At 32.4% G+C, this 121,542-nt stretch overlaps 2 protein-coding genes and 1 long non-coding RNA gene across 13 annotated transcripts in view; 1 reads left to right on the plus strand and 2 right to left on the minus strand.

Annotated features, from left to right (window-relative positions):
- The window catches only part of LOC148610380 (uncharacterized), a 7,472-nt gene extending 3,045 nt beyond the window's left edge, over positions 1-4,427 (plus strand). Inside the window, exons 2-3 of the long non-coding RNA XR_015914699.1 lie at positions 2,390-2,458; positions 4,393-4,427. This is a non-coding gene — a long non-coding RNA (uncharacterized LOC148610380). The remainder of the gene's footprint in view (positions 1-2,389; positions 2,459-4,392) is intronic.
- Positions 4,428-14,210: 9,783 nt separating this feature from the next.
- On the minus strand, positions 14,211-20,250 carry LOC148610381 (pancreatic triacylglycerol lipase-like). Its single transcript, XM_088543188.1, has 5 exons — positions 19,939-20,250; positions 18,623-18,851; positions 17,561-17,662; positions 16,996-17,076; positions 14,211-14,458 (listed from the first exon to the last, which is right to left on the minus strand). The coding sequence occupies exons 1-5, from the start codon at positions 20,248-20,250 to the stop codon at positions 14,211-14,213; spliced, it is 972 nt and encodes a 323-aa protein (XP_088399314.1).
- A 4,823-nt stretch (positions 20,251-25,073) lies between these two features.
- Positions 25,074-109,878, minus strand: LOC148610382 (liprin-beta-1-like). Of its 11 annotated transcripts, XM_088542971.1 has the most exons (23): positions 109,669-109,878; positions 106,989-107,212; positions 85,005-85,196; positions 69,726-69,857; positions 67,449-67,557; positions 66,428-66,496; positions 62,459-62,520; positions 58,721-58,805; positions 57,654-57,742; positions 55,008-55,053; positions 54,207-54,298; positions 51,793-52,012; positions 48,548-48,662; positions 45,681-45,803; positions 44,167-44,311; positions 43,666-43,777; positions 43,070-43,158; positions 41,740-41,865; positions 40,993-41,124; positions 39,539-39,727; positions 38,136-38,252; positions 31,552-31,611; positions 25,074-30,436 (listed from the first exon to the last, which is right to left on the minus strand). In XM_088542971.1, the coding sequence occupies exons 1-23, from the start codon at positions 109,742-109,744 to the stop codon at positions 30,383-30,385; spliced, it is 2,658 nt and encodes an 885-aa protein (XP_088399097.1). In that variant the 5' UTR covers positions 109,745-109,878; the 3' UTR covers positions 25,074-30,382. The 11 variants fall into 11 exon arrangements, with proteins under 11 accessions (XP_088399097.1, XP_088399099.1, XP_088399101.1 ...); XM_088542973.1 differs by lacking the exons at positions 106,989-107,212; positions 109,669-109,878 and adding an exon at positions 100,772-100,879; XM_088542975.1 differs by lacking the exons at positions 106,989-107,212; positions 109,669-109,878 and adding an exon at positions 92,585-92,601.
- Positions 109,879-121,542: the final 11,664 nt, after the last annotated feature.

Here is a 121,542-nt window from a genome sequence, read left to right on the forward strand (position 1 = left end):
CTTGTCTAAACCGAACGCCTTTAAGACTTTCAGGTGGTTTCGGTTGAGAATAATATTCGGTTTGTAAAGGTTCAAAGTACATTTGAATTGATACGAAGGGACTTAAAAAGTGTCTGGATAAGGAGGTAAACCTAGCTAAGGGACATAAATCTTGAAATCAGTAATATGTTTGTTTGTATCATATTCAACTTCACCAAAGCCTGTCAAGCTTTCATTCGAAACAGAATGAAATCAGTTTAAGTTACTTTGATGCTTACGTGAGATATACTGAATAAAAACGTTCAAATGATTTGTAAGAGTGGTGTCCTTTACATTAGGTCGAACTCATTAAAGAAGCATACCCAGAAATTTTATTTTTTGAATTAGTTGAAAGTCGTGTTCAGTTCAAGAAGCTATGTGAGAATATTTACATGTAATTGAACTGTATTAAAAACATTTTAACTTAATTTCCGTTAATATGAGAGTGTTTCATTAAATTGGATTGTTCAGGATTAGGTTTGGACAGGTTTCACAATTTACTGCACAATGTAAGTCGGGAAGCATATTGAATCAAGCCAGCATGGACACTCATTCATGCAATCAGGAGAAAAAAAAAAAACATCCAATTAAAGATTAATCGATCAAACAAAAAACAAACGTGAAACATCATGTTGCATCGCAAGGTGAAAGTCGAGTATTAATACAGAAACATTTCTTAACGGAACTCCTTTAGAATTGAAAGATTTGTTAGGCTAAGACAGGGGTTTGGTTTAATGAGGTTCAAATGTTATTGGAACTGATTTGAAAAGACATTAAAGATGTCCGGTTTTTACAGGTTAACGGTTTATCTATGGTTCTGGTTAGACCGTTTTTTTTTATAATTAATATTTGTAAAATAAACGTAAATAACATAATTATAAATCGGAAATCAAAACGTATATGAACTTGTTAAATTAGAATTCACCGAACGAAACGAAACTAACCACTAAATTCTTCAGAACATGCAATATAGTTTGTAATAGAAAAGTGTTGTTCAGGAGGTAGGCCTAGGGAAAGGGACACAACTCTAACAAATCATTGAAACGTTTGTATTCAGCATTTTACATCAATCTCATGTAAGCGTCAAAGTAACTTGGACTACTTTCATTCTGTTTCAAATGAAAGCTTTATAGGCTTTGAAATTGAATATGATACAAGCATATCACAGATGTCAGGAAATATGTCCATTTACCCTAGATCTACCTCTTTAAATTCAGCTCTACCTTAAAACCAAGTAGAACATTTTAACTTAATTTCCGTTAATATGAGAGTGTTTCATTAAATCGGATTGTTCAGGATTAGGTTTGGACAGGTTTCACAATTTACCGCACAATGCAAGTCTGGAAGCATATTGAATCAAGACAGTATGGACACTCATTCATGTCATCAGGAGAAAAAAAACATCCAATTAAAAATTAATCGATCAAACAAAAAACAAACGTGATACATCATGTTGCATCGCAAGGTAAAAGTTTGTAATAGAAAAGTGTTGTTCAGGAGGTAGACCTAGGGAAAGGGACACAACTCTAACAAATCATTGAAACGTTTGTATTCAGCATTTTACATCAATCTCATGTAAGCGTCAAAGTAACTTGGACTACTTTCATTCTGTTTCAAATGAAAGCTTTATAGGCTTTGAAATTGAATATGATACAAGCATATCACAGATGTCAGGAAATATGTCCATTTACCCTAGATCTACCTCTTTAAATTCAGCTCTACCTTAAAACCAAGTAGAACATTTTAACTTAATTTCCGTTAATATGAGAGTGTTTCATTAAATCGGATTGTTCAGGATTAGGTTTGGACAGGTTTCACAATTTACCGCACAATGCAAGTCTGGAAGCTTTATAGGCTTTGAAATTGAATATGATACAAGCATATCACAGATGTCAGGAAATATGTCCATTTACCCTAGATCTACCTCTTTAAATTCAGCTCTACCTTAAAACCAAGTAGAACCTAATGAATAATTATATATATATATGTCTTAATCTTAAATATATTTTTTATTGGAAATCATTCAGTAGATCTCATAGAAACTGTGTTTAATAAGAGAAAATAAGAGTGCGAACGAAAGTTGCCTTCTTGAGATATTTAAACTTAAAATTTGGTAATTTCACGATATATTGCAGGTCCAAGGATATGAACATAGGAAGATTTTTTTACCTAACAAATGTATTCAAATGTAGTTTCACTGATTATTTTCGAAATTTAATGAATCACCCTTGGCCAATTATTTAGACAGAATATAACTTAAAAGAATTGATTGGGTACATCAATCAAAGTGAAGTTGGTTAACCTAGGTTAATTTTTTTAAGAAATGTGTGATTCACTGAACTCTGAGGATCAACATTTAATTCTATTACAGAACGAAAAGCTGTTTTTACTTTTCATTGGAAACAGAACAGTAATAGGTCCTCATCTCAACTCAGTCTCAGTAAGTAAAAGAATAAATGTAATTTATGAAAAAGAAGATATTGATATTAGGATCAGTAAGTCTCGTTCTTTCCTTACCGGAATTTCTGGTGTAGAACGTACTGAAATTCGAAAACCGGTCTGCATTTTATTGTTTACTTTCGGGATCTAGAAACGCTCTATTATAATGCAATATCTATTATTTTACGCTTTTTCTTGTCACTTTTATCATGTGGAAATAGATATTTGTCATTTTTATCGGTATTTTTACACGAAAATACGTTTTACATTTACATACTGAACCCAACGCTCAGAAAATGACAAATCTCTATGCATTTGAATGGTAGACTAGGACCCATTCTCGTGAAACCATGGAGTCACTTGACGAGACTTACAAACCCTTTTATCACTAGTACACGAACAAAGTGCCACACATGAGGATCATATGATTTACAATATATAAAGATCATACGAGCATGATATGTAATCATTTTGATCAGTAAAGATAATTATGATTATTGCATGATTATCATGTGCTTTCCACAATAATGTATTTATTATATGTTTCCAAACCAATATAGGTGAATCAAAACTTTATAATAATTAAATGACTGTCATATGTAAATTATCATTTGATAACCATATGACTGCCATTCAATTTTCATATAAAATCGAGCACCATAAGATTATCATATACGGCACATTTGGCTACATTGTATGTACATATTGGAAATACATTAATTTTATTCAAGAATTTTTAGCATTAGAAAAATACATTTCAGTTCTTTAGTAAATGTATACAATAAAATGATTCTTCACATAATGATATGCACTTTTTTCTACACAGGAGTACAGCTTCGAATATGTAGTATAGTTCGGCTTCGTTCGTTAACATTTTATGAACTTCTTTCAAATGGTCTGAGAAATATTATTTTCAAATTCAAGTTGTACGCATGTATTTTATTTAGTAAAATCCTTTTTAATGAATCTTATTTATTTATTCAAATTTTCATACATATTGTTGCAGAAAAAAACAGCCAAATGCACTTTGAGTCTCTTTTTTTTTCTACAAATGGCTTAATATCTTGTATTTAACGATTCATCCGCGTGTTACCTGTAAAATAAGTCAACATAATTTCTTATGTTAGAGCTCTTTGATCAATTTGATGCATAATGAATAGTATTCCTCTTTACTTTGGAATTGAACGATTCATTTTTAATGTTTCATCGGCATGTTAAAGCGTTGACCGTAACATATTTTCAATGAAAAACTTTTCACGCAGATGAAACATAAACAAGAACTATCTTTAAAAAAGACAACCGACACAGTAAAATTTTGTTCTCTTTACTTATAAGTTTGACATTTCATTCAAGAAAATAACATATGACACGCAATTTCAATTTTCGATACAGTTTTTTTTTTTCGGACGCCACTTAGTAATCAGTATTTGGCCAATCGGGAAACAGAATTGCGATCAGGTGACTTGCGTTTCCATAGAAATACGTCCTTAAGGTCCAAGGGTAAAAAGCGATACTATACTGACTGCGTCGGAAAAAGGAAATTTTCAATTCTAATACTTACACTCCATATGTTTTTTTTTTTTTTTTAATTTTATTTGTATTTTAGTTTAGATATACATAGAAAAAATGCAACACACAATAATCAGTCAAAGAAGGCCGATTAAGTATCGACCACATTTCACAAAAAATCGTAAGAGTAAAATAAGTCGTAAGTTATGACGTCATAGTAAATAAAAGTGTTGTGAAGTCATAACTTACGACTAATTTTACACTTACGATTTTTTGTGAAAAGGATCACTGGTCTATAGAAGTAGCTCGTAAATGTGTAATCGACTCATGTCTAAAGACAACTATCCAATTAGATAAACATACTTAAACGATATGGATAGTAAATGTAAGTCTATTCATGATATTCCTTTTTCATTTATTTTGCAGTGATGTCATCGCTTGACAGCTGGGACATGACAAACGTAAGAGTTTAAAGTATATATGTAATTAAGTTATCTTTTGTCAGAGACAATTAATCCATATTTTGTTTAATTAAAATCGAAATCGATGACAATACAACATTTTAATTTGTCAAATATTATAAAGATCTGGTTTATTTATGTCCTTTTGATAACGCCGGAAGTTGCAAGCCCACATCGGTCCCGAACTAATAACTGAATATCGGCCCCTCGACATTGGAAAAGAAATTAACTTTCTGATTATAAATTATTTGTTGTTACACATTTTTCATTGAAATAACATAGTTTTTTGTAATAAAGGCATAAATTGTTTTACTGTATGTTATCTACCCATTGGGCAATATCTGATCTTTCGTCAGCTTTACTGACATCATTTCCGCACAACTGTTCGAAACGTTACTCTGTTTATCGGCGACATCACAGTCGTTGTCAGTTGAAAATGCGGATCACGCACTTTATCCGCTAGTCTTTTATGATTTGCTTTTTCTTAAAACGTTATTTGGTAAATAATTCATTACTGATATAAAGATATGTGATAAAAAGATAATAATGGCCTTTTCATTCATATTGCCCTTGTTATCAACCCGAGATCTTGATGTCGGCCCCGACGAACTTATGATCTCGGGCTGATAAAAGGACAATAGCAAAAAGCAATATTAAAAACGTCATGTATTAATCTATAAATCAATGAAGAAATGACTTGAAATGGTAACACACCGTTTTTTTTTTGTTTTTTTTTGTAAAGATTGTGATGAAAAGATGCATTAATGTAACGTATCGTCCCTTTCATCAACCCTCGACTTATACCAGCCATCAAGCAGAGCTCGTTCTCTGGCTTGATATGGCAGTCTTATGTTGATACACCGGCCAATATGGAAAATGCAGACTTTTTGTATCGCACTAGAACTCTAACAAATAGGCTTCTAGAACAGGGTTGTGTTGCTACAAGATTGAAGTCATCACTACAGAAGTTTTATGGTCGTCATCATGAACTCGTGGATCGTTATGGTGTATCCATCAGCACCATGAAAACTGATTTATTCAGTGGGTCATAGTTTTCCTTTCCTCGTTTGTCTACCCCGGACTTGACTTTTTATGAGCAACTCGGCGGGTGTTTCTAGAAAAGCAGAGGACGCTTACCCTACCGGTGCACCTGGTCCATGCTGCCAGTTTTTAGTGGAGTCCGAGTTGCTCATTTACTTTTGTTACTTTGTATGTATGATTTTAGTTACTTTATGTTCTTTGTTGTGTATGTCTGTTTTCTATGTCTGGTCTTTGTCCCTGGATTACATTCTTTTGATTACCGCTATAACCTTGGTTCCCTTGATTACTCTTTAATTGATAATTATTCATCCAAATGCATATTTAAAATTCCACTTTCTCATGTGTTATCTAACAATAACAAAATGACTTTGAAATAATATTATGAACAAGTATAGGGCGTTTGTAATTTACCAAAAATTTTTAATACGTTTAATGTCTCGTAATGAGCTTGACTTATCTCCTTCCTTACACAGCGTCATGCCCATTCCAAATTACAATACAATGAACCCTGTCTGAACCAAACATCTATGGAAGTGAATAAATTGTTCGTTTTGATAAGGTGTTCGGGTTATACAAATTCATAATGTATTGGCTTTGATATGTATGGACTTCAGAAGATTTCTGGTTTAGACAGGTTATCAGTTTATTTAGGGTTGTTCTGTTTAGACAAGTTTCAATGTATTATTATATTCTAAAATCCTGAATAATCCGAAGACCCGTCTATACAAGATTAATAGAAAGTTCCCTTATATTATTTTAAATGTATTATTCCATGGTAAATAGAAAACCTGTCTAAATCAAATCAATCGTTATGTTCAAACGGAGTTCGGTTACGATAGATTACTATGTTTACAGCTTCGCTTTTCTTCATTTTTTCTATTGATATTTCAATCGGTACATCCTCGGCCAATCCCGGCCATGCTCGGAATCACGGTTGGCCAAGAAGTAGCGATTGTTCATATTTCTGTAAAAAGGCAAGCTCCAAACCACGTCTGCCGTTCGAAATTCAATGTAGACGCTGCCACCATCCCTCTTAGAAAATGCAAGAACCTTGCAATGTCGTGTAAATGATTTTACGCAACGTTTTCCGTTGCCAAACGACAAATAATTTGAATAACGCCCGAGAATTTCGAAAAGCCTGTCTTCAGCGGTTAGTACGAGAGAAAACGAACGCCTGCCGCTGCCTTGAACATGGTGAAAGGGTAAAATTATTTGTCAATGAATACTTAAACTAATGATTTATTGAAATTTGTTGGATAATGAAATCACTCAATTCTTATATTGCAGACCAAAAATGAAGTAGACGAAAATGATACGGGATTATCGCTCTCATTCTTCGTCACCATGTGCATACTTCTGTTTGCATTATCAATAAATGCTATAACAGCATGTTCTGCATTTGTAACACTGAAAAGGAAACTCCACAACACCCTAATCATTTGTTTATGGGTTAATAATGTCGTTGTCTCTTTAACGGCTATTATCCACAAAATCTGCAAACTTTTCCTTCACAAAGATCAAACGAGATCTTTATGTTTGATGGCGGGTGTTAGTTTTAGCTACAGTCTCAGTACATCGTACGCCATTATATTCCTTGTTGGTTGGTTGAGGTTTAAGACGATAAAATCTTTTAACATTGGCATTGATTTTAAATTTGAAAGATACAAATATGTCATCGTTGGCGGTACACATATATTGTCTCTTTTGACCTCTATCTTCGCCAATATTTTTCTACCGACGAAAGCCAGAAAGATCAATATTTGTTCACCATATCATATGTACGAAGAGAACTACCAGATTTATATCGGAATGTTGTGGGGACCATTGACCATTCTTTTGATCTTCGTCATAGTGATATATGTTTTAAATGCTATATACATATGGAAAATCTTCTTCAAAGAGCATTTAAAAATTTGGCCTGTTGACCGTGCACCACGCCCAGGGAGCAAACCTAACGAATATGAATCGCCAATGCGATCAGATAAAAGTGAACTTTTTTTACAAAATATGGGTCATCAAACCGAATCAGAAATGGAAGTAATTCAGGAGATACCTTGTAGGATCACACAGAATACGGCTTCAAGTTCTACTATCGAGTTCAATCAGATAAAGATTGAAATCGAAAATCAATCGCACGATGACAGGGAAGATAAAGTTCAGGATTTGACAGGCACTCAGAATAATACCAATAACACTACTCTGGACCGCTCTCGTGTAGAAAAAAAGAACACAAAACGCTGTAAGCAGGAACGTACTCATAACAGTGGAACAACTGCTTACCATGTAGACAGGAGATGGGAAATAAGGGCCTTCACCACTAATATCCTTATTGCAAGTACATCAATATTTCTTTCTTTGCCTTTCGTCAGTTCACTGTGGTATGATCTATTTGCAAATGAGGTTTTATCGTTTCAGATGCAAAAAATAATGTTCTACATTAATGCTATCAATTATATCCTAGATCCATTCATTTATGCATTTACAGTGCCAGAAATCAGGAAAAAACTAAAACACTTGGTTTGCAAGCAATCGGACAATAGTTTTACCTAAAATGGTGAAAAGTTTTCTGTTTCAGTTGGTTATTGTTTAGCATTGACCTTGTGGTACTCATGTTTAAACTCGTGTTTAAAAAAAAAACGATAATTGCCAGTCTCGGTTATTGCCTTATACAATGTCAATTTCTGTGTATTTCATTTTTCATCAGGAAAATGTTTCGGTCCTAGTGAAGAAAAGATCCGACGGTTTTGAAAATATATATAGATAGTCTCATAACAATAAAGCAGGATTAATGAATATTCATAATCAGAAATATTTTTGTCACAGTTGTTTCGGATGAGTTCTCAGTGCAAATTCAAATTTATGTATTGGCATGTAATCCAAGACCTCATTTTCACTGACGTTAAAGTTCTTATGGATGTCGTCGAGGACTATGCAAGAAAATGGATAAAACGAGAAGAAGAAGACATTGATTCTCTGTCAGAGTGGTTAAAGGCCGTGAGGTCTTTAATTTTGAAACAAATGAAAGTTTTAATTAGGTCCATGAGTGCCAAGGCTACATCTGTTTTCAAAGACCCCGATGTAGCAAAAACATTGTCTACTATACATGACACGTATGTTGTCGTACCAGCAGACAAAGCACAAAACAACATTTTTTTTCTGCAAAACGTTTAACATCCAATATGTATTATTAGAGGTAGACGTAGAAAATAATAGCAGTGACAAGACCTATACTGCTACCACACTCTCCAAAGAAGAGACTATGTACTGGATTCCTAAACTCCACAAGAATCCATACAAACAACGTTTCATAGCTGGATCTGCAAAATGTACTACCAAACCTCTTTCAAAACTTTTAACTTCTATACTCACAACTGTCAAAGAGGGTATGCAGTCCTACCACATCACTTGTTACTCCCGTAGTGGTATTAATTCAATGTAGATCCTGAAAAATACGAAATTTCTTTTGGAGACAATCAGTTCAAGACTATTATCTGAAAATAATAGCATTTAAACCTATGATTTTTTCAACACTGTATACTTCTATTCCCCATACTCAGTTAAAATCCCGACTCAAAAACATTATACATCGTTGTTGTTCCAAAAAAAGATGGTACACTTAGATACAAATATATAGTTCTTGGTAGAGATTCCTCATACTTTGTAAGAAATAATTCCAAATTATCTTCCAAATATACAGAGGAAGATGTTTACAAAATGCTGGAATTTTTAATCGACAACATATTTGTCCAGTGTAGTGGCCGTGTTTTTCAACAAACGGACGGCATTCCAATGGGAACAAATTGTGCTCCTTTACTTGCTGACCTATTCCTTCACTCTTATGAGGCCGACTTTATAGCTGATCTGATCCGAAACAAAGCATAACGTTTGGCTAGATCCTTCAATCTCAGTTTCCGCTATATAGATGACGTATTATCTTTAAACAATCCTAATTTCGGGTATTTGATACATTGCATCTACCCCAAAGAACTTGAGATAAAGGATACTACAGACACTGTGAAGTCAGCCTCATATCTTGACCTACACTTACACTAAAGGAAAACTATTGACCAAACTTTACGACAAACGTGATAACCTTTTATTCAAAATTGTCAACTTTCCTTTCATCTGTGGCAACATCCCTTCAGCACCTGCGTATGGAGTGTTCATATCACAGCTCATACGTTATACTAGAACTCTAACAAATAGGCTTCTGGAACAGGATTATGTTGTTACAAGATTGAAGTCATCACTACAGAAGTTTTATGGTCGTCATCATGAACTCGTGGATCGTTATGGTGTATCCATCAGCACCATGAAAACTGATTTATTCAGTGGGTCATAGTTTTCCTTTCTTCGCTTGTCTACCCCGGACTTGACTTTTTATGCGCAACTCGGCGGGTGTTTCTAGAGGACGCTTACCCTACCGGTACACCTGGACCATGCTGCCAGTTTTTAGTGGAGTCCGAGTTGCTCATTTACTTTTATTACTTTGTATGTATGATTTTAGTTCCTTTATGTTCTTTGTTGTGTATGTCTGTTTTCCATGTCTGATCTTTGTCCTTGGATTGCATTCGTTTGATTACCCTATATCCTTGGTTCCTTTCATTACTCTTTCACTAAAAAGGACTTAATTGTAAGTGTAAGAATCAAGAAAAATGGGAAAATCAGAAAGATCCATGTCAAAACCCCATCGATCTGACTATGTTATATCACTCAAAGATACCTTCTCTATTTGAAAGGACCATTATTTGATCTCTGCATCACTGGCTTTGAGCAGAAATTTTTCAATAGAATCTTAGAAATATGAGGTCTTTGACAAAGATATCTGCCCTTGAAATGTTAGTTTTCGGTGCATTTCAATAAAATTGTAACTGAATGGAGCAGCATGATGTGGAAAATCTTGTTTGTTTTCCTTGATTATGATGATGCAAATAGTCAAATTACACTATGACATATTATCAGCTGTTGAAACAATGGACCTTTAGATCATACACAACTTTCGAAATATAAGATTAAACTATATATACAAACTAACAGGGCTTTATACATAGTTCATGTCATAAGGGAAACAAAATTTTGTACAGAAAGTAACATGTGGCTTCCCTAATAACAGACAGATTGGAATGAATAATTATACATATACTATAAAGCAACTTAATAACAAAAATAAAATGTGTAGCCTTTTTTTGGAGTATATCACATTTTACAGAATTTGAATGATTCTTACAAAGACTGCTAATTAATGCATTTCAACTGCCGAGTTTTGATGAAACACTTTCATTAACGGAAATTAAGTTATAACTCTGTTAAAAATGATTTCAATACAATTCAATTACATGTAAATATTCTCACACGTACAGCTTCTTGAACTGAACACGATTTTCAGCTAATTCAAAAAATAAAACTTCTGGGTATATTTCATTACGGAGGTAGACCTAGTGTAAGGGACACAATTGTTACAAATCATTGGAACGTTTGTATTCAACATTTTACATTAATCTCATATAAGCATCAAAGTAACTTGGACTGATTTCATTCTGTTTCAAAGGAAAGCTTGAAAAGCTTTGTTGAAATTGAATATGATACAAGCATATTGCTTATTTCAAGAGTTATTTTCCTTACCATAGGTCTACATCCTTAGGTAGTTCAGGAAAACGTTTATCATGCTTACTTCGATAAATGATACACACTCTTGTATAATTATTGGCTTCAATTTTGTTTTGATACTGATAAATGCTGTAGATCTATATCGGTGTTTCTTAGATAAAACTTCCTCTTAAAATTAAACATTTAGTTAAGCAAAATGAATATCCCTTACAAAGCTCCACAGCTAACAAGTTACCGAATACATCTATGTCAGGTGTCACCTTGACAATAGTGTTGACAGTGAAAACAAAATTAACGATGGTAAATTGTAAACAAAGATATTGTTTTTTTAACATTTGTTTTCGAAGCAAAATGTTTTTAACTGCGTCAGCAGTGTGGTGATTCAAATACTCAAAATCCAAAATAATGACCTAAAAACGTAAACACATGAACGAATGACTTCAAACACAATGAAGCGAGAGGAGTTCAATACATTACACATAAATGCTGAAGATAAGAGAAAGAAGATGTCACACCAAAAAATATAGAGCACTAGCTAAATGAACGAACACAAAAAAACCGGGCATGTCATCGGGTCCTTTACACGGATTAGCATGTCCTGCTCCGCCAGCCAATCATATTGCAATGATCTAGCCTTAATAATGCAGATCCGTGACACAATTTGTATAGACTTAAACTTATAATAAAATGCGTTTGGAAAATGCGAAGCTATAATATTGATTAAGTAATTTGTTGGTGAGACTTGAATTAACTGTTGTATTATCAATAAATTACTATATGTTCCTTTCTAAATGTATCATATGATGGGCATTTCAAAATAAATTGGGTTTCTTTTTCTACATCCAATTTACCATGCTGGCAGAAATGTGCGGCATGTAAAATGTTATTTTAATGGTCAATTTCTATTTCTAAAGAATGAGTGCTAATGATATAGTCCTACGGACATTAATTCATACGCGTAAAATTAGTGGTAAGTTATGACGTCATAACATAATATAGTGTTGTGACGTCATGCCTTACGACCTGAAATCGAGCACAGATGTTACGATAAGGTAGCTTAACTTGTTCGGGTCATTTCTGGGGATGTTACAGATTTAAATTGAAGCCGTTAATAAATTGTCAACCGAATGCACATTTTATACAAGTATGCTCTATTGCTACGGTTACAATGCACTGCGATATTACTGATATTGTATCCTTAATAAATATTTTATGAATTAAGTTAACCTTGTCAACAACATTTTGAGAGATAAAAATTGAATATCCGAGTATAAGTTTAAGGAATTATCTGACAACGATTAGGCTTATTACATATATGTGTGCTTTAGGTTCCATTGAATAAAAAACAGGGTAGGTAGGTAGGTAGGTAAAATCATGTTATTTTATTTTTTATATAAACACTTACGGGAAAATTTCTTGATTGTAATGGTTTCCAACTAAAAATGAGTTGTTGTGTATGTCTGTTTTCCATGTCTGGTCTTTGTCCCTGGATTACAGTCTTTTGATTACCGCTATGACCTTGGTTCCCTTGATTACTCTTCCATGTGTGGTCTTTGTCCCTGGATTGCATTCTTTTGATTACCACTATAACCTTGGTTCCCTTGATTACTCTTGTATTATATATGTGAAATTTGATTTGATGAGAATGCATTTTTTACAACCGAAGCAGAGTGGCAGGATTATATTGAATAGTAAAAGTCTTTCTTTACAAAAAGGGATATTATTAGAAATATCTAAGAATATTAACAATCCGTTTTGGAAAGATGTGTTTTATGCTTTATCGTTATCTAAACCAATATAAAACTTATAGAATTAGATTTTTTCTTGCTTCAATAAGTGGGAAGACTCCGATGTCAAGTGATGTATTTGACATAGTGGGGAAACAATTCCTCACCTTTACAGAAATGAAATGCAAGGTACAAACATACAACTTTGTGAAAAAAATTCTCGTAAATATCATGTATTTCTACTGATTTTAGACAATTTATTAAAGAAGATGTAGACAACAAAGTGATCTAGTTGAGGTTTCGTTTATAATTGTACCGCGAAATTCCTCAGAAAATGTATACCTACAAAAATATCCGGTTATATGAATCTGATGCAATTTTAAGTAAATAGACTTCCATCAACGTATTTGTGTTTTATCTTTGTATAAAATGTAAGGGAAACCTTTGACTATATTTACATATTGAAAAAAAAATACCAGTTATATAGAACAAAAAAAAAACTTAATAAAAAATGTATTAGATCTATACAGGGTGAAATTACAATGTGATCTTCCCAGTGAGATTTTTTTAAATGAGAACGTGAATTACTTATTGGATTTCCAGATTGGATAAAAAATATTTTGTTCTGATTAAGAAGTGTCTAATTTCAAAACAAGTTTTTACATCGAGTTGCCCCTACAAATATTTTCTTTGTTCAAGATTCATATAAAAGTTTCAAATTTGTGTTATTTTTTGTAATCAGAGCATAGAGACTATATAGAACATCTGTTTTGACTGCTTAGGTACCTCATATGATTTTCATTTTTTTTTAGAAAATATTATTCTGATTTTGTTATGAAAAAAACAATACTTTCCTTTATGGTCTTCCTAAGGCAGATACCGAATTAAATCTTTTGTTATTTATTGGAAAACATTACATATACAAATACAATTGGGAAGTAAACTGCCTAACATTGTTGGTTTAAAGCAAAGCATTCGACATCACAATCGCATTGAACATTTTATTTCCACGAAAAATAATGTTTCACATGAAAGAGGGGATATGAGCTCCTGTTGATAACTGAAAATGTGTTAATTAGACTTTAAATACAAGACAATATTTCTTTTTTATAGCTCGCTGATGTGCATATCATATTAATGAAATGCTAATGCAAAACAAAAATTCTTTGCCTTTTTCGTATTACCATATTCGGGTTCAAAGTTCATTGTCAAAAACAACTCGGGTAGTAAATTTACACAATCAAAATCACATGCCATGAATATCGATAAGTAGGTTGTTTAGTGCATGTGACGCTCGTAATGATATTAATTCGATTCCAAAAAATAACTAATGTGCAAGGTAATATGGATATTAAATGCATCATGATAAAGTATGTCACTTACATTCTAATTCAAATATACAAGGTTACTATATCTTATTGTCATTTGAACAATACGGATAATGCCAATTAGTGTTGAGGTAAAATGATCCAGGTTTCATTTTTGTAGCTTTGTAGCCCATATCCTGGCACCCAGTTCCACATGTCGTACAACGTCCAGAGTCAAACATGACTTTACTTGCACATGGGAAGGAGTGGAATAAACATGTAGGATTGATAGATTTGATGAAATAGTAGATGGCCCTCACATGGCTACATGCTATAGATGGATCTAATCCTAACAAAATATAAATTTCGGTTCTAATAATTGAAAATGATGATAATCTAGAAAGTGCTTTGACGTTTTAAGACTACTCGATAAAAGAAATAATTTCAAAATGTAATATTTTTTTCACTTGAGTGACGTCATGTTTTAGTCAGTAACAACACTGTGTGCGTGTGTGTGTGTGTGTGTGTGTGTTCGTTATTGTAGTTGTTATGTCATCGGCAAACTTGTTACCTTTTGTGTAATACACATCATCTATGTTTCATTCATCAACATAAATCCTAATTAAGTTTAGTTCTGCGAAATGAAAGCTCGAGTTCCGCATATTTCCCATTTTCTACATGATAATAAAAGAAATAGTATTTTACTCCAAGAAAAATATTTTTTCAAACCTCCTGTTTTAAAATTGACGAACAGATGACATAAATAACGAAACAACGAGATTATGCAAATGGCCATGAAAAAAGGGTATTTACAGTAATACTAATAAATCTAAACAAAATTGTCAACAAAAGATAAATTCGTTCCCTGTTCGCAGGAAACATTGGGATAATTCAATGGGGTTGAAGATAGCTGTATATACTTTCTGCATATAACATCACTCGCAGGTGATCATCATATTTAGGACATCAAGTTAACGCATTTTCAAAATATGTATTTTGGAATATCTGAAGACCTTTCATGTGGAAATCATGTCCAATCACTCATTTATCTGCAAAAAGTCGGCTTTAAATTAATTCACTGAAATCGCAGGTTTGAAAAAGCATGGTAAAATGCCTTTGCCGTATTTTTGGTGTTTTATGTAAAATGTGCATGAAATGGTGCTTTGCGAGTCTTAACCTGTTCTCTTAAATATTGGAACGTCTTAATGGCAGCGGTCTCACTAACCTAACCACTTCTAACGTCTCCATTACTTTACATGTTAAAAAAGTAATATTCAAAGTTTCACTGTGAATTCCCAGGTCATCTAAATAATGCATGCCATTGCAGAGCTTGGAAAATAAGGCTTTCAAAATCATTATATTAATGGTACTATGATTGTAGAACATGTTCACAAAATTGACTTGAATAAATAATTCTGAAAGTGCACGTTTTTACATTTTCTACTAAAGAGTAATCAAGGGAACCAAGATTCTAACGGGAATAAAAGAAAATGTAATCCATGGACAAATTCCAGATATGGACAACAGACAAGCACAACAAAGAACATAAAATAACCAAAATGATACATACAAAGTAACAAAAGTAAATGAGCAACTCGGAAGCATGGACCAGGTGCACCGGGCAAGCGTCATTTGCATTTCTAGAAACACCGACCGAGTTGCTCATAAAAAGTCAAGTCCAGGGTAGACGAAAGAGGAAAAGAAAAGTATCACACGTTGAACAAATCAGTTTTCATGGTGCAGATGGATACACCGTAACGATCCACGAGTTCATGATGACGATCATTAAACGTATGATGAATTCAATCTTGTAGCAACATAACTCTGTTCCAGAAGCCAATTTGTAAGAAGTCCTGCGTAGTTACAGCAAGCTCTGACATAACGTATACATTATGATATGAAAACTCCATACGCAGATTCTGAAGTAATGTTGCCACAGATAAAAGGAAACTTGACAATACGGAATGAAAAGTCATCGCTTTTTCTGACCATCGATCTCTAAATGTAGGTCAAGACTAATACGTGACGATAAAGAGGCAAATTCCTCACACATATAAACAATATTCATACACCTTTGTAGTAAATTACGTATATGATTTCAAAGTACACATTCTCATCGTTATTTTGACTACTTTTTATCAGCATACAAACAAATTATGCAACTACAATGCATAGATCTAGGATCAGTGTGTTTTTCGTACTACATAGGGGTTTGGCCATTTGACCCGGAAGTGGTAAGTGAGGCCAGGTCAAAAACATACTTAAAAGAAAGACAAGAGAAAAGTTGACGTCACTATACAAAGCTCTATTGGAGGCGCGAATAAAATATACATGTTTTAAGGGAGGAAATAGGTCGTTATACTCGTTGCACTCATTAGTGAAATTTTTTGGTCTCCTCACTCGTTCCGCTACACTCCACTCGTCATTTTTTTTTTCAAACTCGTGAAAGATAACCCGATTGTAAATCGGATCTTGGTCCATGCTCCCAGATTTTAGTGGAGTCTGATTTACATTGAATGTATCAATTTGGTTATTTTATATTCTTTGTTTTGAGATTCTGTTTTCCATGCCCTGTCATTGTCCCTGTATAAAATTCTTTCGATGTCCGCTAGAATCTTGATTACCTTGATTACTCCTTCACTCATTTAAGAGCCTATTATTCTTTACATTTTATCAGCCACATTATATTATTATGTATTCTACCACATGCCCGTTTTTGTGGTCTTAAGAATCGGGGGAATAAATATTGTACAAGAAAGCACAGAATATTAGGGATTTTTTTTAATTTAAAAGATACCTCGAATCAGCCAAAAGGTAAGTGAATGCATAACATGGTACAGTGTATTTAGTTTGATTGCAAGGTGACGAACTTAGAAACGTACTTACGATCAGTCGTACATCCTGGCTGATGGGCCCCTCCATTTGGGAAGAAATCTACGTGACCAACATGTTCCTTTAGTCCATAATCTAAAAAAATTGTGTTGGACACTAACACAGGTGTTCCCCAGACGTTCCCATTTGCACAAAATCAAAATCAGTTTCTACCGGTCTATGATTATTTTTTTCCGATTTAATATTTGTTCTTGTAAACTTGAAATGCATTGGAATTTACAAAATAAAGTCATTAGATATTCAATCTTTTTTCTGTCATCTGTTCCTGGGGTTTTATTTGTGTGGCGGTTGTTCGATCTTTTTCTGTATGTGTTTTGTTTTTTTTTAATTATTATTTTCCTTCTTTTTTATTTCAGTTTTGTGCATTTATGCCAACTAAAGTGACATAAAAATATAAGTTTTTCTTTAGGGAAAGAATTATATTAGAGATTGAATTAGCTTTATGAACTTTTCTGTCAATATGCTAACTCTATTATTTTGTATGATACTGATAGAATGCTAATTGAGAGATGATTCAACAGGCAACATAGGAGCGTTCATTTAACAGCTTTTTACGAACGGTTTGCATCTGTGTGTATGGCATCCACAAAGTTGGCATCGCTTGAGTCTAACCTCACAGCGTCATTTACCAACTGGAAAAATGGACCTGCAGGGTCCAAACCTAGAATTGAATGAAGAGTTATGTCAAAAGCGATAAGTCTTGTTTTGGTTTGTTTGGGTGCTTTTTTCTTATATTTAAGAATTGCAGAACCGCAACGTTATCACTTGCCAGCTTGTTTAATTAAAGAGTTTTCTTATTCCTCTTCACTCTAATGTCATCTTTAGAGTGAAATTGGTCAATCTTATGTCATTAAATTTATTTCAATCAATCATAAACTAATTTTTAGATGAAAACAACCAGAATTGCAAGTAGTATTCTATTCAAACTGGAAAACGATGTTGGAGGAATATGAACGTATCTCTGTTTGAAAAAAATCAATTTACTTGCATTTGATAAATTGTCAAGTTGAATATCGATTTACAGAAATATATTCCAAATGTAGCATGCGTTTTTCTTATGTAAGTTATCGGACTATTCAATTTTAGTGTAAAAAAACAAATAATCCAAACAATATCTTATGAAAACAAATCAGGAATTCTTGTATACAAGTAAGTTTTGAATTACGATTTTCCTGTTTTATAGTCGTCATCATGAACTCGTAGATCGCTACGGAGTATCCATCTGCGCCATGAAAACTGATTTGTTCAACGTGTCATGGTTTTTCTTTCCTCTTTCGTCTAACCCGGATATGACTTTTTATGAGCAACTCGGCGGGTGTTTCTAGAAAAGCAGAAGACGCTTACCCTACCGGTGCACCTGGTTCATGCTCCCAGTTATTAGTGGAGTCCGAGTTGCTCATTTGCTTTTGTTACTTTGTATTTATTTATGTTCTTTGTTGTGTATGTTCTGTCTGTCCATGTCTTGTCTTTGTCCGTGGATTATATTCTTTTGATTACCGCTATAACCTTGGTTCCCTTGATTACCCCTACATATTTGATTCTAATACTGCTAATGGAAAGTTACGAATTGAAACGCAATTTTAGCATATCGAAATTTACAACATATAAGATTATTTCATACCTGTTATTCGTCCAAGTCCAGAAATTCTTTCTCCGGCATATCCACAAATATGGGCACCGAGGCTGTGTCCAATTAAATGTACGTTTGAAAAATTTAAATTAGTGAAGTTATGTAAACCGTTGACTACTTCTGCTATAACAGCTCCTACCACTCGTGTGTTAGCAACCGCCTGATTGTAGTTGTCAAACGCTCCTCCTGACCAATCAACTAATATAACGTTCATGTCTCCCTGTAGTGAAGTATACAAATGTGTACACGATATACATTGAATATTACATGTCAAAATTTGCCTCACATGCTGTATCAACCCGAGACTCCTACATCACCCCAAAGGCCATCGGCCTGCGATGTGGCATACATCGAGGGTTGATACAGCATGCGATACAGATTTTGGCATGTCCAGTTCATTATATCATATATTTTACCATACTTTAAGTATGGTCTGTGAAGGGGTGGGATAGTGGGTATGCGATGTAGGACTAGGGGTGTGATATTGGGCATTGGATATAGGACTAGGGGTGTGATATAGGGTATGCAATATAGGACTAGGGTGTGATATTGGGTACGCGATATAAGACTAGAGTTGTGATATAGGACAGGCAATATTTGTTTCAAACACTTACATCATATATTTAGATTAAAATAAAATTAACCCTCGACCTCGACTATATCACCCCGCGAGCCAGTGGCCCTTTGAGTGATATAGGAGTCTCGGGTTGATACAACATGTGACACAGATTTTGAAATGTAATATTCAGTATATAAAGCATGAAAAGTTATATTTTTATCTAAAAATATTATATGAAAAAGTGATCTAGATTATTAACTTAAATAAACAATCTGCTAAAAATGCATACTATTACGAACATTGATTTTAATATATGACTTGCCATTTATACCACGTGATGGCGGGGCTTATTTAAGTAAATTGCGTATCGGGGCTTCTTTGTATGCAGATTATTCGTTGTGTTATTTGTAAATCGTTCATATAAATCAGCTATTACGATAGATATTAATGTGAATATATCGTGGGAATCATCATGATATACTATTTTTTTAAAGCACACAGAGAATCAATTTTGAAGAGAATGCATTATAATAAGATTCAGTTGGTATCAATATAAAAAAAAGATACTATGAAGTTATAGACTATATACAAAATTCATTATTTTGAGCCATAATCTCAGTATAAAAAATATCGCTTTGTACTTTGTACAAATATCGTAATTTAAACACAATAAAATTGTCATCTTCAAATACTATGAAGTGGTACAATGCATTGGTGGACTAACTCTGTAGTTGCAACGGTCACTTACAAATCTAAGAAGTTCGTCGACCAACGGAGTTACCCATACACTGCTGTTTCGACTGTGGAATCCATGCACAATTATTACCGTCTTATGATGAGGGTCGAAATCGGTTTCTTTCACTGCTTCAATTTTTGTTTGATCTAGCAACCAAGTTACGTTACTTTTAGAATGTAACGTGAAACTCGTTCGAAGAAGTTCGGGGGATTTCGGTAATTTTCCTTGAGCATTGTTAAATGGTGGGTCATTACTGAAGCAACCAATTTTGTCGAAACATACTTTGTCGCCTATCAAAACAAATAGAGAAGCGTATTTATTCATTTCGCGTTGAAAATATGATTGATTGATTGATTGATTATTGGGGTTTAACGCCCGAGCAGCAATATTTCAGATATATTCAGCGACGAACATGAAATGGATGATAAAATGAACATGAAATGAAAAAAAAGATGGGACACAAGGATAATAGGGTCGACAAATTTTGATTGCCACTAGAAAAAAGGAGGGATGGGTAGGATCGGGCAATTTAGCCTCCTGTGGCAGAGCGCAAATGTTCCTACTCCTATCGAATACCACAGCAGGGTTCTTTAACGTGCGATGAACGTTACATCTTTCCCAACACGGTGCACCACTATGATTTGCGGTCAGGTTTTCCGAAATTATGGTTTGACAACCCGTGCATGTAACACGCCAGGGGTACCCCATTCCACCACCTGGGGTACACAAGCAAGTTGGTCTGTGGGCATAGCGCCCTAGCACCCGGCTAGGGTTCTGTGCACTATTTAGTCGCCTTTCACGACAAGCTTAGCGCTGCTGCGGGCCTATTCTTTTGACCTCCGGACCTGCACGTGGCCGTGTAGAAAACAAGAAAGCTAAATTTTCATTCGATAAAATTGAGGTTTTACTTAATTCATAAGTCAGCTAAATTGTTTAAAAATGAGATTTAACTTTCTAAGTAAGTGCGCAAAATTATTATTCCATGAAATTTATTTTTTACTCCATTAGTAAGTAAGCTTAGGTGTCATTTTAAAGAATTAACTTTTTTAATGAATTATGAATTGAGCTAAAATGTGATTCTATAAAATTGTTTATTTTTACTCTACAATTATCCTTTCCTGATTGCATCAATTGTGTCCTACCTTGAGCAATGGAATAAACAGAAAAGATAATGATTGTTACTAACATCGTCATGATCATTCGTAGATAATGTTCCAATTGTCTCCACGCTTCTTCAGTGGAGTGATATTCATTAAATGATAAAACAAGGTTCTCGTGGGTTTTGGTATATTATTTCTGAAATTTTATATCATCTTCAAATACATTTATTGACGAGGTTGCATACAAACCTCGTTTGAAATTTTGTAATCGGAATAAAGGCGCAGATAATTCAAATAATATAAATTTAGAAATTATTGCGTGAATTAATTATAGCATTTTGTCATTTTTTAAAATGCTATTTTAATTTTTGCGAATTGAAAATAAATCCTACATCAGTTTTGTTAAAAAAAAATTCCACAGTTTTAACTAGTGCAATTTAAAGTCATTCGCATTTTTCTCAGTAATCAAAGCATCGCAATAGTTTCAATGTTTATTATTTACATTAAAACAGACGCAAACCCCTTATACGAACCCTGTAACGCGTTCGAAGATAAGGCTTTACTGATAGATGAAAGTAAGCTGATTTCAGAGATAAAACGTCATGACCAAGAGAACTTTGGTGTAAATTCTCAAATTTAGAGTCGGTTGGGAAAATGTCCCAATCACGGGAGGAAAAATGAACACCATTTTTATTGGAAAATATAGACAAAATGTAAAAAAAATTTACGATATTTATCTTTAAAAGGACACTGAGGCAATAATACAATTTTATTTAAATAAATTTCTCGATCGAAATAGCATATAGATCAAATATGTGAACCTCTAGGCTAAAAACCACTAATTCCACTTCCCATAGGCTTCTATGCTAATTTCACAATATTCAATGGCTTCTCTGGACTTTACCTTAACTTTAACCTGCAGATGACTATATATCAGAATGATTCTACATATGTCAGCTCACAATCCTCAGAATGGCATGTGGGGTTAGCAGACTTGCAGTGCAGTACTGGTCACCGGAAATGAAGGGTCTATAAATAGCATGGGAAATCCCAGTGTTTTCACAAGATAGGGGTATATTTAAAAATCATTATGGAGATTAGGCTTCACATCACAAGAAGCAAAATGCACCTATAAAATGTACAGAAATGTTTTTCCTTTCAGAAACTGTTTAAATTTTTTAAATAAGATGAGAACTTTTTTCACAGCACTATGAGGAACAGGGGTAATTTCTGCGTAGGACTATTTTTGCGTGCGTTCCAAATGCTCATTGGTTGAATTGGTGGTCTGTATCCTAAAGAGTCATTTTTTGTCTTAGAAAAAATAAATAACTACACAGGTATCTTCCTACACACATACTGAATGCATTTGCAAAGTTTCAGTGAAATGTGACAAGCACTTTTTTAAATATTTGATTTTTAAATATAGGGTAACCAAGTTGTGCGAGCAAAAAAGTGAAAATATTCTACCATACTGAAATGCATTAAATATTTGCAAAGAACTTTTTCTGACTTTTCAAATAAAAAATATCAATCACAACTTGTTTTTTAACAAATTAATGAAGAAATAGTTTTAAAAGTAATCATTTTCTGAGAAATTGGTCTATTTCTAAAAATTTATTTCTGACATGCCTCCCCCTTTTTCTTGATCACATGTCAAAAATCCTAAATCTTTAAATTTTCACAAAAGGTGATATATTTGGCTTTAAATTTGTAAATACAGTGTTTTCACATTAAAACATGACCAGTAAAGGGCACCTAAAGCAAAAAAAGTGCTCAATAATGGATTTTCCATGTTGCCATAGGGGAATGCTTATATGGCCTTAACCGCAGTAATGAAAGTGAGTTTTTCCTCATTTCTAACCTAATTTTTGCTCAAATCTACACAAAACTTGATTTCAAGTGCTTATTACTACCATATTTAGGTAAATATAGCCCTCAAAGTTTAATATTTGATATTTTTACTAAATTTTCTACACTTTTTACAAGATAGGACATAAAAATCAGCCAAAAAGACTAATTTTCCATAATTTGGACCTATAACTTAAAAAAAATGCATATTTTGAAGGATTTTTGTAGTGTATTCCTCTCATGGCAAAGTTAACAAGATCTTCAAGTAGTTTAAAGCTATTTCAAGAAACTTTTCATTTTGCCATGGCTTCATCTTAAGGCTAAAAACCACTAATTCCACTTCCCATAGGCTTCTATGCTAATTTCACAATATTCAATGGCTTCTCTGGACTTTACCTTAACTTTAACCTGCAGATGACTATATATCAGAATGATTCTACATATGTCAGCTCACAATCCTCAGAATGGCATGTGGGGTTAGCAGACTTGCAGTGCAGTACTGGTCACCGGAAGTGAAGGGTCTATAAATAGCATGGGAAATCCCAGTGTTTTCACAAGATAGGGGTATATTTAAAAATCATTATGGAGATTAGGCTTCACATCACAAGAAGCAAAATGCACCTATAAAATGTACAGAAATGTTTTTCCTTTCAGAAACTGTTTAAATTTTTTAAATAAGATGAGAACTTTTTTCACAGCACTATGAGGAACAGGGGTAATTTCTGCGTAGGACTATTTTTGCGTACGTTCCAAATGCTCATTGGTTGAATTGGTGGTCTGAAATAAAAAAAGGGAAACGGGGAGGGAAAATTATATTCATAGGCATACACAAATATGGCTCTACAATGGTCATACTTTTTTATTCTTGGAATATATGAGTTGCTTTAAATCATTTATGTAGATGTATTGATGAGTAAAAAAAGAAATGTATGAGTGAGTCGTATTTAGTTCACTTCAATTTTTTTATTACTTGTTAATAAACAGCCAGACACCGTAACCTGTCTCAGTTTTTCATTTAGGTGTTGCGCTTTTGAGATAAAATTTATATCGGTTGTACACGAAATTAGCAATTTGCAGGAGTTATCGTTCTTGATTTCTTTTGATTAGGTTGATTTTAGTGAGAGGTTAAAGTGTGGTTTTCTCAAAAGTACAGATCTAGACACAGAAAAGACTATTGTGACATAAAAATATAGCATATATAGACTAAACAAGCGTCGTTTGTTCCATGGGTTTTCTACCCCATGACGTGGCAGTGTCTGAATTTTATAAGGGCTGGTACTTAACAACAAAACTTATTTTTACATTTATTCAAATATAAGGGTTTAGCACTTCAAACTAGGTGGCAAAGATCAAAATTATGAAAACACCAAATGTTTTTATTCTTAAATGATAACTAACGTTTCTTGGGCATATTATTTTTTACTAATCCGTCCAACATCTTTTTGTTACATCTCATCTTATTATTTTATTGAATTTCAAAATTTCCATTCTAATAAAATACTACGCAGGGTGCAGCTTAATACGACCGCGCAGATCGAACTCTGTGCTGCTTGGTACCTTGTGGTATAATCAATACACTTATGCCAGAGAACCGAATTGTGTCGGAGTCGGACAACGACGACAGCATAATACATTTTCTGCGGTAGGTTTTAAAGGTGTCTAAAGGTTTTTTTTTCATAAAAATGTCGAAGTATTCATTGTTCAAACCATCAAGCTTATATCACGAACTGACGGATTGTTCGATCAAGCTATCTATGATTTGCAGTTGACGACACTTTAATATATGTTTAATGGTAGTAAACTAGAACAGGAAACTGTAGTTTGATTATTAGAAAGTCGAAAAGTTGAATAACATAACTGAAATATTGACATTGAAAATCAATTACGAAATCAAACTTAATTGAATTTGGTTGTAGATTGTGTGTCTCGGAATGTAATACTGAATTTGTCAATAATCAAATCTTTATATTTAGTTTGAGGTCATTACAATCACCGACTGTGGACCAATCAATTAACGTTAACGTTGATGACGTCATAGTACCAAATTATTTATATGAAGAGTACAAGCTCAAATAAAACTAATAAATTTGTGCAAATGTATTAGTGAAATGCAAATTCTAGTGTGCACGAAAGACTATCTATAAAATCAAAATTTCGTATTTGTCGGCTTATTGAAAAAGAAAAAAAAAGACAAGTCCATTTTAAATATACATGATTTATTTCAGTACAGTTCTAAAATATATCTCCACTGGCATTGCACCTTCCTATAAAATGATAAAAGTATGCTGACATAATTAAAATGACATGATAAAATGAAATGTTGAACATCTTCAAATGATTTAAAGTACCTACGACAACATGACTATTCCTTGCATTGTATTAAAATAAAATAAATTTGTTCTTCCAAAAAACTCTAAGGGTAGTATGAAGTACTTAAGTAGCACTCTGGCTAAGAATCATGCAAATTATGTAATATAAGATACACCAAAAAAAAAGGCTACATATTTTTATTTTTGTCAATAAGCTGCTTTATATGTGTATATGATGAAATGTATAACCATTTATTCAAATATGCCTGTTCTTTGGAGATAATCAACACCAATAATTCAACAGAATCTATTGTATTTTAGTGTCATTTACACAGTTATCTCCCATTATTTTCAATTCTGCAGTACATTCTAAATAATTTTTATCTCCTATGAACAGGGGTTATTTGAAAAGCCACATGTTAATTTCAGTTTACTGTAACATTTGAAACAAAATATCAAAAATAACAATATGTAGGCTTTCCAACCATGAATCACATTTTGCATGATTTTTAGCTGAAGTGCTACTTAAATTTTCAATACAATAATAATCTAAAAAAAAATAAATTTCACAGTATTTTCAAAACAATGAAAACATTTAAATTATGAAATCATTTAGGACATCAACAACCAAAAAACATGGCCTGAGTAATCCTGGGTAATAGTTTTTTTTTAATAATCAAAACATTTGAACCTGTTTTAAACCTGTTTAAACCTAACTTAAGTCAAGTAACTCTTCTAGCATATAGACTGATAGCATTTTAATTAGAAAAAAAGTACTTTCTATTTCTACAATCTATATTGTTACTTGGTCTACTAAAGGCACATTAAATATTGAGGTAAAACTTTGGTTCATCAATAGTATAATATTTCAACAGTATAACTTACAAAATGTATATTATGCAATAGTTTTGATTCTTTTAGTTCATACTCCACAATTAAATCTTATAAAGTTTTATTTCAAATCATATGGACTGCTTTCAGTCTAGTGCATAATGTCACTTATATTTAAAAAGGCTATTGACTCACATTTTAAGTCCAACTAATTCTCTTCATTTTTTAGACAGATGACTTAATCATTCTTAACTGTGGCCATTATAGATATTTAAATTTTCACAAATATTGGGGGGGGGGGGGGAGTAAAGGATTCATACTGAATTGATTTCTTTACTTTGGTTTCCTACTTTTATTTAAGATAAAAGTTTAAACCACTGGTAAATGTGTGTTTTATGGAACATTTACTGGCTTTAGACCATTAAATTTATCTAAGGTCCTTAAAAAAAACTTAAAAGCACATCATACCTATGAATTTGCATGAATTTTTTCTGCAAAACTGTTACACCTCGATATCCTGAACTAGGGTGATTAACCAATGCATGAAATGGAAAGAAAGGTGCATAAAATAATGCTAAGTGGGAAACGTTTACATAATTTTCACATTCTGGCTTCAAGAGCAAACATTGCAAGTAACATGAGTCAGATACAGTTTGCTGCATTCTTTTTAATACTGTTAAACAGTTTCAAAAAACCATTAAATGTCATTCCCTGACAGAATCGGGAAGAAGGTGAAACATGGTATGGAAAAATCCATTATTTTAATAGTGTAATTTGACTATTTGCACAATCATAATCAAGCAAAACCAATAATGCAGAAAATTAAAATAATGGACTTTTCAAATAAAGAAAGTATACTTGAGTAATATTTTATTGTCAGATCAGTGGGGTTCTGACATTCATGTTTCTGATTTTTTCCGATTTGCCTGATTCTTACAAACACTTACATTTAATGTATATCAAAAATACTTTAATTCATTGTCTTCAAACTCAAGGAAAAAAATAGCTGTAATAAGGTAAAAGCAAAATAAAAGAATAATAAATATAAAATGTAACACTGCATTAAGGTGGTAGACCTGGAGTAAGGGACACAACTCATACAAATCAATAGAACGTTTGTATTCAGCATTTTACATCAATATCAAACAAGTATCAAAGTAACTTGGATTGATTTCATTCTGTTTAAAATGAAAGCATGTAAGGCTTTGATGAAAAAGAATATGATACAAGCATATCACAGATTTTAAAAATTATGTCCCTTACTCTAGGTCTATCTCCTTAAGAGAAAAAAAACGAAGTAATAACTTTTTACAAAAGCAGTACAATACACATAAGGCTTACAATTGAGTGCTAAACTCTGCCAAGATTTTTTCCCTCACTTTTTCTGACGCAGTCAGTATAGTTCCGCTTTTTACCCATTGACCTTAAAGACATTCTTCTATGGAAATGCAAGTCACCTGATCGCAATTCTGTTTCCCGATTGGTCAAATACTGATAACTTAGTGGCATTTCGAAAAAAACTATCGAAAATTGAAATTTCGTGCCATGTGTAAAATGTAGAAAATTATAAGAGAACAAAATTAATTTAACTGCGCTCGCTATTTTTTTTATAGTACTTGTTGACTTTTGCACAGCTTTAAATTTACATTCATTTGTCTAACCTATCATTATACTGTATAATAAAAAAAAAATGTTTTGCCTTTATTTTTTCTTTTTTTTTGAGCAATCATAATAATTAACTTTCTTTCTTCATTTTTTAAAATCATGATCAATATTCAAATTTTATAATATTCTTAAAAATTACATATTCACAATAGCTTTTTGTTTGCGACACAAGATTAATTGTAAAAAATAGAAAAATACTATAAAAACTTCCCAGTTTATCACTTATATTTGACTGATAAGTAGAAAAACCTTCACAAAAAATATCCAGTTAAAATTTTTGAATGAGTAGAAAACAAAACAAATGGTAATGGATCCAGGGGTTAAGTACCAGTCCACATAAAATTCAGACACTACCAATTGTTAAGTGATTCATGGTCAAGAAAAACCCACCAAACAAATGATGCTTTTTTAGTCTACATATGCTATACTTTCACATAACAACCTTTTCTGTCTTCAGATTTGCACTTTTGAGAAAATCATACATTTATCTCCCACTAAACAGCAACCAAATGAAGCCAAATCAAGAACGATAACTCTTGCAAAGTGCAAATTTTATATACAATCTATATAATTTTTATCTCAAAATCGCAACAAACAAATGAAAAACTAAGACTGATTATGTCATCAGTTACTGATTATCAAGAAGAAATAAAACTGAATTGGGTGGGTTTTTGACTTGCATGAATCACCTTCTGTCTGATTTTTAGAAAGACTGATATTTAATTAGGGGGTTGGACCCCTTTGCCGTAGTAATTTTTGTTCATCTTGTGCAAAATTTGGGCAAAAAGAGCATAAATAAAAAGCCTGAAACCCATTGGATCCCCCTTTTCTTAAATCTCTGGATTCATCCCTAACAAAACTTATCTTTCTTGACAACAAACACTTTTTATCATGAAAAAAAAAGACATTATTCTACTGTATTGTATCGAAAAGACAAAAAGTCTTTTACAAGATGTAAGTTTTTTTTTTTTAGATATAGAACAAACTCGTAGATCTCGGTGTCAAAATATCATAAAAGAAGAGAAAATGGCTTTCTAGACCTATCACTTAAACACGTTTACACTAATGTTTGACCTTATTTTGAAAAAAATTAAATTAACACCATGTAAAAGTGTATTATTATTAGCAAACAATGAAAATCTATATTAAATCATGATTCCTCTGCAAATCAAAAAAATCTTTTAATTATCACTTTATTTTAATAAACAGTTTTTTTAACAATCAACTAAGTAAGTTCATGATTTTAAGTTTTGTTTGATAAAACTTTTTAAGTTCAGTTTCTGACATAATTTCTTTCTACAAAGGTCAAACAAGTGGAAATATTTTTCCTTCTTACAGAACAACTTCTTACAACTACAAAGGTCTTTCAATAATTATCACATCTAAGTAACTACATCTTTGTTCACAATAATTACCACCTCATACTTTGCAACTAGCCGCTAAAAACAAAGTTACATCATACCATTAAGAGCATGGTAATAACGCAGTCACTCTGTATTAACCTTGAACACAAATAACTGTTCTATATTGAAATCCTTTTTCTTCATATGACATAATTTTTATTTGTTTTTTTCCATATTCTGGTAGTTATTAATTTAGTTGAATTTAAAAGTCTACAGTGTAATGTATCACTTACAAATTCTTGGAATTTATTGAAAGATGAAGATGTTATAAAAGTAAGAAAGAGTGACAGTGAGGGTGAATATAAGGTTTTGAATAGTCTTCTTTCTATCATCTACTTGATCTTCTATGACCCTCGATGGATGGTAACACAGTAATCTAAATGTCATGACCCCTGATGGTTGGTAACCCAATGAACCAAAGGTCATGACCCTTTCTGTATGAACTTAATCATGTTAATCATAATTAATCATATTATTATATCCTTCCACCATTTTGCACAACATACATCATGACAAACTTGGATAGTTATAAAACAATTAACTTTTGACATTGATTAACTGATTGTAGTTCAATGTGCTTTAGAAGGCATTTTATGCATTTCAAGATGAGAATGACAATTCAAACAGGCCTTACTTTGTAATAGTCAATAGCACTGAGCCAGATTTTTAATGTGCTAGCACACAGAAGCAACATCAAGCAGAAAGTTATAGCCTTCAACAATGTGAACAAAGACCTGTGTGGAATAATGATATAAGAGACATAATAAACACTGACACCAAGTGGAGTGAGATTTTGTTTTTTTCATTCAAATGAACCACAATCAGTTATAAACATTACAATATATTTGTATGTTAAAGAAGAAAACTGCACAGCAGATCTACTGGTATTTAAAGATTATTAAAAAAGTGACTTTTGGAACATTTTTTCAACCTATTCAATGCATAATAACATTTAAAAAGCAATTAAAGTAAAAATAATACCGTCAGATGAAAATAAAACATTGTAAATCTCAAATTTACCAAAAAAAAAGGCTAAAATAATCATCTAAAACTTAGCTAAGAATAGCACTAAGTTGATAAAGTATACAATAAGATGGAAGAATGCTATGTTATTTACATTTATACAATTAAAAATCTATTAACAGATTCGCTGTACAAATTCACTGTACAAAATCTTTTAAATCAAAAGTCAACAACCACATGAAAAAAAAACAACCAATAGTTTGCTCCCCTGAGACACATCCTGTTTGGCATGGAGCATTTTGATTGGACAAAACATTAAAACAGTTTTGTGTCACTGTCATACATTTGATGATGGCACATTGTCTAAGAATTTTTCACTAGCTAGCATATTCTGAAAACAAAAAAATAGGATATGTGAATTAAATACTTCCTTTCAGGTATCCAAAATAATTTTATATATATAAAAAGTGATACATAATCTGTTTGTTCCGAATTATTTTCAATGAATTTTAACTAACAAACAAGCCTTTTCACTTCAAGACATGGGTAGCATTACTAAATTCTTTAAATAGCTAAAAATTCCCAAAATTCTAATTAACATTAATGATAAATAAAATAAGTACATGTAGTATGAAAGATTACCAACAAGGCTTTAATTCATTCTGATGTCATACTATGAAATATCCACAATACATGCAAAACTATACTCAATGTGGTACATCCAGAAACTCTGAAAAACAGAGGCCCCTAAATAAAAATTCATTTCTCAAGCATCAGTTGGCCATTCCTGCCCCTGTCCCACTCCCTTGGATCAACCTATACAAATGTAAAAAGTTATCAATGACTGCCCCCAGCCTTCTCCTAGTCAAATCAACAACAGTGAAAATAAAATATTGCAGGATTGAAGACATGTCTGGTAAAAATGCCTTTGGTCATTTTAAAAAATATTGTTTTTTTGGTTGCCCCCCCCCCCCAACCATCGAACAAAAAAAAAGGTAATCTCTAAACCAATGGAGTTTAAATATATTTTTTTTAATTCTGTGTGTAATAATAATAAGTGTACAATCTGTTAGATAAAGAATCACACACTATAAGAATACCAAGTAACTTGTAGCCATATGTTCCCCATTGCAAAAAGTTGCAGGACAAAAAGTCCCATAACTCCTGTAAAACTTGTTGAATCAAAATGGTGTTGCAATAAGATCAACTACAAATAGTGACTAACATATCTACAACATTTTAACAAAATCCATCCAGTGGTTTCCGAGAAATTGCATTTACAGGTGTAATCGGACTAACTGACAAATGCAGACAGATGCACAGACAATTGGACACTGGTATTTCTATGTCCCATTACGTGTACAGGCAGGGGATAAAAAATGTTAAATACCGTCTTTTAAGAATTCTACCTTCCCTTACTAAAAAAAGCCTCAGCTTCCAATATTTCCCATGAGATTACTCATCTAACACTCTCAGTGGTGTTTTTCACATCTTTGTCCAACTTACCGTAAGAGAATTGATTTCTTTAGAGAAGGCACCTATTTCTTTTGCTGCTTTTTGATCTTTCTGCAATAAAAAAAAAAGTGAAACTAGAAATTGAGCCTATTAAATATTCAAAAGTGTTACAAAGAATACACAGAATTGACAAACATATATCACAAATATAGGCAGGCAAATTCAAAAGTCAACCAATATATGTTAAAATATGTGTATTACCAAGGGTGAAAAAATGTACAAAGGAGCTGACAATCTTTACAAATACTACTAAATACCTATAAATAAATGTAGACTTACATAAAAAAAAATGTAGACTGCAAGCAAGGATGGAATTTATCAGGGTAAAAATCAAGACATCAAAAATATATTCTACAGTTGGAGGCATAAAGAGCTAATCTATCTATACATGAAAATAGATGGAATGTTTGTGGATTCTGAGATTGCAAAATAAATATTTAAAATTTTTTCCACAACAACTGAAGTTGGAAGCTGTACTAATGAAAATAACAACTATCCAAATACAATAAAAGCCAACTTACTTAAAAAAAAATCTTATACAGCAGAAAGTGATTCAATTACTAATTACAATCAAAATGAGATGCTAATTAAGTAGCACTCCGGCTAAAATGTGATTCATGCGTAAAAAGTCTACATATTTTTATTTGTGATATATTGTTTGAATTGCCACAGTAAACAGAAATTAACATTCAGTTTTTCATATAACCCGTGCTCTTAGGAGATAAAAAATGTATAGAATGCACTGTAGACTTCAAAATTAAGGGATATAACTCTGTAAATGACGCTCAAATACAATGGAATCTACTGGATTTTCAATGTTGATTATCTCCTAAGAGCAGGCAGATTTGAATGAATAATTACACATTTCATAGTATAGACCCATAAAAAAACTTATTTACAAAAATAAAAATATGTAGCCTTTTTTAGGGTGTATCACATTTTTCAGATTTTGCATGATTCTTACAAAGACAGCTACTTAAAGATTTGAAAAATAGTGTTCATTCCTCTGGTACCACATAACCAGTTTTCCTGTAATCCTATTCATATTGATGACCAGTTCATGCAATCTGAGAATTGCCCACCACATGAAAAAAGTTAAAAGAGCACACTTATTCCTTTATAATTAATATGATAGATATAATAACTATTTCACAGCATGTTGAAATAGACCAGTTCCAATTTCAAAACAAATCTAGGTCTATTTCAACTTCCTGTAATTATACGAGAAAAAGACCCCACAGTTCAAGAAAATAGTACATTGCTTGATATCATTTTTCAATGATTTTAATCAACTGAAATAATTAACTCGGCTCATTGATTATTTTATTTCTAATATTACTAACTCACGACAAAATCAAGCTATATACATTTCTAGCTGACTGTTTAAAAATGTTCTAGGATTACAGACCGTGTAACACTTAACAATTCAATATTTTAAAAAGTTTTCAAAATTTATTTATGAATTTACAATTGTAATAATTTCGCTTTTTGAGAGTTTCATTTTTTAAAATTTTTTTATTGAAAATTAAAAATCGAAAAAAAGAAAAAAATATTGTACACGCCAGATGCAGCAGACGAAGAGTCTGACATCTTCAGATCTTACAACACATGATATGGCATTGGCAAAGAGTTTTATTTTGCCTAAAGATGCAAAACGCATAACCATTGCGAACAATGACCTTACAACCCAGAGGATATCAGCTGCTTCCCAGGTGAATATTTTTTTGTGCAATTCTAAAATTATTTTCAATAGTGTAATATTTTCTTTGGGAGGGAGGGTATTAAAGCAATGCTACAGGTTGTCTGGAAAGCTATTTTCTGACTTGGTACCATCCTAGTTGGGGTATGGAGGATCAGAATTCCAACCTGTTACGTTGAAGCAGTACGAAGGAGGGGATATTAGAAAGTTTGTTTTATTAATTTTGCATCCAAATGGGATGGTACCAAGTCAGAAAATAGCTTTCCAGACAACCTCTAGTACTGCACAAAAAAATAATGACCTGGGAAACAGCTGATATCTTCTGGGCTCTGGGTTATAAGGTCATTGTCAGCAATGGTTATGTGTTTCGCATCTTTATGCAAAATAAAACTCTTTGCCAATGCCATATCATGTGTTGTAAGATCTGAAGATGTCGGACTCTCGTCATCTGCTGCATTGAATAGTGGTTTTCAGGAAGAAATTAAAAGATTTTAAACAATAGTATAACACTGAAAATTCATTATTTTACCCATCCTTATCTTTCTTTTGTAAAAGGAGGAAAAATAATAAAACTTTCAACTGTTAAATAAATCACTGTAGTATACAAATCAGGATTACAAACTGGAACTACATGTAGAATAATTTTTAGCTATATAGATATGGACTATTAAAACACACACGGATACATAATATTATGTATAAAGGTGAATCTGGCTTATAATTACAAAACTACTGCATACAAAAACGGTACCAAATACATATATTTTTTTCTATTTCCCATTCCTCTGATTTCTTTTTCAAATAAATTGTTTCATTTACACTAATCCTAAATGGGAAAGCAGAATAAAGAATAAAAAAAAATAAAAAGTAAACTCAACAGTCCTTGTTTTAATTATCTCCCTTTGCAACATTTTTTGTTTTTTGTTTTTTTTTGTAGTTGGAAAACCTGAATCAATATCTAAATTTTATGATTTGTGATCTCATCATTCCTATACACTAATTGTTTTCCCTTGTTTGATATTTCTGATATTAGGAATAAAACATTGTTACTATTAACATTGACTGATATCTTTGAGAAGATATATGGCATGACAGAAAATCATACTTGCAGTTTTATGAAAAACAGATAATCTATTTAATTTGGTACTAAATATTTAGCTGAAGATCTTGGATTTTCATTTAAGGAGGTAGACCTATGGTAAGGGACATAACTCTTGAAATCAGTGATATGTTTGTATCATATTCAATTTCACCAAAATCTTTCAAGCTTTATTTTGAAACAGAATGAAACCAGTCAAAGTTACTTTGATGCTTACATGATATTGTTGTAAAATGGCGAATACAAACATTCTAATGATCTGTAAGAGTTGTGTCCCTTACCTTAGGTCTACCTCCTTAATCCAAACAAATGTATTAATAATTTTAGCCTAAAAAATGGACCAAAATCCACTGTTGAATAAAAAGGAATAACAAAATGAAAACTTTACATTGGAACAACTTCTGTATGCAGTGTTTTATTATATAAAGTGAGGTGTATATATCGGTATATCGGTATGTATTAGATAGGTTACAGGTTGAGTACAGCAACTGGATAAAACTACATGTACACGAAAATGAAAAATGTAAATTCGATGAATTTTGTCCCCCAAAAAAAAATCATCATTCTAGTACAAATAAAATTCTTGGCAAAATGTGATTTATAGTTATTTGAAATAGAGTGATATCTATTTCAATACAAATCTAGCTTGGCTTTTGAATGATTTAATAGTTCTCTAGGTAGAAATATGTACAATGTTTTGGACACTGTCTTTCAAGTTTGAATAGCTGTCAATTATGATGATCTGTTAATAATTGGCCAGGTAATTAACAGCTAATTAATTTAAAAGAGTCCAAAAAACCACACAGGTGTTCTGTAGTAATAAAGTGAGACACATTGGTAGAATGTACTGCAGATTTCTACCTAGAGGGATATTTAAATCAATCAGTAGCCTAGCTAAATCTGTATTGAAATCGGTATCACAATATTTCAAATTGATACATGTATAATACTTTCGACATGCATTCAAAATCCTATACCTCAATAAACCTTAACCATAATTTAAAAATGTAAAGAAAAAACACCTTTAACATAAAAGGTTCTTTCCAGGAAAAAAATCTCCCTAGGGGACCAACTACAAGTCTTTTTTTCTTAATTTGCATTGGGTGACGAAATGTATTTTTGTAATGGCATTGATTGTCAATTTCTCTTTATTTATTATAGTGGTGTCAGGTATATTTTCGTCCCATGAAAGTAGAAGACCCATACTGAATAGTGATTTACATATAAATTTCTTTCAAAGGATTTTTATTTAATTATTTCCTAGGTAGTGGTAATTCTTTATTTTTGAATTCAAATTCCAATTTGAAATTTTTAATTTATGAAAGAAAAACTTAAATGATGTACTGAAATTCATTAATTGAGAATTTCATAATCTAAAAAAAATTGAGAAACCTAGATAAACAATACCCATGAAAAAAAAACAAAAACAAAAACATCTAACTTATTTATTTCAATTAGAGATATAAAAATCGTGTTTTGAAAATTTCACTATAACGCAGAAAACATTTCTCCTTATAAAAATTACAATCAATAGAATTACAGAACCAATTAAAAAAATGTAACAATTTCTAAACTTACAGTCCCTATAAACCTTAACATTCTTTATTACTATAAACCAATAATTTCCGTGGTGTACTAATTTTCGTTATTTTTCGTGGTGGACAGATAAGGGTGAAAATAAGTACCCGCGATTTATTTTTAACACTATAAAACGCTACTTGTACTTTGAAATCATGAAACATGATACACGCAAATATGTTCACTTGACAGAATCCGTGAAAATTAGCAACCGCGAAAATTAATATGTTTGCAGTGTCTATAAAATGACATGAAAATAAATAACTGCTTTTTCTAAAATCTTCAACTCTAAAGTACACTTCTATATATATATATATCAGAAAGGAGACATACCATGACTGATCAATGACATGGTGGTACACCACTCTGTTAGTGGTAACCCACAATTTTTTTATCCAAATAGATAATTGTGAAAAATTTTTGTTGTTGAAATTTTGAATGGTAGTTTATGCCTAACAACCTTCCAAAAAGAATTCTTTAGAAATCATAAGAAACAATAATGTTATTGGCCACCAAACAAAGAGTGGTGTACCAATATGATTGTAATCAGTCACGGTATGTCTCTTTCTGTATTGTATGTACTTGTCCACTATTTTCAAAGATAAAACCCCTCCCATGAAATGAATTTAAAATGAAATAAAATTAAATGATAAGAGATATGGTGTTTCCAAATATGAGTCATTTCTTACCTTTTAGATTTTTTCTATGGCAAAAAGTAAAATAATATTGTAGAAATTGGAAATGTAACAAACAAATATTAACCTTATTAGCCTCATTTAGTAAAATCATCTTTAAAAAAATCCTAATTAGAGATCATGTAAAACTAATAAAAGAACAGTGTTCCAATGTCCCCTGTGAAAAAAAGTATGGAAAACTTTTAATTCACTGAAATTTTCGAAGTCCATGGGCCATAACTTCCAAAAAATCAATCAACCATAACCAAAGTCGACCTTAATCTGTAACTTATCATAGTTAGACTACATACAAAATATAAAATCAATTGGTAAAAGCATTACAAAAAATAAATGCAGAAAACTGTAAATTCACTGAAATTTTTTAAGTCCAAGGGCCATAACTTCCGTAAAAATCATTCAACCGTAACCAAAGTCAACCTTAATCTGTAACTTTTCATAGAAAGACTACATACAAAATTTAAAATCAATTGGTAAAAGCATTGCTAAAAAGTACGGAAAACTGATAATTCACTGAAATTTTCTAAGCGTCGCAGGGGACAAAAACAAAGTCCCATAACTCCTTTAAAATTTGATGAACCAGAATGGCGCTGCAATATGATCAACTTTATATGGTGACCAACAATCCTAAAAAATTGGAATAAAATCCAATGTGTGGCTTCCAAGGAGTTGCATTCATTAATTCAAGTGTGATGAACTTGGGCACAGACCGAAACCAATATTCCTATGTCCCCTTCAACGATACAGCAGGGGACCAATAACAAACATACAGAGTACCATACACCACCCATTTTTAAGGAGGTAGACCTAGGGTAAGGGACACAACTCATAAAAATCACTGGAACGTTTGTATTCAGCATTTTACATCAATGTCATGTAAGCATCAAAGTAACTTGGATTAATTTCATTTTGTGTCAAAAAAAAGCTTGATAGCCTTTGGTGAAATTGAATATGATGCAAACATATCACTGACTTCATAAGTTATGTCCCTTACCCTAGGTCTACCTCGTTAAGCTGGATGTGAACCATATAAGGCTAAAAAAAATATGCTAGGTTCTCAAGCCCCGCCGCATCCCTAAAAACCCTCCTGCATCTGCAATTTTTATTATGTTAAAATCTGGAAATTTTATATCGAATCGACTTTAAATTAGTTAACAGAATCTTCTGCGCACTTGACAGAAGGGTAAAAAAAAATGATGCAAATGAGGCTGCTATTTAACTTTGATCATTAAAAACAAAAGTTTGTCCATGGCAGAGAGGTGGCTCTTATTTCTTGTCATATTCCAGTAAAGATTTAATGCCATAAAGTATTTTATTTAACTTCTCAACATCCTGTAAGTTTACTGAATTGTTCAATTCAATGAAATTTCTCGAAAAAAGAAAAGAAAACTTGCTACTGATACAAAAAAAAAAAAAGAAAAATAAGTACCACATTATTAGATGCCTCTAAGTAAAACTATAAAACACACCCTACTTACAAATACAGGGAGGTAACTAAAGTTCTTACCTCAGGGTCAACTTTCCCATTGACAACTCTGCGTTCATAATCAATCGGACAAAGAAAATCAACGTCTTCAGCATCAGATTTACTCCTTTTATGACCAAATATACCATGCTTTTTCACCTAGAAATAATAAAAGCATCAAACATGTCATAGAGAAACAGAGCAGGTCTTGATATCTGGGATGGCAATAAGAGATGACTTTTCATTATTCCCATGTCGTTTTTTAATGATTGACGTTGGAATATTAGTCAAAAAATGATCAAAACTGACAAAACAATACAAAATACAAAAGTTTGCCAATACGGGATTTGGCCGTCCAATACAGAATTTGGCCATCCAATACAGGATTTAGCCATCCAATATGAGATTTAGCCATTCAATACGTCATTTACCCATCCAATATGATATATTGGACTAGTCAGTCAATAAATGTATAATTGTGTAAGGTTTTTCATATTGGCTTAGTTATTGGTCCAAGAATAGCCATATTGGACTAAAACGTAGCCTTAGTCTAATATGGCTAGCCTTGAACCAATAACTAGGCCAATAAGGAAAATCTTGAGCAATAATACTATAGTGTAACTGAATAATCAGTAAGCTTTGTGAAGCTAAATTTTTGCACTTTTTATTTTTTGACAAATCAATTTTTCGTGATATCCTTCATACTTAATTCTAAATATACTGAAATTATATTTTACAACTTTAATTTTTGTAATATCTGGGGTACTTGGAAAACAAAGCAAAAATTAGACTGTCACAAAAATTTCCAGTTATAAGGTGTGCCAGCAAAGCTTCAATTCACAGAGTTTGGTAGAAATTTTCAATCTTTTTATCCATTGTCCAGATAATTAACTAGCAAAGTTTACCAAAAGGTTGCTTTTAATTAAAGGAAGATCAATAGTATAATATGAAGTTAACCATCTTACTCATTGTGACCATATTTCTCAGACTTGCCTACCCCATTCTGTTTGAAATAGTAAGGTGCATCTCAAAAAATAGTAATCCGAGATAAGAAAATTGGTCAGGTTTATTTTTTGTGGCAAAAATCTGATTTTTAGGACAGTAACTACCAATAAAATAAATTGTACTTTCAATCATGTTGTTTCTGGGCAGGAGCATCAGTTTTTTTCGCATCTGCACAGTTACAGTTAGGTTTGAACAGTCTTTTTATATGTTTTGCAAACTGATAATGACCATCTGGACAATAGTTGTGGAGTCATATAAAAAAAATCACAAAATTTTCATAAATTTGCTAAATCCTATGGAATTTGACAACAATCATAAGGGCATATTAAAGATGGTCTTTTTAAATTGTAGTCCTACACCAAATCCTTAGGTTAAGCATTTCTGTATTTCACTACATCAAGTCACAGTTGAAGCCCTAGCCTCATGCAAATTTAACTCACCTTCACTTTTGCATTTGGTAATAGAGGCACATAAGTTGGTAGGGATTCATTCTCTCTCTTTTTATGCTGAGTGTCGTTGCCAATTAATGCGATGAAATGTGTGTTGAGATGACGCCTTAACAGAGTTTTATTTGGTGGGATGGATAACAGCTGGGCAAACAACTCAGCACAAAATCTTGGTTCTAACACCTATAATAAATACATGAAAAATTAAATCATTATTAAGGTAAAAACTATGATGCAAGGGAGATCATACATACATACAGAAATCTATAATTCACAGATAATTTCCCTTTGAAAGAGTATTTTACAAATCAAGAGGTTACAGTTGTCGGTGAATATTCTTCATTTGCTGTGGTAAAGACTAACCGTATCATTCCAGGAAATGAAACATTTCTAAACAAAAAAAAAATAATCAGCACAACCCATATAAGTCATAAACTTACAATGTTCTAAAATTTTTATTGCACCTTCTCATCAATGCTTGAAATACAAACACATCTCCATATGAAAAACAAGCTTTTATTGTTTTCAGTGCAGACTTATGCAATCAAAGTGCTGATAGCACTGGAGGTTTCTGATTCTTGTGAAAATTGTACATGAACAAAATTTCAAAGATCACATGATGTTAAATAAAACTGTGATCATACATTTTACATTTGCATTTAAGATATTATTTAGAAATGTTTTTTTTCCAAATATGTATGAACAGAATGTCAATTAATACTACTGATCCAACTTCACACACATTTACATATTTTATTCCCTTTTACTTTGTTCCAATTTTTTTTTTCAAAAACCTGCCCAACAGTTAATGTACATTTAGACTGAAAAAATTATATTAACAATTTATCCTACACTGTAAATATATTCAAATAAAACCGAATATGATCTTAAGAAAATAATTCCCTTGATGAACACACAATTTTGAAAAACTTGATATTTTATCAATTTGAATTTTCCCCATTTTACATGGATTAAAATCATCACTCTTCACTTCCAGTTAAATAATGGTAAAATATCAATGATAGGATACAGAATTTGACTAGTAAGGTTGTTACATGGAACATGCTTAACACATCTTATACTTCTTGACACACTTATGCAAGAAATAAATTCACTAAATGCAAAATAAATACTAAATATCTTTCAAGACCAAAGAGGAGTCCCTCATATGTTCAGTTGATATGAAGACTAGATCTTAATTTTATTTGCATAAATAATAGAATATTTTTTGGCTGCATAATTTCAAGAAACATAATTACTGGTTATAAAAGTTGTAATGAATGATATAAAAGAATTACTATTGAACTATATTTTTTTGTGTCCAGTTCAGAGTAGCAGGGAAGTTCCGGTGATGGACCGGCGACATTAGATACTTTGATCCTGAAAGATCAAAAACCTAAAAATCTTGTTATTTAATTTTTAAGTAAAATTGAAACTCAAACCCTTACCATTAAAGCACCATGAACACCACTGCCCCTGAGATTTGGGGCATACTCTGATAGATCAATAGTCCGTAACCACTCCATCACACGATGGTTTGTCCATAAGGCCACATCTCCTGGGATATTCTGTAACTGACCCTACAATCACATATTCAAATCCATTACTAAGTATAATTTCCAGTAAGAATCAGGCAAGTGATATAATAATAGTGATACATTTGAAAAAAAAACCAAAAAAAAACAAGTCATGTCAAACAAAAGGTTGATGATATACAAGTCTGAAATTAAATTCTACTTTAAGGAGGTAAAATCAGGGTAAGGGACATAAGTCTTGACATCAGTCATATGTTTGCATCATATTCAATATTACCGAAGTCTATCTAGTTTTCATTTGAAACAGAATGAAATCAGTCCAAGTTACTTTGATGCTTACATGAGATTGATGTAAAATGCTGAATACATGTGTCCCAATGATTTGCAAGAGTTGTGTCAGATACACTGGGTCGACCTCTTTAAGGCATACCTACATAAAGCTTGTTAAAAACAATTTCACATGGCTGTAGTTGCAGAGAAAACTTGTTGTGAATAGACAAATAGACACAAATTCTATGACCCTAAAAAGTTCTGTAAAAAATGTTCAGCACATCACCACCAGTCTTAATCTTTCAAGGGCGCAACCTTTTACAAAAGCCTCATGATTGTGGCTAAAAAAGTTAGCTATATCAATTGTACTACAGATCAGTTCAAACCTACCTCATCAGGTGAAGGTCGTCTTCGTAGGCACTGTGAGTTATAAGAATTGGCACGCAGGATCTGTATCCCTCGTCTTATACTGATATGGTGAAGTTCATTGGTTACTTTTAGTGCTACTAAATCCTCCTGAAAATACAAAAAAAAAGTAATTTTTTTTAATTTATTTCCTTGAAATATATAAATATTTATTAGTAAAGATTAAAAATCCACAAAGCATAATTTGCAGTCAAAATTTGTAGAAACTACAGAGAATCTGTAAAGGGAAACAACTCTCATAATAACAATGAAAATAAGGAAGCCAGACATATTGTAGAAAACATCACAATCGGGTCCTATTTTTCAATTATAATATGACGTCCTTAACAGATTTGAGACCACAGCTGTGTGTGATAGATTTTCTATTGCCATAAAAGCAGCACGCAACTTTTTAGGCGTGGCATTGGGCATGGCATGTGTGTTTGTAAATTACTGTTCAATTTAATCATGTAAACATGCGTAACATTCTGATGTGTATCAGCTGTTTAGTGGCATGAACAAACATCAAATTCACATTTAATATTTAATAATGATGTTAAATGTTATGTTTTGGAAACTTATTTTATATTCCAAATACATCACTTACACATGTACTTGGTAGCACTCACCATGTGACCATAATGGATCACAAAAAATGGAAAAAAATGGATGGCTATTGTCCTATTAGAATCAAAATGGGAACTCCATTTTATCATTGTTTTACCTCTGGCTGACCATCTATGCCGCATTATTTTAACAATCCTTGCTATCGCTCTGGGTAAAATAATGTGGCATAAATGGTCAGCCCGTGGTAAAACAATGATAAAATGGAATTTCTGTGATTTATTTCTTAATTAACCCATTACCTCCCAATTTTCTTTTTTCTTTCTATTTTTAATTTTAACAATGCTTCTTAATTTTATAATCAAAGGTATGAATATGATTTCAAATTCTGCAAATTTAAGGAGAATATTACAAAATACTAAAACCATGTCAATCCTGAATGCAAAATCAAGTAATTTCAGGAGTGGATTCAGGCGGGGGCCTGGCAGGCATGCGCCCCACCCCCACCCAAAAAAAAAAATTGAAAGCATGGGTTGTCAGGGTAGTCTACCGTAGATTTAGGCGGTTTTAGGTTGAAACTTTAATTTCTTGCTAATTTTACCACAAAAGATATCTACATTGCCGAAAAGATATCTATACTGCACCCACTTTAGAAGAATATTCCACAAATTTAACCTAAAAAATTTTTAACTGTGCGCCCCCCTAAAATAAAATTCTGGCTCCGCCCCTGGATTTTCCATGCTATACATACTATGGTAAGAAAGTGTAGCATTCTTCCATCTATTCTGGCATCATAAAAATAATCTTTGTACTGGGGCAGTCCAATGTCATCCAGCCACCCTGTAATAATAACAAATAAATTCAAATTATAAGTGATTCATGTTTTAAACAGAGAATATTAAATACCATCGGAATATTTGTTCTAAACAATAAACATTTACATTTCCACCTAAGGGCCCAGTTTCATAAAAAAAAAAAAAAACAAATCGCAAACCAAGATTTTCTTTAAATAGTTCCTAAACTCACAGTTTCACTGAAAAAAATCACTTGCAAATTTGAAGAAAGATTTTACAAGACTTACGTGTTATCTTAATTAAAATTAACACGACTTGCATGTTACCTTAACTACCAAGAGTATTGTATTACCTGGATTGACAATACTTATGTGTTACCTAAATTAACGAGACTTACATGCTACCTAAATTAACAAGACTTGCATGTTACCTGAATTGACAAGACTTACTTGTTACCTAAATTCTCAAGACTTACATGTTACCTTAACTAATAAAAGTTATGTGTTACCTAAATTAACAAGACTTACATGTTACCTTAATTAACAAGACTTACTTGTTACCCAATTATGATCCAACAAAGTAAACTTCTCCACTGAGTTGGCTGATACATATTTAAGTGCCAGCAAGAGTTTCTTCCGATGAAGGTTATTCTTTATTCCTAAATCCTGAAAAAATACAGTTACCACTATGATGAATTTTTTATTCTTTCAAAAAGTAATTATTTGAGAGTACAACAAACTGGAGTAAATATTTCAAGGGGACGCTGACCCAGAAACTAGCCTCCAACTCAATATTTTTTATTAAGAAATAGGGAATCATTTCTAAATTTCTAAATAGGGGTGTCAGGGTATGTTTGCTGAGCATTTTGTGAGCATTTAACTGCACAAAAGAAGCATTTATTTAAACAAAAATAACACCGTCACAGAAAGTGTCTACCAAGTGTCTATGTACTAAGAAAACACAGGATGACACAGACATCATCAAGGAAAAGAAAATGTCATATAACTGTACAACCACAACGTAATTTGTGTTCATATAAGAATCAACAACTTACCTTTTCTATGTCATGTTGTGAAAATCTCAGCATTTGTTCTCCATTCTTGATGGCTTTGCGACACTCAACAAGGTACATATTTAGACCAATTTCATTCATCCAGGCTGTTATTCTTTCCCCATCCCACCTGGCAAATGGTGTGTTGCTAAAAACACACAAACAGTTAAACTGAAAACAAATCCATCTTACACATACAGTCCTTGAACCGATCAGCGCAACAATTTGACGGATCGATGACCGTAAACTGATTGATCACTGACAGATTGATGACCAATGACCGATCTGATCGCATTCTGTTATGTAAAATGACATTATATCTGTTTTAAATAAAAGAAATGTAAAATAAAAGTATAAACTGATGTTTAAATTTATTGCTTTATGTAAATATATGTAAAATTGACAAAGAAAACAACGAAAACCGTAATATACATTGTCCACTCTGTGGTCATGTGATGCGATCACAAGTTTAATGGATCAGTTTGGCGGATCAATGACTGACCAGAAACTTGTTGGTGATCAAATCAATGACCAATCACAATTTTTGTTGCATGGATCAGTTCAGGTACTGTACATGAACATGTCACACACCATTCATAAATTTGTCAAAAATAAGTCAAACGTTATGAATATCATGCATGCATATAAATGTCTACTTTAATTAAATAAATAATTGTTGTATGACATTTGCAAATTTATTTGTAGGGTCAACTGAAGTATATATAGTAAGGTCCCATGGACATTCTTGTTGAGCTTCACATGTTTATATTTATGGATACTACAGCCAAACAGTGAATTATAGTTTATTGCTTATTAAAGTATCAGTCTTTCTAAAAATTAGACAGAAGGTGATTTGTGCATGTCGAAAACCCCCCAAATTCAGTTTTATTTCTTGTTCAGAAATAGTTACTGATCACATGACCAGTCTTAGTTTTTCATTTGGTTGTTGTGCTTTTGGAAAAAAAAAATAAATAGATTGTAGATGAAATTTGCACTTTGCTAGAGTTATTGTTCTTGATTTGGCTTAATTTGGTTGATTTTAGTGGGAGATGAATGTATGATTTTCTAAAAAGTGCAGATGTGAATGCAGGAAAGATTGTTGTTATGTGAAAATATAGCATATAGACTGAAAATCATCATTTGTTTGGTGGGTTTTTCCTCACCATGAATCACTTTACCATTGGCAGTGTCTGAATTTTATATGGACTGGTACTTAAATATTTCTACTAACACCTCTAAATCTGTCACATAAATATTCAGTATGATATACTAATTACCACCTTGTTTAGGGTTTTGAGACCATCATCAAATTGATGAAAAACTGAAATCTGAAGTATTCATTTGGTAAATGAATATTGTAAAATGAATAATATATGGTTGTCCTCCGTGCAAGTATAATTTAACTTTAACTTGTCGGTATGGTAGTTTCATTTGTCACAACCAATAGGAAAACCTTTCAGGTCATTCCCTATAATTCTTCATACAACCTTAACAAATAAAACGATTATATAACTTACTCTTGAACTTTGGTATCCTTGGACCAGCCAAGTCTACCAGAAGCTGTAGCCCTGACACCACCTCGTTTAAATTGTTCTGTTCGCTCTCTTTCATGGAAATCTTGAGATCCACTTCTCTTTAATCTGAAAAATTTAAATTGACGCTTATCACATCGATTACTGTCAACATTCACAAGGTGAAAAATTCATTGATGATACAACTTCAATTTTGTTTATTTTTTAAAAAGAGTAACTGCTTGTAAGACTCGGGCAAATGGAAAAAATCAGAAACATGCATGTCAAAACCCAACTGATCTGACAGCGTAATATCACTCAAGGATGCTTTCTGTATGTGAAAAGACCATTATTGATCTCTGCATCACTGGCTTTGCTCAGAAATTTATCAATAGAATGTTAGAAAAATGTGGGTTTGACAGAGTTATCTGCCCTTAAAATGTTCATTTTTTTTCAGTGCATTTCAATGAAATTGTAACTCAATTGTCCTGCATGATATGGAAAATCTTGTTTTTTTTCCTTCATTCTGATGGTACAAATAGTCAAAATGATGGGTTTTTCATACTATGTTTCACCCACTGCCTGATTCTAATAAGGACTGACACTTAAATACATATACAGTACATTATAAAATCAAGGATTCTCATAAAAGTAAATTTGCAATACTGTTTACCATAACATCTTGACATATTTCTTGTCAAATTTCCTTTTTAAATGCTATACAAGCGAAATAAGTCGACCTCCTTAAACATGTATGCCACAAATTTGTTTTTCTTGCATCATTTCTTCTATTAAAATATAGATACTAATTCAAAACATTTTTGTATTGATAACAAATCAGCTCATGAAGTAAAACTGTTGGCAAGTTTTTTGTGTTCAGGATAAAATTACAAATGAACAGATCTTTTACCAAATGTCTGCTTTATAATAAGGCCATCTTGAATTAATTTCTCTGGCAAATTTTCACAAAAACATGAAAGAAATTGCCATATAACTTTACCAATTTTCTTGGTAAAAAAGTGATGATGGTGCTTCTTTCATAATTCAAAGTTAGGAAAACCTATAAAAAAAACATGAGCAAAGCTCACTAAATTGATACCCTTCAAACTCCCCCATTTGCTAGCATACACCTTTTGATCTCCAAATTGATACCCTTCAAACTCCCCCTAGCATACACCTTTTGATCTCCCAATTGATACTCTTCAAACTCCCCCATTTGCTAGCATACACCTTTTGATCTCCCAATTGATACCCTTCAAACTCCCCATTTGCTAGCATACACCTTTTGATCTCCCAATTGATACCCTTCAAACTCCCCCATTTGCCAGCATACACCTTTTGATCTCCCAATTGATACCCTTCAAACTCCCCCATTTGCTAGCATACACCTTTTGATCTACCAATTGATACCCTTCAAACTCCCTATTTGCTAGCATACACCTTTTGATCTCCCAATTGATACCCTTCAAACTCCCCAATTTGCTAGCATACACCTTTTGATCTCCCAATTGATACCCTTCAAACTCCCCCATTTGCTAGTATATACCTTTTGATCTCAAAATTGATTTGGATCAATACCTTAAATAGGTGCACAAAGGGGATATGTAACAAAAGTTTTGTGAAAGTATCATTTAATTCCATTTAGTGGAGTAGGAAGATTAACAGATAAGAGAATGGTACCCTTCTGCATAATGGAAGGAAGAAAATTTGTGTGGCATCTATCACTATATACCCTCCTCTCTAAAATTGAGGGATATAACGATGACAGGTGCATTTTGTACTTATTTCGTTTGTATAGCATTTGAAATGGGAATTAGGCTCAGGCACCTTCAACAGAGGGCCTGAAAACCAACAAATTATTTTAGTTGGCCTAAGATATAAATGTACTTCTGAAACAAAACTGTAGCTTTAACAATATCAAGTTTCTTTCTAAATATTTGTATTTCTCAGTTGAGGAGGAAAGAAACAATAAATCAGATATCATTAGTCATAAGAGAAGATTAGAAACTGGCAATTCATTCTTTCTTTGTCTATAAATAAACCAGACATTAATAATGCATGGTGAACTAAAACGATTCTTTTTAAGAACAACTTTTATATGTATTTAGCTCTGACATCCTTCCATACTTTTAGGATTTTGAGCACCATTCTGTGTAAGAATCAGGCAACGGGTGGCACATCAAATTTCTCAATTTCGTCTTTTTTGCCACAAATATACTAAATACATCTAGAAAACAACTGAAAAGCTATTTAAATTTATCCTGAAGCATCTGTGAAGTAGATATTTTTTTACTGCTTATATAAAGAAAAAGTGTGGGAAAATTTTCCCACAATTTTTCCTTATATAAGCAGTAAAAAGATATCTATGTCCCAGATGCTTCAGGATTTTTCCATAATGCATTCCAACTTAATTTGACCTATAAATATCTTAAAAAGGCAAACTTTACAAACACTTAGATGGTTATTTCAGGAGGTTATCGGTATTAATACTTCGTTAATGCGATAAAATCTCTGTTTTTTTTCTTTCATGTGTCACACCTTATACACATTTTGCTTGATTCTTTGACAGTGAAGTACTTAAAACATTCATTAAGAATTTTTAAACTGATGCAACAAGAGCCTGAAAAGATATGAGAAACCTGAACTACCCCTCAGAGCTCCTACAACTGGGTGATGCAGGCAAAATAACTGCCCTGGTGTCACTCACTTTGCCCAGTAAGTTCAATTCTCCTTGTTAATTCTCCAGTTAATTACCTAAGGAATTTTATCAGAATTTAAGTAAACCAAATCTATCCCACTTAAGTTGAACTATTTCATTTGCTGTAAAATAAGTTTGTACTAAGCCAAATTTATACAAAAACTTAAAAACTTACTTCCCAAGAAACCTCCGGAGCCCTGACTTTTTCTTTGCATCCATTGGCATTCCTCCTGCAATACCACTAAGGTGCTGTAATCCATCCTCATCATCTGTGACAACCTCTGTCTGAGCTGTTGTGGGAAAATGAGTTTTAATCATAAACATAATTATATGTGCACATTACCTTGAATTTACAGCAAAACATGTCTAAACTTTACCCTATTATGTTCAATTTTGGTGCCAAACTGAAAGATCTTTATCCCATGGTTCCAATTTTTTTTAGGGGAGATGGGTGAAAAGCGAAGAAATTTACTGTTGAAAAACGAAGTTTGATTAAATGTCCCTAATTCCAAACTCAACGACAAGAAAAGTTGCACTAAAACCACAAAACCGACAAACAAGTAATTTTCTAGTGTTTATCGTGTACAGAAATTGTTCAGAAGGTACTTCAGAATATGATTAGAATTCATAATTTCATAATGCTTAAACAAGTTTTACTGTACATATCTAACACAACAAAACGGATGATCTGTTATCATTCACTGAGTTTCAATGAGGCATAAAATCTAACTAATGTTTTATATGATGACTTAAAAGTTTTGAAATGATATATGTATTTTTCTTAAATTCAAGGATATACATACATACATATATATGTATATTACTCATTGAAATGACTCATAGACTTCTAAATTTACTTTGCATTTAGATTTTACAAGAAAAAAAAATGATTTACCACAAAATTTACATAGACCATAATAAAGTGAAATCTTTATAACTGGTAGTCAGAGGGAGTTGTTAATTGAACAGATCACATGCAGTAATGTAATGAACATGCCTGTTATCTGTGTTGAAAATTTCTCCAGTTAAGGGAGTATATCTGCATGGGAATGCAACATCATTTTTATGTCATATTGTCTGTACTTGACCCTACATGACTAAACTATGAGTGAATAATTATTAACAAAATTTCCTTTAATTCCAAAATTGACGAGGCAATATAAAAACCCTTTACTTAGCTGAACATGAGTTTCCTTAATATGATTTATTTTTTTATTGATCCTGTAATTCTGACTTTAATGGTATAATTTAATAATATAAAATATTAAACTTATGAGAACTTAATTATAGGTTCAACTTAGAATTATTTTATTTTCTCTGTGACTTAACAGGACCCATACTAAACCCCAAGTTGATTTGTATTTACTCTCACTTAAAACAACCCATATTCAACCTTAAAGTGGAATCTTTTTTAGGCCTTGTTCATATTTCAAGTGGTTACAAATAAAATGTCCTGGATGATGAAAATATCAACACTGGTTTTTATGTCATTAAAATTTATTGGATAAGTTTTATGAAATTATGATGAAAAGGTAGTGAAAGAGCCCACATAGCTAACGCCCCAACAGCTATGATAACTAAAATATAAAAAAAAATAAGAAAATAAGAAAACATGGCCATAATCCACATCTAAATTTTGTAAGACAAACGAGAACTGTTCCAAGATTTTTTATGAGTACCCAAATGACAAAAGATGAATAGATTGACATTATATCCAAAATCTATAAAATGCATTTTTCACTCTGTGGTCACTAATTAAATACTCATTTTTGTCCCTTTTTTGTACTACTGTGGAAGTACTTTAACTCATGGCTACCAATTTTTGTGGATTGGGGAATAAACACAAGCTCATGGATTCTTGAAATCATGGTTTTAAGATTTTCAGTATACACATCAAAGGAAATCTCCTTTTCCTTGGGAACCAAATTTCATAGTTTGACATTCCCACAAAAACCGTGAAAATTGGAACTCCACGAACAACTGTACTTCCACAGTATATATCCTAAAAATTCAAGACACAACCCAAAAATTATTGGGATAAAGATATTTATCTTAAAGATAATATCTGGCATGGAATAACTTTAAACACTTACCGTATTCATAGTCATAAGAATACATATGTTCAACATCATTATCCATAGTTACATCAATTGCTAAAAAAATATTTCACTTAAGACTATAACCATCCCTATCTTAAATATTTCACAAAAATCTCAAGTGCCCTCATCCTTAATTGAAGTATCATTTTACACGCTATGATAACCATCTTATACTTTTGTAACACCAGGTTTATAAAAAAAAAGTATTTTTATAGAAAGTAGAGTAAAGCAGTATATTAGGAATATAGATATTTAATGTTATTGCTGGGAGCCATTGCAAGATCAATTCCAAGATCTAAAAAAATTTGGAGGTAAATTTGAATTACATGTTATAATAACACTTATTATTTAGGTTACAGATATTTATATAGTCAACTTCTGGAAATAGACTTGGTCTTCCATTTAGTGAATGTCCAATGCAATGCCTTTGGTAGTCAAGTGGATAATTATCAAGATGATTTGAAATTTCTTTCATTACGCAGGTCTGACAAAAAGTTTAAATCTCTTTCAGTTGTCCAGGTAACTACCTATGGAAGTTCATCAGGAGAAAAACCAACTCTATTTCTTGAAGTTAAATATACTACTCGCTGTAAAATATCAAACTGCTGGTAATCTGATAATGATGAGAAAAATTGTTTTATCAAAAAAAAAAACAAAAAAAAAAAAAAATGAAATATTCAAGAATTATAATAACTGATGTAATATCAATACTGGGTTTCATTTTTATACATAACCCCCTTTTTATTGTGATAAACCATGCATAACTGAAGAATATAATGTTTGATTATTATAGGGATATATTTTGGTAGCATGCCTTTCAAGTCATAGTTTTAATTCCAATATAATTATGTATCATCAGACAAATTTCATTATCCTGCAGTAAACTTTGAATTGAAGTCCTTTGACCAAACATTAGAAAAATATTTTTATGAAGAATAAGGACTTCCAGTAATTGGGTTAACTGAAATTCATGTGACTAAAAAAAAAATCTTTGCTTTTAATTAAGGTACAATTGTACTGAACCTTACACCAAAGATTAAAGATTACATGAAAAATAAGACTTTGGCACACTTCAAAATCAAATACGAAAATATTAAAAACCTAAGTTTTTCACATTTCAAATATTTTTTGTGTGCTATCTAATTGTAGCATATTATACTATCAAAAGCCAATGTAGTTTTTTCCATGGAAAACAAGTAAAAGAGTAACTGAGAAAATATAAGTACGCTCGAACTTATACTGCCTTTGACAACCAATTTGTCACATAATACATAAGAAAATATTAGTTTATATACGAAACATGGCATGCTGACGTATTTACACTTTTCTACGGCAGTCTCAATATTCGTATTCCCGTCACCTAAATTGGGGGCCGAGGTACTCCTTTTGCCGCTTTTCATTCGCATCAAAGCCCTGCCTATAGCAGGAAAGCCCCTTGACCTTCTGACCTCTGTGTGGTCTTCCTTAACTAACGTACCATAAGTTTCCGGACCTCCCGAACTGTACCCTTCAGGATAGTTGTTGTTTGTTATTACAGGTTTCTGAAAAAAAACGTTGGAATAAAAAAGGGTAAAATCATTGACCAATCAAGGAAAACTATGTATGAAAATTCACTTTCCTTGAAAAATAGGATAGCAATATGATGTCAAGCAAATCTTTCAGTACACTGCCAACCCAAGGAAAGCAGTACTCATGACCTTTTGAACTCTCTATTAAGTAACAAGTACATAAAACAAAACCAGATCCTTACAAAAATCATTACAGATGGAAAACTTTAAATAAAAATATCTACCACTTGGAAAAAAAACTTGAAATAAATATATCTAAACACAGGCTTCTCTGCATGTGGACAGAAGAATAGTTTCAACATGTTACTGACTCTTTGAAGCCTTCTACAAATGCAGATAAAAAACCTTTTGATTGTTGCAGGTTTACTATCTGCAGCAGTTGCTGATCGTTCTAGACTTACATTTTATTGATAGTTGTTACATTTTCAGCAGTAGTTGATAGTTATAGACTTACATTTTATTGGTAGTTGTTACATTTTCAGCAGTTGCTGATCGTTATAGACTTACATTTTATTGGTAGTTGTTACATTTTCAGCAGTTGCTGATCGTTCTAGACTTACATTTTATTGATAGTTGTTACATTTTCAGCAGTAGTTGATCGTTATAGACTTACATTTTATTGGTAGTTGTTACATTTTCAGCAGTTGCTGATCGTTATAGACTTACATTTTATTGGTAGTTGTGACATTTTCAGCAGTAGTTGATCGTTATAGACTTACATTTTATTGGTAGTTGTTACATTTTCAGCAGTTGCTGATCGTTCTAGACTTACATTTTATTGATAGTTGTTACATTTTCAGCAGTAGTTGATCGTTATAGACTTACATTTTATTGGTAGTTGTTACATTTTCAGCAGTAGTTGATCGTTCTAGACTTACATTTTATTGGTAGTTGTTACATTTTCAGCAGTTGCTGATCCTTCTAGACTTACATTTTATTGGTAGTTGTGACATTTTCAGCAGTAGTTGATTGCTATAGACTTACATTTTATTGATAGTTGTGACATCTTAAGCAGTAGTTGATTGTTGTAGACATTTTTTTTCTTAGTAGGTGTGAACTCTTCTGTCTTTTAATCATTGTAGACTTACTTTTTTACTGGTAGGTATGACATCTTTCACAGCACTCGATTGTTGAAGACTTAGAATTTTATTGGTAGTTGAGACATCTTCAGCAGTACTTTTTCGATGTGGACATATTTTATTGGTAGTAAAGACATCTTCAGCAGTACTTTTTCGATATGGACATATTTTATTGGTAGTGGAGACATCTTCAGCAGTACTTTTTCGACATGGACATATTTTATTGGTAGTGGAGACATCTTCAGCAGTACTTTTTCGATGTGGACATATTTTATTGGTAGTGGAGGCATCTTCAGCAGTACTTTTTCGATATGGACATATTTTACTGGTAGTGGAGACATCTTCAGCAGTACTTTTTTGATATGGACATATTTTATTGGTAGTTGAGACATCTTCAGCAGTACTTTTTCGATATGGACATATTTTATTGGTAGTGGAGACATCTTCAGCAGTACTTTTTCGATATGGACATATTTTATTGGTAGTTAGACATCTTCAGCAGTACTTTTTCGATGTGGACATATTTTATTGGTAGTAAAGACATCTTCAGCAGTACTTTTTCGATATGAACATATTTTATTGGTAGTGGAGGGATCTTCAGCAGTACTCTTTCGACATGGACATATTTTATTGGTAGTGGAGACATCTTCAGCAGTACTTTTTCGATATGGACATATTTTATTGGTAGTGGAGGGATCTTCAGCAGTACTTTTTCGACATGGACATATTTTATTGGTAGTAAAGACATCTTCAGCAGTACTTTTTCCATATGGACATATTTTATTGGTAGTGGAGGCATCTTCAGCAGTACTTTTTCGATATGGACATATTTTATTGGTAGTGGAGACATCTTCAGCAGTACTTTTTTTATATGGACATATTTTATTGGTAGTTGAGACATCTTCAGCAGTACTTTTTCGATATGGACATATTTTATTGGTAGTGGAGACATCTTCAGCAGTACTTTTTCGATATGGACATATTTTATTGGTAGGTGAGACATCTTCAGCAGTACTTTTTCTATATGGACTTACTTTTTTACAGGTAGCTTTGACATCTTCAGAAGTAATTATTCATTGTAAACTTACTTTTTTATTGGTAGGTGTGACATCTTCAGCACTGTTTGATCGTTGCAGACCACCTGTCACTCTTTTAGGCGTTCCATATTCAAATGATTGAACTGTCAGAGAAAGTCATAACACTAACAAATAATTAAAACAAATACGTTGAAAAAAAATGTATTACAAAAAAAAATAATCCTCTACAAAGCAATCCCAGTTTGGGCTGGTTATTGATTTGTCTTTAAAAGAAATGTTTGTATTTTGAATGCTAGGTCTATCAAAGCTTCCATTGCGATGGAAACCAAGAAAAAAATAATAGTTCTTATTTTGCCTTGGAACTGTAAAGCACTATATTTTTTTTAGTGTCAAATTCTTAATACAACCTTGGCTTTTATTGTGTAAATTTTTGTAAATGTCAATTAATCAGTTCCTTCATTATTTTCTATGTCTTTAAAAGATATGTCTTTTTTCCTAACTCCAATATTTTTTGTGGTGCTCATTTGGAAGCATACTTTTTCATTCCCTTGCATTGTTTGGCACTTGATCTTTGTAACATTTTTTTTTTTAAGTTCCAAACTGTGTTGGTCTCCAGATTTACCATCTGCATACAGTGAAACCTGTCTAAACCAAACCCCCTTTCAGAATAAAGGATTTGTATGGTTTAGAAAGGTGAGTGATTTAACAGGTTTAAATAATACTGAAATTGGAATGTAGGGACTTCAGAAGGAATCTGATATAGACAGGTTTTTGATTAATTCAGCTTTTGGTTATGACAGATTTTACTGGACCTACTAATTCCTGTGTTTGCCTTCAGAATATAGAGTTTACCTGGTGTACTAGTAGCACTTGGTGATGAATAGTTCTTGTCATCAAACTGCATATAGAAAATAAAATAATAATAAGTGCTATATTACTTTACACATAAAACTTGTATCAGACAATACATGTTTTTACAAGAAGTTGCATGTGTTATTGTGCTATGTATGACCCCACCCATACAGGAAGTTGTTATTTGAAAGCAACTAGAATTGCTTACAATGCATGCCCCAATATGTCTAAGGCAACATATAAAATTTGAAATCTATCCATTGGGAGTCAATCTATCCATTGGGATCCAATTTCGGATGGACAAATGGACAGATGATTCCAATAAATCACCAACATGTTTAGAGGGGTATAATACAAAACAAATAAGAATTGGCTGAAATAAAAATTTTGTCTATTGAAAAATAACATAAATTTTCCATGTGCATATTGTTTATTGCGCGAAGTGCAACAAACAAAATATGCACATGGAAAATCTGTGTTATTTTTCAATAGACAAAATTTTTTTCATAGCCAATTCTTATAAATCAATTTTAAAACATATTTTTTATCTTTAAGCACGAGAAAAGTAGCTCTGAATTTAACTGAATAGGGGGGTGTCAATATTTTTTTATCCACTGAGATATAACGAAATTATTTTAACCAATCAGATTACAGTATTTATCTGAAATTAATTTATTTTGACAATAATTCATATGTTTGTGTATCAACAGCATCAAAATCTCATGCTAATTATATGCAGTAATGAGTTAGGCGCAGCCTACAACCGAGCATTCCACTTATACATATTTCTTACATTAGTGAAATCATTGAAAAATGTGACAATAGCTAACAGGGGTGAGATAGGATAGGTAAAGGGTTGTCCTTTTTTTTTTTTTTGGAATAAATTAAGTTTACCGAATCTACTATAAATTTTTTTTTTAAATTTTTCATTTGCTTTTTAATTGCATACTTTTAAACAATTTTAAACCAATTTTTAAAGGCATTTTTACTTAAAATTCACTTCCCTGACCCTTTTCTGTGGACCTGTCTGATACCCAGTTTGACTGAGCATTTATTGTTAGCCTCTCATGGGATTCTCAGAATAAATTTTGAATAAACTGTATCACTACTGTAAGATTATTGCCCCATGGGTGTTTTCGTGTTTATCCATATCTTTTCATTCTAAAATGTTCATAGAGGACAAACTCTTCAAAAAAATTATTCCTCATAGGCTATGTAAAGCTTTCAATCAGTTAAAGCTACAAAACTACTGCAAACAATAAATTCATGATTAAGGAGGTAGACCTACGGTAAGGGACGTAACTCATGAAATCAGTGATATGCATGTATCATATTCAATTTCACCAAAGCCTCTCAAGCTTTCGTTTGAAGCAGAATAAAATGAATCCAAATTAATTAGATGCTTACATAAGATTGATGCAAAATGCTGAATACAAACATTCCAATGATTTTTATGAGTTGTGTCCCTTACCCTAGGTCTACCTCCTTAAATCTAAATACAAAACAGATTACATAACTACCTTATCTAAAAACTTTGATTAATCAAGCAGAGAAATGGTTGCATGTAAACTTGTATTAGGTATCTTATCATTTAATTCATAAGATGAAGTAAACAATAAAATGTATTTCCTGAGGCTTTCAAAGGAATCCATCTGATATAGTTGTTCCAATATCTATATTGGGGGTGTATTGATGCTGTTCAAGTATTATGAATCATGTATATAATGAGACAATAACAGTACAGTGACTTCACATAAAACTGATATACAGCTGAGGCAAAGAACCGCAAGAAAATGCAGAGCAGTTTCATTGACTCAAGCCTAATTCCTATATCAAAGTTTTTTTGTCTAGTCAGAGCAATGTCATTGTCTTAATGCTGCAACAAAATTTTTCACAAAAAATGATATTTTAAGCAAGGAAAACAACACTTTTATTCGAAGCGGACATCATCCCAGCAACTTCAAAACAATGTAACAAGTCACAACAGAAAAGTTATAATCACTCAGCGACTGTATATCAATTGTAAATATAATTTCAATGCATTTTGACAGCGCAAATAGAATGGTTGCAATATAAATATTGTTTTCTTGTGTGTGCCTAAATTACATCAATAACTTTGGTTTTGAAACAAAAAAGTAAATAAAAAAACTAAATTACATCACTTAAGTAGCAGTCTTTGTAAGAATCATACAAAATCTAAAAAATGTGATACATGCCAAAAAAAGGCTACATATTTTTATTTTTGTAATTAAGTTGTTTTATGGGTGTATAACATGAAATGTGTAATTATTCATTCATATCTGTCTGCTCTTAGGAGATAATCCACATTGAAAATCCAGTAGATTCTATTGTATTTGAGTGTCATTTACAGAGTTATCTCCCTTAATTTTGAAACCCACAGTGCATTCTATATAACTTTTATCTCCTATGAGCACGGGTTATATGAAAAACCATATGTTAATTTCTGTTTACTAAAGCATTTAAAAAAAAATATCAAAAATAAACATATGTAGGCTTTCTAACCATATATCACATTTTGCATGATTCTCAGCTGGAGTGCTACTTAATTATAAAAAAAAACACCTTAATAACAAAATGCCATTTTTATTCTTCTTCATGTATGTTATAAATTGCCATTTTACATACCCCATCTTTTGCTGGGTCAGATAAGGAAGGTGTTGTTGAACTGGTAGAACTTGTATCGTCTTCTACATTTATCATCATATCATCTAATGCTATAAAATGTAAAATAGGGTCAGAGGTCAATGGTCACTTTACACAAATTTTTACATCTTTATAGAATAATGGCAGTTTTGAAATCATAAAAGAAAGCATCACAGCCTTCCTGAGACAGCAAGATGTGATGTTCTGAGGCATATCTGTTAACCCTCCAATATTAGGGTGGAGACTCCCAAAAAATCAATGAAGATTTTTGAATCTACCACATAAAAATTTAGATTTGAGGGAGGTTTTGTTTAAAATTACAATATTTTCCATGAAAATACTAAATAATTGAATGTTTATATTAGAAATTTGCTTTTACATAAAAATTCCTTGCCTTTTGTTATCTAACTAACCTTACCTCTTAGCCATGCAAGCAAGACTAACCCCTTTAGTAAGGGTTACTTTTAGAAATGATTATTTTTGTCATTTTCTAAATTTCAAACTATTTCAAATTCAAATAATACCTTGCTCACATCAAATTGACAATTTTTTGTTATCAAAGATAAGATACATGTAATATCATTGACGGTGTAACACTGTATCATGTTAAGATAAAGTGGCAGTACAATTACAGCTGCGTAAACCAAACCCTAAATAATCTGAAAACCCTTCTTAACCACACACTTTTATCAGTCCCTGTATATCAATTCAAGTGTATTTCAAACCTTTGTTATCCAAAAATCTGTCTTGAGGTAGACCTTGGGTAAGGGACATAACTCTTGAAATCAATGATATGTTTGTATCATTTTCAATTGCAACAAAACCAATCAAGCTTTCTTTTGAAACAGAATGAAATCAATCCAAGTTACTTCGATGCTTACATGAGATTGATGTCAAATGCTGAATACAAAACGTTCTAATGATTTGTAAGAGTTGTTTCCCTTACCCTAAGTCTACCTCCTTAAATAAACAAATTTGATGGTCCAAAAGGAGTTAGGTTTACACAGGTTTCATTATAAAAAAGTTTTTCTTTAAGCATATTTTTATACCTTTTCTACCCTGTGCCTGCACAACCATTTCTTCTATCTTTTTATATTTTCTCACTAATTTTCTCATCTCATCTATTCTTTTGTCCTGAAAAATATTGACATACAAACTAAACAGGAGAAAAGGAACAGCTAAAGTTCAGAGATCATATCTTAACCAATTTTCTGTTTGCATGGTTCAACACACACAATTTTACAAATGCCAAAGAAAAATCAAATATTAAAAATACAAAAAATGTTAGTAGTCAATATATACAACAGAAAAATCTTCATGGTTAGATCTGGAAAATAAATATTGAATTGTGATTTAAATATAAAGAGTAATGTCTGCTTATGGCATCACATATTCTATCTCATTAGAGTGACTCATAATATGTTATAATCATAAATAAAATCATTTCCCATTGGTTTGATGTTAAGTAACAGTCTTTGTAAGAATCATGCAAAATCTGAAAAATGTGATACACCCCAAAAAAGGCTACATATTTTTATTTTTGTAATTAAGTGGTTTTATGGGTCTATATTGTGAAATGTGTAATTATTCATTCATGTCTGCCTGCTCTTAGGAGATAATCAACGTTAAAAATACAATAGATTCTTTTGTATTTGAGTGTCATTTACAGAGTTATCTCCCTTAATTTAGAAATCTACAGTGAATTCTATATAATTTTTATCTGCTATGAACATGGGTTATATGAAAAACCACATTTAACTTTAAGTTTACTATGACATTTCAAACAAAATATCAAAAATAAAAATATGTAGGCTTTCCAACCATGAATCACATTTTGCATGATTCTTACGTGGAGTAATACTTAAAGGTTATTCCATTGCCTTGGACAAGTGACAAGTAAACTTAAATTATACTTGCCCAGAGTACAACCAAATCTCTTTTTTTTATTTTTTCAACATTCATTTACTAAACGACAACCTAGGTTTGGGCAAGTAGAATTTTTATTTACTTGCCCAATAGAACCAAGTTAATAAAATGTTAGTGTCATATCCTGAATCAGTCTAAGTTATTGTGATTTGAGTCATTGACATGTTGTATTTGACCCTATAGCAAAATAACCAAAAGGAGAGACAATTGATTATTTTACTCTAACTGCCAAGTCTCCATTTTGGAACCAAACCAACTTATTGTAAAAAATGAAATGATCAACTGCATAGTTTACATAATTACATCCTGGATTCTGATTGGTTGCGGAAAGTATATTTTTTACAGCTGATGGAGTACATGTATATGCATAAAAAATGTGTCGTTTTCTTGTGAAAACATACATGCAAATTTTTTCCATGCTAGAATTCATTGTGAAGGTTTTTTGTCCCATCACTCAAAGTAATATAAATTGATATTAGTCTATTCAAACTGAAATATCATGACAGGGAGCAGTATTTACAAAAAAAATACCCCTCTCTGCCATGATATTTCAGTTCGAAATAAATGCTTTTGATACATCAGGTACATTTAATTAAATCATGACATTTCAATAGAAAGCCATTAACATGAAATATCCCTATAACCCACAAGAAAACTATGCAAATATTTTCATTTCATGACATTGCATTACGAGCACAATTTTGTGAAATCAAATAAATGCAATGCATTCCTAATTCCCAAGGGTCTATATATTCAGACTTAACAAAATTTCATCAAATTTCTACAATAATGGAAATGGATATACAAAAATCTTAATTTATCTTGTCCTTGGGCAAATTAACTTGAAACAATAAAACTATACTCGGCGTCACATAAATAAGATACTGTTAAAATTTGAATAAAAATATTTTCTACGACTTTATTGACACCTACCGTCGTTTAAATTGTCTTAAATGACTTGCTCATTCGTTTAGCCAAACGGCTTCTCCCTAAACATTGAATTGTTAAATTCCGGTCAGATTTTAATTCTTGGTGCCAATATTTACAATATTTGTAAAAAGTCGGCCATGTTTACAGTGATCGGGTTGCTAGGAGATGTTGTTTACGTTTAAATGGTTTGTCCAAAAACCGAAGAACCCAGAATGTATTTCGGCTTTATTTCGGATATCTCTAATTTATTTTACGCGAACAACGTACAATACCGAGAAGTTGATCAAGCAGACGATTGTCACCAGAGTTCGACGGGAACTTACGAACTTCGTTTGTAAATAAATCGTCCCTTAGAGACCAATATGGCGGATATTAGTATGGGATTTTCCCCGTAAGGATTTGTTACGCATGATTTAAGCTAATAAGTGACTAGTTGGTACTAACACTTCATGCATATATGCGAACTACCTTCAGATTAAATAAAAGAGAGACAACTCTAGCAGTAAGTCCCGACGGTTTAAAAAGTAGAGCTTCAATTTGAAAATGTGTTGTATGTGACGTCGAGTATATATAAAATTGATAAATAATATCGGTGAAGTATCATAATAAAAACAATATACTGTAGAACGTGTAATTTTCGTAGAGTGCTAATTATGGCATATTTTAGCGGTCTATCTATAAAAAAAAAAAAACACGCCAAAATAAATCCCATAAATCATTTACTCTGGGCTTAAGGATGTAGACCTAGGGTAAGGGACAAAACTCTTGATTCAGTGACATGTTTGTATCATATTCAATTTGACCAAAGCCTCGCAAGCTTTTCTTTGATGCAGAATAGAATCAACCCAAGTTACTTATATGCTTACATGAGATTGATGTAAAATGCTGAATACAAACGTTCCAATGATTTTTAAGAGTTGTGTCCCTTACCCTAGGTCTACCTCCTTAAGTACTTAATGCACCACTATTCATTCGCCAAAATTAGAAACACCAAAATTTTGTGTATACCTTTTTACTTCAAAATTGCGAAATTTTACACCCGCCATACAGTAACTCATCTTTTGTTCAATGAAATTGACTTCTTTGAACACAGCTATAATGATTTTTATATTTTTTTCGTGCTTGGTTACCTAATTCACTCTTGAGTTCAACTGATACATGATTCTGTAAGTTCTTAAAATTTGAAAAAAAAAAAAATCTAGAATAAGTTCAATTGTTGTGTTTAATTAATGGTTTACAGATTTGAGTGTCAGTCTCTATAAGAATCAGGCAGTGAGTAAAACATGGTATGAAAAATCACACCATTTTGAAAGTTTAATTTGACTATTTGCACCATCAGAATCGATAGAAAAAAAGACCTGATTTTCCATATCTTTTTTATAAATTGAGTTATAATTTCACCAAATGCAATGAAAATGAACATTTCTTCATGGGCAGATAATTCTGTCAAAAACCCCATTTTCCTAACATTCTATTGAAACATTTCTGAGCAAGTCCTGTGATGCAGAGATCAAATAATGGTCTTTTCAAATAGAGAAAGTATCCTTGAAAGAAATTATATTTTCAGATCAGTGGGATTATGAAATGCATGTTTATGATTTTTTATGATGATGTCATCAGGAAATGAAATGAATCCATAAAAAAACAGCCCTGAAATGGACAACAGCAGAAGGAAAAAGAAGCAGGGGATGACCAAGACAGACTTGGAGCAGGACTATAGAGGGAGACATAAAGAAGATGGGGAAGACCTATAAAGAAGTGAAAAAGATAGCTACACAAATGGAGGGATCTGGTATCAGCTTTATGTCATTAAGCATGAAGAGGATAGGTAGGTAGGAAGTTCTATCAGGCAATCAAGGAAGGCAAATTCTATCCCCTAAACATTATCATTGTATGCGCTGTAACTAAATTAGGACCACCCTGTTTCTTACCTTCTCCTGATTCGACAACATCAAGGCATCTACTGCTTTCTTTAACTTTTCAACTTCATATTCTGTAAAAGAAAACATGAACATAGATATGAAAAAAAAGATACCAATAAATCATATAATTGAAAAATGAAAAAATAAAGCCATTACCATGCTTAACAATAAATTATCCATGACATAATATTGAAAACATGCGAAATATATGTAAGAATGAAAATGTAGAAAAACATATTGGAAAATTATAACAAAAAATAAGCTGCTTTAAACAGAAAGCACTTTGAAATTGAATATGTAAAACATGTAATCAGAATATAAAAAAGCAAATCCCTTATATGAATCAAATCAGGAGTTGATCATAGTTGCACAACAAGACCCTGTATTCAGCCAGATTTCTATGGTTAGTGGCTATTCAACATCATAATTACTGAAGAACTACTGTAAATGTTGCAGTGGAAAACCCTGTAGCATAAATTTCACTAGAATCAAATTCCATGTCTTCATTGAAAGATCCATTAATTATAAACTAAGTAAAACAGGACATGTGCAAAAAGACCAAGAACATATGGTCAATTGCAGGGCCCTGTATATGTGCAATAATGGAACTGACATCTAAATATATGTAGCTTCTAAAAAGTGAGTATAAATGATATTTTAAAGCTGGATGCAGAATTGGTGCAGAAAAGGAATTTTTAAATCATACTGACTGCATGAGCATTATAAAGCAATAGTTTTTGAGGTTGGAAAATTTGTATGTGAAATTAAAACACTTACTTAATTAAAATAAACGACCTTCAATTCTATTTTATGACTAACATAAAAGTAAACAATTCAAATTGAGTTAGTACAAATAGACTAAACAAAACAATGAACCAAAACAAACTCTACATGCAACAAAATACAAAACCTAGACTGAACTAAAATAAACAACTATACAAATAAATAAACATCTATCTATAACAATACTATTGTGTACAGCCATTAAGAAGGTATATCTTGGGTAAGGGACACAACTCTTAAAAATCATTGAAACATTTGTATTCAGTATTTTACATCAATCTTATGTAAGCATCTAATTAACTTGGATTCATTTTATTCTGCTTCAAACAAAAGCTTGAGAGGCTTTGTTGAAATTGAATATAATAAAAACATATCACTGACTTCATGAGTAATGTCCCTTACCCTACTACCTCCTTAATATAGGTATACCTCAACAAAATCACTGACTTCAATTTTAGATATTGATCATACTGTTCCAGTATCAGAAACTGCTTCTGAGTTTTAGCAACATTGAAGATAGACTTTGAGGTAAGTTTCGACAAATCATAAATTTTTAATGTTTATCAGAGAAAATCCCAAGTGTCTCAATACAAAGAAGTGTTCTTCCATTTGGAAATATATTCATAAAAATGAAAACAATTTTCTAGAAACAAAATGCAATTATGACCACCAATTTAACCTATGGGGGATGCAGAAGGCAAGTTATAACATAATATTCCAAGTAAAAACATACACATTTTAGAGCTAGCTGTTAAGATGTAAAATACAGTGAAAAATCTTAGAAACTGTCTAAACCAGACACTTTAAAGTCTCTTCATCTAAGTTAAAATAAATTTCACCGACACAGTCGGTATAGTTACGCTTTTTACCCTTAGACCTTAAAGACACTCTTCCATGGAAACGCAAGTCACCTGATCAAAGTTCTGTTTCCCGATTGGCCAAATATTGATAACTTGGCATATAGAAATAACTGTATTGGAATTTGAAATTGTGTGCCATGTGTTATCACCTGATGAAAATTATAAGTAAAAAGAACAAATTTTACTGTGTCAGCTATCCTTTTTAAAAGATGGTACTTATTTAACTTGGAAAACTAAACACCAGCATGAACCAAACCAATTCTGAAGTCTGAAGAGGTTTAGTTTACAAAGGTTTCTCTGTACATGTTGTTTAGACTTTACATATCACCAAGAGACATGTAACAAATAGTTTAAAACAAGGACATGATGATCAAATACAGACAACTCATATATTAGACAAATTACATACAGTGAAGTATACCAACAAATTTCTATTCTGTGTTGACTCTTGATATCACTAGTAAACATGTACTTCCCGTCAAAAGATTCTATAAATTGTTCCCAAATTCCAATATCACTTCTGGTCGATTGAGACTACTTGATAAAGTCATGTGACTTCTTGATACCCGTAGTAAAATCAATCAATCAATCAGTGTAGAAAAGATTTAATATATTTTATATAATTCATTCTATGTGAACAAAAGGCTTGAAAAAATGATGTACCTGATTTAATGATTGACTTCAAGTTCACTTTGTTCTTTCAATGTATATGTCAAGGGAAATAATTGGTTAAATGTTCATATGTAAATTTGTCCTATTGTGCCAGTGGAGAAAGAAATCAAATACATGTACAGTGTATAAAAAGAATGCAAATTACATGAAAGTCAATCAATCTTTATATTAAGACTTAAATTACATACATGTACAATGTATTGTATTTTAAAAAGAAAGTTCTTAAAAATAATAAAAAGATTGAAAATATCAAATTTTAATTTTGTAATATTCCTTAAAGGCAAAAGTAGCAGATTTTTATACACATTTCTCAACATAGTCAATACCAAAATCAGAATTAATTACCATTTTTTAACCTATTAAATGTAATAAAAAAAATCGGCATTTGTGATGCATGCAAAACTACTGTAGGTGAAATGATTTGTGGACAGATTGACAGACCTTAAAACTTACCCAAGGCACGTGGTAATTTCCAGTGTGTACTGATTGCTACAGGATTTAATTCATAATTTATTCATGAAAACTCATCGTTATGAACTTAGGTCATTCTTAATAGGAAAATCTTTATTACATTCACTTCATAGTCAGTTTCTAATGCTTTTACATTTCCTCTTCTCAGAGTGCTTTTGTATTTTAGGAAGCAAATTTTACTGACAGCCAAATATGTAGAGGAAAACTTAGAATTTATGTATATTCTTTGAATATTTGCATATTAAAATTACGGAAAACAGTCTGCCTTCCCCTGGTCCATGACTGATACTGTGAATTATGATTGATTGATTGCTTGTTGGGGTTTAATGCCCGTGCAGCAATATTTCAGCTATTTTTAGACGAAAACTATGAAATCCATGACAATTTAATTTATGAGGTGAGGCATCATGGGAAAATGAAATCATTGTAAAAATTTTCATTGTAGTACATTACAATTCCATCGGAGGAGTGATAGAAAAATCTAAAACACTGCAAAGTTAGATTGATCGAGGAAACAACTAAAAAGACTGAGCAAAAATTTCCCAGTTTCCAGTATACAGATAAATACTTAAATATTATTTACAACTAATGGGATTGTTTCTTATATTGTCATGGCAACACCAAATTATTCAGTATATATTCCTTCTTTTTTAAATCAATGAAAGAAGTTTCAAAAGAGCAAAACCAAGACAGCTATCAGACATCAAAGCCTAACTGACTAAATAAAACTGTCAGAAATTCACAAGCTCCAAACAGTGTCCGACATTCAGACTCCCTATAGTCACTGCAGACAGACCTCTCAGACATTGCAAAAATCTTGAAATGTCAGGTAAAAAAACAAATGATTTTATGTGATGCTATCAGATTGTTCAACATAATCAGCCTTGAGTAGTGTCAAAGAATTCTTAAAGGCTAGTCTGCAGTGATTAGTAAGAGAGGAATGAACGTCATGTTGCATGGAGCTTGAGGAACTCACAAACCAAAGATGCCAACATGATGCAAGAGTTTGTCGGCACAACATTGACATCTTCGGCTTTCAACAATAGCACAGAATACTTAATCTATGTAAACAAAAAAATCCAACCACCCAAAAACTAAAAGGAAGAAAAAAAATAAAGGATTAGATTAGGATTGTTAGAGGAAAAAGTGGGGAGAAAAAAACGACGTCCAGCTTTCAGCAGGCGTTTCTTACGTTTTCTTTTTAACCTATCTAAAGTACGTTCTCGCTCAAGTCCACGGTCCTTGGAACCGTTTAAGTCGCCTGAAATCGAATGATCATTTGCTAAATATGGAAAGTAAAAGCTTTTGTGATAATGTGTGACTAAGTTGATGTACTCAAAAAGGCTACAACCAAGTCCCACAGTTTTTCTACCTAGTGCTTTACATAGTGAAACCAAACTAAACCAAACTCTCAATATATTAAAAGCATGTTTAAACAAGAAAATTTTTGAAGTCCCTTTACATAAGTTTAAATGAATTTTTATCCTGGGTAAAACCAAAAAATTCTTCAGTCCAAAATAGGTTCAATTTAAACAGGTTCCACTAAACTGAATGTTCCTCTTCTGCTTTTGATGGCTTAATTTAAGTTCAAATCATTAGTGCATATCTGTAAGTACTACCTAAACACTTTAAAATTTTTCCTTTTCCCTTTGTTTAAGGTGCTGTAGTTTATGAGCTTTTTTTTTTTTTTTTTTTTTTTTTTATAAAATAAGGAATACAAAGCTCATTTAGTAAAGAAATAAAAAAAAATCTACTGTTTAAAATCCAAGGCCTTGTTAAAAAATCGAGTATTGATTCTACAAGAAGTAAATGTTAAAAAAATAAGATCTAAATTTCAAACGAACTATTGATATGTAATGTATATTACTTTTTTAAAAGATAGATGAATTTATAGCACATTCAATGATAATGTTCTGAGAATGGAGTTGGTCTTCCCTTGATTATAAGATCCTCAGGTAGGTAGATGATTGGAAAAATGAAAAAGATTCATATTTTCTACCAATAACTATAGAATTCACAATTGTCAAGTTCAATATCTTAAAAGAGGTCAACAGGTATTGCAATTTCATGAAGACCAACTCAATCCCATGAACATCATCAATGTATGTGCTGTAAAAAATATATAATGGAGTTAAAAAAAAACAGAAGCAGGTGAGACGAGGAATGAAAATTACACCAGAACACTCACAGATCACACAAACAAATATAATTACCATTGCTATCTGATCCAACCATCGTCCCATTTCTAACAATTCTCTGTCGCAATTCGTTGATCTCGGCATCCTTTAGAGCTAATTTCGATTCTAATTCCTTGATCTGTCTCTGTTGAAAATAATCAAAAGGAAATTGTTTGAAGGTCATCTTTCAACAAATTTTGATTCATCGAGATCAAAAGGAAAGAATATTGTCAGAAAAATAATCATAATTTGTAATGCATTGGAGACAAAGAAACAAGTGTCTTTATCTTTTATGTCAGTACTTTTAAGTAGCTACATGCCCTAACAGAATACATGTACCTAAAGCTACATGTACATGTATAAGACCAGGTTATTTAATGTTAATTTTAGTTGTTGGTAAAGAGGTTTTACAAATAAGTTCAAATTCATTGTCTGCAGGTCCTTTTTCCTATCTAGAAATCCCATTTCAGCTCAAATTCTGATCTTGTGCCTATCAAATCCTATGACTTTTTAATACCCAGAATTCCAATTAACCTTCAATTCACTGGTCCTGACTGCTAAAATTTCAAGAAAAATGTAACATCTTGTAACAAAAGATTGCTCAAAATTTCAGATATTATTTTCTTTCAATATTATCACAAAGACATAGAATTTCTGAGTGATGATAGAATATGTTTGATATAACCCTGGCAGTAGTTTCAAGTTCAACAACATGTCAGCAAGTCTTGGCCAGTCCGTTAGCAAGATTTACTTGGATTCTCTGCTTTAATCTTATTCAAGAAAATTAAACTAAATGCTGTTTTGAGGATATAAGACTTTTTTTTAATAAGTGTGTATAAGGTGTGGGATATGAATAAATAAAAACAGATTTTATCACTTTGGTCCGAGTATTTATACCTCAAAACCTCCAGAAATAATCATAAAAAGTGTTGAAGTTTTTTCCCATACTTTTTCCATACAATGTATATAAACAGTAAAAAAATTTCTACATCACAGATGCTTCAGTAAAAATCTGAATAGCTTTTCTGTTGTTTTCTAGATGTATTGAGTTTATATGAAGCAAAGAAGCCCAAATTGACAATTATGATGAGTCACCCATTGTCTGATTCTTATACAGAATGGTACTTAACATCTCATTGAGACATACACTTGTATCCACCATATGAGAATGTTAAGTAGATATTTAACCAGATTCAGAAAAATCAGAATATTCATCAGAGCAATACATGCTCTGTTCTTCACTTCTTGAAATCAATCTAAATTTATTCCAAATCAATTCAAATTAATTCTGCTGATACCAATCAATTCTGGTAATGGAGTTTTGTCTTAATGTGTCTAGAAGTCTGCTGCCTGTTTAAAAAAGCCCAACTCAACAAGCAGGTAACTACTGGGCCACCTTGTCAGTCTGTCTGCCTGTTCATCCAAATTTTGTTGCTATTATCTTGGTTCCCAATGGATGGGTATCAAATTGTATAGAAAGGGCATATGCTGTACGCAATTTTGCAAATTGTTAGAAAAATCAACTTCCTGATGTGTAGGACTTTGCCATTTTTTACTATATGGAAAGAAAGAGAAAATTTTCATATGCAATTGGACAGACTAATTTCGAATTTGACATGGGACTTTATATACAATGTATGGTGAATGGGGCACATGCTGTAAACAATTTTGGTTGCTCTAGGATACCATCTTCTTCCTATTTCTTGGGGTTGGATAACAACACACCAAGCTCCTTTGACAGATAATGGCAGTATAGCTAGTATGAATGTCCTTTATACTTTACAAGATATAATAAAAAAATCCCCTTTTTTTCAATATTTGTAGTAATTCATTGATATTTCATACTTCATTTCAACCATTTTTCCTATGCTAATAAAGCCATAAAATGCTAAGTAAAGATGAAGGGCACAAATAGTGCCCAGACAACTTAATACCATTTTCAAATTCGGTAACCACGGTATCAGTGACTCCAATTTTCCTATTTTTTTTATGTTCCATGTTTGTCAAGTGTTCTGGCTGTGATATGGCCTTGGTCAATAAATTGCACTTAAGTACATCAATCAATCCATCAATCACTCATTTATTTTACAATTGTTTCAGATTTCAGCCATTAATGGGATTTTTGGCTCTTTGACATTTTTTTCAAAGTTACGGGTTAGTCCAGGAAGTACATGTAATTTTAAATCATTCTAACTTCTTCCTGGTCTTCCATACCAAATAAATAGGTAGTCAATGAACTTGTTTATGATGAGTCTTTACAAAAAATAGCAATTTCAGAATTTATAAAGATATATACTGTTTTAAACAACCAACCTGGGAAATTCGAAGTCTATCATCTAAATCACGTCTGTCTTTGTCGGCCGAAGCTAATCTGATCTTCAGACTGGAGATTTCAGCCATCAGATCTAATTTGTGGGTTTCAAGTGACGTCCTCGTCAAAAGTTCCTGAAAAGAAATTCAAACTACCAGTATAAATATGCAAATGAAATAGACATTTTAAAACTTGCTGGATGGAGACAGAAATACATTAGTAACACTGAAAATGTCAATTACTACGATGAAATACAACTGCACTGCACTGCATGTATCACAACATTCAGCTATGAACATAAAGGTATGAATTCAGAAAGGTGGCAAGCAGAGTTAGAAATAGTAGCCTGCCCGCCAGCCCATGACTGGTTATTTTTGGGAAGGACTGGCCAATTTTAGCAAAAATTTATATAGCCATATGGTAAATTTATTGAAAAATTGTATTCAGGACTGGCTAGAATTTGAGTGAGTTTCCTACCCTGTGGCAAGCCTTACTGGCACACCTGAAGAGCAAATGAATAACTATTTCCTGTTTAAGAATAGTGGACAATCTATTAAAACAAGCAAATACCAAGTACCGGTATGTAAACTTTTACACAACATTAAATGTAAGTGTAAGAAACATGCATGTCAAAACCCCACCGATCTGACAATAGAATATCACTCAATGATGCTTTCTCTATTTGAAAAGACCCTTATTTGATATCTGTATCACTGGATTTACTTATAGATTTTTCAAGAGACTGTTATAAAAATGAAGTTTTTGACAGAGTAACCTGTCCTTGAAATGTTCATTTACAGTGCATTTCAATGAAATTATATCTCAATGCACCAACATGATATGGAAAATCTTGTTTTTTCCCTTGATTCAGATCAACAAATAGTCAAATTACACTTTCAAATCATGGGTTTTTCATACCATATTTCACTCACTGCCTGATTCTTACAGAGACTGACACTTAATAAGGTCATTGGCATACAAAAGAGAAGGTTATTTTAACAACATACAGTTTTAACATATTTTGCTGATGTTCAAATGTTGTAAAGGGAGTGCATAAGTGATCATACAAGTTTGTAACAGTATACAGGTCATAATTGCTATGCTAAAATCATCTATGTGTGTAAGAAGATAAAATCATATGAACCTTACATGTAATTAGATCAATTACACTGTATATGGTATGTTGAAATATTTTACAGCGCAAACAACAAAGATGTTCAGGGGATAGGGTCTTTTTTCCCATGATTACATGACAATAACTTTATCAACTTCCTTTGGCAAATAAATGGACAATTGACAGGAAGGTTTAAAGTCTATCAATACTTTTTGAATTCTCAATTGTCCAGTTTAAAAAAAGGGAAGACTGCCTCTATCCACTGAACATTATTATTATATGTGCTGTAAAAAACAAAAAAAAATCAAATATAATCTATCTACTACTCCTACCTCAGTCTAAATATCCAAGAATAAAGACCTTTCATTACAAATTCCCTCTCTTCCATATCTAAACAACAGCAATTGAAAGAACCAAGGCAAAAACCTCATTCAAAAGGTTTTTGCGTACAATGTTTACACAGACAAGATAATTTCATAAAACAGACGTCATCCTAATACCTACTTAAGTATCAGTAAGATGCTGTGCATCAAATCAAAAGATCTAATTTTATACAATATAAATGCTAAAACGAATCTGGAAGGAGTTGTATAAATGTCATCGAAGAACATCTACATGTACATGTATACATGTATATAGTAACCAAGACTACCTTCTAGAAAAACTATGGGCATGTACAAATATTGCAACTGCCTCAATTTTTGTTCACAGACTGAATGATAACCATTAGCAGTCATGTCTTGTTCAGACCTTAACCAATGCCTAATTATACCATACAGGATAGCTGAATGTTTTTGTTCACAGACCTAAGGATAGGCTGACATATCCCCACTTAAGTGATAGCTACAACAGTATGATCTTTTGGTAAACAGAACAAAGGATAGTTTGCCATGTATGATAGCTGAATGTTTTTGTTCACAAAAGAAAGAATAGTTTGCCATGTATGATAGCTGAATGTTTTTGTTCACAAAAGAAAGGATAGTTTGCTATGTATGATAGCTGAATGTTTTTGTTCACAAAAAGAAAGGATAGTTTGCCATATGAATGTAGAATAGGTAAATGTTTTTGTTCACAAATGAAAGGATGGCCTGCCATGTAGGATCTCGGTAAATGTAATGTTCACAAAAGAAAGTTTATGCAATAAAATATATTCGTTCAAAAGAAAGGATAACCTGCAATGTATGTTGTGTTCAAATAACAAAGGATAACCTCAAAAACCCTTTTTTTTTTTATAAATATATTGATTGTTCAAAGACACTTATAATGCCTTACCATAATTTCTTGGATTTTAGATTCCCACAAAGAAGAACAATAGACTCCTGTACTAGCTGGTCGATAGCCATTTCGACCATTTAAAAGCCCTGTTGAGCTCCGATAAGGAATTTCACTACTGTCAGAAGCAGATTCAAGACTAGAAGTTAGGAAACCATTTTGAGTACTTAATGCTCCAGAGCTTGAATAATGAGCTTTGCTTTTATCTGCATGGACTTCCAAACTATTTGGTCTGAATCCATTTCGACCAATTGATGAAACCCCTGAATTCCTTTTATGAATGCCACTACTATCCAAATTTGTCTGGAAACTCATAGGTCTGTTTTGTAATTGAAAACTATTCTTATCCTTGCAAGTTTCTGTGTTTGGAGAAGGAAGTCCATCAAATAAATTTTGTGCCCCTGGATTTTGAGTTGAAGAACAATGACCGGTGTTAGCACTTGAAGATCTGTAGCCATATTGACCACTATGTCCAACTGAGTGGCGAAAATGTACACCATTAGCAATTGGATCTTCACTAGTATCGCAACTTAATGGTCTATGTCCATTACAGCCATTCAGTGAGTGTCTGTACTGAAAATTATTTCCCAATGAATAAGAACTATGAGATTGGTAGCCATTACGACAGTTAAATCCCCTGGTACTTCCGAAAAGGTAACTTTCCTCAGAACTCTCTACACCTCCTACACCGAACCCATTGTGAAAATCAGTGATGCCTGAACAACTACCATTAATTTTGTTTTCTGACATTCTGGAAATTGATCACACAAAATTCCGTCACATAGTTTTCACTTTAGCCAAAAAAATACTATAAAAAAATAACTCTCACTTTGAAAATCTGACAGCACTTAAAAGATATCAATTTTCCCTAACACAAAAAAAGCAAACAGCATAAAAAGATAAAAAAAATCGTGATATAAGATCTATCAATTTGCTTCAAATTGATTTCCAGATGTTCAAATCTTCTGAGCAGTAACCCAGATGACCTAAGCTCTACCAGAAGAAATATACTAATTACATTAACCAGCAGTCAATTCCACATCCATTCTCTGCCATATGCACTATTCATGAAGAATAACAAACAAAAAAAAGTTCTTTCATGAAAGAGTACTTTAGTGTAATTCCATTACTTGTGAGGTTATGATTATATGAATATAAGTTCAAAGAGTTAGTGGTTTTGTAGTCCTTTTATTCCATCTACATTCCTAAATGTGTTGACAATACACTGGAATAATTTGTTTTCTCCTTCAAAGCAAATTGTTTTCCATAATTATAAATACGATGCACAACTCTGTTTTAAAATTCAATAAAACTAAATTATTCAAGGATTCAATAAAAATTTAGAATCCAATTTATATTCCTAACCATATTATAAAGAACTCAGAGAGAGTCTATTTTCACACTTCAAACTAGCGTAAGTATTTTAAAAAAATGCAACAAAACACATAAGACTGATTTGTTCTTTCTAGAATGTCGAGACGATCAGATTATCCCGATTCCTCGATAACAATAGGATACTGTTTTCAGCAGATCAAATTGGAATACTTCATGTAGCCATCATGGAACGTGTTTTGAAAATGACACCTAAATCAATCAAGGTTGTTAATATGCTTACGATCAGTTTCACCCAACATTGATATGATATAAGTCACTCCTACTAATGAGAAACTGTGTAAAAGACATAATAAATTTGATATACTGCAAATTTGTATTAATCTAGCACCACTCTCAACATAACAAGTATTTGCTATCACACAGCTTCAATCTAAGTTTTTTTTGTTTTTTTTTTTAATCCCTTGAACTAATGGAATCGTAGTGCATGACAGACAAAAACATCACTTAATCTGTCATAATCTTTGTTAATTATTGTCAAATTAATCCCCGGAGATTAACAACAGCGCACAGTCAACTTAACATTTTGACAGATTCAACAAATACCATTATATCCCACAAGTGGACATAAAAAACTTTTAAAATCCAGTCAATCAAAGACAACATCAACTTTTTCTCAGAGAAAAGACACTGAAATCAATCAGTTTATGAACAACACTGAATGGGAAAAGAGTAACTGGGCAATTCTTCAACTATGAGAGAAAGTAGTAGATGGTATCTATCTAATAATCTCCAATGCCAGGTCAGAACAAAAATATATCAGAAAACAAATATCATGCCAATAAGAGGAAAAACAGAATTAAAAGATGAACCCTCATTGATAATGGACTGGCTTAGTAATTACATAAATAAACCTCTCATTTAATCCCTATCAATTGAGTCAGAAATATCACCTGCTGTTTTCACTAACTCTTCAGGCATGTTCCAAAACAAGGTATGGCTTGACTGTATGGTTTGAAATGGAACTCATTCTTTCAAATGTCATACACTACTTCCCAGTTTTTGCAAAAAAGTGCTTCCGTTATGGTTACTTATAGATATTAATTAGCATTGGGAAAAAATCTGAATGTGTACAGAGTATAATGAGCAATGTAAATGCAATTCTCACTATGTCAAAATTCTCTCAAAGATATTAACTGTACACAATTAGTAATTTCCATTTCAAAGGAGCAATTATATTACTGTGATGTTTTTTTTTCACATAAATATCAATTTCAATGCTTTGACAGTTAAGAAAATGGCATGAAGATTGAAGACAATTAATGCATCATTACAAAGTGATTTTTCCCAGCTTCCAAGGACAATCAATATTTTAGAATATGCCAACAGGTAACACTGTTTAGTGAATCACTGTCTATTGATATGTTGCTAATTTCTTCTCATCTTCCAACCACAAAGTTAAGAATGGGAGTATTCCTCTTTTAACATTTCATGTTTGGGCAGCCTGGCACCAAAGAATGATCTGTTCCAATTCTGCTGTATATTTGCAATTGTTTGGCCAACTTGGCAACCACTTGAAGTATTTAATTGTGCCAACATTGTATACCACAAAGGAATAAGAGGTAAATGCGAAAAAGTTTTTTTTCAAGTTTTTTCCTCTCTTTTTGCTACGAAGTTTACTAAAGCATTGTTAACTTCAACAACAAACAATAACACAAAATCATACTGTTTTATCTCCCCTAACATAAAAGTTAAGTTAGATGTTCTATTAAGGCTCACATCACATGTAGCTTTTTAAAAAAAAATATGGAACATGGGGTTGAGATCAATTTGCAAGGGGTAATGGGCCATTGGTACATGTATGTTCTCGTCACATTTAATATAACACTCAATAAACACATTTTAAAGTTGAACAACAATATAAGAGCAGAATCAGGCAATGAACAGAGCCAGTCCACACAATACAATTTCTGGAACCGGTCAACACTTACGCAGCCAAACAATGATACTTGTATATAGACATGATCGTAATAAATATACCACACTTACATATATGAACCGATATGCATACATTTAAATATTTGTAAGTCATAAACTGTACAAACCTTTAGCATCAATTTCACAAAAAAATTATATATGTGTAAAGTTGGTCTTATTAGATTTATGACATCACAATACTATTTTCTGTTGTGAATTACAAAAATTCACAATCAACTTTACATTTACAAGTTTTTGTGAAGCTGATGCCTTGACCAGCACATGTCTTACTTTTGACCAGACCACATTTAAGAAATCAGAAACTGACCAAAAGTCAGCATTTAGATTAAGTTGAGGTTTCTGTACAAACTGGTCTACTAGCTGCCATTTTCAACTAAATCATGTTGCAAGACAACTATAAAGTATTCTGTCTAGCATGAATATTGTGGAATTATCTGTCAACCCTCGTAATACATCATACATAGACTGATCAATACCCAAGATGAGATGACCCAGGAGGAGGCTGATATAAAGGTCAAATAACTGTTAATTTAAACTAATGTGACATCATGGCTTGCTAATTAATGAGTAGATCACTAATCAAGTAAATAATACTGGACATTATATATACAATGAAACCTGCCCAAACCAATCCCTCTTGGGCTTTAAGTAGCTGTCTTTGCAAGAATCATGCAAAATCTGAAAAAATGTGATACACCCTAAATAAGGCTACATATTTGTATTTTTGTAATTAAGTTGTTTTATGGGTTTATACTATGAAATATGTAATTATTCATTCAAATCTGCCTGCTCTTAGGAGATAATCGACATTGAAAATACAGTAGATTCTTTTCAAAATAAATATAAAGGCTTTTTACCCATGAATCACTAATGGCTAAAGTGCTACGTAAAATTGGTTCAGTTAAGGCAGGTGTTCGGTTTACAAAAGTTTAATATACATTTAAATAGAAATAAAAGGTATTTCAAAAAGTGCCTGTTGGCAGATATAGACAGGTTTTCAGATTATCCAGGGTTTGGTTTAGACAGGTTTCACTGTTGTTAGATTTATATTTCAGTTAAAAAAGTTAAGACAAAAAGTTCTTATACTGATTAGATTGATTGATTGATTGTTGTGGTTTAACGCCTGAGCAGCAACATTTCAGCTACATTCAGGCGCTAAACATGAAATCATTTTGGATGATAAAATGAACATGAAATGATGATGAAATGAAAAGAGGGATGGGACACAAGGATAATGGGGTCAAAAATTTTGATTGCCACTGGAAATATGGAGAGGTGGGTAGGATAGGGCAATTTAGCCTCCTGTGGCAGAGTCCTATGGTTCCAACTCAGGGAGAATACCACAGAAGGGTTCTTTAACATGCGAGGAGCATGGCATCTTTCCCTTTCCCAACACGTTACACCATGGTTTGCGGTCAGGTTTTCCATATTATGGCTTGACGACCCCAGCATGTAACATGCCAAGGTTACCCCATTTCAACACCTGGGGCACATAACCCAGTTGCTCTGTGGGCACAGTGCCCTAGCTCCTGGCCCGGCTTAGTGCTGCTGCTGGACTATTCTATTGACACCTGGACCTGCACAGGAATATAGTGATTAGAAACCTGCAGCTTATAAAGCACATCTGTTGTTTCTAGAAAAGCAGAGGACGCTTACCCTACCGGTGCACCTGGTCCATGCTCCCAGTTTTTAGTGGAGTCCGAGTTGCTCATTTGCTTTTGTTGCTTTGTATGTATGATTTTAGTTACTTTATGTTCTTTGTTGTGTATGTCTGTTTTCCATGTCTGGTCTTTGTCCCTGGATTACATTCTTTTGATTACTGCTATAACCTTGGTTCCCTTGATTACTCCTGATCAGTGCAGATTTTTTTTCAAAATACATCGGTACTGGTATATTGTAATAAGAGTACCAGCATACATGAATATGTTAATTAACAGAAATAAAATACCCTACAGCTGTAGAAGTTCTTACATACAATGTACATATACATTCTCTTCCAAGGGTAGCGAGAATAATGTTTTCCGAACAGCTTAAGAGTGAAGTTCATTTTTGACCTTATACATTTATAGAGAGAGGTTATTCAAGGCCTAATAAAACTAGTTTATCCTCATGGAGGAAGTGTCAGTCCGCAGTCAGGAAATGTCTTCATGCCATTATTTGACTTTTTAGTTCATGTTGAAGAAGTGCCATCGTCCTCTTAGAGTGGATTTTATTACTGATGTTGTTGAGGCCTATCAGAGCCTACTTAAAGGTGTGTTTACATTTACTAAAGCCCTTTTTGGTGATCTCTGTACACATTTACTTTTTTTTTTAAAAAAGGTTGTAAGATGGTGCATTTGTTATATTGCACCATATCTGCTTCTTTTTCTATTGTAAATACCATATGTTGAATAAAAAAAAAATTCAAATTAGGTGGCCCAACTTGCATGTTCTAGCTATTTGACACTAACTAAAAATTTTTTTAACATGGATTTATACTTTAAAGCACTACTTTTTGAGTAACATGTGCAGAAAACATAAAATAGATCCAGGTTATTTTTTTTAAAAAGGTTGTAAGATGGTGCATTTGTTATATTGCACCATATCTGCTTCTTTTTTTATTGTAAATACCATATGTTGAATAAAAAAAAAATTCAAATTAGGTGGCCAAACTTGCAGGTTCTAGCTATTTGACACTAACTAAAATTTTTTTTAACATGGATTTATCCTTTAAAGCACTACTTTTGAGTAACATGTGCAGAAAACATAAAATAGGTCCAGGTCACAAAATAGAGAAAAAATTATAAAATTTCTCCATAAAAGAAGGTGTAAAACTTCAATTATTAAAACTGCAAAGTTTCAATAATATCAGTTTTATGCTTTTTGAGTTACAGATTGATGCAGGTAAAGCATTAAGATGCACCTCCTGCAGACTTTAGGCAGTGAAGCATATTTTACATCATGACTTTATGACAGACCAAGACAGAAACATCTTATATAAGATGTATTTATTCTTACTTTTAACATTTGAAAGGCTCCAAATTGAGTTGTATTTACTGTACATATTTTAGAAGTAATCTGGTGTTAAGGGTATCAGACATATATGCACATACATTTGTATTCTCATTCATAAGTACATGTGAGCTCATAAGTTTAACATACATGTATGTATTCTTATAGAAGATCTTTTGGTGACCCAGTGTTCTAGAATTTTTCAAACATTGAGGTTTCCTTAGGAAAAATTCATATAAAATAAACTTTCCCACAGTCAATGACTGCTTTCCTATCAATACAAATCCTTACAGCATATGAAGTTTTCAACTTGCCACGGGAAAGTGTAACTAAGTACCTAACTTTCCCTGACCCAAAGTTCACTTGCCCCAGGTAACGGGAAATAGGAATCCTAGAACACTGTGACCTCAGAAAATATTTATCATTTTTGTATTTAGGTTATCCAGTATCCTAGTCAAACAGAAATTTTTGACTGATCGTATAGGAGAAACAGGTCAAAATTGGCTTGCGCTTAGGTCTGGCAGACAAGCTGGAAATCTTTCTGGTATAAGCATTCACTTCTCCCTGTTCATCCCCACATCTCCCTAGTGTCATTCTGAAAGAGAAGTCACTTCTCCCTGTTTTTCTCAAGTAGCTTGAGCCCTGAAGATCGTCATTCTTGTTTCTATAAGTTTTGTAATTTAAACAATTTAAATCTAATCAAATCTGTGAAAAAAGTCCCTATGCAAACAATATGCAAAAAGGCTGCAACATTATCAACTACAGACCAAAATAACCACAATAGCAGTTTATAACCAGGTAACCAAAGAAAATCATTAACATATCTAGTCATAAAATGTCAAATGCTAAACATGATCGGAGTTATTTTTACATGTTGAAATAGATAGTAAGAAGGCAGATTTTTCTACAATTATGTTAATTCAGGTTTTTCTCATTGCGTACTGGAGACCTACGTGCACAGGTGGCCGTGAGCTGACATTTTCATCCCGGTGGGGTTGTTGTCACTACAATTATAGTTCGGATCACTATGCTCAATGAGATACAACTTTATGGAATATACATGTACATTTTCATATTTTAGTGTTCCCCCACAATGTTATTTTTTTTTTGGGGGGGTGTGGGGTGGGGTGATACAGATGCCTCTCCCTATTGGATAATCTTTATAAACACCTGCCCTTTTCTGTCAACCTTACTTAAATAAATGTTAATAATGTGCCATCAAATTTGGCTCTAACATGCTCAGGTGCTGTTTTTTTTTTCAAACTGGATTACTCTGCCCTATTCAACAGCAACAGGGAGCCCTTTTTCATACATGTCCATGTACTCTCTTTAGTGAAATGATTTTAAAGAAAACACTAAGTCATGTCTCACACTTTGTAGTCAGAATAATGTTAAAAAGACATAATTGTTAACCTTTGAACAATGTGTGTAAGAGATTCTCCCCCATTAACACTGCCTCATGTGGCAGATTTTTACGCAAAGGCTAATATTTGATGTAAAAATTCAATGGTTAAGTATTTTTCACAGAAAGTAATTTTCACCAAACCGTCCCCCCCCCCTCCCCCCCAAAAAAAAAACACACACACACACACAAATCTTATATTTCAATGTAGGAAATTCAAAATAGTTCATTGACTTTGTAGGAGTCTCCCCCTACTGTGGGAGGGTTAACAGGTCTGTACCAATTCAAATTCCCCCTATAGTTAGTCTGAGATGTACATGTAAATTCCAGAGAGACTGACAATATAACAATTTTATATTCTGAAATTCAAGTGTTAATTCAAACTATAAACTGCTACAATTAACCAACTACATGTAGTCAACTAGGGACATAAGGACATACAGTATATGTTCTATACAGAACAGTTAGACACAAGTCAAAATGTAAAAATATGGCATCTAATTAAATGATTCTTTGCCACGTAGCAAAACAATTTTTGGGGTAGAAAGAACTAAAAATTGCCATAACTTTTGTGTAAATAATCTGATCATACTGCACTTAGGTCTGTATTTTATGATATTCAAGAAGTATACAAAGATTAAACAAGATCTTTCAATATCTTAAGTTACCATCAGGAAACCACCTCCCCAACCACACACACACTTTGTGAGACAGGGTAGAGGGGTAGGGGTAAAACACCATTCTTTCCTTTTGAAAGGCTATCTGCCCTTCAAAAGGACATACAAAAATTATTTAAGCCAGACCTTTCCATTTTAATTTTTAGTTAAATTTACAGTATATTACCAATTTAAACCAAGAAAGATAAAAATTACAACGGCATATACATGTACATATTATCACACTTTACATGTACAATACAATGGTAGCTTCATATTAGAGTAAGACATTTACTGTGGCATATATACACACCCCTTTCGAAACCAACACGCATTTACATGTACATGTAGCATTCAAATATCACGCTGAAATGCTCTTTTAAATGATTGCCCTTCTTATCTTAGGAAGGTTTCAATTGTTTATCCATTATGCTTCATTTCATTCTTTCTTTCAAAACTGCTATATTTCTTAAATAAAACCTTCAATCTATAATATGTATTATTTTGAAAGATTATATAACTTACAAAAACACATGAATCATTAAAATTATGTCATAACTTGAAGGCAAAAAACTTAACACTCTCTTGATATAAGAGGAGATAAAATCTTCAACCTAAAGAATCTTCTCTATCTAGTCTGTTTTATCAATCTGATGCATGAAAAACAGATGAATCCTTCAGGCAATCTGATAATCAGGATAACTCTGGCAGGCCAAGAAGCAAAAACACAGGCACGATCTTACAAAAACACATCTGTGAATCTTAAGAGGTTCTTCTTGTACAAAATGTAAATAGATGGAGGTATCTATAAGAGGCAATCAAGGGGGTCTATTAATATACATGATAGATGAAAGGTTTTATAATATTGAGGTGATAATAGGGCCTTTTGAATAAGTGATTTTTATGAGTAAATCTTTTTTGTTTAGTTTGGTATCAGGACTACATTTGTACTTTTAAGGATAACCACACATACAATGTAACTGCACATGCATATATATTTTGACGACAATAAGTCAATGGTCCACAATTAAAACATTCTAAGTGGTTATTTTTGTTTTAAATACCATCTAAGACGAAAAATTATGTTACATAGAAAGTATTATTAAAAGAGGTGAAAGTTACTGTTATTACAAAATTATCATATGTAAGATTATCTGTTGGGTTATTATTAAACTACACATTTTTGTTTGTTCTGCAGTAGTTGATCAAATACAAGAATTACTTTCTGCAATACATGTAATTCCTAAAATAAAATATTAAAATTTGTAATACATCAAACTCATAAAATAAACTCACAATCTCAGTAAATCCAATTCCAGCAGGCATTTCAACAATATCTATCTTTCAATCCCCAAAATAACTTCATACATGAACCAAATTATTCCACCTAATGCCTCAAAATCTAAAATTACTCTAACATGCCAAAATGTCAATAATATGACAATGGTAGAAAAAAGTCAAGTGACATTTTACCTGAGGCCTGCCTAAATCACCTGTGGAGTTAATTCTAAAAACCAATATACATGTACCTGTAATTAACACAGCTTCCTTGTCAATTTAATTAACCCATAGGTGTCATTTCCTTTGATCTATAAACAGCTCACTAAACATTAATCCATGTGATTTATGACTTTATACCTTCAAGGAGAGACAACTCTTAAAATTTACCACACTGAGAGATTATATTAAGCACAATTGACAACTGTTTGGTCATTATGTGGGCTTGTTATCAGAAAATACAGGAACTTGGATGTACATGTATTACAAAATGTATACCTAAAGCCATTATATGCACATGTACATGTAGAAAAAATATTGATGTTGAATGCTAGTTAAAAAAATATGTTTAGTCTTAAAAAAATTTAGTTTGACAATCACTGATGTTGATTGATGTTCACTTCCAAGTTTTATAGTAACCATAGGATCAAATTAGTGGTAATCCAAGATATGGGACCATCAATATTTGACCTACAACCTTTGGAATTTCATTTACATTATACATGGGTTTTGTACCTTCATTTAAAAAAAAAAAAGTAGGTAAATAGGCATACTGAGAAGGCTGTCTTAACATGTTATCAATATGCCCAAGTGCAGTAAAAGTTTACATGTATATGTATTTGTGCACTTAATATTTTAATAAAATTTCGTTTATTTACAAAAGATATTTTTAAAATTTGTGATCATACCAGTGGCAGGAAAGGATATAGGCATAACCAGGCATGTTCCATACATGTCCCATAAAAATAAGTAATCGTATTTCCTTAACCAGCAAGAAAGAAACAGGATAGGTGTAGTACATGTACATGTAGGTAGGAAAATTATTCCATATTTCAAAAACATTTTACATTGAGTTCTTGGGGAAACAATCTAGACTTTAACAGTGGCCAAAAAAGTCTCAATGACCATAAAGGACACCTGAAATTAAGGAGGTAGTCCTAGGGCAAGGGACACAACTCTTAAAGATCATTGGAACGTTTGTTTTCACCATTTTACATCAATCTTATGTAAGTATCTAATTAACTTGGATTCATTTTATTCTGCATCAAACGAAAGCTTGAGAGGTTTTGGTGAAATTGAATATAATACAAACATATCACTGACTTCATGAGTTATGTCCCTTATCTTAGGTCTACCTCCTTAAGAAACTAGTGGCCACTAAAAATCAGATCACTATGATTTTTTTTTTGTACAGAGGATTCCACATAATTGCATACCTGATTATTGCATATTTCTGTTAATTGCATAGCATTTTCAAGAACCCAATCATTTTCCATCTCTTCCAGGTTGAAAATTCCTCTTAATTAGATAGGTGTAAACAGACATTCCTGTTTATTGTATATTTTTTTCCCCAAAATGTTATAAAAATTGACACTTTCTGGCCTTAAAGATGGATTTTTAACAATTACTCTATTTAAAGGTGTAGCTAATTCAACTGTTTGATATCATGTTTTTATAGTAAAATTAGTGACAAAGCCATATAACTTTGTTTCTTTGTTTGTAATTACATTATGTTGGTTTAATCAATGCCCTAGAGTTGTTTATATAGGAACAGGAAGTTTTATAGGAGAATAAGACCATTACACCATACCAAATTCAACATTTCCTGATAATAGCCTATTTCTGATAACTGCATTATTTTTTCAGTCAAATTGGGTATGCGATTTATCTTAACTGCATTGATACAACAATGGACAGATAAAATGCAGTGTTTTTATCTATTGTAGTGCAAAAGCACTACACTCAATGAGATTAGTTAAACTGCAACAGAACAAGACTGAGATGCTTTTTATGTAGTGGAGTGTTTATTTTCAGCTAAGTACAAATATATACACATACATTTACAATGATCATGCCAGGGTTGCCAAGCTTTTGAGACACAAATGAGATTTGGCAAAATTTGAAAGATCGAAGATAAAAAAAACAATAGCCTAGGTCAAAGGAAAATTCTGCCAAATCAACTTTTAAATGTGTGAGTTAGCATTATAGACATGACATTTTCCACTGTTTAAAATTTGATAACAATCAAAACAGATACTTCAATGTTGCAAATGTCTATGAGAAAGAGCATGTGTCCACAAAATAATCACCTTATTTTTTTAAACTTAAACAGGTCTACTCACAGTGTAAGCAGGGCATGCATTTCACAATCATTCCATCATGCAACTATAAACTTTCCACATGTAAGTTAACACCAAAATTTCTATAAAATTTACTTCCACGACAAAAATCATGTAATAAAAATAACACAAATTGACAAAAGCAAAAGATGTGATTCATGTGTCATGCTGTCAACATTTATTTATGCTACACCACGTTGTTTACTTCAAATAAGACTATAATATTCATTAGCCGTTAGACTACACTTAAACCTACTTAAAAAATCACATAAAGTTGGTTTTCTTTGTTTCTGTAACTTTTAAATCTGTAAACTTCTCAACTCCAAATGGTTCCTTTGATCAATGTCAAGGACATATTTCTAGGAGGAGACAACTCCAATGTTTACATCTGAGTTGTTTCCCTTTTCCCACATTTTTATTTTTATTGTAGACAATTTTTTTCTCTCAAGAATTTCGTTATCTTTATAGTTTTAAGCAGGGACATATATACGTATTTAATTCCCTGTGTCAAGCTTGTGTTTGAAGTAGTAAGAGCCTATATTTTTTGTTTATAATGTGAAAGTACTTTAATTTGTGGATATCAATTCTCATGAATCAGTGAAAAAATAAACGTTCATGAATTCTTGAATTCAAGGTTTTTAGGTTTTCAGTAAACACATCAATGGGAATCTACTATTCGTTGGGAACCGAATTTGGTGGCTTGACCTTCCCACAAAAACCACAAAAAATTGGTACCCCACGAACAATAGTACTTTTACAGTATTCCAAAAAAAAGTTTGGGCAAAAGAAAAAAGGCTGGGTAGATAATTAATCAGAGCCCCCACCCCATAAAAATCAAATGGTTGCTACTATTTTGCATCAACCAAAACTGAATTAAATTTAAAGGAATTTTAACTTACTGATTGCAGCATGTCTTCAGCATTAATTAGCTTATCTCTTCTTTCAGCCAGTGTGTATTCTAAGTCTCTTATCTTTTCTGCCTGAGCTTCTATTTGTTCTGACAGGACACTAACTTGAAGAGATAGGCTTTCTTTTTCAGATTCCACTTTGTTTAACTTCTCCTCAACATTATCCTGGGAGTAACCATTTGCCTAAAATAAAAGAACAAAATCAGCTTTAAATCCTCAGTTTCAAAAGGCCATTGTAGAACAATCGATCCAGAGGGACTCACTGATTCTGAAACAGAAGGAGCCATAGGTGTTAAGTCTCCTGCTTTTGTTGGGGCCATCTTGATATTGCATGAAAAAAAGTTTACATTCTCCCGCTAACATGCCTGTGTCAAATCAGGAGACTTAATCACACTCACAGAAATTTCTTCCGTCTTATTTGAATTTTCAGTTTAAAATCATAATAAATTACCTTGATTCCTGTCAAAACATGTTGAGAAAACAAAAACTCAGCAAATCTCTCACTTGGACAAAATTTTGTTAACACCTATGAGGAGCCCACATTTTAATACATTACAGTTTTATCTAGGGGAACCATTTTATATTAAAAACCTACATACAGAGAGTTTACCACAGTTCAAAATTCAAAGGTGGCACTAATCAACCAATTTTCCATGAAGAAACTCCATGAGATCTCTGATATGAGTTTTTTTTTTTATACATTTTAGAGTGATGTAGATCCTTTTTATAGGCGTTGCTTATATTGTATGATTGATGACAGCAAATTTGGCCACTAACTAGGTTTAAAGTACCTATAAATTTCAATTTATTAGCATAATATTCAAAGGGTGGAGCTAAATATTCAAGGGTCGAGGAGCTCTGCCCTTAAACACACAGTGGTGATTCCTAATAGAATAAATTGTATTAAAAGGTCATATTCAAGGTGATGTCATACATGTAGATGTAATGGAATGCACTGAATGTAATATTTTAGGTGGGGTACTAATATTCATGTTGAAAAGTAAATGCAAAAAATAAGTACCGTCAAAACTCATTTATGCTAATTATAGACAATAGACAATTTTATTTGCACGCACACATTTACAGTAAATGGTTATAGCATGGACAAAAACAGTACAATGGAATATACATTACATATAAACTAAATTTATGACCATGGTGCAACAATGGTGTAAATCTGATCAAAACAGATTAATCTATAGTTTAAACTTTAACGTTACATATTAATATAATTTCTGTTAAATTAAATTGACCTTCGATTCAACATTCATTCATGAATTTGATTTCATTCTGTATTAATTACTATGTGGTGTGTAGTGGGTGCACATCGAGAAGAAATGATATTCATCATCGATGTCCCCACTATCACATGATTTACAAATCACATGATTCTCTCTATATATAATTATATATTTAAATTACAACCATTAAGTCCTTTATATGTTCATTTAACAGAATTCATGAGAATTTTCTTCTCAATTGAGATGGCAATGGTCATGAACAGGTCATGTACACCCTTCTTTACACAGCCTATAATACCTTAAGTCCAAATAATAGATAGAACTAAATTTAGAATGTGACAAGGGGGCCAACTTGTATTTTATAATCATATTTTACTTTTAGTCCACATTCAATGTTTGATTTCCAAATAAAATGACCTCCAGGGGCAGATCCAGAGGGGTGCCAACTGGGGTTCCTTAGAAAAAGGGGGTGTGAGAACATTATACCATTTTTTTTAATTTTACACAAAATGTCAGTTTTTTCAAAAAAAGGAGGGGTACCCAACCCCTGCACCCCTGGAACTGTAACTGACCTCTCTGAAATAAAATCAAATGCCCTACCCCTTGAACTTCCTCAGTTATTCCCCTTGGTGCTACTGCTCCATTATTTTGATAATCCATATTTTCCGTCAGTGGCAGCTCATATCTTATATTTTCATTCACAACATCTGTGTCTTGTTGAAATGAGCAAAAGATTGTAAATGTAATGTAACCTCGATAATGTTCCATTATTGAGCTAGAGCCAAAATTTTCATTTTTATGCTCAATTTATCTTTTTAAATTCACAAATTATCCACTATCACATTCAGATGCTTAAAGTAAGCATTACTGTTTTCATCAAGATTTTCCACAATTTTCACCTTTTATCCAATTTTGATCAAAAATTTTGTTAAAACTGCTGAGTAAGGCAGAGTTTTCTGCTTCTCAAAACCTGCCATCAACTTACTTGATAAGTTATATAAAAGAAAATCCATTACATAATTGAATTACCAGACTGTCACAGATTTGCTTTAATTCAAGCACACACAAACATTTTATGAATTATATAACTAAGTTATTTCCAAGAACTCCTATAAACTTGAATGACAACATTGAAAATCTTGAGAAATCAGATCATTTCAAACATAAAAGTATGAAGCTTATAATGGTGTTATTTGATCAGTAATTCCAGTATGAAAACTCCAGTGGTATGTTTCAAAAGGCCAATATTTCAAAACTGTAAATATGGTTTACACCAATTACTGTATTACTATAATTATCTGTCAGATGACTCCAAAAGTGATAGATTTGTCTCTCTAAACTATCTACCTATAATAGTTTATCGCTGAAAGGATACAACATCTTGTATTGATCTTGAAAGAAGAAATAAATCCATGGATAAAAAACTGATATCTCATATGCAATAGATGAAGTTATCATACAGTCATACATGTAAACTGTGTATATCAACTTTCTATAATCCTGATGAAATTATTTATGCTTGCTTTTTGGGGTAAAATTATGTGATTTAAAAGTAATAAAACTATTATACATCCACAAATTGAATTATTCTGCCATTTGATGTGTTAAAATAAAATTTCAAGTCTGACTGAAGCCGACACCATCATTGACGAGTAGCATTATGTGAATAATTGATGTAAGTCATGTAAACTAACTCAAGTAAAGTATACTTGAAGTAGATTCACAAAACGATGCTACAGGTTGCTATATGTACCAAAACTCGGAACTTCAAAATTCCAAACATGTACTGGTACTCAAAGATGATATTTGGTCAATCCGTCCAGCCTGATATTGAACAGGAAAGAGTAAATGTTAGGTTCCAGTCCTATGAAATGTTTACCCTTGATGTACTTTTGGGTATCAGAAGTCAAATGCAGGTCAAAACAATACAATTTACAGGCCTTATAGTTCTCAGAATGGAGATTTGACAGTTTCAACGGTAGTCCACAATAATTACCGGCATGTCACAGTCAGTAAGCAATGGGATTAAAATCTTTCTCAAAGCAACAGATGATGATTTATTCCTCATATATACAAGAAACAAACAAAAATGCACTCAACTTTTACTTCCAATTGCACAATATTCAAAAAGATCCGAAGAACATAACAATTACTCCAGAAACTCGAGCTTGGAACAACCATGCGAGGTTTGAAACTACAGAAGTTCAGTTATATTCCATTATTGCTGAGCGGTATAGAAATATGGCCTTGAAAACCTTGCTCTTAAGTTCCTATAACTTAACCTTTCATAAATGAGCCAGTAAATTACCAGACAATTCCAAGTTTTATCTGTACCATCTGCCTGATAGAGCTAAATTATCCTGATAAGAACATGCAATCAATTCCGATAACATTGTTATCCAATCATTAGCTTTGATCTCTGATCATCTTTGTTTTAGAAATGTCAAATTATTTGATATAAAAAAGAGAATTACACACCTATACATGTACATGCATAAACACATCAACTGTTGCATTTTGTGACTGCCATTTACTTTATCAGTTTTCAGCTATACATTTAGATTTCAAATACAAGAATAGCAAAATCACAATGTCATCACAAGAGATATCCATACTTGAAGTTAGAGTCACTGTAATAGAGTCAATTTGGGTGCGTGAAACTGAGAATTGCTCTTAACACATGAAGATATAGGTTTATAAACATCTACATGTTCATTTTTATGTCCAAAAAATCAAAATGATTCAGACTGATCTAGATTTCAAATACAAGAATAACAAAAATGCAATGTCCTCACAAGAGATATTCAAACTTCAAGCTAGATCGATCATGTCACTGTAAGAGAGTCGATTCTGGTTCATGAAACTGAGAATTGCTTTTAATACACAAAGATGTTGGTTCATATGCATCCACATTCCAACGAACTACATGTACATTTTCATGTCCAAAAAATATAATTATTCAGACTGATAACATCGAGGGAAGAACATAATCCATGACACTAAAACACTTGTATTTACTTTAGATATTTCAGTGCAAAACCAGATTTTGATAATGGGTGTATAATAGCCAAAAAATCTAACCCTGATAAAACAATCAGAAACTCTGATAACTGGAAATCATTTGGAGCCATGTTCATTAAACATATTCATGATTCTATTAAGAAGCTATTATCATATCAATACATGATTTGCAGAAAACTATAGGTATCATAATGTTACCATATTGTCTATCCAGTAATATCCTCCTCATTAGGAACTGGTACATCAGGCCTGGATTGTGGCCCTTGGTTGGACAAACGGAGCTCAAGGAAATGGAAGAGTAATCAAGGGAACCAAGGTTATAGTGGTAATCAAAAGAATGTAATCCAGGGACAAAGACCAGACATGGAAAACAGACATACCCAACAAAGAACATAAAGTAACTAAAATCATACATACAAAGCAACAAAAGCAAATGAGCAACTCAGACTCCACTAAAAACTGGGAGCATGGTATAATAGCTGATTAGAAGGACTTATATGTATATAACAATGGTTCCACATTGTCTTTTCATCATTTAGGAACAGGTACACTATTAGCTTGGAGCATGCTCCTTAGTTGGTCAAATAAAGTTGAAGAAAAGGGAATACTATTAGATTTACAAATCTTTATGCATTAATCAATGTTCACCAATTCTGTTGTATGTAAAGGTACTGGAAGCCAACATTTCTATCAGAAGTATTTACCCTTTCATTTCATATTAAAGAATATTTTTTTTCTGTTATCCTATTTCTGAAAACTGGCAACAGAAAATGTCAGCTGGACATTGTTTCTAGCAACAGAAATTTATAAGCCAGGGCAGCCACTGTTTTAAAATTGAATGTGTCCTTCAGATAACTTGTATTAAATAAACAAATTACTACTAACAGTCTTGCACTTTTCAAAATGTGTTACATGACAGCGCATCTGAACTCAAAATCTACAAATATTGGTAAAGATTCAGCTGGATGCATGTGACTAATAAAAGGGTAGGCAGTCCGAGGTGATTTATCTTTACCTATAAATACACCTACACCATCTGTTTTATAATGTACAATGTTTATTATTATCTCCGCAAATTATTTTGATAGACAACAAATGATTTCGATCAGATCTGGTTTGATTTTGTCTTTGATGGAGTTACGATTGCTATACCTGTTGAACATTCTAGGGCATATTATTTTTAAAACAGATATTTGAGGCACATTCTAGGGCAAAATTTTCCCAGAAATCAAGAGAAGTTGTATTATTTTGCCTGTAAACAAGAGAGATGTTCTCATTCTAGGGCATATTTTTAGCCAGCAAACAAGAGAGATGATTTATATTGTCTGTAAATCAGAGAGGGCTTATTCTGGGGCAAATATGTCTGTAAAAACAAAGAGGGTCCATACTAATAGTGAATCTTTAAAGCTTATTTCACACTAGCAGACCCATTATCTTAAGTTGAAAAATTATGAGGGGACCCAGTGTTGATGTAGTGTAATACTCTTGATTTCTTATGTATGAAATTCAATAATGTGATTATTTTTAGTAAAGCAAGAAGCTTTTAAACTGTCAATATACACTTATAAAATGATATGTTCCTTAATATATAAGCCATTACAGTCCTACTTTAATCTAAGGGACACAACTCAGATCATGTATTTTATGTAAGTAAAACATAGTGTGAATCATAAATGGTAAATGCAAGCTTTTTACTGGTATAATGCTATGTTACCTTCATATATATATATTGAGGGTCTCCTAATGTAAAAATTTGAACTTCAGGGGACTATAAAAAGTACTTCTTAAATTAACTTTTTAGGATACTGTGAAAGTACTTTTATTGGTGGGTACCAATTTTCATGGTTTAGGGGAAAATGATCAGTTCATGGATTCTTGAATTCTTTGATTTGACAACTCTATCATACAGACAAATAGAAAGTTTCCTTTTTGCTGAAAACCAAATTTCGTGGTTTAACAAATGCACAAAATCCACAAAAATTGGTACCCAACGAACAATAAGACTCTCACAGTACATAATTTGAAGGATTACAGGAGAAAACATTAAAAAATCTTTTAATCAACAAGAAATAATACTAAATCACACATTTTAAGGACCTGGTCTGCTAAAACAAAATCTAGAAATCTCTGGTCCCTTGCAGTAAATTTAGGCCCTTTGAATTTTAAGCTAAAATGTTTAGTATTATAGCACTTGCAATGATGATGTTGGGATCCCTTTAATTACATTACAATCTTCTGTTGCCATATTCTGATAATACCAGTGGCAAAGATAAAAACTTTTCATCTTAAACATCCTCTGATGAAAATTCTGTAGTTTTAACTTGTTTATTATTATTTCATCTTGACTTGATCCACCTTCTCAACAAAGTTCAAGACTTCTGTACTGTTTCGACTACCGATTTTACCAATTTTTGACTGGTGGAAATGTTATGCTTCCCATTTGTGTTGAACTTTATTAGAAATAATGAACTACAATGTATTACAAAAGCAGATTGGTTTAGCAGGCTTTAAAGTAGGGTTTAAACCACCTTTCATTTTGAAATGCTTGTACCAAATCAGGACTATTCAGTGGTTTCTAACTTTAAAGTTTTTACCCTGCAATTTCTTATACAGATTTTCCTTTTTGACTGCCTTGATTTTCGGTAATTTTGCTATTACCCGTCATTTAAGTAGCTACCTGGAGAATTCCATCAAACAATTCAGCTGTTATTGATAGAAAGTTTAAGTAGCACTCCAGATAAGGATCATGCAAAATTTGATTCATGGGTAAAAAGCCTACATATTTTTATTTTTGATATTTTGTTTGAAATGTCATAGTAAACAGAAATTAATATTTGGTTTTTCGTATAACCCGTGCTCATAGGAGATAAAAATTATATAGAAAGCACTGTAATTAAGGGAGACAACTCTGTAAATGATGCTCTAATACAATAGAATCTACTGGATTTTCAATGTTGATTATCTCATAATAGCAGGCAGATTTGAATGAATAATTACACCTTTCATAGTATAGACCCATAAAAGAACTTATTTGCAAAAATAAAAATATGTAGCCTTTTTTAGGGTGAATCACATTTTTCAGATTTTGCATGATTCTTACAAAGACAGCTACTTAAATCTTCCTATCAATTGTGCAGTCTTCTACTTAAGGAAGATCATATAGTGATAGTCATTTAATCAAGAGAAGACCAAATCTATCCCCTGAACATTATCATTGCATTCGCTATAAAACTCATGTTTTAAGCAACAGCTTGACATGATCTTTATAAGGTTTCATCAAAACTTCAGATAATACATATAGTTACATACCTAATAATTTATCACTTCAAACAACAAAATAGAGTCTACATAGCAATACTAAATCCCTCATTTAGAATTCTTAACCTATAGTTTTGAAACTTCATTCCTTAAATGTGAAAACTATAGTTTCACTTGAAGTAATCTTGGGACGAATCCAAATAAAGTAGGTGTCATAATAAAATACAATATTCAGGGTATCTATAAATAATCTTAACACCCCATTTAATTTCCATTGACTGTAAAGCACTTGCCCAATGAATTATATCAGGACTAATTGATAGACAATACAAATGGGTTCAACATGCTAATTACCAATGAACAGATCTAATTCATTCATATTCTTCACATTCATTACTGTTACAGCAGATGTCTTCCATTTAGCAAGGTAATAAAATATCTGAATTAATGAAAATTCAGAGTTATCTCCCTTTACAATTATCTTAAGATGCCTTAAATTATAAAGATGGTATGAAATGCTGGTTCAAACCACAAGATTTTCACCTTAAATTATGGAAATAGGGCTAGAGTCACAGAGTAGAGACAAATATGTTATCCACAACTTAACTGAATACAAATACAAAAATACTTGCACAAGTTATTTCTGGTGATTCCAAAATGAAAAACAATTTTCAAATTATTCCTAAGGGTGGTAGCCTTTATCTTGAAATACATCTTTTGCATAGGACAGATATGGCTTTTTGTAACTGGTTGTGTCTTGTTTGCATATCTAAGGCAATTAGCACTTCTGAAACAGTAAGCTAATAGCATTATTTGAGTCTGTTGCCAAGAATAACAGTTTACAGTCAAATAAATGAACAGAAATGAGGACTTTATCATGGAATTTATCCACAGACAATACCTCTTATCCTCTCTATTATCATGGGTCTGACTCCTCCATTGTCTTTGGTTAAATGGGGTTAACAGGGTATCATATTTAATCAAAATTGTCTTGATACAAAAATATTCCTCCTATCAGGAACAGATCCAGAAATTTTGAAAGGGAGGTTCCAGGCTATTATATGCTCATTGAGGCCCAAATTTTGCATGATATTTACAAAATTTTTCAACAAAGGCAGGGGGATTACAACCCCCACATCCCCTTGATCCACCACTGTTCTATGATTGATATTTGTATACTAGTGTTATATTGGTACATTTTTTAAGGAAAATATTTACCATGAGGAGCATCAAGTAATATTAGGAAAAGAAGAATCAATGAGGAATTCCCAACAGTGGTTGGTATTCTGGAGGGACATGTTGATAGACAGGTGCATGGAAATATCTACAGAGACAATTTAACTAATTTCCTATAAGTATTCAGTTCAAATCACTAATGCATACATTTTACGAAAAAATAAAGATTCTAAATTATACCCAATTTTAATGCAAATCATTTTTTTTTCAATAGTTTCACCATAAAACCAAGAATTAAATATCAATGTCAAAATTGATACACTGTATATGTAGCCCTCTGTATGTTTTTTGTTTGTTTGTTTGTGGGGAGTTGTTTAAAGGTCACAAAGTTTGAAAGAAAAAAAATGATTTTGATATGATGAGCTAAAAATAATACATTTTTATGCCATTGCTGTTGTAAATACACAAAGCCACTTCTTATATGTGTAAACCCTATGATCAAAGTTGTAATAAATAATTTCAAAGATTTAACAAATGTGTTCATCAATTTTCCTAAACGAAAGATCTTCTATTTAAAATTCTTTTTATGGCAAACATTAGTGGTAACTTCAAAAATTAGCTATGGTTGCACTATACAGTTGGGATTGAGGTGCACTCTTTCCTACACAAAACTGACCTGGTATAATTTTGTAAAACTAAAAATAAAAGGTGAAACTTGATGGAAATATTGATTGCAGGTAGTTGAGCATTCATACATAAATAGATACAATACTTGTGAAGGTAAAGAGGTGTAAAATGCATGATTTAAGCTATCCAGAAAGATTCAGGTCCTACTAGGATTGGGTTCTCTTCCCTGCACCAACTGGCTGTTTGCCAAAAATGCAAAATATTACACAAACTTTTAGAATTAAAATCATGAACAAATGAGTAGAAAAAGGTACACTTTTAATTTGTTTTTTGTTTTTTTTTTACAATAATACCATGCCCGCTTACTCTTTTTGGCAGTTTTAAAGTGCCTGATATTTAACTTTTTTTTATTAAAATAAATTTTGGGAAGGCACCCAAAATTTGTTATGAAAATTGATATATATTTATATTATGTTACCATGTCCACAGATTTTCATGACAAAATAGAAAATAATAATCTTGTTTTCATGGATCTCCATAATGTATAGTTTTGAAAAATATATACTTTTTACAGAAAAAAAATGTTGAATTTGCTTGTTTTTAAGTGTCTCAATTTAATTTTATTTCCACAAATTGTCATAAAGTTATCTGCAGTGACACATTCTTCCAGTTTTTATCCCCAACTGTTAATGTACGAGATCACAATTAATTCCCCTTGACTTTTCGTTGTATACGAATATAGTTCCTTTTTTTAGTGTGTTTCTTCCTGATTTTTTTCTTTGCTGTCATAAACTTTATTGCTTAGTATTAAATGCAGAAATGTAGGGCAAGGATCAAATTTACAAGGGATTTTTTTTCATTCTGTAATTTTATGTAGAAGTTGTGATTTGGTCCTATGAAAGAAGGTCAAAATTTAGGACATTTGGCAGTGGTCACTTTTCATGTCTACGGGGTCTCTGAAACAAAGTTGCTAAAAATAAAAAATGATGGTGAATTTTTCTGGCACTCTTATAGAAATCTGCTTTTATACATGTTTCCATATTGGTGAAGTTTGAATGAGTTTGAAGCGGTGGAATTTTTTTTATATGTCAAGATGGGTCTGTTGAAATACACTATGAAATTAATTGTGTCCTCATACCTTAATTCTCTATGGAAGGGGAATAACTCAAAATACCTAAGACTCACATATTACTGGTATGAATTCTTTAAATTATTTGCAGAGTAAATACAACAAAGAATAGAAACAATTTGTAAATTTCAAGACTTTAGACTGACCCTTAATATGAAAGTCTTTAGAGACTTGATAAGGGGAGATAATATGAATTAGTTTATTAAAATTCTATGGGTGGAATTGTTTACTGCATATTGCATATTGTTTTATTTAGTTACAGGAAATGAAAATGGTGCCAATTTGGAAGGAAATTAAAACATTAATCAGAAAAGACACAACACAGCTGGTCCAAATTGGCAGCCCTTATTCATATCTGTCTGTACCGAAAATATTTACACCCAGTAAACTAAAAGACCTAAAGAAGAATCCAAAAACCCATTTCAGTAAATACTGTCCACGATAAGTGAATTATATGGGGAATACCGTTTTAATGCAGCAAGGAGATTTAAACATCCTACTATTTTTAAGTTTGATAGAAAGTTTAAATCTCTTTGTCTATTGTCCCGTAGACTACATACCAAAACTGATATTTTATCAAAGTAAGACCAACTCTATTCTGTGAACTTAAGGAGGTAGACCTATGGTAAGGGACATAACTCTTGAAATCATTGATATGTTTGTATCATATTAATTTCACCAAAGCCTATCAAGCTTTCGTTTGAAACAGAATGAAAACGAAGTAAAATGCTGAATACAAATGTTCCAATGATTTCTAAGAGTTGTGTCCCTTACCCTAGGTCTACCTCCTTAGATATATCATTCCCTTTAATTTTTTTTCCACAGATGTTTCTGTGTTGTTTCCTCTTTCCTTCTTATGTAGCAGTATTAGTAAGAATCATGCAAATTCTGTAAAATATGATACACCCCAAAAAAAGGCTACACATTTTTATTTTTTGTTATTAAGTTGCTTTATAGGTCTATATGATGAAATGTATAATCATTTATTCAAATCTGTCTGCTCTTACAAGACAATCCACATAGAAAATTCAAAAGTTTCTATTGTATTTCAGTGTCATTTACAGAGTTTAATCCTCCTTACTTTTGAATTCCACAGTACATTCTATATAATTTTCATCAAAGAGCATGGGTTATATGAAAAGACACATAATAATTTCTGTTTACTATAACATTTTACACAAAATATCAAATAAAAAAAAATGCAGGCTTTTCAACCATGAATCACATTTTGCATGATTCTTATGTGGAGTGCTACTTAAATGTTTCTTCTTGTATTTGAAGAACTTTGAGATTGCCTTTTTTAGAAAGGTTAGAATTGATTAAATAATAGAATATTTAAAAAAAAACAGCCTACTATACAATTTTGTGGTCAGTTTTGAATTAAAAACATTTAATATAGAATTGCTTCATCATTAACTCCCAAAATATTTAAAGTATACCATTCTTACTGATTGATTGATTGACTGAATGTGGGTTATCATCCAATGACTGATATTTCATGCATTTCAAAAGAGGATGAAAACATTTGAACAATTAAACAGACCCTCTTTTGTACAAGTCCAACACACTGAGCCAGATCTTAATTGTACTATATGTTACGAAGCTAACAGAAGCTACAGCCTGAAGGTAGGTAGGCATGTGACCCCAAATGAACATATTGTTCTGATTCCAAGCCAAGTTGTCACTCTATCCCTTAAGGAGGTAGACCTAGGATAAGGGACATAACTCATGAAATCAGTGATATATTTGTATCATATTCAATTTCAGCAAAACCTTTCAAGCTTTTCTCTGAAACAGAATGAAATCAGTCCAAGTCACTATAATGCTTACATGAGATTGAGGTAATATAATGAATACAAATGTTCCAATGATTTCTAAGAGTTGTGTCCCTTACCCTAGGTCTACCTCCTTACATACTGTGTGCTTTGTGGGAAGTAGTACCAAGTCATCGGAGTGACTAGTCAGGGGATCGAACCCAGAACTCTATCCCTTAAATACTGTGTGCTTTGTGGGAAGTAGTACCAAGTCATTGGAGTGACTAGGCTGGGTATCGAACCCAGAACTCTATCCCTTAAATACTGTATGCTTTGTGGGAAGTAGTACCAAGTCATTGGAGTGACTAGGCTGGGTATCGAACCCAGAACTCTATCCCTTAAATACTGTATGCTTTGTGGGAAGTAGTACCAAGTCATTGGAGTGACTAGGCTGGGTATCGAACCCAGAACTCTATCCCTTCAATACTGTGTGCTTTGTGGGAAGTAGTACCAAGTCATTGGAGTGACTAGGCTGGGTATCGAACCCAGAACTCTATCCCTTAAATACTGTGTGCTTTGTGGGAAGTAGTACCAAGTCATTAGAGTGACTAGGCTGGGTATCAAACCCAGAACTCTATCCCTTCAATACTGTATGCTTTGTGGGAAGTAGTACCAAGTCATTGGAGTGACTAGGCTGAGGATCAAACCCAGAACTCTATCCCTTCAATACTGTGTGCTTTGTAGGAAGTAGTACCAAGTCATTGGAGTGACTAGGCTGAGGATCGAACCCAGAACTCTATCCCTTAAATACTGTGTGCTTTGTGGGAAGTAGTACCAAGTCATTGGAGTGACTAGGCTGAGGATCAAACCCAGAACTCTATCCCTTCAATACTGTATGCTTTGTGGGAAGTAGTACCAAGTCATTGGAGTGACTAGGCTGGGTATCGAACCCAGAACTCTATCCCTTCAATACTGTATGCTTTGTGGGAAGTAGTACCAAGTCATTGGAGTGACTAGGCTGGGTATCAAACCCAGAACTCTATCCCTTAAATACTGTATGCTTTGTGGGAAGTAGTACCAAGTCATTGGAGTGACTAGGCTGAGGATCGAACCCAGAACTCTATCCCTTAAATACTGTATGCTTTGTGGGAAGTAGTACCAAGTCATTGGAGTGACTAGGCTGGGTATCAAACCCAGAACTCTATCCCTTCAATACTGTGTGCTTTGTAGGAAGTAGTACCAAGTCATTGGAGTGACTAGGCTGAGGATCGAACCCAGAACTCTATCCCTTAAATACTGTATGCTTTGTGGGAAGTAGTACCAAGTCATTGGAGTGACTAGGCTGGGTATCAAACCCAGAACTCTATTCCTTATATACTGTATGCTTTGTGGGAAGTAGTACCAAGTCATTGGAGTGACTAGTCTGAGGATCAAACCCAGAACTCTATCCCTTAAATACTGTATGCTTTGTGGGAAGTAGTACCAAGTCATTGGAGTGACTAGGCTGGGTATCGAACCCAGAACTCTATCCCTTAAATACTGTATGCTTTGTGGGAAGTAGTACCAAGTCATTGGAGTGACTAGGCTGGGTATCAAACCCAGAACTCTATCCCTTAAATACTGTATGCTTTGTGGGAAGTAGTACCAAGTCATTGGAGTGACTAGGCTGGGTATCAAACCCAGAACTCTATTCCTTATATACTGTATGCTTTGTGGGAAGTAGTACCAAGTCATTGGAGTGACTAGTCTGAGGATCAAACCCAGAACTCTATCCCTTAAATACTGTATGCTTTGTGGGAAGTAGTACCAAGTCATTGGAGTGACTAGGCTGGGTATCGAACCCAGAACTCTATCCCTTAAATACTGTATGCTTTGTGGGAAGTAGTACCAAGTCATTGGAGTGACTAGGCTGAGGATCGAACCCAGAACTCTATCCCTTAAATACTGTATGCTTTGTGGGAAGTAGTACCAAGTCATTGGAGTGACTAGGCTGAGGATCGAACCCAGAACTCTATCCCTTAAATACTGTATGCTTTGTGGGAAGTAGTACCAAGTCATTGGAGTGACTAGGCTGGGTATCGAACCCAGAACTCTATCCCTTAAATACTGTATGCTTTGTGGGAAGTAGTACCAAGTCATTGGAGTGACTAGGCTGAGGATCGAACCCAGAACTCTATCCCTTAAATACTGTATGCTTTGTGGGAAGTAGTACCAAGTCATTGGAGTGACTAGGCTGAGGATCGAACCCAGAACTCTATCCCTTCAATACTGTATGCTTTGTGGGAAGTAGTACCAAGTCATTGGAGTGACTAGGCTGGGTATCGAACCCAGAACTCTATCCCTTAAATACTGTATGCTTTGTGGGAAGTAGTACCAAGTCATTGGAGTGACTAGGCTGAGGATCGAACCCAGAACTCTATCCCTTAAATACTGTATGCTTTGTGGGAAGTAGTACCAAGTCATTGGAGTGACTAGGCTGAGGATCGAACCCAGAACTCTATCCCTTAAATACTGTATGCTTTGTGGGAAGTAGTACCAAGTCATTGGAGTGACTAGGCTGGGTATCAAACCCAGAACTCTATCCCTTCAATACTGTGTGCTTTGTAGGAAGTAGTACCAAGTCATTGGAGTGACTAGGCTGAGGATCGAACCCAGAACTCTATCCCTTAAATACTGTATGCTTTGTGGGAAGTAGTACCAAGTCACTAGGCTGAGGATCGAACCCAGAACTCTATCCCTTAAATACTGTATGCTTTGTGGGAAGTAGTACCAAGTCATTGGAGTGACTAGGCTGAGGATCGAACCCAGAACTCTATCCCTTAAATACTGTATGCTTTGTGGGAAGTAGTACCAAGTCATTGGAGTGACTAGGCTGGGTATCGAACCCAGAACTCTATCCCTTAAATACTGTATGCTTTGTGGGAAGTAGTACCAAGTCATTGGAGTGACTAGGCTGAGGATCGAACCCAGAACTCTATCCCTTAAATACTGTATGCTTTGTGGGAAGTAGTACCAAGTCATTGGAGTGACTAGGCTGAGGATCGAACCCAGAACTCTATCCCTTCAATACTGTATGCTTTGTGGGAAGTAGTACCAAGTCATTGGAGTGACTAGGCTGGGTATCGAACCCAGAACTCTATCCCTTAAATACTGTATGCTTTGTGGGAAGTAGTACCAAGTCATTGGAGTGACTAGGCTGAGGATCGAACCCAGAACTCTATCCCTTAAATACTGTATGCTTTGTGGGAAGTAGTACCAAGTCATTGGAGTGACTAGGCTGGGTATCAAACCCAGAACTCTATCCCTTCAATACTGTGTGCTTTGTAGGAAGTAGTACCAAGTCATTGGAGTGACTAGGCTGGGTATCGAACCCAGAACCTTTAAGCAACAGGTAACTACTAATAGCCTTTAACTACCTCTTTTCCTCCTACCCTCCATTTAAAAATGTTTGGTTCCCCCACTGCCTCCCTTTTTTTCCTTTTTTTTAATTTACAAACAATGTGACTGGTTCCTATTTCTTTAACAATTTTCACTTAAAAAATAGTAACTTACACATCTACCTCTATTACGATGTCTTGGCAAAGTCTGGTAATACATACGTCTGACAAAGTCATCATACTCAGAAGCTGAAAATCTTCTTGCCATTGTTATCACCAATATTAGTTAACAGAAAATATCTACCACAAAAATAATGTCTCCTCCATGTTAAGTTTAATGTCAAGTACCGAAACCTACAGCCCTTTTAGACTTCTTTGTCTTGGGTTTAGCTATTTCCATAGGATCTGTAAGTTGTCAGACACTTAGTTTGTTTTATCAAATCACTTTTTTCAATATTGTTCTTCGAAAGATTGGCAAGGAAAACGTACAATCAAATATCTCCATATACATTTGAAACTTCAATTTAGAGTAAACACAAGTCAAATAGACAAAATTTCATACTATGTCACAATGTACTCCAAAGAAGAAAATAATTGCACTTTTATAATTAGTCTTCTAGAAGAATTGTCCAGCTCAGACATTTCAGACTCTTCAACTTGTGTGATTTTTGTCTTAATTTGTTGTATATCTCCTTACAATGATCAATAGAGGCTAGGAATTCTACTAATGATTCTTAATCCATCTTCTTTAATTGCATTTTACCTCATTTTTCACCTCTTTGTTTATAATAACATGCCCCTCTTGCTAAACACCTGACTTGCTGTAACAGTAACAGTACTTAATATGAATACTAAGTCATTTATAACCTCCTTTTAGAAATGCAGTTTATGCAGTGAGGAAGCTTCAAATTGTGTCTCAGCCAATTAGAGAAACTGACCAATGATCTTGTTATCAGCTGTAATGGGATCATAGGTGCTAATCGGAAAAGAATCGTCTATTTATTTGTGCAAGTCAGAATATGTTTTCTTTAAGCAATTATCTATATTATTGAGTCTGTTCCTAGAGCAACTATTATCGTCTCATTGTTTTGTACTGTAAACCACTAAATACGAACCATAGTTTTAATGCACTAGAGTTAAATCCAATATAGATTTTGCCCCTCAATTTAAAAACCGCTGACAAAGGTTTGTCACAGTGATGCCAGATTATAAATTGTGTCTACTTAAGATTTAAATTTTTTTAACAAACTTTGATAGAAGAGTTTAGTAAGTGTAAATTGGTAATTCAGTGATGTATGAAATGTATGCAAATCAAATACAATTAAACTCTAATATTTTCAAAGACTCAGAGAAACCAGGTATGAAATGATCACTGCTATCATTCAAAGTTAATCAAAAATGTAATCATGATTGAAATTCAGTAATCCTTCCAAATAACCAGTAGCACAGATTTAGATAATCACATTTGGTTCAGTCCAACATTGCATTTGAATTCACAGTGGAAGTGATGCCATAATAAATGCCTTGATTATGTATGTTTGCATTCCTCAAATGCAGGCTAGCCATGGGCTACTTTAACATTGATCCAGAAAGAAATCACACAATATTGCATAATCATCCAGTCGACTTAATTTTCTTCAAATTTAGAAAATCAGAGTAATCAATAACATCAGTCACTAATAAATGAATATCAGTTGAACAAATGTAATCATATTTTAGTCATATTAACAGTCACTTCACAACAATATCAGTAAAAGTGAATAATCATAATTATTTGCTTTGCAATGTATAAATTAGCCCAACGTCCATATCACAAAAAAAAAGAAAGAGAGAAATAAATAATTCACCCCAACTTTGTACAAAGTAAGTATAATCACAAAAATCACAATCACTAATCATAAATAAGTCCAAATCACTCACTATAATCACAGAAATCAATAAAAAATCCAAACATGAACATCACAATTTGGTCTTCCCGATTACATACAAAAGTCAACAATCAGTTAATACTATGCTACATAAGCCGTAATTCCTCATTCATACAGATATATAATTCTGGTCCCTAGGAATGTGAAATGTAAATTAAACTGTTCAGCTACAGTGTCGTCTTTAATCCACTAACTGAACATTAAAGAAAGTCATTGAATTAAAATTGTCTCGGTAGCAATTATTGTAAATAAAGAAGTCAAGTAGCTCTGTTGATGCAGGTTATAAAAAAAAGAAGAATGCATGTACGCCTTACAGGTAGTTTCAGCATTAATTAATCATATGCAACATCGTAACTAATTAAAGAATAGAAATGGTAAGGGGAATTCGCTAAGCTTTTGGCTAATTTTGAGAATATGCACATCAGTGTATTTTTACAAAAGTTAATAAGTTTGCCTAAATAATAATGCAGCTAGCAGTAAATAAACTGTATAAGTTGATTTAACTCTTACTAAATCAAAATTATGAGAATAGCAAACTTGTAACAGAAGTAATTCATTCTGGTGATAAAAAATAAATGATTATCACAGATTTTGGGATTTACACTTCTATAACTTAGGCACCAACCATTTTTACACTGAGGGGGGCCTGGGATTTAAATGTTAGATAAGAAATTTTTTGTTTGTGCAAGCGCAAATTTATATTTATATTTCAGCAGCAACCAAAATCAATATCTTTATTTGAGAATCTGCCTTGTTAAGCTATGGGGAAATAAAGAATCATTATTTTTTTTAAATGAATGAGTAAAAAATTTGTTTCCAAAATTTGGCACCTTTACTTTTTTTCAAAAATATCCACCACCTTGCTAATCAAACAGTTGGTGCCCTAAGTATAGGAGAGGAGAAGCCCTGATATTTTTTCATTTCTATTACATTGCATTCAGGGGGGATAATACAGGATTTCCAGTAAGGGGGTAAAGAAATTTGAGGTAGTAAATTTTGTGAAAAATCAAGATTCCATGCATAAAAAGAAAATTTCCCACTTCCAGCCCCTTTTGATCAATCAGTTCTGGATGTAATCATAACAAAGTAAGCAAATTGTGCTGTGCGTTTGGCTAACTTACTTAAATGCACTTTTATAATGCAAGTTTAAGACTTATTTCTGATTTTCTAATTTCACTCAAGTCATAAAAGTGTCAACTTTTTTTACAATTGCTGCCACAAACCTAAAACAGATGAAAGCAATGCAATCATCAGATTAAAAAAAATGTATAAAATATTGTCAACGAATCAAATTACATGGTGCACTAATTTTTGCTGTATTTGTGGTGTACAAATAATAGCAAAAAATTGCCTGTACCCTAGAAATTGATTTTATCACTATATAGCACTAATCATTTAATGTAACCACAAAAATTGATACCTGCAAACATTTTCACCTGACAGAATCCATGAAAATTAATACATTCAGGGATTATTAAATTCATTTGTTGGTGCAGTTAGTCAACTTGTGTCAGGATGTTTTTGATTGATTGATTGGATTGTTGGGGTTTAACATCTGATCAGCAATAAGGTGTTTTTGAAGACATATTAGTAAGTGAACAATGTCATTTGCTGTATTTCAGTATTAAAAAAAGCATTATGTCTCATAAGGAAGAAGTATTGAATTGTAAATTTCATGGTTTTTTGTTTATCATTGATGAAGTAAAATATCCCCCTCCCTTTATGTTGCACATAGCTTCATAAAACTCTGATATATATCTTGTAAAATATTAATAAGGAGGTAGACCAGGGTGTGGGACATAACTCTGGAAATCAGTAAAATGTTTGTATCATATTCAATGTCACCAAAGCCTATCAAGCTTTCATTTGACTCTGATTGAAATAAATCCAAGTTACTTTGATGCTTACATGAGATTGATATAAAATGCTGAAAACAAGTGTTCCAATGATTGTAAGAGTTGTGTCCCTTACCCTAGGTCTACTTCTTTAATTTGTTCTAATGACAAGTCTTTATAGGTATCAGTCTTGTATTACATATTCCTGAGCAGGTGTACGTCAAAACATGGCGGCTAAAAAATATAGTGCACTTCTTTTTTGCCTTTTCCTGTTTTTGTTTCTTGGCAAATGACTATCATTTTTCATCATAAGTACAGGGTAAGAATCAATCTATGACACAAAAAAATTGTTTTTGAGAAAAAAGAACAGTATTTTCATGAAAAATAATGCTTCAGAAAAGGGGTCTATTTTATGAAACTCCTTGTCTATTTTTTAAAAAATCATGAAAATTTAAGGTATACTATAAAAGCCTATGGAGCAAAGAATACAAGACTGAGACCTATAGTAGTAACGTATAAACAGCCTAAGATAACTGATGGCAATGCTATTTTTATAACTAATTAATTGTTGATGTAACGTCATCACCCATTATTTATAAACCTCATGATTGAGTTAATTGAGAAAATGCTCTGCTTGCATATAATATTTCTAGGTCAGTCAGTGAGTACATTAACAGAGAACTGCATACTAAAGACTAAAACTTCTGCTGAGATACACATTTATTGTCGGTCAGTGAGTACTTTAGTATAACTGAGAATCACAAGATTGAGTAAATGGAGCACATTTTTTGTTGAGATGCACATTTTTTTGCCAATCAGTGAGTGATTTAAAAGAGTTTCTGCTGAGATACACATCTTATTTTCTGTTAATGAATACCAGAGAAATACTTAAAAATACAAAAGAATATTGATTTCTTCTTATAGTTTGATTTAATAAATCTAGAGCTTTCAGGCTTCATTTTTTTTATTTTATACCAGAGAAAATTTTAAACAAATACAAGGCTCAACTTGTGGATTTTCATTGGAACAAGTAATAGTGAGTACTCAATAAGATATAACCATGGGCTATTTGTGAAGTACATGCACGTATACCATACCTAAAATGGTGTGATCTTAAGATAAAACATCCAGGGGTGGATTCAGGTGGGGGTGTGGCAGGCGTGCACGCCCCTAAAATTTGCAAAGCATGGGTTCTCAGTGCTAGATTTAGGTGGTTTTAGGTTGAAACTTTAATTTCTCGTTAGTTTTATCACGAAATTAACTGTGCCCCCCCCCCCCACCCCCAATCGAAAATCCTGGATCCACCCTTGACATCCATAAAAGACTGAGCATTTACACACTAAGATGATAATGTAATATATGTATATTACTGAACATAGAATAAAACCAGAAACCTGTTTTCACTAATCATGACCTTAAGACAGAGAAGAAAAGATTAAAAGAAAAAAAGGGTCCCTCGACACTATCCTGCAGTCCTAAAATTCATGTAAAAAATGACAATTTTTTTTATTCTTTTATAACTTTGTCCCTTTTTGTGTTCTCCGTCAAAGATGAATACAGAACTTGAACCTTTTCTTGCATACTCAGCCTAGATCTCTAACTTAGTAGCATTCCAGCTAAGAATCAAGCAAAATGTAATACATATTTTGATTTTTGATATTTAGTTTAAAATGTTATGGTAAACAGAAATCAGCATGTGGCTTTTCATATAACCTTTGGTCTTTGGAGTTAAAAATTACAAAACATAGAATGTATAGTAGAATTCAAAATTCAGGGAGACAACTCTGTATATGACACTGAAATGCAATAGAAACTATAAGATATATGTTGCGAATGATCTCCTCAAACCAGACAGGTTGTAGTGAACAATTACATATTTCATCAAATCGACACATAAAAAAACTTGATAACAAACATGAAAATATGAACCTTTTTTTGGGGTGTTTTACAATTTACAGAATTTGCATGATTTTAACAAAGACTGATACTTAATTGTTACTGCAGATTAAGGGGTGGAATGTAAGATGTTAATTAATATACTTCACCTAAGCATCTCCTGTAGAGCAATAAGCCAAGAATTCTGTATATCAGTTTTATGGCATTTCTTATTGTACCTTCTTTACATTATCATCTGATTTCATTATGATATTATATTGTAGAAGGAAGGATAGACAGAATCGTACAAAAGATTTCGACATAAACAGGTGAAACAACCGCACATCAATGTTTCAGCACATCTCTTATCAGGAAATGATTGTTACAGCACTACCCCCTATAGCTAAATAGGAAAAAGGGTGATTTTTCATAAAATAGCAACCCTTCCCCCCGAAAAAAAAAAAAAAAACAGACTTTATATTATATGAAGAAGACATACACCATACAAAGCAATCAGTAGCTGATCCATAAATGTAAAAAAAAGACTCGGGAGGGAAAAAGGGACGTGGCATTTAGCAACTCCAGTTATTTCCAGTTTGTTCAATTTAATCAAAAACTTTTTAAATATTTAAAGGAGGGCCACCCACCACCCCCATCACTGTACCCTCTTTGACTTGCCTATGGCAATACTCCAACTGTTTTATGGGTATTTTAAAAGTGCGTTTATTACAATAGTTTAGAAAAAGGCTCTTACCAGAGGTAGTATATTTCTGTCTCCAGCACCAATAATCCAGTTCTTCACATAAGCCACAACTTCTGGTGGTACGATTCCAACAGCTTTTCTACTTTCATCACAGTTTTCCAAGGCCACTTTCAAATCTTCCATAAGTTTAACAATTCTAGCATTTTGTGATTGTCTCCTAGGAGTTTTCCTCCTACACAACTCAACCTGGTGAGTACCGGCCTCAAACTTGGTATCTATAAAACAGAAAGTTAAATAAAAATTTGAAATACCGTACTGTATAGTGGGAAATTTTCATGAGGTTCTAATTTTTGCTATATTGCTAAGGTTGGAGGAATCACAAAAATAAAAGCTCGCCAAATTTAAGTCATGTTATTTCACAATTATATTCTGTAGGCTGTATCTATGGATATGGAAATATAAGACTGCAAAATTAATCCCCTATACCATATAAGAAAACTATTTTGAAAAAGTCAAAATTGCACTTTATTTGTAGTGAGTTATCAATTTTCAAGCAGAAGCATAAAAGAACTGAATATCCTACAGGCAATTATAGTATTTTTTGAAAACTTTTCAACTTTAAATGGGACTTTTTTAGGAGTATTTTGCTAGCGTAGTAGTGACCTCCCCCCCACAACACACACAAATTTTTTGCTGAACTCCACTGTTGTAGACAACAGCAGATATAGATTCCAGAAAAGTATGTACAAGATACACTTCTTTGTTATACCTATATGCAAATTGTGAAAATGGATCCAATGACATATTTTATCCTCTATTTCAGTGACTCAATTACCATTTGAAGATCATAACTCTACACATAAGTAACATAAAATACAGTTAGTATAATCTCATTAGCCCCATTTTCAAATAAACTTTTTTTCCTTTTTGGGAAAAATGAATTAACTAAACTTTCTTTAAGCTAAAATTGAATTGTCTGATTAAGTTAAAACTGTTAACAAAATGAGATTTTTCCAATATGTAAAAACTTCCTTATTGTCAACTGGAATGTTGTTTCAATCAGTCACAACATTCAAGTTTGAACTTCAAATAGCTTAAAGTTAGAGGTTCATACTGTATGAAACTGATTAAGTGGGTGTCCAAACAAAAATCAGGCAGTGGGTGGCGCATGACCAATTTTGTTTTTAAAAAAAAATGTTCTCTTATTTCATATCACAAATGCATTCTTTTTCAAAGTTGAATTTTGGTTTTTAATTAACTGCAAAGATTAAAGAGAAATGAATTGCATGGAAAACATTGAAATTCATTGAAAAAAAGGGAGATAACTCTTTACTTTGGGCAAAATTTAGTTCCTTTGTTAGGGAACTTAAAAATCACTTTCAGACCCACCCATAGTCGATTTAAAACAAATTTTATACTAGTTGACATACATATCATATACATTGGAACAAAAAATTCATTGTGATAAAATTTACGCTGTGCCACCTACATAAAAGGATCTGCCTGATATTTACATGGACAGCCTCTTAAAATAAAACCTGACTTCCAGAACTGTCAATGTTAACAAAACAAGCTACATAGTTTTATTTGGTAAATAAGCAAACAGCATTGTTTTTGATACAAAGAATAAGAAATTTGTAGCACATGACTAAATACTGTGGAAGTATTATTGTATGTGAGGTACCAATTTTTCTTGGTTTTCATGGGTTCAGCAAACCACAAAATTTAACTTCCAATGAACAGAAAATTTACCATTCATTTATAATGGAGATGTCATTTCAACAAAGTCAAGAACTTATGAACTGACATTTTTTCCCTAAACCACAAAAAAAGGTATCAACCAATAAAAGTATTTTGACAGTACTTCCCGTTGTTTGTACAATGCATAGGAAAACATGGATGGAGGGGCAGATAGTGTTATGTTATAGTGGTAGTTGTTTAAGAGGCAGTCCATGTAAAAATCAGGCAGATCCTATGATATGGATGGCACATGGTAATTTTCCTCCCACTGGATTTTTTTTACCAATTTAATGAATATACCATATGTATGTCAAAAAGTATTAAGTTCGTTTTGAATCAGCAATAGACGACTCAGAAAAAGACTCGAAAGTTCCCTAACAAAGCAACCAAATTTTGCCCAAATTAAAAAGTTATCTCCCTTTTTTAAAAGAATTTCAATGCTTTCTATGTAATTAATTTCTTTTTTTAGTATTGTTGCAGTTAATCCAAAACCAATATACAACTTTGTGAAAGGATTCATTTATGATATGAAATGGGTAAAAAAATTTGGAAAACAAGGAAATGATGTCCACACCCAAAGACCAACTTCATATTTAGTGTATACATTCATTATTACATAGTTTTTCATCTGTGAAAATATAAAGTTGTTTCTTGGGTGTGAACATTGTTTTCTGGATGAAAATATGTCCAAAAAAACATCAAAATTTACAATTCTCAGTAGTTTTTGTTTAATGACATATAACTGTGGTGCCATTATGATGTCTTCACAATGAACTAATGCCAAAAAACCTTTTTTGTCCTAATATGAATTTATTTTACTATGTTATGAACAAGTTTAATGTTATTACAACAAAAGTGATATTTTTTGGGCAATTTTCATAGCCTAATGCTCCTACATCTCTTAAAATTATGTTTGTTTTCATAAAGTACAATCAATTGACCAGTGAAAGGGAGATAACTTAGATGAGCTTAACTGTCATTCGATACATACTTGCTAAAACTGTGTCAAGTTGTTTGAGGGCTTCTGCTAGCATATCACTAGCTTCTACACCGCTGTTCAGATCCATTTTAAATTGGAAGAAAACAGAAGCCAATGGACTCTCACTTCAATAGTAGTTTATCTTTCTGGTTACAAGTTACATTTCATACCATCATACTTCTATATATCAAGTCATTGGTCCCATAGTAAATTATCAATTACTAGTTCCACTATTGGTAAAAACTACAAATGAAGAAAACACATGTATAACTTCATGTATTACATGTTCGGAAAATAAAATACAATTAGATGATTTACATACCCTACCAGTGCACCTGGTCCATGCTCCTAGTTTTTAGTGGAGTCCGAGTTGCTCATTTACTTTTGTAACTTTGTATGTATTATTTTAGTTACTTTATGTTCTTTGTTGTGTTTGTCTGTTTTCCATATCTGGTCTTTGTCCCTGGATTACATTTTTTTATTTCCACCAGGATCTTGGTTCCCGTGATTACTCTTATATACATAGAAGAGACCTTATAACCACAAGTCTTTCAAAAGAGACAAAGATATTACGTCATTCAGGGTAAAAAAATAATTGCATTTCAAGAATTCATTAAAGCTATTTAAAAAAAATAACATGAATTGTAGAAAGTAAATAAAGAAAACTTGAGTTATCTCCCATTGGTAATTTTTTTCTATTGTGCTAATAAAGAGTACAGCCTACAAACTAAAGACATCCAATATGGAATAATGACTTTAAATGCTTGTTTATCACATAGCTATCAAAAAGTATAAATTTACAATTTATTTTGAATGATTTATTTAATATAATTGACTTTCATACTGAATCCGTCCTTGCATTAAATTTTCGGTATTATGTTGCTGATGAAACAGATATGACTTGCTGAAAAGTGCTAATTATGACTAATAATTTCAATAAGTTGTATTTCATTTCATATGATGAAACAAAAATACTGTACTTTTAATGCTAGATAAATTGTGTAAGGTTTCATCTATTTCTATATATGGAAGAAAAGTGCAAAATTTAATGAATTTTAGATTTAGTCAAGTCAAAATAAGTTAAATCTTATTGCAACAGAAATCGTTTCAATTCAAATATTTAGCATTAAGCTAAATATATATAAACAGAACAAAGTCTTAAATAATCTTGTGGAAATCTCAAAATAATCATTTTAATTTACATTGCAAAGGGAAATAACTTTACAACAATAATGTTTTGGGTCAGTTTGTTCAATTTTTGGCAACTGTATGTAGTTATGATACTTTGATGGAGCAATTTGTTTCTAATTGACCATGTCACATATTTTGCTGACATATGACATATAACACATTTGAAGTAAATTGGGTCGATTTAGTTCATAGGTATCAGTACTTTTTAAATACAGAAAATGTTTATTTTCAGGTTCCTTCAATCATTTTGAAATATTGCTGCTCAGGCGTTAAACCCCAACAATCAATCAATCAATCATTTTGGAAAATTGGGGAAAACTTGGTATTGTTTATGTCTCAAACTAATTATCAATAGTTTTAACTTTGTTCAAATATTTTTTTAACCACAAAAAGTAGGACATTACTTCATCATTTTCATGTGAATTGGAATTCTTGATCTTTGTTTACCTGAAAAGAGCACACGGTTCACTATTTAGTCACTAAATCTAGGCTGTTCTTCAATTAAAGATATAACAACTCTTTCAAAGTTGTAGAAGATCCTCTAATTAATGTTCAAATGTCTACAATCCCAACATTTTATTTATCAGATTAGGCATAATTATGATTATTGATATTCAGCCATTTGTACAGTTATCTCCCCTTTCCAATGTTAATTTCCTTAAGCTTATTTTTAGGTTACAACAAGTTATATGATATTAGACATTTGTTTGTCTTTATTTGGGGCATAATGCTGTAAGTTAAACATTTTAGATTTTGAACTTGCAATCTTTTAAAATACCTCCCATTTTCCAAGTGGAGGGTATAAAAAAGAATTTCTGCTAATTTTCCTTTCCTTAAATGAGTCATACATGTAATACCAAAAAACAACAGTTGAATATGTAGGAATGTAAGGAAAACAAACCAAAGGCAGTTCCAGATAGTGAAGATCTGTGAGGCCCGGCTCCCCCAAAGCTAAAAAAAGTTCAATTAACTATATAAAAAAATTGGAAATCACATGAGGGCTCCCTTGGGCCAGTCAGTGCCCCGCCCCCATTTCAGAAAATTTATGGATCCACCATTACAGACTGTCTACATTGAGAATAGTTGTAGTCAAGTTACAAGGTGTTGTACACAGCCAAGATGTAAGAAAAAGATAAAAAACAAAATGATTGTAACTTCATAACATGAGTCTTTTGTATCAGATGATAATAAAAAAGACATGCCCAATAGGGACAAGCAGATCAGGGTCAAAATCATACTTTTAGCTATATCTATTATGTCGCTAAGTTATTACATCAAATAGGAATGAAAGGGGAACAAGATGATCAAAGAATATATTACAAGAAAATGTATAACAGACATCAATGGAATAAAACAAATACATTGCTCAGTAAAAAAGAAACATCCTCACTATGTCAGGTCTCCTGTGTCCACTTGTGTCCATGGAACCAATTTGTAGCCTGAAATTGTGAGGATGAGCAAAGAAGCCAGACCAATTGAAATCTGTACCTGCGTCACACTGCAGCTGTTATTGATAGCGATTGAGAAAAATGTGATAAAAAAGGATGGATATATGGAATTGCTGAACATAATTCCCATAAAAGTTATGACTTATGGTTACAGACCACCAATTCAACCAATGAGCATTTGGAACGTACGCAAAAATAGTCCTACGCAGAAATTACCCCTGTTCCTCATAGTGCTGTGAAAAAAGTTCTCATCTTATTTAAAAAATTTAAACAGTTTCTGAAAGGAAAAACATTTCTGTACATTTTATAGGTGCATTTTGCTTCTTGTGATGTGAAGCCTAATCTCCATAATGATTTTTAAATATACCCCTATCTTGTGAAAACACTGGGATTTCCCATGCTATTTATAGACACTTCACTTCCGGTGACCAGTACTGCACTGCAAGTCTGCTAACCCCACATGCCATTCTGAGGATTGTGAGCTGACATATGTAGAATCATGCTGATATATAGTCCTCTGCAGGTTAAAGTTAAGGTAAAGTCCAGAGAAGCCATTGAATATTGTGAAATTAGCATAGAAGCCTATGGAAAGTGGAATTAGTGGTTTTTAGCCTTATGGCAAATTTCTAAGTTCAATAGGGCATGTTCCATAAAAATAAAAAAAATAAAAATTTCCCCAAAATATGCACAACTACGTTGATATTCTTGCTACATACCAAGTTTCAGGAATTTCTGTTGAGTAGATTCAGGGAAGTTTCGATGACAAACTGATATTTTATCAACAGAACATTCATACCTATTAACATAACCAAAGTTCCTTTGATCTTTCAAACTTTTGCCATATCTCACACAGTAGGATCTTGACAGTCCAGCCCTTTGATGGTTACAAGTGATGAGAAATAAAGCTATACCTGCATACCCTTACTTTGGTCCGGGTGAATGAACAAAATTAAAAGGGCAGATACATGTATCTAGTATAATCTTCAAAAATCCAGGCAATTTGCTGGCCTAACAATTGTGAAATCAATTTGGGAAACTTTGGAAAGAGTTTTAATAATAAGATATAATTTCTACTTCAAGACAAAAAAGAAAATACTGGCTACTTACTACACATGAGATTTCACAGATATGACACAGTGAAAATTTCACAAATCCACAATTACATGTACAACAAAATTTATAGCACATTTTTTCATTTAATCAAGTCTTCATGTTATCAATTCATCAATTACCTCCAATCCCATCAATCAACTAAAATTTACAATCATCCCTAAAAACTAATAAATCATTCCTTTATGATTAAAATATTACATTTGATTAAAGGAACAAAATGAAAATTAAGCAAACTTACCAAAAATTTAAAAACAGGTTCCTGTAAAAATTTGAAGAAAAAAATGTCTGTGAGATGAAGCATTAAATCAGAAATTACAGATAAGATAAAACGATCATGTGTATTTTTTCTGCCAAAGATTGGTGTTACCATTATCAATCCTCATCTATTCCGATTCATAAAATTGGTTTTGTAAAAATAGTATCATAGAAGATAAAAGAAGAGGAAAACAAGATATATAGTACTTCTAAAAAAAGATTGGACACAGAACACAAGAGTTTTTTTTCAAAATTTTAAAGTTTATGATGACCTATCTCAAATCAGTTTTTTTTTTTTGCCAGTTTGAAGTACAAGTCTTTGAAAGAACTAAGCAAAATGGAAAAAGTATGTGAAACATGCATGACAAAAACCCAATGATTTGACAGTATAATATCACTCAAAGAGGTCTTCCCTATTTGAAATAACCACCACTGTTTGATTTGATATCTACGTCACTGGATAATTTTCATCAAAATGTAAGAAAATGTATGCATTTAATAGTGTTATTTCCCAATGAATTTTTACCATATTCTCCTTGGGAAATATTAAAACATATACATGTAGAAACATTTCATTAATAGATACCAGCCACTTCATTTGCAATGCATTTAAGGAGGTAGACCTAGGGTAAGGGAAACAACTCTTGAAATCAGTAATATGTTTGTATCATATTCAATTACACCAATGCCTATCAAGCTTTCATTTGAAACAGAACAAAATCAATCCAAGTTATTTTGATGCTTACATGAGATTGATGTAAAATACTAAGTACAAATGTTCCAATAATTTTTAAGAGTTGTGTCCCTTACCCTAGGTCTACCTCCTTAAATTAAATAATAACCCATTTTACCAAAATGAAATAGAAATTCTTGTCTTTATTCCGTAATTGTCATAGTACAATAGTCAAATTACACTGTCAAAATGGCAAGCTATTTTCATATCATGTTTAACCGATTGCCTGATTCTTACAGAGACTAACACATAACCTCCACAATTTTAACACACCTGTCCAAATTAAAAACTTCTTGACTTCAGATTCACACCTATTATATAAATCGAAAAATGTAATGTACCAAAAACTTTTTTTTTAAGATTGAGTTAACTAACACCATTTTCAAACACCTGCCTTAATCTAAAAACTTGTTGATTTCAGATTCACACCTGCATATATATCTAATGTATGTACCAAAAGCACTTTTTTAAGGGACCATGCCTAACATGCCCTGCCTAAATCCACCACTAAACATTAAGGACTGAAAGTATTATCAGTATTTGTATTACCAGATACTGTAAAAGTACTATTGTTCGTTGGGTACCAACTTCCGTGGTTTTCATGGGGTTCAGTAAACCATGAAATTTGGGTCCCAATGAAAAAGAAGTTTCCCATTCCTTTGTATGATACACGAATTCAAGAATCCACTAACTGAAATTTTTTTTCCAAAACCATGAAAATTGGTACCCACGAATAAAATAACTTCAAAGTAACAGCATTCTTTGTTTCACTATCCAGAAGCGTCTCTTTCATTTTCTACTCCTCCAGGCTTGTTATAATAGAACTGTTTATTCCTGTTTGAAGTGTTATAGGCTGAATACTTGCAAGTAGGTACTAATGATTTATATGATAAGATGACTTAAAAATGCACCGGGAAAGAACTGCTTATTTTAGACTTGAACTAGAACTGCACTTAATACAACCATTCACCAATTTGAGTGCTTAAAACATAACAACACTTGAACAAATCAAAAACTGAAGAGAGAATCATCTCATCGAAACAAACCATTTTACAAAAATGATGATCAGTTGCTATGAAATATCATGTTATTCCATGGTATTCCATGGTCCCTACATGGAAAATTGTTCAAATTTTGAAAAAAAGCACCTTAAAGATTGTTTCATTAATAACAAACATACATATATACTTAGAACAGACAGACAGACTTTGGTATAAAATAATGTCTAGAAAAAATAACATCGGCAGATCCAAAGGGAGGGGAGCCCAGATACTCCTTTATGCTTGAAAAGTTTGTTTGATTGTATAAAAAAAAAAGAAAGCCACTGGAACTGACCTCCCCTGGGCCAGTTGACAACTCCCCTTTCGTAATTTCTGGATCCACCAGTGAACATGATCACACTGAAATCAGGTGCAGCACTGATAGCATGATAAACTCTTACACCTGTAATTGTGATTAACTAAATTTATCATCAAATAGTAATATTCTAAGTAACAACTGAAAACAAATGGCCACCCAAGCACTTTTAGATAAATAATTAATTAATCAAAGCAGTGGCCTGTACCCTGTGTATCTGATTGCTTTGATATACATGCAGTGCTTTTATTCCTACACTGCAATGGTGAAAACAGAGAAGATTCAAAGGGATATAACTCCAAGAAAAAACTTGAAATACTGAGTGTGTGTGTGTAAGCTAAAAATGAAGTACACAAGCTTTATTCAAACTTCATTGAAAACCAGTTGGATTGTATTATCTTGCAGGCAAGTGGCAAATATTATCCTCCTTCATCTACAGCTGCAAACAGAATCCATCAAAGAACATAGGCATGATCACTTGGTATGATCTAACCTTGTAGTAACAATGAAATAAAGTAGATGCACTTGTCTTTATCTATTTTTCAGCAATCAACATCAAAGAGTTTTAGAACTGGGAGTGAAATAAAAAAAATGACTTGTCAGGGGGCAGTTTCAGAGGTGGTAAAGGCAATTTAAACCCTAAAAAAAATGTATATTTTTATATTAAATATTAACAAAAAAACAATTCTATCAATTGGAAAAAATAAATATTTTCTGCATGAAATCAGGATTTCCAAAATAATTTCTCCTGTCCCCACTCCCACCCTCAAATGTATGTGCCATCTAACCTGAATCTTGGATTTTACCCAGCATGTAATATATTTTTTTTATGCAACATATTCATAATAATCATTGAAAATTTAAAGAGTTATATAATATGGACATGTACTAATATAATATACTCACTGGGAGATAAAGTCATTCACTATTAAAAATTATCAGAAAAAAAAATGTTCCAAATCTTGCATACATCAATAAAAGCATTTTATAACATCAATTTCCTGCATATTTTTATCATGTTCTATATATAATTAAGAAAGATTCAGATTCTAACAGGGATAACTTACATTTTATCTCATTTTATCAGAAATATATGATCTTCTTCCAATATGTTGAAGCAAGTTTATTGCCAATTGATTATCCAAATGCAATTCTGAGGCTTAGCGGAAATTCTGGACAGACAATAAAATAAATTGGTAATTATTTCACTTCACCAGGGTCTGTATACAAACAGATCATCAAAGATCACTGACAAGAAATTATGATCTTTTATTGTCTGTCATGAAATGGTTCCAGTAAACAATGAGCACATCAAGATAAAGTAAAAATAAACAGTGGTGGATCTAGAAATTTGAAAAAGAGTAGCTGCATAGAGAGATCCAGTGTTGGCGCACCCTCTGCTTTTTTGAAAAAAAAAATAGTTGTAATGAAAGAAAATTACTAAAGTGTGACAGTATGTGCCCTCCTAAGTCATTCATTCAGTGTGCTCTCCTGCTGAATCTTCTATTCCTGTATTTTCCTGTATTTTGTAATGCATGTCTTTATATACATGTACAACAATACAGTCAAACCTGTCTAAGTAACCACCTGTATAGAGCAATAACCTGTCTAAGTAACCACCTGTATTGAGCAATAACCTGTGTAAGTAACCACCTGTATAGAGTAATAACCTGTCTGAGCAACCACTTGTATTGAGAAATAACCTGTCTTAGCAACCACCTGTATTGAGCAATAACCTGTCTAAGTAACCACCTGTATTGAGCAATAACCTGTCTTAGCATCCTCCTGTATTTAGCAGTAACCTGTCTTAAATGACTATGATTAAATATTTTTATGTAGTGCATTCTATAGTATTATTGAGTAAGGTTTTCCATATTGGTTGAGTTTTGGTCCGAGGCTAACCATATTGAACTGAGGCCTAGTTGAAGTCCAACATTTCTAGCCGAGGACCAATATTACTCAGCCAATATGGAAAACCTTATGCAATTATACCTTTATTGACTAACTAGTCCAATATACTAGGCCAATATGGATTTTAGCCAGTCCAGTATGACGTATTGGATGGGTAAAAGCCATATTGGACAGCTAAATCCCATATTGGACTGCTAAATCCTGCATTGGCACAATTTTGTATTTTGTATTGTATTGGCAGTTTTTATCATATTTGGGCTAATATTCGAACGTTAGTCAATAATATGTTATATTACTGGCAACCTGTATATAAAGACCACCTGTCTTATGTGGCCATGATGTTGCTCCTTTCAAAGTCATTTAAGACAGGTTTTAACCTTACTCTCTAAATAATAAAAGTAACTAACCTGAACTATCTATACCTATCATCCAGCAATGAAGCTATTTGTTTAGTATGCCTATCAAAGAAAATTTATGTTAATTCAATTACATTCCTATCACATTAAAATATACATGTATTACATGTAGATAATTTATGTAATAAGTGTGACAAGGAATAAATCATGATAATAAATAGACAACCAGTTTATACAGCCTTAGGTGTATAAAATCTTTTTTTTTTCATTGACATATTTAATGAGTGGAAAGGGGGAGGGGGGGCGGGTTTCTTAATCCTCCTCTTAATAGTGATATATTTTGTATAGAATTATTCCATGAAAATGTGGGGTCTTGCAATCCTCTGTCTAACATTACATAATGCATAGATTTATTGCAGGCAAATTTGTAAAAATGGGAAGGGGGTCCTTGCCATCTATGTTTAACAGTGTTGCCTGAACATTTGGGAATATCATTTTTGAGAAGTATTAAATATGTATGTACACATTTTTATTTTGCTTTATCTGATTTCTGTCTGAAAATTATTATCAAAAGCATGACAATTCTATTGCTTACTATTTCCATAGTCTTCTACGACTTATTTTCCCAAAAAAAAACATTTGTTTTGATCATTTCATTATGATGAAGAAATTAAAATGCATTTTAGGTCTTTAACTTCCCTTTTAAGATTTTTCCGATAGATTATCTTGCACTCAAATACACAACAACCCAATAATCTTTATATCAAACATCAGAATCAACAAAAAACACCTCTTACCTTAAAGTTTTTCTCTCCTCAGCAGCAGGTGTTTTTCCTTCTCACCTGTTCCAATAAAAAAGTAATTAGTTATGCAAAATTAACCTCATTTCCATATAAAAATTGATTCTTGATTCAGATTTACCCATTGAGACTGTATCAATATGGAAAACAGAGGTTAATTTCTTTGAAAGGTGTTACAGTTTTTTATCGGGAAGATCGAGAAATACAAATAAAAAGCAGAAAATGATATTACACACCCTCCCCCATCAAATGAGCTGTTAAAAACTAAAACTAGTCCTAAATAAAAAACCTTCCATCATGGAACATTCAAGAGGGATGCTATCATCAAAATCATCTATTAAAATAATTTCTACAAAATAGCCATACAGAAAGTTCTCTTTCCCTGAAGTTTTTTCAATATTGTACTTTATTGAATCGATGTCTACTTAAAACAGCAAATCCAATTTTTTTTTGGAATTATAGGCCAAGTGAAGCAAGTAAAAAAAATCAAGATTCATGCAAAAAGTGTTTTCCCAATTTTATTTTATTTTATTTTATTTTTTTTTTTTTTTTTTTAATTTTTTTATTTTTTTAATTTTTTTATTTTATTTTTTTTTTTTTTTTTTTTTTTTTTTTTATTTTTGGGGGGGGGGGGTGGGGGGTTGGGGATGGAGACTACATATGCTAGGTATGCCTCCCTATGAACCCAGACCTGTTATGGGGTATGGGAAGTAGACATACTTATAATGTTATATTCTGCAAAACAAGGTCTGCATGTTTTGATTGTGTTATCCAAAAATTAATGACTGCAAAAAATGGTTGAAATTATGACAAATTATCATTTACAATAGATTCATCTTCTATGTTGTAATTTTGGTTACTTTTTGTCAAACTTTTACCCAGAAAAAATGATAATTGCAGTCAAAAGAACAAATGAATGAATTTCCAACCTTCAGGGGACAGCCTGCTATTCATAAAACTTGCCCTTTGAAGATCAGTCACAAGTAAAATACAACTCTACAGACAAAACAAATGTAGGCTTACCTTTAATATTCTCCCAACCATTATCAATATTCCCTCATCAAAGCTATCATTTCATTAGAGTGAATAAATACAACATAGTAGCGACTTAGGACTTAGAAACTTAACTTGGTAAACAAAGCAATTACTTATGCCCACAAGAAATACCCTCCCCCATAAAACAAACAATTTGTACCTATAGACGAAAGGTTTACATTGACCTAAACAGATTGTGATAGTCAATTAAGCCATGGTCCATTGGCTTGGCTGATTATAGCATTTACATGATCATTATCTGTGATTTAAACTTTCTCTAAATCTGATAAATTTGAATATCTGATTTTTTGTGTAAAATGATAACATGTAGATGTTACATTAAAACAACTATTTAGGAAAGTTCTAAAAGTTTTTAAAGACACTTGATGGTTAATAATTATAGTCTAAAGGAGAAAGTTCAGTAAAGACCCCTTTTGGCCTCATAATCTGGGCTTTTTTGAAAATTTGATTAGGGCTGTTTTCTAGATAGTAGCAGTTTAGTATAATGACGATAAACACAGAATATAAGATGCTTTAGACAAGATTTTGGACGCTTTTTCCCAGAAATAACAGTATGCATTTATGTAACTTTCACAAAAATCTTGAACTTTTAACACTACTGCAATTTTTAAGATGGTTTTTGTGTGGAACAGCAGTGGTCACACATCTGTTGACGCAAGATATTTTTACACAAGTTGTAACTGACAATTATACACAAAATATATGAAGCAAGAGAGTCAACACGCATCTGGCCATTGTTAAAAAGAGTGAAAAACTGCACAAAATTTGGTGTTTTCCAGCTTTTTTAACAGATTTTCCCAATCTCACCAAAGTTTGAAGGGCATATATTACCACTTATGTTCAAATTATTACCATAAATCAATCAAATCAACAATAAAACAAAAAATTTTCTTCATGATGACTTTGTTTTAGAGGCCAATTTATGCCCTTACCGAACCAACTTCTTTGTTTTTCATCAATCAGTTCTAATTAAGTATTGGATACAGATTTTGAAGAGATGCATTTAAAAAATGCAGAATAGGGAAATAGAGTAGCATATTTCTTGGTGAAATCAAGCAAAAAGTCATTTTCTTTCTCATAAGATTTATATTGCTTTTCAAACTAAGCATAAAATAAAGAATTGTTTCTGGAGCCTGTGTAGGCAAGAAATTTATATTCAATATGCAGACCTATGTGCTGCTAGCACTTGGGAGCTGGCAGGATTTATCAACATTTAAGAGGCACGTGGATGTCAATGGATTCAAAAAGTGTAAGGGAGGAGACAAATTATCATAAATGAAAAGAATGTGACAAATTAAGTGCTTATTCTTTGCAAAGATGTTTTTTGCTTAATTAAAAGAATTACATCATAGTATATGTATTACCAGGGGTACATCAAGACATTTTGTAAAGGGGAAGAGATCCAAGCTATTACTTGCTTATATATGTAAAAGTTCTGCACATTTTTTTCCAACAAAAAAGGGGGCATCAGATTCCCTGGAAAACTTGATCCATTTCTTCTGATCTGCCACTGTGTACAGATAATACTGCTAGGTACAAATACCATGGTAAGATACTGTATAACCCTCATGGTAACATACTGTGTAACTCTCATGGTAAGATACTGTGTAACCCTCATTAGATGACGACAATCAATTACACATAAAAACATGGACATTGGCGGATCC

This window comes from Perna viridis, chromosome 8 (genome assembly GCF_037379345.1).
Source record: "Perna viridis isolate PV_CMFRI_1.1 ecotype Kerala chromosome 8, ASM3737934v1, whole genome shotgun sequence".
Taxonomy (NCBI): Eukaryota; Metazoa; Mollusca; class Bivalvia; order Mytilida; family Mytilidae; genus Perna; species Perna viridis.

Bases quoted from the DNA above. Each gene is read 5' to 3' on its own strand.
- LOC148610381 (XM_088543188.1), bottom strand. From the start codon at position 20,250: ATGAATAAATACGCTTCTCTATTTGTTTTGATAGGCGACAAAGTATGT. The intron at 17,663-18,622 runs GTATGAAATAAT...ATTCAATTCTAG, and splicing joins TGGACTTGGACGAATAACAG to GTTTGGACCCTGCAGGTCCA. The intron at 17,077-17,560 runs GTTCGTAAAAAG...CAATTTTTTTAG, and splicing joins CATACACACAGATGCAAACC to ATTATGGACTAAAGGAACAT.
- LOC148610382 (XM_088542965.1), bottom strand. From the start codon at position 72,859: ATGTCAGAAAACAAAATTAATGGTAGTTGTTCAGGCATCACTGATTTT. The intron at 54,299-55,007 runs GTAAACTCTATA...TTTCTCTGACAG, and splicing joins AAGTGCTACTAGTACACCAG to TTCAATCATTTGAATATGGA. The intron at 41,866-43,069 runs GTATGTATAGCA...TTGTATTTTCAG, and splicing joins TGCTACACTTTCTTACCATA to GAGGATTTAGTAGCACTAAA.